Raw genomic sequence first — 144,179 nt, 5'->3', positions numbered from 1 at the left:
GTGTTCAACAGCCAAGTACTAACACCCCTGCCTGTCGAGTGAAGGGGAAGCATGAAGGTGTAGAGCATGTGTCAGAATGTGTATTGTGAGTTATGCTGTGTGGGTGTGAAGTGTCAAAATGAAAGCAGTCAAAATAAAGAAAGTGTTGTGCTTAGTTATAAACACATTTAGTCTGCTCGAGTCATTCCAAAAATACATTGACTTTTACTGAGTCAGCACTGGATTCATATCCTGTCTGATGCCGGTCGCATGAATATATGTGAAACTTGTCCAGCTATTAGCCTGAAGGGATGATCAGGATCACTCTTTTTATATTCCAACCATATTTCATTTATAATCATATTAAACATTCTCTGATGGATAAATACTCCCATGTGCGTTTCATTTCCTAGAACACAGGAAACAGGAAGTTCGAGACAGGAAGCACGTGTAATGGCTTTCATGTTTCTCATTTCCATTCCATAGTTAAGTCTATTTCGAGGATTGCTGTGACTTAAAAACCAAATTCCATAACCTTAAATCAAATCTAGGTCTGAGGGGGGAAAATGTATCTGTTCCATGTTTTTAATCGGGTTGTTCCATAAATACGCTGAATGTCCTCTGCCAGGATTTGAGGATTTGATTTCATATTTACTAGGTAAACAGGAAATGTGGATCCCATCCGCTCAGGATGCAATAATCACTCGTTTTGTGCAATTCATTATTCCACCTCCACCCACACCACCTCCTGATCCATAGCACGTAAATGTCTGCATGTTAATGAAACTCTTATAATCTGCTTAGATCCCACTCAGTTTCTCTTGCAGTTAAATTAAAATCCTCCTCTCCTCTCCTCTCCTCTCCTCTCCTCTCCTCTCCTCTCCTCTCCTCTCCTCTCCTCTCCTCTCCTGGAAAAAAGAGACCAGTATATTTAGTAAAAATGGGGATTATTAGCAAGTTTACATTTTATGAGTAATACATTTTAAATTAAAGAAAAATGTACTATCATGTACAGTGATAAATGTTCTGGTGGTCTGATGATGACAGAACGGAACAGTTGGTCAATTTGAATGTTTATAAGTTGGCTAATTTTGTTTCTAAAGCTTGGAGGAAAGCCTCAGGATGGGTTATTTGTTTAATATTAATTGCAATTTATGTTGCTACTCTGGTTTCTGGTCTGGTCTGCTAAATAATAGTGTCTTGTTAGCCTGTTAGAGCTGGCCACATTGCTTGTGCATGACACAATTATAAAAATTCACTCATTCATCATGTACGGTGTGCACACAATGCCACTCAGGTCTCTAGTGAATCCAGCTAATCTTATAGTTGTCAGCTCTTATTATGGTCTCACTAGGTGGAAATTTTATCATTATATTGTCTGCCAGGAAAGGGGAACAACATCACAGCACAGTGCAAGTTATTCCAGCTGTAAAAATGCTGTCATCATCCAAGGACTTGATTTAATTTAAAGAAAAATATAAAGAAACATTTACAGGTGAGACCAACTGTTCACAATAGTTACACAGAAATCCAGCTAGAAACCACTGTGGATGGTAATGTTGGTGACCATGATAGTGAGTGGGTAAAAAGTCAAGTCTCAGAATAAGTTTATGGAAGTTTACTTTTTAAAGTAGCATTGTATTTAAATATGTATAATTACTGCTCTTAATTAAGGTGACCATACTTTCAGACTCCCAAACTAGAACACTTAAATGTACTGCATGGTCATACACACGTTTGTGATAATGCATGCACCACATTCATTTCAATCATGATGGATATATCTAAACATGCATTTATGCACAACAAAGGAAGGAATAGCTGGACAACCAACTAAAACCTGACAATCAACATAAAACATATTAGGCTAAACAGTTTCACCATATTTGGTATTGAGGTAATCCAAAAGTAATTGAAAGTAATCAAGTTACATTATTTTAAAGTCCACATGAAACAGAAATTACAATTTGCTTCCACATATTCGCGTGTTTCACAGTACGCAGTAGCCCTGAATGAGCATTGATGCAACACTCCCACAGTCACACTGCCACAGCGCAGCGTTTCATTAAACTGGACTGGGAGCTGGAACACAGTGAAACAGAGACCAAACACTGCGTCTGAGGCCAACAGAGATTTGCCAACAGGTAATACAGTGCAGCAGTGGTTTTCTTGCCAAGTGTGGTTCCTGACTGGAAAAAAGGGTTAATTTTTCATTTAATCTCGACTTTAAGATTGTGATTGTGATATTTTTAAAGTAACCCTCCCAACCTGGACCAATTCCATCCACTCTTCTACTCTTTGTTCACCCAGTGTGAAACGTACCAGCAATAACCTGATGGGTTTGAAGTTTTGTTAGTTCAAGGGAGTCACCACACCCCACATCTCTCCCTTTCTCCCGCTGTCTCCATCTTTTCCTGTGGAAATGGGATCATTTAGTATGAGGGGAGATAAGCTGAGTGGACGGGGTGAGTGAAGGCTTTTTGTGTAAGGTCTGACGCACAGAGAGTTTTTTTCCTGACAGCGCCCCTGCTCTCACTGAGAGGCGGGGGCACAGGTCAGACTCAGCTATTCTTTTCATTTATCCTCCCGTCTGCCTGTGTTGTCTTTCTCTCTCACTCTGATAAGGTCTACCCACAATATCTCTAATGAAATTTCTCAATGATTGTGGGCTGCACTCTCACTATTACTCCCACTGATGCCCTTTTGATCTCTGACGGACGCCCTGTTCATGATATTACCACAACACCTTTATCTGCCCCCTGTGCTCTGTGAAATTATCTTTCCCTCCTTCATGTTCATCACTCATCTCACCTCTCTCGCCTCTCTACTCTGCCTCGTCTTTATCATTTCCAGGCAGTGCATATGAAATACTAGAGGCAATTTTCCTCTCTGACCAAAGAGTAATTTCTTCATAAATAATAATAAGTGGAATGGAATTTTCAATTTCGCTCAGTGGTCAAAGGCATACAACAAATATGAGGAAGAGGTTGAACTTTGACATCTTGCACACTGAACCTTTGCCAGCTAATTAAAAAAGATAACAAGAGAGAGTGCTGACAATATAATAGGATTTCATAAATTCATGAGATTTTGAGAGTTTGATGGCCTCACACCAGTGTAAAGTGTTCCCACCCCATACTGTTAGCTGACAGAACATCTATTTTCACGGATGTTCTGTTCTTGCTCAGCAAGGCCATAAAGGAATGATTGGACATTTTGGGATACACATATTCCCTTTCCTGCCAAGAGATAGACGAGAACATTGATACCACACTCCCGGCTAGACACTGAGTGTTCTCTTCACATTCTGAGAACATACCAGCTGGTGTAAAGAAAGGGGACGTTATTTGGAAAACTTGCAGGGAACTGTCAAGATGTTCTGGGAATATTATAAGGGGATGTCCTGGGTTTGAATCCCACCTGGATAAGGGCCTTTCTGTGTGGAGTTTGCATATTTAGAGCAACCAGTTTTCAGGTTCCATAGAAGCTCTGCAAAGGTCCCTGTAATGTCACTAAAGCTTCTTCAAATATAGGGGAACGTAGTGTAGAGACCTAGAGAGAACATCCTAAGGTAATGGTCCCATAAATGTTCCTAGAACACTACTGGATGTTCACTGAAACTTCCCACTGCCCTTTAAAGAACCATCCAGGAACACTGTGACCATCCAGGAACATTTTGTGAACATTAAAAGGTGACATTCACGAGTGGGGATGGAACATTCTGGGAATTTTCCATTTTCTATCCGGGGAACTTTTTCCTCTTAATAAGTCCCAAAGGCAACAGCCTCGGAGATTCTACAGAGAATCAAATGGGAACATATTCTTCACAACCCAAAAACCCTCTTTGTGATGCCATGTTAACATGAAAGAACAAACAGGAAACATTACATCCAAACTTGTAAGTAACAAAAGTCATGCAGGGAACGTACTGTTCCTTTGATGAAACCAAAACATCACCAATGTTCTGTATAATTTTGGGATATTCAACACCTTTGGAGGACTTTTAGACTTTTTAAGTTCAGTAATTTATACATTATAGCTTTTTATTTACTCTGTACAAAAACCCGTAGACAGAGCCAATCTAGCTTCCCCTTCCTTCCAGTCTTTGTGCTAAGCCAAGATAACAGCAGTTGGCAGTACTTTCATATTTAGGTTATCAATCTTCTCATGTAATTCTGCGCAAGAAAGCAAGTATTTCCAATCATGTCCAACTATTCATTTAAGTAGCAGAGAGTTATGGAAAATTCTGGCAAGAAAGAATATGATGAACCCTCAAAACACGCTTCCATCGGCTGGCCAGCGCAGTATGAGTACGCCCATGCTTACGTATGAGCGTGACATTTCAGCTCTCATATCAGTGAGCTCATTCACAAGAGGATATGTTCAGTTACCAGGCCTCATTTCCCCTGTGGTGGGCCTATGAGGAACAGTGCCAACTAAAATATACACACAGAGCTCACAACAGGGAAAACAGTACACACACACACACACAGTTCTGTTTCACACACAGCTCTAAATATGATTTCTAGATGGGTACACACAAACACAGTACTGTACATACAAACAGTTAAAACAATTAATCACAATCATTATTATTACAGTACAATACGTTCTGATACGGTACGTTATGAAAATATACCACACGATAGAATACTATATAATACATGACAACATGATGCGATATGATACAATATGAGATTTTATGGTATAATATGGTACAATACAGCATGGTACAATATGATGCGATACAACACAACAATATAATATGGTACAATGCGATATGATGCAACATGACACAACACGACACGATACGATCTGATATGATATAACACGATACGATATGATATGGTACGATATGAAATACTTTATCAGTCCCCTGGGGGCAAAATTGAGACTACACATTAAACACAGCAGGTAGGACAGCAGTAAAAGCCAAACACATTTCAAGGTAGTACAAGTGAAGAGCACTCCACCATAATAAATAGCATCACCTGTTTATCAGTGAGTACGTGTCAGTTTTGAGCTTGATTTGTAGTTCTTTTGGTTGAATTATGTGTTCCCGTGCTCAGCATGCCAACCTCATTCTTTCTCCACCGCTGATGCCCGCTCGTCTGTATCAAATCTCTCTCTCCTTCTCCTTGTCTTTGCTTCCCTTTTCCATCTCCCCCCTCTCTTTATTCACACAGGAATGTGTGATATGTGGATCAGCAGACAGGGTGTGTGTGATATTCCTGCTGAGCTCTGGAAAGAAGGCTGGACGAGGAAGAGGTGGTGAAAAACAACCCCACTGCCACCTCCACTCACGCATCCCTCATCACCTCTCTCTCCCCGACCCAACAGCCCATCACACACCAAAGCTACTTTTATGACCTTTCACCTCCACGCCATCAAATTCAAATTCATGCACTTATACTGAATATCTGTCAGGGAAAGTGAAACAAGATCACTGGTACTTGTTGCATCTGGATTTTAACCACTAATTACGCTTCCAGAGGCCATGTTAAAGGGTTAGTTTGGATTTTTTGTACTTATCAATCGAGTAGATGTGCACCAGCTGGAGAAACAGCAGGGACACTCATGTAGGAAGCTAAGCAATGTACAACTGTGGACAAGGTCAGTAGCAAAACATATTTTAGCTGCCTAAAAAGGCTCACCTAAATAGACCTATATCAGTTTACAGTAAGCGTACACTATATTTATAATATTTTCACTATCAGACCATCTTTTTCTGATGAGAAAACACTGTCATATAAGCCAACTATTATTCTCTCCAAGCCAACCAACCAACTCCTTTGGGAAAAACAGCAATTTTACCTTGCAGAATATGGGAGTTGCTCATCTACCACTGCCTCGATTGGTTAGTTTCTTTGTGTTGTGTGACTTTTTAATGAATCTAAGCTAACCCTTTAAAACACCAAAGTCATACTATAACACAAACAAACTAACCAATCAAGGCAGCGGTAGATCAGCAAATCCTGTGTTCTGTGAGGTAAAACTTCCATTTTTTTACCTTTACAGTGTGGTGGTTTTGGTGATATTTGGCTTATGTAACGGATATAGCAGTTTCCTGTTGGAGAAAGCTGTCTAATGGCAAGGTAAATAAGTGAAAATATTCTAAATATATTATATACTTAAACTGATATTGATCTACTACAGTCTTACCTCATAAAAGCCCACTTCAAAAGATCGGAGCTCTCCCTTCAGCCTCAGGGAATGCCAGGGAAATACATGTACAAACATGTATTTCATCCCTGAAGTCAATTTAAAATTGAGAAATGACGTGTTTTTGATTTATGAGAAGATAACTAAAGACAGGGATTGAGAAAAAGAGGGATTTAGAGTGAAATAGGGAGGATAATAAGGAGGAGCATGTGAGTATTGCATAATGCCCTGTCGTTTGGGGTTACTGATGGCAGAAACACAACAGAAACTGAGTCGTTGAGCTTTTTAGGATCTGCATGGACTGAAGGCAGGAGGAGAGCAGCACTGTGCAGCAAGTGGAAGTACACTTACCATGCAGGCCTTGCAGTCCCAGACTGAGAGAGAGAAAAAGTGAAGGAGCAGAATGATAGATGAAGAAAGAGAAGTAACTGCAGAGTTTGGCAGCACTGCAGATAAAGAAGTGAGAGGGCAAAGAGGTGGAAAGGAATAAATGAGACAAAGAGTGCAGAGCTGAGTGTGCAGCTGAATAACACAGCATGTGTTTTTGATAAATTATCACTCACCTCCAAAACACACCTCACATATTTTACCCGTACATGGACAGAGTGAGATGGTCTGCAATGGTGTTTGATATGTGTGTTTGTGCACATGAGGTCCCAGCAGGAGTTACAGACCGGTTTTAGATTTTCTTCTTTTGTGAGCAGTTTGTTTTTAGAGGTGCAGTCTTTCCACTTTCCTTTTTCATTTCAGGTCTTCAGCTGAAAACACACAAAGTGACCCCAATGCCAAAATCCTGTACTTATTTCCACAATCAATTCTAGAGAGGCACTTCTAAACATACACACAAGTTAAAGGGATAGTTTGGATTATTTAATGTGGGGTTATATGAGGCACTTATCCACAGTCAGTGTATTACCTCAAGTAGTTGGCAGTCAGCACACCCCCAGTCTGTAAAAGCAGAGGAGTGAACTGCTGTGGACAGGGTCAGCAACAGAAAGTGTTTTAGACACTTGAAAAAAAAAGAAAAGAAAAAGAAAATCACTTTATCAGCAGTTCCCAAATTTTTGCCCATACGTCCCTTCAGAAGCCGAAAAAAATCATGCCCCCTCGTGCCACAATTATTATTAATCATTAACAATAATGGGGGAAGAAACTGATACAATAGGATTCAAGATTTTAGTGAAATAATGGTCAGCATCTGCAAACTCTGTTTGTTTATTTTCCTTATACATAAATAATATTTTAACTAATCATTTGACTTTATTTCATTCTATATTTCTCCTATGGTCATTCATGCACCCTCCTGCAGCAGCTCTATGCCCCCCATGGGTAAAATCCCCATGGGATTCACAAAGTCACACAATAATGCAAACAAACTAATGGATTGAGACAGTGGCAGACCAGCAATCTCTGTGTTTTGGAAGGAAAAATTACTAATTTCAGCCATGATCTTTGGTTGGTTTGGAGAGAACAATATTTGGGTTATATAACAACGGTTTCCAGTCATAAAAGGTTGTCTGACAGCAAAGTAAAATAATGAAACTACTCTAAATATAGCATACACTTATATACTGATATTGAATTCCTTAGGTGGACCTTTTTTTTTCCTAAATCTGATTTTTTGGGCTTTTTTGCCTTTATTATGATATGACAGCTGGAGATTTGACAGGAAAGGGGGCAGAGAGAGGGAATGACATGCAGCAAACGGGCCGCAGGCAGGAGTCGAACCGGCAGCCGCTGCAGAGGACTGACAGCCTCAATACATGGTGCACACGCTCTACCAAATGAGCTACATGGACGCCCAGGTGGACCTTTTTTAAGAGAACAGAAGATGGTTATGTAATCTGTTTAACCCTTTAGCTCTAGCTGACCTTTGACCCTAATGAGGTGAAAGGTCACACAGATAAAGGGTTAATCGGAAAGCAGGGTAACTTAGTGTAACAAATGGCCGAGCAACCAAAACAAGCCTTGGCAGTGAGCTGCCCACAACTCATCCCAAACACTTATCTTATCGTCGCGTCACCCTCCCCCTCCCTGTTATCTCTGACCATAAACCACTGAAATGATTTAGACATGATAACTCATCCTCATGAATCATGTTCCTGAGGTTTCCTCCCAAATTAAATGAGATGAACCAAACTCACAGTGTGGTTTTAAGGTATGTCACCATCTCCACCGAGCCAGAACGCAGCCAACCACAACACCGAGGCACTGTTAACAGGACATTTGGCTCATAAGAGCCGGTGAGACACATCCAAAACCTCAGCCATCATCTGGACCAGACTCTCCTGACTCAGTAAAGGCAGCAAACATACAGGTGGAAGCTTAAACTGACTTAGCAGATGGCTTTTTTAAAATGTACCCATAAAATGATAGCCATGTGCTAGCCTTAGACATCTTAGATGGCTATAGCACACTGTGGTATAGCAGTTTTAGCAAAAGTGGGTTGTGAGCGATTCCACAGAGCTTTCCTGGTAGTGTGATACTGTTCACCAGTGAGAAGGTCAGGAGAGGGGCAGACCTTTTTCAACACGATACTTTTGGCGTCAAACACACAGGAGGTTTATTGGATGGAGTGTTACAGTAGCTATGGAGGGATTCATACCTGATTTTTTTTTCTGTTTCTGAATTTCTGACAGAATTGGGTTGAGGGGATCCTCATATGAAGCGTTATATTTGTACTGTGGTGGAAGAAGAAGAAAAAATACTGACACTACAGTTACAGAAAAACTCTACAGGTTAAAGTCCCACATTCAAAGTCCTCAAAGGTCCAGTGCGTAAGATTTACTGAGCTCTATTGGCAGAATATGGCAGACATGGAATATAATATTCATAAGCGTGGTTTCATTAGTGTATAATCACCTGAAAATAAGAATCCCTGTGTTTTCCTGGCCTTAGAATTAGCTGTTTCGATCTAGAGAGGGAGCAGGTCCTCTTCCATGGAGGATGATATGTTGCACTATCATGCTTCTACAGTAGCCCAAAAGAGACAAACCAAAACTGCCTCTTTGCACTACACACTGGTGTGGTGCAAATCTGATAAAGAAATGTTTGTGAATGTCCCTAAAAGTCTTATTTTGTGTCATTAAAGAAGGAAGAACAAGGTGGATTGCTTGATTTTTACCAAGTTATGAAAAGCATTTGATTAACACTGAAACCAGGTTGAAATATTCCCATGACACTGGCAGATCATTACTTTTTTGTGCCATTTTTGCCTTTATTTAATAGTCAGTGAAGAAAGAGACAGGAAAGGTGTGGGGAAAGAGGGATAGGACATGCAACACATTGACCACATGGACATGGCAGTTATGTGATGTGTGCCCAAGCCATTCAAGCAGGGTTTGGTGGCCTGGTACCTCAGTTGGTAGTACATGCGCTCCATGTACTGAGGCTGCGAGTCCTCTGCAGCAACTGCAGGTTTAATTCTCATCTCCGGCACTTTGCTGCACATCATTCCCCGACTCTCTCTTCCTCTTTCCTGTTCTCACTTCAACTATCGCATCAAAGAAAGGCACAAAAAGCCAAAAGCTAGCATTTCCCAAACTGACTGTCACAACCTAAAATTGGTCAAAGACTTCTTTTCATTGGAGCATTCCCTTTCTCTCTCTCTCTCCTTTCACAAACCTGGACCTGAAAACGTGTTTGTGCTCTCTGGCTGGTGTTTCATTGAGCATGACTTTTGTGATTTTCTCGCTCTTTATCATGAAATGATGAAAATACAAGGAAGAGTTCATAAATGCTGGCTTCACCAAAGCCATTTGAAATGCAGAGGAGAGGTGAGAGAGTCCTCACTGTGTTTTACACGGGGAGCTTCTCAGTAATTAAAATGAGTTTTAAAATGAACAAACTTGATAGATATCTCCAAATGAAGCATTCTTAGAATAAGGGCAAGTCAAAAGATTTTTTCTTGTGCAAAGAAGAGACTTACAAGAGAGTTTTTTGGCTGTGAAAAAGAAAGTCAGTCGTGTTTGTTTCATGTGTCCATTAGTCATCTCCAATTTTTTTCACTTTCTGTATCTTCTAGATATAGAAAGTGCAACATAACCAGAAAGTTTTGCTGTCAGATAAATAAAGTGGAGTAAAAAGTACAATAACTGAAATGTAGTGATGTAAAAGTATAATGTAGTATAAAGCAGACGTACCTAAAAACTGCACCTAAATACTAAACTTGAGTGAATGCACTTACTGGTAGTTACTATCCACCACTGCTGTTGTGTCTTCTCCACAGGACCACAGGACGGTGATGTGTGAATTTTCAGCCCACCGAGAGGTTTGCTTTCATTTAAATTATAGGTTTCTGTTGTGTGAACAAATACACAATGTCAGTGACATTCCAGAGTCAGTGTGTGTGTTTGTGGGAGAAAGAGAAGAAGAGTGGTTTGCTGAGTGTTTTGATACAGCGTAGTTTTCCTTCAGTTACAAAAACATCATGCAACTGGAATTCGGCTTTTGCAAAAAAAGAATTCCTCATCCGCTGCACTCCTCCTGTTATCTGCTTAATTTCTGAGTCATGATGAACTTCTCTTACACACTAAAGGGGCAGATATGTCAGCATGATGACGTGTGCTGGAAAGCAAAACACTGTGAGTACAACCAGTGGGTTGAATGTGTTGGTAAGTGATGAAAACTGTTTCGATTCCAGTCTCCCTGTTCTTTTGAATGACCTTCATCAAAGTGGAAAATTCTCAGGCCAGACAGTAACTAAAACTGAAACTGAATTTATGCTTCTGTGTGTTCACTGTGTTCAAAAATTTATAGTCATGACCTTAGCTGACATGCTTCCAGAAAACTGCACAAAACACGGAAACTCTCCTGAGTTTCTGAACCTCCCAGAGTAATCCTTGTGATCACAGGCTGACCAGGACAGTGCTGCTGTTGTTGCAGTCTCATTTGCCTGTCTGGTCCTGATTAGGATGCACTCACTTTGGCCTGAACCTTATATTGTTGTGCTCTAGACAAATCTAGAGTGGCTTTAAGTAAATTGGGAATAGCTGACATCTGTATGACTGTGTGTATATTGGACGGTGACCAGGAACCCTCCTCTGCCCCCCGACCTCCGTCAGCTCTCAGAGGAACCCATCTTCTCTTCATCATTAATGACAGCAGACACTTTACGAAACCGGAGAATCACAGTTCTCTCTTTCCCACTCCCTCTCCCATCTCACACTGAAAAAAGAGAATTGTTAGAACAACTTTGAAAGAAAACACGCAAATGATTGAAAGTTTCTCTTCAAATCAAGTTAATAAGTTATATGAACAGAATTATTAAGTCAGACAGACAGTTTGCTTTAGTGCAACCAAAATTAAAGACAGGTCAACTTTATTATAAAGTAAAATTATATACTCTTAATAACAATAATAGGCACGGTGGTGCAGTGGTTAGCACCACTGACTCACAGCAAGGAGGTTCTTAGTTCAAATCTGCCAGCTGGCTGGGGGACTGGGGCAGGAACCTTCTGTATGGAGTTTGCATGTTCTCCACATGGGTTCTCTCTGGGTACTACGGCTTCCTCCCACAGTCCAAATACATGCAGGTTAATAGGTTAATTGGTGACACTAAATTGTCCATAGGTGTGGGCTAGATAATAGTGACCTTAGTGTGTCATTAGAGTTTCAATGCTAATGTGTTCATAACTGTACATTACCCTGATGTAATGATAGTTGGTTTCGTTCAGTGAGTTTCTGAAAACTTAAAAAACACAATTTCTTTCCGAGTCACCAAGAGAAAGTGGCGACTCCAGAGCAGGTGGAAAAATCTGGAAAAGATGTGGATGTCATGACGACAGACGTACAACAGTAAAACAAACTAACTGATGCACGTTTACTGTAATAAGAATAGCCAGCCTGTCCTCATAAGAAGGATGTGTGTTGGCTGAATGTGCAAGTAGCCTAGCAGCTATGACAATTATTCATTAGAAAGTTGGATGACCATGTAAATTACAGGAGTTTCCAGACAGAAACAACAAAATAGAAGGGAACCAGGAGATGGCCATGAAAAATGGGAGAAACCCAGGTGTTGGCAGGTATAGTGTTAGTCAAATGTGCACACAGCCTATTCTGACTGATATAAGGGTGGGTAGGGTGGCTGGATACCTTAAACAATCAAATGACTTTTACCCAGGAGACTGTGGTTTGAGTCCTGAAACGAAAAGTAAATGTTGAGATTTAGGTAACCTAAAATTTTGTCTGTCTCGTCTGTCGCCTCATGAAACTGCAAGCTTTTTACAACATAAACTACATGTGTAATGTTATGTTATGTCATGTGATTTTCGTCATGTAGTTAATAAGATAGTAAACCTGATGCTGCCGGCACTCTCCACTGGTAATATGTCATTTTGTGAGTAACTGGCACTCAGCCTATTCTAGGCAGATACATGTGTTGGAATAGCACATTATGGGATGTAAATTCAAGTTTTTATAATACACAAAAATAGATTTCCATCACTACAGGAGAAAGCTGAATTGGAATCATTCAAAACATTTCGTTACTTCAACTACTACTGAAATACACTTTTTACAGTGCATCTATTCTTTCTCTACCTCCCTTTAAGTGTGTGAGAGGGCGCCTGAGTTAAGTTTCAGCGTTGGGAAAGCGTGTTTGTGCCAGTTCTAATTTAACACCGAGTAAGCCTAGCATGCTGAAAGAGACAGCAGTAAAGAGCGGAGTGTGTGAAAATTACAGCGAAAACTTCAAATAATGCATAAAGACGTACAGTAAGTGAAGCCAGAGGAGCACGGAGGGTTGAGCACATGAACATGGTTTTCCCAGGCTCTGAGTCCCACAAGAAACAACCTTCTGGTCTCTATCACGCACACACAGACATGCACACACTCTACATGAACACTGATAGCACAAAAGGAGCTGACAAGTGAAATATCAATTTATGTGCATTATGTTCTGCAGAGGGTCAGAGAGCAAATGCCTCCTTATATGGAGCAGCTTTGGTCGCTGGGGCGGTGAACTCATGAAGACTCGTTTTCTTTCGACTGAGTGATTTGGTGTCCCACTGAGCTTAAGATAAGAAATGCTTGTGTGTGTTTTCTGGAGTGTACATATCAACAGGAACCATCAAATAACCTGTTAATGGACTAATTTCAAGAATGCATCAACGCTGCAATTGGAAACTTTAAATGACTTACACAACACACTCACACAGTTTAGGAATGCGCCCTCACAGCCCCTCCAACTATAATAAGGCAATAAACAGAAGGATTACCAGGGCCAATTAAGAGTAAACCTCAGTCTCTGTCCGCACATTCTCCAGCTGCTCTGTGGCAACCCACGATGCAGACAGGAAACACTTAGTGTACGAATACTTACAGCAGAGTGGTTTCATGTGTCAGTCATTGATGGGCACACAAATGAAGAGTTCATTTTCAAAACACGATCTGCATGTGTGAAAAACATGTTTATCACACCATGTGAAATGCACAAGTGATTCTGTCAGGTTGAGTTTGGTTAGCGGTGATTTATAGGTTATTTCTGAGTGTAATTGTGCAGATCAGTGCAGTACGTGTGCCTCTGGGCTTCAGACACAGTCATATCTCAGCCAGTGTACCTGGACTAATGCCTGAACAGAAGTTTAAAAAAAAAGGGAAAGGGGCTAATGAGCTCGATCCGCCTCTGAATTCATCTCATCATAATGTTGTGTTTGCCAGGTGAGCTGCCAGATGTGGGCTGATAAGTCAGGTGGTGCACACAGAATGAGAGTTTTAATTGCAGTCTGGGTGCTTTGATTCATAATGAAAACAAATGAAGCTTTTTAGAGCAAGTTCTATTTGATCATCACTCTGGGGCTCCAGCTCTCAGTTATTATCACCTGACTGGGTTGTGGGCTTTCACATCATTCAGTGATCAATGAAGCTGAAGAATATTTAGTAACATTATTATTATTATTAGTAGTAGTATTACTGGAGCAATATAGCAAGCAATGCGGAACAAAGAAATATATAGTTGTGTCCAGCATAAAACATGCATGCATGTAAAAAGTTGAATTTATAAAGAAATGGACAGACACTCTTCAATAAAAGCAGTATGTTTAAGTCACCTCACCTGTTTTCTGTCTCGGCAGGGTTAACACCAAAGTCAGATAAAGCTCCTGCATATTAACTTGTTTGATTGAAATAGAAAAGAACAGAAATTACTGCACGGCTGGACTGCTGATAGCACCCTGGAGCACCATCTGTCCGTTTTCCACATGTGCCAGCAGTTGATTAACAAATACTGCAATAAATTATCTGTACAAATTATCTGCATTTCTGTACAAACATTTGTAAATGCTTACTGTAAATATGCAGTTCTTGGACATTACTATGGCTACATTTTAATATGTTAAGATAGTGATTTATTAAGCATTAATTATGGATATCTAAATCATGTGCATTTCGTTTTCGATGTTACTGATATGTACTAACATTACTCAAATTTGAAGTGTAAAAGATCTGCAAATAGATTCATTTTTAAATAGAGGGGCACGCAGACCTCTGCCAAGGCCAAATTCCCTATCCCTCAATTTTAACAAAACTTAAATAATTAGTGTATCCACTCTGCTCCAGAAAATTCTTCCTTGGCACCATGCGACACCCTTCCAACAAGTTTCATGAAAATTAAGACAGTAGTTTTTCTATAATCCCGCTGACAGACAGACAGACAAATGGCACAGAAAACATAACCTCAGAGGTAATTAGTGGTTCAATACAAAGATTTTTTTTCAGCCTCTAACTGTAGGTGCAAACTGTTCACCATTTACAGATGTGTGGCGTATCATTCAGTGGTCTTCACCTGTTCTATAGGAACTTTAAAGGTACAGCGATTTTGGAGGAGGATAGTTGGTTGTCAAATACCGATGCTTGTGTTGAGCCACCAATCCAAAGCCTCCTGATAATGATACTCAGCAATCCACTATCTATCTCCAGAACTGCTTACAGAGCCATTAAAGCAAATCTAGATCAGTCATTTACAAAAATCTAAATCTTCTAAATCTAAATCATTTTCAGAGCTCTTTTAGCCTCAATAAATAAATAGTTAATACTCAATAATAAATACTTATAATATAAAGAGCTTACAGATTTCTGTATTTAGAAAAAGAGTCAATACTTATCTTGAACAACACATGTGGACAGCAGCCTCCTTAATTTATTAATGAATTGCAACCATGTGAGTCTTAATAACATGCTGTGAGCCAGACCGTTCAGCCAACAGGAAGTAATGATGAAAGATTTTACTCTTACGTGGCCTTTTATACACAATAAATTTTGCACACACACACACACACACACACACACACACACTCTCACACACAAACATGCACACAGAGGACAGATTTATACTACAATTTCAGCATTTACATAAGCTCAGTGCAACTGTCTGGAGAGACATTTTGTTCAGCCTGTTGCTATCTTGTTTTATGGCAGCTGTAAGAAAAAGGCAGTGACACTGAGATGTGTATAAATCACTCTGAGCCATGAGACTCAACAGGCTTACTGCAGATCACATTCATATTTCACATCCCTGCTCATGCTGTATAAATGGTGCTTCTGTGAATGTTAAATATAAAGAAATTCAAACACGCGCTCTCCTGGGAACTTGGCCTACGTTCTACCTGAGTTTAGGGCCTCACAGAGTCAGCGGCACATTTCCCAGCTCCAAGGCCCCTGTCTCTGCCTCTCCATCTGTGTCTCTGTCTCTGACTCTCTCCTTTTAGCGAAGAGACACGGGCGCTCCGGCTCAGTTCTGCATATAGAGGCTGCGTTTTTGTGTGTGAATGAAGGATTGTGGGTTTGTGACCACAGCTGCTGCCAGCGGGGAGAGAAACAGGACGTTACCCAGCTGGACCTGAGCCCTAACCTGGACACACACTCTGAACCTTTCCCCTGTCAGCGTCAGCAGAAACCCTGGGACCCCTGGGACTGGACACATGCCCCCTGTTTCTGTCCTAAATGCAGACACTCCACCTCTGTGACTTCCTCATCAATTTATGTACCATTTTTCTGTAAACACATTTTAATGTATCCACTGTTATGACCAGGTACCTTCAAAGCAACAATCATGTAAATTTAAACTAATGTTTAGACTGGATGAAAAAATGTGGTCCTATTGCACATAAAGTCATTGGAAGGACATGAACTGACATGAACAGAAACCATCATTCAGAAGCTGAAAACGTCAAACAAGCTATCCCAGTATTCCTACAAATTATGTTCATATTTCACCTCAGGATTGAAGTCCAGCGCCAGGAAGTAGTGTATCCTTTACTCAGCAAAGTGAAACAGTGAAAGCATGTCTGATCTTCATGCAAGAAGCCAGAGTTTGGCTCCTGTCATGGACCGGCTTAAAGGGACAGTTCACCCAAAAATGAAAATTCAGTCATTATCTACTCACCCTCATGCAGACTGAGGGTTGGGTTTATTTTGTTGGTCCACAAAACACTCCTGTGTTGTTGTTATTTTTTTGTTCTTGTTTCTGTTTCTACATTGGAAAACTGGTTAGCAATGCTGTTTTCCTGTGATAATTTTTGGGTGAACTATGCCTTTAACCCTATTTGATTTGCTATGATTATGATCTGAATGATGAACTGTGATGTCCATATATTGCAGAAAGGAAGAGTTGTAAATGCTGACTGAAACAGGGCTCATGTCTGGTGATAGGGTTGCACAAACACATTCGCATACTCCATTTGCTCCATTTAAACTAGGAAGTTGGACTTCCATGTTTCTGGTTGAAAATTTTAACTGCAACTTCCTCTGATGGTGGATTTCCAAGTCGGAGGAAAATCACCCACCCTGACCTCAAAATCTAATATGCTCTGCCCAGCAAAACCTATAGTAATGTACTGCTTTTATATTAGCGCTCCTGTCTTTTGTGTTTCAGTACATCAGGTGTACACACAGTACTGTTTTATCTGTGGACATGGTGCTACGATGTTTGTATGCTCAAAATACCATGTAGGAGTGAAAGAGTAATCACAACAAAGGTTTTCCTGGGAGCATCTTGGTTTTAGGATCTGTTGTACTGGAATGCCACCAACTTGTCATTCCCTGCTCCGACTTCTGACTACCAATGTGACTAGAACGCAGGATAAATGCAGTCCTGCAGTCACACTGGCACAAATAAAGCAAGGTGAAACTTTGCCTTACATTCAACTGGTACGCACCTTTAAAGGGGTACTTTACAGGTTTTACAATGTAAATTAATTAATTAATTCACCTGTAAGTTCACCTGGAGGAGTACTACTCAAACTGTGATGATGATGTCATTGTTATTTCATCTGTAATATCTAATTTTTGGCTCAAGACTTACTTTTTAACAGAGAGCCTTTGTCACAAATGGTGGAAGTACTGGTTTTAAAAGAAGTGGGCATTCATAACGCAGTTGTCTAATGAAAGATGATATTTAGTTGGATGGATCAGTGATTTTGGAGACCCATACTTGGGTCTGATGCTTCGTTCCAGACAACTTGGAACTCAAAATTTTCCGATCAATAGAATGCAATAGAATGCCAGGTTGGAGTTTCTACTTGTAAACTCATGGCACTGCCTGAAAAAGCAGTTGCCACAACAATGGCAGCATCCATAGAAGCACATATTGTAAACTGTAAACCATAAGCTAAAAAGCAACATAAATAATTTCATTTAGAAAATACTGTCAAATAGTAAAACCTGTTCTGGATTTAAATTGATGTCAAAATATGTCACCAATGTTATTAGATTGCTAGTACGATTTCTTTCCTCCTTTCCTACATTTGCCAGAGAAATTTGCCATGGTCGGCCATGTTTTTTGTTTACAGTTAGAAATGTGCACCTGGAAGACGTAAGTTGGACATTTCAACTGGGAAATTCTGACCTCCAGTTTTGGAGCGCAGCTTAAAAGTCAAGATATCTTGGCTTCTTTGTTGTTAAATTTATGGAAGTGCAATTTTGCTGGAGTACCTCACTGAGTTCTTACAGTGAATGCATGCCTGGTGAGACAGCTTGTCACTGAAGGTCAGTATTGAAATTATTACTCCTCTGATGGATTTGATGACATTGTTTTGGTGTTTTTGCAACCAGACGTTGCTCTGAAATCGGTGTCTTTCCCTTTCTCTCTGCCAAGTGACTACATCCCACTCTCAAAGATCAAATTTAAACAATATTTGTTCATTCGTGGATCTTGAGGACAGAAACACAAAGAGATGCACAGACAGACAAGCGGGCAGACAGCAGACAATAGACAGAGCCCAGAGAGGAGGAGCTGGGTCACAGCAGGAAGCTGAGACAGACAGATCACCCCCGCCAGATAGAAGCAGTGCCCTCTCTGTGTCCTCCTCCTCCACAGCCATAAACAACCTTTTACCTTTCATCCTCCAGCGCTCTGCGCTACCTGTTAACCCCTGACCTCTAACACATGATCTCCTGCATCCTGACCTCTGGCCTTTCACCTCTGGAGGTCATGGTCAGTGTCCTGCTGTTTATCACCCAGTGTCTTTGCTCTACTTCTCTAACTTTCCTTCATGATCAGCTGAGATACCCATATGAGCATGACAAAAAAAAAAATCCCGTCCTGCTTCTTGCTAAACCCGATCAGTCATTCAGGATTGCCTGGAAATGAGCAACACAACGTAACAAGAAGACAGGGGGTTGAGCGAGGGGATTGTTCTTGATGCGACGCTTACGTCTGTAATCTCAGCAGAGATTTAAACCAGATGTTGGGATGATGAAAAGTGGGAGGCAGGCGGGGGAAGAGGAGTTAAAGGAGCTGTGTTGAAAGTAGATGAAGGGGAGGAAATAACAATGCGTAACCCCTGAGTGCCCTGCTTTAAGTCTTGAATGCTATCCACATCTTTACATCTTTTTCCTCGAGAGAAAAAGGGGAGACTAAGGGAGAGAGATCCTGCCACACCTCGTAAATCTGCACATTTTCCTGCCTTAATAATACTGAAGTTCCATAACATGAAACTTTAGATCCTTTGAAGAGGTGATGCCACACCTCCTAACAGTTTACCTCTTCTTTTCCTCATTTAGTTTTTCTTTCCTTCCTTTCCTTTACACCATCGCTTCTTTCCTTCTGAGTCCTGCACTTCTCTCCTTACAGAAAACAGCAGGTATGTGAGGGCACTGATATCCATTCATGTGTGAATCCTGCAACCAGTGGTGCACTCAGGCTGTCTGATGGGCAGAGGCAAAACACATAAGGGCATTAGCTGCATGCAGTTCGGCACCATAAAGTCATGATGCAATTTATCACATTTTGTACTCTGGAAGAGCACCCCAGAGGGCACTTTATTACATTTTGTCCACTGAAGGGCACTCTAGAGGGCACTTTATCATGTTTTATCTACCTTAGGATCAACTAAGGGGTCACTTTTGCAACGGTTTTTCAAACTTGAGGCTGATAGAAAAGATTCATCCAGAGTGGAATGCTTTCACCTCTGGAGCTGAAGTTGTGTGGTTTCTGTGGAACAAAACAATTGATGAGTAAGTCTTCCAGTGAGGATATAATCCAGAGGAGGTCAGTGATGCATGACAAAAAAAAGAGAGTAATATTAGTACACATTTTCATGGAAATCTATTGACCATTGTTGTTCCAGTAAAAGAGACTCTGGAGGATAAATTTCCAGGCCAAAGGCTTAAACTGAATATTTGTCAAAGTACTCCCTAAATCTTATCTGATATCTGCACTAATATGGTGATAATAAATTTGATAATAAATATAAAAACCTCCAAATAACACAGGAAAAAGTCTAACTCTTTCTGTCTGCCTCTCACAAATAAAAGCATGTTTTGACACACAGAAAAAAAGGACAGAAAAAAAAGGTGTTCATTGATCCCAACAAGAAAACAACATCCTGTATAGTGATGAAAATCATACTGATAAACTGGAAACCATTTGGACCTTAAGACATTTTGACTTGTCTCAGTAAAACAACAACAACAACAACAGAGGTATGACTAGTAAAATTATTGATGGCTGGATTTTATTTAGTTGCTTTAGTTTCAGGTCCTTGGTATTGTGCCTGCTGCTTCATGGTCCTGGTCCACTGGGACAGAACCATTGTTAATGTTATTAGTAACACCTCTGCTTTTCCTGCTGTGTATGTGTGTGTGTGTGTGTGTGTGTGTGTGTGTGTGTGTGTGTGTATGTGTGTGTGTGTGTGTGTGTGTGTGTGTGTGTGTGTGTGTGTGTGTGTGTGTGTGTGTTGCATGGAGGAAAATAACTAGAGGACATAACAAGATAAAAACAATGTAAAAGGTGTAACAAGATGAAAACAATGCAACGATTCATAATAAAATGATGATGATATACAAAACAGAATGAAACAAAAATGATGTAACAAAATGAAAACTTAAGAATACATAACAAGGCAAAAATATATAAAAGATGTATCAAGATAAATAAGATGTAACAACACAAAAACAACATAATACAAAAACACTACAGAACATTTAACAAGAGAAAAATTATGTAACAACATATAACAATACGAAAACAAAGTAAAAGACATAACAAGACCAAAAAGACAAAATAAAAAGATAAAAGACGCACTAGTATGTAACAATACAAAGACAACTTAAAAAGACAAATCAGACAAGGAACCTGAACCACAGGGAAAAAGTGATGTTCAGTTCAGAGCAGAAACAGAAACAGATGGTAAAAATGTCCCTCAGAGAGTAAATTTTTACTTTTACTTTTCCTGTAAAAGTAGACTGAAAGCAAACTTTTTCTTTATTTGAAGATTGTTGGTTTCTTTTGAAATGGAAACATTATTATTCTAACATGATTTGTAATCATTCAACCACTGTCCTAAAATGAAACCAGTCCCAGCAGATGGCTGCCTGCCATTGCGTTTTTTTTCTGCCTGTTAAAAGCAAGTTTTTCCTTGTTGCTGTCACCCTAGTGCTTGCACTGTAATCTAATCTCTCCCATCCACAGAACTCATATCATATGATCAGGTCTGGACAACTACTGAACAAGTTAAGTTTCAGGCAGATTTAAACAAACCAACAGAAGTTGATGCAGCTTCCTGTGTTTTGGCAAAACATTGACCGTCGCTGCCATCATGGCCACGCTGTTGGACGATACGTCAAGACACAACACTGTATATTGTCAACCTGGTTAGAGGAGCACATTAAAGTCTAAAACATGTCATTTCCTGTTGTTTAATTGACAATATGTCCAGATCTTCACAATATAGCATTACAATTATCTTAAGGCCTTTCTGACCAGATTTGAGCAGTTGAACCTGCTTGGAGGAGCATGTTAAAGTCTAAAACATGTAATTTCCTGTTGCCAGTAGGTGGCGCTCTGACTATTGTGGTATATTGTCATGTAGATGGGTTCAGAGAGGGAGTGTTATCAAACATGTGAAGTTTGGTGCAGATCAGATCATTTCTATTAAACAATTTTGTGTTTCACGGCAGGATATCAAAATTTCACGGTAGGCCATGCCCTACTGAAGGCATTGCAGCAAGATCTGGGGCCTGTCAGATGCCACAGGACACAGGAGGCGCCAGCCAAGCAATCTCATGTTTAATGGTGAGACATCAAAATTAGCTGTGACCGTCGTGGCGAGGTCGGGCGCCCGTCAGATGCCAGCTGGACACAGGAGGCGATGGCCGTCTGAACAGACAGAAGGATCTGTGGGAGGCTACATCCACAGAAGATCTGTTCTGTTCTCCAAAATGTCTGGAACAACCTACCTGCTGAGTTCCTTCAAAAACTGTGAAGTGTACCTAGAAGAATTGATGCTGTTTTGATGGAAAAGGGTGGTCAAACCAAGTATTGATTTGATTCAGATTTTTCTTCTGTTGGCTCACTTTGCATTTTGTAAATTGATTTTTTAAAAAAACATTACATTTTACATTTTTGAAAGCAGTCTTACCTAACAGCATTTCTTCACACCTGCCTAAAACGTTTGCACAGTACTGCACGTGTGTGTGTGTGTGTGTATGTTTCAAGAGACCCGAAAGATTCTTGAGTGAGCCGTTCGATTCCATGTTAGTGATGACAGTCTGCAGCACAGATCATCTGAAAGAATAGAAAATGTAGGTCAGTAGACTGGAATGATAAGACAGCATGTCTACAAAGATGGATGTGTGTAACTGCATTTAAAACTGTGGGAAAAACTCTGTTGAATGAGGCCTGATCTATGAAAAGAGATTTAGATCATGATAGTTTGAGTACTTGTCATTCATTACTTCCCCATGCTCAACATTTAGCAAAAATCAGTATGGATGCACTGATTGTCAGCAAAATATTTCATGATTGTTTTCATGGTGCAGCCAGAGTTCATCTGACAATTTCCTGTTTGAAGGATACACTGTTATAACCCCACTTTTCATAAAAACGAAGCACCAGAACATCAGCACATAAATAATCAGGGGGACAATGCAGCACAAGTCAGTTCAGTATAAATCAGTGTATTGATGAGACAATGAAAAAACACATTTATTAACCAGAGAGACAGAAGATAAAAGAGAGAAAGTAATTTTCAGTCAGTCCAAAATAAATATTCCCTGAAACTTTTCAGAGTTCAACATGAAAGCACCATTTTTCAGGTCTTCAGCAATAAACAGCAAAAAGAACTGTTCAGTTCAGTATCTCAAAATGTGGTCCGAGTAAACCCTCTTCACCGAAACAAATCAAATTAGGATCTGTGGGAAAGTTTTAGTGGTTCAGTTTAGTAAAGAGTAAAAAGAGTAAATCTACTCACCAACAAAGTTAACTAGAGACCTCTGGACTGGTGTCAGTTGTTTGATCCATGCTCAATCAGAAAATCAAACACCAAAGGTTTGTGAAAGGAGAAAATAAACGGAAAAAAGGGGGAAATGAAGACCTGGCATTCACCAACTCACTTGTTGTGAAGGGAGATTATTGATCAGCTGGTTCTGGAGATATTTGGTCTTTTTGGAGGACTCACGTGGCGTTTTTCCCACGCCGTCTTTCAGACACCATCACTTCCCTTTTTTTCTCTATCATTCTGTTGAATTATTATGTTCTTTATTATTCTTTTTCACTTGTAAATCTTTTATTTTCATATTTTAGGGACCAGTTAATAAACAAGCATTAATAATAACTTTATTTACTAGAAACATAAGTAAACATTAAAAGGCCCATAACTAGTTCTAAACTAAAACACTGTTTTAAACTGTTTAAATTTAAAATGACTTGCACAGTTTTATTTTACAGTATTCATATTTACCTTGATCTGGATCACAGGATGGAGGATTAGAGCTGCTCCAACAGGCAGGTTTAACTTGTGCTCACTGTTTGTGAGGGAACATGGACTGTTTGTAATATCTAAATCAGGGGTGGATTAACTTTTTTCCTTCAAAAGCCAAAACTGAAACGTACTGTTGTGTACAGCACACACCCGATGTGTTGTATAGATACAAAATTATGCTAAGGTCCCAAGTTCCATTAACTTCCTGAGTCGCTCTATCCGTCTGCTCAGATTATGAAAAATAATTAATAATAAAGGATCCTGGGGGCTTCTGGGGACAGACAAAAATTAAACAGCATAAATAACAATTTATATATTCATTCTTAATTAAAGCTAGAAACATCTGGTGGGCTGAATCAAACGGCAGCCCTGATCTAAATAAAGACTAACAGGCTCTACAGAGGCCAGATGAGTCTGTTTTTTTACTTTCAATAACTGGATGGTTTGAGACAATTTGTTTTAGAGGCATTTTTCATTCTCACTTATGTAAAGTGCCTCTAACTTGTTGGATACTTAAGTACAAGAGTAATGTACTCAGTTACATTTCACCACTGAAAAAGCATAACATCTAAGTTCTTGGTTTGTTCAACTGAACCCAACTCAAGTACACTGAGTTTGGCAGCTTTTTTGACCTCAGAGTACAAGTAACTTATTTAAAATGACTGTTAATAACAAGTTAGTAAAAAAACTGAGCCAGGTGAACTCAGTATTTGTAACTAAACTTGAAACTGACTTGATAAATGTAACCCTGTTTGGTACAATATCACACTACCAGACTGTTAAGTGTTGCTCAGACAAAAAGGCTTACAAGTGGCATCAACCAGTCTCCAAATAAAATATTTGACCCCGTGTGGACAACAGACAGTTCATTTTCAATGATTTGTAAATCACAACAGGACTCAGTTAGGTGGGCCAAAAAAAAGTTCCCCATGTCCAAAAGAGTTACCATCAGCAAGAAACAGGCTGGTAGACATGAACAGACAACACATGAAATAAAAACTGCCCTCTGTGTCGTGTGAGGCTAAAGAAAGAGAGAAAGAGGCATGGTATTGTTCCAACACAAACAAAATAATTTGCAACATCCTGTTTGTGACAGAGGACAAGAGCTGGTCATATTAAAAAAAAAAAAATAGCACTTGAATTAATTATGGTACTATTATTATTATAGCATGGTCTTGTTTGTCTGCAGTCACTGCCGGTATATAATTGTGTCAATCAATTTGACATTTATGATAAAATACATGCCTTGTCTTAAGTATTAATAGCTGAACACAGCAGATGTGTATTTGGAAAGGATGTCTCCTCAAATAGCTAATAGTATAGTTGTTTTTTCAAAATGTCAGTTATATTGTCAGAGCAGCAGATATTCTCTCTCATTTAGGAATGAAGTTCTTCAGTATGTGAGGACAATAAAGACATCACAGACATTGTCTCTTGGAGAGGCTGTAAAAAATCCATTGACAGTTATAGTTGTGACTCTCAGAGGAGTCATTATCTTGTTGCTCTCCAGGCCTCAGAAAGACAACAAATAAGCATCTGGTTGAGGTCACTTTACAGCACTGAGCTGCACCTCAGCATCTCTTCAGCTAAGTTCAGTGAAAGTCCTCTGTAGCAAAAGTGGTCTCTGTCTATTCTCTCATTGTTTGACTAACTTTCTCTTTCAGTGTGAAGCATCTGCACGCATTAGGGGGCAAATGGAGGTGTCCAGTGGGTTGTGGTGGGACTTGACAGGGGAGTCGATTCCTGTAACTCTAATGTGTGAGTTGTGGTTAGATAGTTTTGTCACTGAGTCATAGTTTGAAGAAACACACACGCACACACACGTACACACACATGCACTATGAGTGTGTGGGAATGGACAGGCCAGACAACAACCAACAGGCAGAACACAGCGTCAACCGTCGGTCAAACAGAGACAAGCGTGAAATCTACCGCTCACGCCTTCGCTCAGGCCATGTGACTCCACCCCCCCGTCTGCGGAGCTCATTTGCTTCTGTCTCTCACTCTTCTGTCTGTCTGCTCCGATCCTATCGTTTTCTTTGCTCAAGTTGTCACTGTTGTAGGCTTGTTTCTAGCTAGCCTGCTAGCATGGCTCCAGGGATGGCTGTGTCTGTCTGTTGGTCAGTCCTTGACTCACATCCAGTAAAATATTTTGTTGGATGGACTGGCACAAGATGTTGTGCAGACACTCAGTTTCCCAGAAGATGAGTTGTAATGATTTTGGTGATCCCCTGGTCTCTGTTTTAGCACCACTGTCAGGTCAAACTTTCAATTCAGGAAATATTTTGTTTTAATGACATATGGAGGCCCATTTCTGCAACTGTGATTAAATAAAAGAAGATCCAGTAAGGCATCGTAAGGAGAGACTTTCTCAAAAAAATGACTTACTTACATCAAAAATAATGACTTAGTATCTCAAAATATTGAGTAAGTATATGTAAGTAATGAGAAACTTTCTCAATCTAACAAGAAACTTTCTTAAAATAATGACACCTAAAATGGTAGCAAAGTAATTACAGCATTTTTGCTAACATTAGCTAACACCGTTAAGCTTGTCTGTAGGTATTTTCACATACTGATAGACCAATCAGCCTAAATTTTGTACACATTCATGACTGCATGCTAAAGGACTTCGGTGATTCACCATTTTGGAAGGACCTTTTTACTTATGGCATCACGCTGACAGCTGTTGTCAGAGTCATTATGTTTTAAGGGCATCCCATTCTTGTGAATGTGACATCTCATAAATGGTCAAAGGTGTCTATTCCTGTGAAGGCGCCATCTCAGGAGGGTATTTCTTCAAATTCGGTACAAATGTCAGCTTGTACTCGAGGATGAAATGATTCCATTTGGGTGGTCATAGGTCAAAGGTCACTGTGACCTCATAAAACATAGCTTAGGCCATAGCTCAAGAATTCAAATACTCTATTTCACACAGTTAACACTTAGATTTACAGGTCCTCAATTTCATAGTATGTAGGTGGTAATTAGAGACTAACATATTTGAAATTTATTTGAAATTATCCTGAAGTGACCTCAAAACGTATCCCAAATTTCACACTAAGCAGGCAGTGATTAGATAGTGAGCATCATTGCTAACAGTAGCTAACAGGAATAGCTATGTGTGAACATGTGAACTCTTCATCAGTTACCATGCTACCAGAGAGCAGAACTGGTGTAGCCAACCTGTCAATGAAAGTACCTAAGAGCAATAGCTGGAAAAGTCACTAAAAGTCGCCAAATAACGTCACAGTGTCATTTGCATATAATGACATCATCACACTTTCTTTGCATAAAGCTGAGTGCACTGAAGGACCTTAGTCTAATGCAAATTAATGTGCGAAGATGCCATCATATGCAAATGATACCATGACATCATTTTGCGAGTTTTGGAGCTAGAGCTAGCTACTTTTATGGGAAAAAACTTGGCGCAACTGATTCTGCACACACGAAGCGAGGTAAGTTAGATGCCTCTCCATACTACTAACTCTTTAACATGACAACACACAGGTTAAATGGTTTAAATTATTTGACAAATGATATGGAGTTTACTCATTACAGGAAATATTGTCTCTATGTAGCATTACCATTCCTATAGTGTCAGCTAATGTTTGCACTGATGCTGTTAACAGTGGTAGCTACTAATACTAATTTAATTAATTTAGTGGCCTGCTCAGCAGGAGTCATACAGACATTAGAAATTAAGGTTAGCATGACCGGTCATACAGAATCTAGCTGTAAATTAAGCTTAGTATGATCAGCAGAAATTAGTCAGAAACTAGTTGGAGGTTAAGATGTAACAATTCACTTCCACACCTATTATGCAGAAGTCACATATAAGGTGAGCAGTTACAATTCAGACCCTGCTTTCCTGACTGAATATTAAACAAAAATTAGATCTCTGTGTTAAGTAAATGCTATCACTACTGATCTGATCTCTGGAAAATATAAATTAATTTTCAGGTAAATTTTAGTGTAATTTGGGGATAATTTACTATAAATTCCAAATCCGTCGTAATCGTATGACATAATCTATCTTACATCAGAGACATGGGAAGCCCCTTTGAGAACGATGTGGTCCAAATAAGACTAAGTCTGAATCACATATTTCAATATTTCAACAGTCTCTGGAGAGATTTGAGGCTGAGTTCTTTGGTTAGGCCAGAATGGAGACACATTCAGTCATGCACATATGCGGTGTGTGTATATACATAAATTTGGACTAGATTTCAGCTGACGATGGATGGGCTTTGGGAGTTTTGTTACACACTAAATCACATTTCCTAAACTGTCTCGACCTAGTCCTGTGACTGAACTTATGAAACCCTGCAGGAGGCTAAGCTCTCCTCAATTGCCCTCCGTATCCCACAGAGAAAAACAAACTGATACCAGAACTGAACCATGTGCTACACAATCAATAATTCCTGCTTTACTGGATATGATCACATTACAACTTTTAACCTGAATACGCATATATTCCAGTAAATTCCTCAGAGCAAACATCACAACTTTACGAGCGTGATGGATGGGCCAAATGTCTGGAGCAGGTATTCAGCTTGTTGTCAGCGAGGCAGATGCATGGTCCCTCAGTGCTGAGCTCACAGTTGGCTCCCTGCAGGATGACACAACAGATACACAAATGCTCAGCTAACACACTCTCATATGGATAATCTGTATATCAGGCAGCAGCCTCTGGATCGCAGCCAGAGGGACTGAACTGAATTCTGACTACTAATAATGACCCAATGGCTCTGCGCTGCTGGAGAATTTGTGTGTGCATGTGTGTGTGCCTGTGTGAGCAATATGTGTTCGTTGGGTTGACTGCACTGTTGCATGAGCAAGTCAACTAAGCAACTGTGACTGTATGACAGAATTTACTTTGGCAACCTTGATGAGAAACGCCATTTCAAGGGATAGTTCGTATTATTTGAAGTGGTCTCTGAATGAGGTACGATGAACTGCTGTTGACAGCCTAAAAAAATCAATATCAGTTTAAGTGGCTGTATTTAGGATATTTTAAGCACTTTACCTTGCTGTCAGACAGCATTTTCTGTTGGGAAACTACTGTTGTGTAAGCCAAGTACTGCTCTCTCCAAACGAACCAAACACCATAGACAAATTCAGCAATTTTACTTCACAGAAGATGGAGGTCGCTGATCTACTGCTGCCACAATCTGTTAGTTCTTTGTGTTACTGTCTGACTTGGTGAATTCAAACTATACATTTAAAACACTGAAGTCACACAATAACACAAACAAACAAACAAACATGTGAAAGCAGCAGTAGACCAGCAACTCCTATGTCCTGCAAAGCAAAATTACTGATTTTACCTATGGAGTTTGGCAGAAACGGTTTGCCATCAGAAAATGCAGTTTGACAGTAAGGTCAAGTAAAAATTTATTCAACTGAAAATATTCTAAATACAGTGCACATTTAAGCGTATATTACTTTTTACTTTTTTTTAGGTGGACCTTCTTTAAGTGCTTGAAATACCTTTTGTTGCTGATCCTGTCCACAGCAGTTTATTGCTTAGCTTCCCTGCTGGTGCCTCCCTCTGAATCTCCTACCTGGTGATACACTCATAGTTGTTAAGTACCTCATACAACCTTACTTAACATATTTGAAACTATCCCTTTAAAGGCTGACAGAGGCCTGTGTCACAGTTGTCTAACCTCGTTTCCTCTTCATCTTTCACTGCTCCCTCTTCTTCCTCTGCTTCCTTTCTTCTCCGTCATCTGCTGTAAAGGAACCAGGCAGATGAAAGCTGAGTAATCTTCACTCTGCATTCATTTAATCTGTCTGACTGCATCAGTGGTGATGATTGCTGCGTGCGTGTGGGTGTGTAAGTGTGTGTTTGCTTGCGCGTGTGTGTGCATTTGAAAAGTTCTAGATGTCATTAGGATTTTTCTGTATTAGTCATGATGTTTGATACAATGATCTCTGTCTCAGTAGAAGAAAATGAAAATAACCACCAATAAAACTTTTTTGCATCTGTAAAAATCATGTCTAGTAAAAACTTCAGAGCAACCAAATCCCTGTGCTCCTTTTCTGACCTGTCTGCTCCTCCATATGGGCCAGGAGGGAACAAATGGGAGGGAGGAGATGTCTTTTCCATACAGGCAGTCACAGGAGGAGGTGGAATATACTGTACAAAGATTTTATGTTGTTCAAATTGAAAATGAGGGGATATAGTTGAGTGCATAAAGCCTTATGCATAAAACCTAGAGAAACTGTTTCGTAGAGAAGGTGGTAAGTGGGGCTTTACCACCAGACACGTTAGAGAAAAATGTGGATGTGACAGAAGCACAGAGCAAGAAAGTAGGTGGACACAGAGGCCATTTATATCAAGATGACATAATCACCTGTTGCCCCCACGTAGAGCTAACATCTGTGAAATTTATTAACTTTCTATCCTTCGCTCCCCTCTCAGTCTTTTTCCATCCAGCTCACCACCCACCAACGCACAGACACTATGTCACAAACGGATAATGTTGTTGCATGTGAAGGTGGCAATTAGTTTTTATATACATTAAGTCGTTACATTGCAGAAACAAGAACCCCCAAACTGCAAATCCTAAAGGTCTGTTAAAGATTGTTCAACTGAGTAATTGCTGAGCTATGAATGTAAAGATTTCAACAGAGGAGACATGAGAGGGAACAGCATTACAGTCTTGGTAATACTTGGTATCTACATTCAAGTAATATGGCAAAAAATTTAGTATAATATTCATAAATATGTTGCTAGAGTATAATAACCTGAAAATAAGAATCGTTGTGTTTTCAGTGAGGATGAGGTGAGCTGTTTGCAAAATGCAAGCTCACCACTAGATGCTGCTAAATCCTACATACTGCTCGTTTGCAAGTCTATAGCCATGCGGTGCTGTATGAGGCTGTATCAAGCTAAATGCAACCACCAACATGCTAACATGCTCACACTCGCAATGCTTTATGCTGATGTTTAAAGGTGTCCAAGACGGCATAGTGTTTATGACACTTATCATATTGGTTTAGCATGTTAGCGTGCTAACACAAAATAAAGCTGATGGGAATGCCATTAGGTTTGCAGATATTTTATAATAAAGAAGCCTGGGAACATGACAAATTTCAGAGCACATATTTTACTAGCTCTGCAGATCCATCTGACCCTCAATCAGACAGATTTCCCTCCAGCCTGGATTGGATCAGGCCAGTCACAACTGTTTATCTGGTGATTTTTTCTTTGGAAACTAATGTGGTGATGCAAAGCTTGTTAGGAACCAAAGTACTGGGCAAGTTGAAATGTTGACCTGATGGTGGTGCTGGAAAGAAAATCATGAAAATTTTAAGGGGGATATGAATGTTTGTAACAAGTCTATGGCAGAGTTGTTGAGATTTCACTGTAAAACCACAAATATGAACCTCATGGTGGCACTAAAGGGAAAAGTCAGTGGCTCACCAAAATTATTACTGAAGGATGTAAATTTTCGAATTACTTTACAAGTACCACTGGTGGTATTTGAGCTCCCTTTAGTGGTAAACTGAGGAATCTCTTAAAATGTAAAACATAAAATAAATTGATTTTAAAAACATATAATCAAAATAATGAAATGAAAATACTTAAACTGTGAAATTGCTGATTAAATTTATTTAAAATTACTTTTGTCTTTCCTGTAATATTTTTGTTGCAATATCAGCCTGCTATGTGTATTTGTTCTTGCACGTATAGCTCATCCGTGATTATATACAAGCTGAACTGTCATAGCAGTAAACTTCTGCTTTACTGTGAAGGCAGTGTGGCTGACAGTAGTCAACCATAAACTGTCCCTCCAAGAAGTTGCGATATTGCAGTCGCATCAAGTCACACAACTTCAAACAATTCTTGTGAATTCTGAACTACCTTGTAATTTTGTTCAATCACTGCAGCTTTTCTGTAGATTTGATCAACTGCTCTGTAGTAATAGGGTCGGCCTTCGCCAGCTGATGTACTTTAACATCAGTCACAATAGTGGTACTTGGAGAGCAAAATATTTTCTGAGATGGTACTTTACTCAAACATATATAACAACTTACAATACGTTTGAGAAGCAATGCTGTAGGACACATCATCTGGGAACCTATTAATTAATATCTGTACTAACTTTGTGCCAATTCAGTAGATGTTGAGATGTTAAAGTGAAAACTTTGGCCCGCTGGTGGTTCTAGATAAAAAGTCAAGGGATCACCAAAATAAGCAGGATTCATACAAAACTTCACAGTCCATCAATCAACAGTTGTTCAAATATTTAAATCTGGAACAAAGTTGTGGACCAGACAGACATCCATAGAGCCACGGCCAAAAACCTGCCAAATACTTAGAACAGATGATTCTCATTGCAGTTTCTTACTGTGTTTAAAACATGTTCTATAGTCTACAACCAAGTATGAACCCCTCTAATTGGAACACAAGAAATAGGTTAATCCAGTCTTCCTGTCTGTCACAATCAACATGAGACTGATGTTGAACTCCATCCTCACTGGATTGAGGTTTCATTCATATCATAAAGCTCCAAAATAGCTGAGACAAAGACATAGTGTTTTCATGCAGGATCATCATCATAAAAGCACAGAAATAATCCGAAATATTAATCCTCCTGCTGCCTACACATGTGTCTATTGACTAACACCCCACCGTGTCCTTATTTTTAACCACTGATACTAATACATTAGGTTTACCAAAAACTGGGTTAATACTTAACAAAATCTTCTTTTCATTCATTTAAAGGCTGATCCATTTTCCAAATGAATCTGTTTTTTTGTGTTAAGGGAAAATTTGGCACTAAATGTAATGTCAGTGTCAATTGAAGTGATAAATTTGTCGGTTTGTGCTATATTGACCAAGAAAGCTGAGTTCTCCTGCTGCAAAATCTGTTCTTCCTTCATCCAGTGATATCACTTCCATACACGTGTGTTGTCTTAGACTGACTCGCTTTAACTTGGCGCACCAACCCAGCACCATTACAACATGACTACCCACTTGAACATGTGTCTTAAACCATAAAATGGTGAGTAAACATTTATTTTCCTATAAATTCTTCACAATAAAATTCCCCTGTTATTTTTTATTTAAAAGCGTTTATTTTAAAGCAGCAAAATCAGGAAATGTTGGTCTCTCATTGGCAGTAACTTAACATGAAACATGAACCAGTAACCCAGTGAAGGGCAGGTCAGGCTTGCTTTGGCTCCACTCCAGAGATGGTCCATCTTGGGTGCGACTCAGCACAGCTCAACATGATAAAAACTGATAATGGAAATGCAAATTAGCACAGTCTGATTTGACTCTACATGGCCAGAAGTGCCAATGGAAAAGATGCAAGTGATGTTGTTGGATGCAAGAAGAATTACAGGCTATTTCAGTTTGGACTCTGTCTCTGGATGTCCAGAGGGCGTGTTAGATGAATGTTTTTGTCATCTAACCCTATGTTTTGGCCAATGACTTAATAGCTACAGGCTAGGATAGTGATGCATGGCAACATGAGCATGGACATCCTGGTACTGTCCCCACGGCTCTGCAAAGAAGAGAACAACTGTTGTTAAATATAAGCAATCACTTATATACAACCACCACTATCAACACTGGCTGGACATCCATGTTGAAGGGGCTTTAAGGAGTTATTCAGGGCTGCAAGTCATGATTATTTTCATTACTGATAAGTCTCTTGATTATTTTCTCAATTAATTGAAAAGTTGTTGGTCCATAAAAAGTCAGATCATGGCAAAAAAAATGTTGATCACTGTTATTTCAAATGTCTTGTTTTGTCCACAACCCAAAGTTTACTGTCAGAGAGAAGTTTTGGAAGCTTTTGGAACGTGAGGCACTAAAATCTGCAACCAAATTCCATAATAACCCACTTTTTCTTTCTTTCTTGCACACTAGTTTCCTTTTTTGTCCTCTCCGTGTCCTGTAGGCGGGTCATATTATGTCTACACACCTCATGTGTGCTAAAAACCTGCAAACAGACACTGACATACTGTAAACAGTCGCCTGCTGGGAGTTTCTCCTTCTATTTCCCTGCAGGAAGTGCGTAGCCCTGCCTACACTGCTCTCCTCTGGCTGTCGTGTGCTTCCCTGGGCCCGGCTGCCTCTCTGCTGCCTGGACCGTGCTGCAGAGAAAAGGCCCTCAGAGCTCCAGGCCTCCAGACGGCTCTCCTGGAGGTGCCACACTCGCCACAGCCCAGCTCCATCTCCCTCCCTCACACACACACACACACACGCACTCGCTCGCAACATTCAAGCCAAACCAGAGCTACCTACAGTAGCACTCTTGTTATGCCATGATGCTTTTTATATCATGTGTGCCAGTGGGCCATTTCACTCAGGGCCTCTTGACTACAACCGCTTACATGGCAAGAAAAGGAGTCTGTTCGTCAGCCTTGTTTTGATCGCCAGCTGAGAGCCACTCTGACCACTTTTACACATACTGATTCTGAGCTACTGCGCAGAGTTAAATATAAACTCAAATTACTCTTTCACACTTGCCAAATCTAAATGCTGCACTCTAGCTTGTGACATACCTTCTGCAGACCTGTTGCTCTCACAGTGAGATATTCACCCACGTCCTCGTGCAGCCACTCTGTATACAACATGTGGATACATGTGTTATCAATCTGCCAGGCTTCTTCTCAGAAAGGAAAGGTTTTCCACCGCAATTATACCAGAACAAAGTCCAGTTGAGCAGAACAGGGTTAACTCGCTGCTGACACTTACCAGCTGTCAAATGAAACTTAATTTTCTACATTCAAGCGCATCAAAATGTAGTAGAATTAGCTGTATTGCACAATTATGTTGCATATTCTAATGTTTGTGGCACTGGCCTGTGGCAGTGGTGGAATGTAACTAAGTACATGTACTCTATTACTGTAGTTAAGTTCAAGTTCAAGGTTCTTGTATTTTACTTTCATTTTAAGTTATTTCATACTCCACTACATCTCAGAAGAAAATATTGCATTTTTTACTCCACTACATGTCAGACATCTTTAGTTACTGGTCCAGTTAAAACCAAATGTGTTGATTTTGAATGTTTGTGATAAATTGAAGGATGAAGTGTTCCTTTATGGGTTAAGAAAATAAATTCTTCTCCTTCTTAGGCTAAATAAACTATTTTAAAGCCTCTTGGATTAGCTGGAAATTGCATCGTCATGTCACCATGAAAAGTTGAATTTTTAGAGATGCATGGTTCTCACACACCAATGATTCAACACAGGTTGAGCTTATAGAATATGATGCATTGATGTAAATTAAACTACTTAACAGCAGGGAAAAGTTTTTACTTGAGGTTATGACAGTAATGTCTTCAAATAAATACTTACAAAATAAAATACTATGGATCTAAAATAAACTGTTTTCAAAATATGACTTTTCAAAAAAAAAAGTTGTCTTGCCCCCAATGAGCTGTAAGTAGCTGTAAACCACATTGGTGCTTCTCTATATGCTAGCTGCAAGGTAATGGTGGACATCTCCCGGGAAAATAATCATTAATATTCATTATTTTTGTAAATGCACATTTAGACTGACCTGCTTGTTCCTCTCAGCCCGCAGGGACGTCAATGTCATTTTGTCGTGCCAACTCAAATGCCAGTTCACAACATTTCATGGTGGTTAGACTGTGAAAAAAATTGCAGCTAGATTTTTTTTATATATGGTCTATAAGCTGTGTCTCAATGTCTTCTTCATCTTCATCGGGATTTGATAGGCATGTCCTGGTTTCTGGCCTAAAATCAAACATTTCACATAATTTTGGAGTTAAAATGTAAGAATGCCATATAGAAGTAAAATAATACGTATACTCCTACATTATTATTACTTATAATAATAATAATAAAACAAGCAGGAATGAGTTGAGCCAATGGCCTTTTTGGTTCAAATTGCCCCACTCCCACCAGTCTAACAATCTTTTATCACCCAGCAGTTTAGAGCTAACACCATGACAACAATGTAGCTTCATATTGTGACTTTCCAAAGTGACATGTTGGAGATTTCTTTCAAAATAGTCTGTTATTGTTCAGACACAACAATCATCACATGGTAAGTGAAATGGATGACTACAAAAGTGTTTGGTCACATGACCAGTTTTTTCAATGGTTGTCCAGAAACAAGGGGTGGCTAAACTTCCCCACAGGCTCAACTGATAATGCTCTCCCCTAAATACAGACGTTTAAATTAGATCATGTTTAAACATCTACAGCAGTAAAATGTGATATACAAAGGAATGAAATTTACTTTTCATACTTAATGTGCAATTTCTCACACTTATGCTTGAACAGAAGGATTCTGAATGTAGTGGAGAATTTTCAGTGTGCTATTATTGCTTGTATTTAATGATTTGAACACTTCATCCACCACTGGTGTGTAGTGAAAACTGTGTATCCCCTAAACGTAAACAAAGGAAAATCAGCCTTGTCTTTAACATGACCACTGTGCATATCTGAGTTTATCCAAATGGGTTTTGAAAGGTTTTTATAAGATCGAGGGTGGAGGAATTTCTCAGCCCGCAGAGGAGGACGTAATCCATCCAACTTGTGTTAAAATGTCAACATCACCAACGAGGTTTTCACATGCCAACAGGAACTAGCATCTGGATTTTTTACACAAGTTTGGACACTAAGACGGAGGAAACATCAGCTTCATGAAAAGTAATAAATGAGCGTAAACAGACTGAGTGGATGTACTGTACAGTGTGTGATGATGAAGGACACACACCCAGCAGCACACTGAGAGAGGTACAGCACTATGTAATGCCTTGGCCTCCCGGTGACGGCCCCGTGCCAGCTCTGCTCTGCTCTGCTCTGCTGCTGCCAAACAAGACCACAACATGGGCCTCTCTCTGCCTCAGCAGCAAGCCCTCTACTATTACAGCCACGCATGGCTGACCCCAGGCCTACCAGCTGTTCACAGGCACCGTAAATCTCACTTTGGTGCTTTTTTTTTTACAGCAGACCTCAGACCAGCTGTACTGTCACTGTCAATAAAAGACTGCACTTTACAGGACACTGAGGGGAAACATGCATGCCACTATAATGATAACATCAGTCAAATGATTGCCCCAAATGATTGCCTTTTTACTGGCTCAAGTAACAGTCGTTCATTGCAGGAGGCTTTTGTTGGAGTTATTATCTCTGCCAGGTGTAACCCTGGAGGGGATCATGCGATCATGTGTGTGTGCGACCAACAGACCTACTGGATCCATCTGCCTATTTTCTTGTGTCGTATTTGGAAGCTACAAAAGTACTGAGAGCTGAACACACAGACAAGGCAAACGGGTATTCTTGCAATAGGAAAATGGTCAACCGCCCACATTTAGCAGGCTCATCTATGTTTAAAAATCCTGCATAAACAATCTAATTTTGCAAGAAGGGTATAACACTCAAGGATGAACTGACTGGATGTTGGTGGTCAAAGGTCACAGCAACCTACAAAACATGTTTTTGGCCATTACTCAAGAATTCATACACGAAATATGACATAATTTCAAACAAAGGTCTAATAGGATACTAGCAGGGCAGGACAGTAACCATGTAATAATTACATGTAATTAAATAAAAAAAATGTATAAATGTAATTGTAATAGGTTGGTGGTTAGAAAATCTTTTCAGGTTGCTTAGCAGAGATGCGCACTCTACTGGGTGATGTCTTCTAGTTCTCTCTTTCTTTTTCTTCTTTTTGATTCTTCCCTTTTTCTTTTTCATGGCAAGCTTGCCTGCAAACTACTCAAAAGACATTTGTTCCATGTTGGTCGTGTTACAGATCTGCTTAGAACTGTAGTATTTTAAAGCCTGGATATCATCCTGGGAACACGTAGTTGAAATGGTACACTGTGCATGATTCAAGTGTAGCTCTTGGATAAAATACTGTGTTTTTGTATGAGAGCCGATAAACACTCGAGATGACAGAAAGTGTCATTCAGGCTTTTCTCTCCTCGGCTGAAACATGCTGTGGTGGAGAAAATGACACTTCTCGTTTAGGTCAGGATCACAAACCATGAAATACACACACACACATACATACACACACGATGACGCCAGCTCCTCTAGTCTGGTGTCTGCCAGAGTGTGAAATCACACACACTTCTGAGCCCTGTTCAGTGTGTGACATTACACTCGTATTTCATGTGGTATTTTTGACAAAAGGAACTGAGGCCATGGTGAGGCCACTGCAAAAATCCGAAAAGGCAAAAGCAAGTTACAGTGGTGTGTTTCCTCTACAGCTTTAATCTAGAGCAGTAATTAACACTATTTTAGGCAGCGGTAGACAAACTTAGTGGTTAGATCGTTTTCTTACAGTACATAAAAGTAGTAGTTAAATTCCAGCAGTACGATCTTAATTAAAGGTAGAATCAGTACGATCTGGGTAACTTGGTTTGGTTGGTTAGTTTAGTTTTTGTTGTCTTACATTTACACACATTCACACACCTCAACACTACAAACACTACTGATGAACTGACTTACATACTTACTTAAAATAGTTTCCCTGATAAAGTTTGTGTTACTTTAAAGAGTTGTGAGTTGTCTCCATGTTTTGTCCTTAATTTGAGCCAGGTTGTGACAAAATGACAAAAAAAAATTACATTTCCTTGAAAAACACTGAAATGCTTAAGTACCTCAAATGTGTAATTAATTACAGTACTAGAATAAATGCACTTTTTTACATTCCAACACTTTTCACTGTTTGCAGTTTTTATGTTTTCTTGTGGAAAGCAAATGGATCATTTCCTGGAGCAAACAAAATCCATTACACCAAAAACTTGTAGTCAAAGTGAAGGATTAACAGTCAAGACAAACCAAGTTGTGTTCATAATGAGCTTTTTATTTAAAAGCACATGTATTAGAGCTAAGTACATTTAGCAGAAAAAACAGCATTGCAACTATGTCTTTTGTACAAAAAAACGAGACAATAGAAAAATACTAATATTGAATTTTAATACAATTGTGGGTGTATTTGTGTTTGAATGCATATTACAAACGTAACTATTACAATCTACAATAGTTTAGTTATCTAGATACAAAAATCTGTCAATCGATGCTTTTTAAGCAGCATTTTGTAAAGAACACAGGTCTGTAATCATAGTGGATATATCTAAACATGTTAAGAAACAATATCTTACAGAGTTAATTTTAGTGATCTATACATTATTTATATATTTATAAAAAGAGTGTGAAAACGGCTTGGTGAAATGATAGGACGGACTATACGATGAGAAAGATGTGCAACATGGCGGTGTGTGTTGTTGGAGGAGGATATCTGAGTAGGCTGTAAATAAAAAGGGTTTCTGTATCTGTACAACTGTTAGTGATTATACAGGACAGGCTATAAACATACAAGGTTAAAGATGCTTCTTAGCAGAGAATAAAAATATTAGATCCACAGTTTTTATAACGTTCACCTGCTCTCTCACTCTCTGACACACAGTGGGACACAAACGCACACATGCACACTTGGCACAGCTGACAGTGTGTGTGTTTCATAACACACACATAGTTTATCAAGAGGGGGTTCCTTTTCACAGGGCACAGCGCTCACACATATGTACACACACATTCAAACACACGCACACAAGATGTACATGTACAAGCACAAGCGTACCCACACAAGCACAAGAGTATAGGACACACACACAGACACACACACTGAGAGACAAACATCCATCGCCAATGAGTGATTGGGCGGGTGAGAGCCCCTCCCTGCCAGCGGAAAGAGCCCAAATCATCCCAAAAAAAAAATAATGTGCCAGCTTAGCTGTAAATCATCACCCTCTTTCCACGGTGACAGACCGCACCCCTTCACTCTGCCCCACCCGTCCCCTTCCTATTCAGGAAGGCAAACAGATGGCCCCAACACCAGGCAGCGGCATGGCACAGCCACGCCTCTTGTACAGGTGCTGGGAGGCTGGGAGATCTGCCTCCCTCCTTCCACAGAAAATATCCCCCCTTTACTACAACTAACCCTCAAGAAATGCAACATCCCGGGTTTGGGCCGCGCTGAGAGTCCACCGCAAAAAGCTTGACATGCTGATCAGGAGACAGAGGTGTATGAGGTCGGAGGGCTTCACTGAAGACACAGTTTATTGGGGTACTGATGTCTTGCCAATCAGTCATACAGGACTGCTCTGAAACCTGTTATAAAAGCCCAAGCCCAGGTTCAGGGTTACAGTGATCAAAGCCATGCTATGCTAACTGTATCCTGCCTGAGTATGAGGTCTTGCGGACCACCACACGGGGCTTGGTCAGCTTCAAGGAGTTCATATATCTGTCTCATGGATGTCAGCATTGTCAAGTTTTCTTTCAGTAAGACATCTCAGGCAGCGAGTGGTGATAATGGACAATGAACTTAAAAAACAGTGCTATAAGTTATATTTTTCTATACTGTTAATATTTCTATGCTGCTAGTTATTGCAGTAATATCCTTCCCGTAGCTAAGGAAGTTGTTGTCCTACGGCGTTCCAAGGCCACAGAGAGTTCAGAGAGGAAGCGTCGCTGGACATAACTCTCTCCCTAGGCAGGGGGTTTGTCTTTTTTTTTTTTTCTCCTTTTGTCTCTTTTCTTCATTTGTTTTTCTTCACAAGTGTTTCCCCCTTTGTGTGGTTACACTTCCATCAAACCTCCACACCCTCAGCTCTGCCTGTCAAGTCATCAATTTCTTAATTTGTCTTTTTAGCTTCCAATTCTGTACTGTTTGTGCTCAAAACGATGGGCTCAAATGTTAATTAGTAGTTAAAATAATAGTAAATAATAAGTCTGGATAGTGAGAGTGGACTCTGCTGTGCAAATCTCAAATCTGACACCCTAGACCACAAAGCACCTCGCTGGGCACTGCAAAGAGGGAGGAGGATGCCGTTTGAGAAGCAGCTACAGTCTCTCGTCGCTACATTCTACTGTCCGATGGGAGGTGAGCAGCGCTGTGATTGGCTCCTCGGTCACAGCAAGACGACGCGGCCTCTCTCACACCATGTTGTGGTGGTTGTTTCTCTCGATGATGTCCGATGAAGGGAGCAGCTCCTTCTTGATGGGGGAGGGCGGGGGCGTGGCCGGCTTCACCCTGGGCTTAAACAGGTCTGACACGTAGAACACCTGGTGGACACACAGAGGAAGAGGGAGGTGAGGAGACAGGAGGAGATATCCCTAACTACATAAAGATTGGATCTAACTTACGTGTGTTCAGCTCTTTAATTCAAATGCAAATACATCATAATGGAGGTCATGTTACTGTTGTCATTTGAATAGAACATGTAAAACCTATCTCTGTTGATTTGCCTATGCCAGGCAACTTAACCAAGGTTTCTGAAGTCTGTTCCTGAGGCAAACTTATTAAATAACCACCATAGGTCTCTTCTTCAGCTACAAGGCTGGGCTCAAACTTTTCTCTTCTAGCAGCAGTCAAACTTCCTTCACAAGAAATTTAATGCAATTGGCTCATCCCCTGTCCTGCCTTATTTGGCCCTGTGCTCTTGTTTTCTTTATCCCTAACCCTAAGCAGATCTTAACCATTGCACTGTCATGTTATAAAACATAATTAGTTTGAACAGCATGCATGAAAAAACAACACATAGATATATCGCAAGAGTAAGTGTGAGAGAAAGTGACATATTGTACACAGTCACTTCAGTTTTCTGATATATGATATAGTGCTATATCATATATCATAAATTATCAGAGCACTTTTCATATAGAACAGGTCTAAACGGTACCTTTTATAATGTTATTCACTGAGACCCAATTGGTCCCACCATGAGCAAGCAATAAGGCGATAAGATCTTATGTTAGCTAATGTTAACAAAACACTAGCTAACTGGATAGCTAACTGAAAGGACCAGTGTGTAGGATTTAGTGGCATCTGGAAGAGACTCTACTGTGGCCACAAAAGGACACACTCCCTCTGTAGACATAAACACACTAACTCTTAAATTCACGTAAATCTTGCATGCTGGCCCTTTAAGATATTACTATTTTACAGCGACAACATCTTTAAACCATCTTCAGAATTTGGTTTTCTTTTCAACATAGCCTGGAAAATAGCTCAGTACAGTTAACAGGACATGAGAAAGTTGACCGAGGTTCCAAGATAGGCAAGACTTAGGAAGGGTCAACTGTGCAACTGAAAAATGATCAAAAATGTTGACTCAAAAACTAATTTCAGATTAATTTAATACTAGATGCACCTCTTAACTGGATGTGGGAACACTCTGGATGAATCACGGCAGGTGTGTGAAGATGTGAATATGCTCCCACATGTTAATGTGTCTGCAAGGGAGCTGTGAGCTGGCAAGAGGTGTAATTATGAGTGCTGCATTGCCTCATAATGCCATGATAAGAACCTCCCCATTACCTCCCTTTGCCACACTTTATACAATCCCAAACTAGCAGCACTGAGTAATCTGTCTGAAGGAAGTGATGTTAGTATAGCTCACCATAAACTGACAATCAAAGTTAGTGAACCGTGACTAATCTATTAAATGATGCCAGCAGGGGTGAATTTGCTTTTTACATCAGCTGTGAGGTCAGTCTGGCAAAAGAAAAGAGAACAAAGGGGGAAAAAATGAAAGAAATCTCTTCCAGAGATCGCTATGACATCATATGTCAAACAGGAAAATGGGCAGGGGTGGACAGGAAGTGGGACCATGGAAACTACTGTCCACTGTAAGAGTGGATTACCGTTTCCACTTACAGGGTCTAGGGTCACTCATGAGCAACAGTGGCTTCAGCTGCACACTAACACACACAAATAACACACATCATTGGCAGGCGCAGCAGCTTTCCCTTCTGTGCTGCCAGTCGAGGGCGAGCAGAGGGCCTGTGCCAGCGAGACGAGGAGGGAGGGCTTAGGGGAAAAGCTGCCATTCAACGCTAAACTCTGAGATAGAGAGGCCTCTGTGCAGCCACGCTTCGGAGGAAAACAATATGGGCAACTCTCACTGGAGAAAATACATGGTGTTTGCATACGGGAATGTCCTTGGGTGAAAAACATCTAATAGTGGCCAGTTCAGCATTAATCTTTTGTTGTTTTCTGGACAAAGTGGTCTACATACACTCGGTGATCTAAGACTGTCTCATTCTGAGTAGTCGGCTCACAAAGGCCTTCTCTTTTATTACAGTTTGACATTTACTGACCAAAATGACCTTCACTAGTGACCTTTGACTGATGGGTGACATCACACATAGATACCTTCATCACACACAGCAGCTCTCACAGCTTTAAAAGAGCTCTTTGTCTCTACGGGCATTCAGAAACTAATGTGACCATTCATTCATTCATTCACTTGAGCACTGTCTTTATATTACATATGATATAATTAGGGGAGTGTAGAGAGATATGATGTGGACTGATATCTGAGAATCACCCGAGCCGTCATGGGAAACATCCCGGGCTCATTTCCCACCAGGAACTCTGTGTCCAATCACAGCAGGCCTTGTGTGCTGCATCACCTAACCACCAACGTATCGCTCCTAAACCTGCCATGTTGGAAGGTTTATCAGGACCTCACCACTTCCTGTGTATGATACACACACACACACACACACACACACACACACACACACACACACACACACACACACACAAAGCCTCCAAGCCTTTTGTATTGAGTGAGGCAGACTCAGCAGTTAGACTCACAAAAAACTCTTTAAAGGCATATACATATATACATAAACTGCTTTACCTGACATGTTATCAGGATTAACGCTAATAAATAACTTTCGTAACTAACCTGGGTCACTCTTCATGGACAGCAACTAATGGTTACAATTAATACCATATTACAAGTAACATGAGCAAAAACAATTGTTAGGCTAAAGGCTATTAGCCAAACTTTTACTTTCATCCACCATGTTTTTACATATGTGAAGTCAATAGACAACATGTGATAAAAATTTTCCTAGACTTTCCAAGTTGTTGTTTTGACTTGACGGGGCGTTCACATAAATTTTCCCTGTTACAAACTCATTTTTTCATTTATTCTGACACCACATGAATGCAGGATAAGGGTATAATTGACTTAGAAGAAGTGTTTTTATTAGTGTCTTAATAACCTTTATAATACTCTTTACTATTCCAAATCACAATTGATTCAAAGAAACTGACTCACGCAGGAGGTGAGTGCACCAGCTTGCAGGAACTGTGAATGTCTTGAAAAGACACCGCTAGACCCTCTTTGCGTGTCAAGAAATACAATGTTGAATTTGTTTGCACGCACAGGAAACCAACTATGAACATATTTCCAGCCTAACCACACACTTGTTAAAAGTGCACTCAAACCAATGTAGGTCAGAGGATGTCAGATTGAATATATGACACATAACTGAAAAAACTGTGGGCTTGTCAATGCTAACGTGTCACATGGCCAATTGTATCTATGTATAAGTTAAAAAAAATAGTAATAGTAATAATAACACTGTAAAAGAAAACTATTTATTTTAAGTTAAAAAAGTTGCGGCTGCCTTAAAATATTTAGTTGACTGAATTTAAAAAGTCATGTTGTAGTTGTAATTTAGTAAAGATTCAAAACAAATTATTTGATATTAATTCAGCTGTATTTGAGAAAACATGATTAGATATTAAGTTGAACCAACAACTCTTCAGTTAAACATAGAAAGTTTACATGTTATAGACTTGAATAAATATAACTAGGAGACTAAGAGATTAGTTAATTCCAATAACTTCCTCTGTCATTTTTTTTCAGTGAACTGTAAGTGTTAATCTGTGATGTGCTACATAGAACTCTGAATTTAGACACTTGAGTTGTGTGTGTGGAGTGATAAAAGGTGACTTCCTGTTTCACTGATGAGTTCACTGACCACACAGATGGTGTTTCATTATTTGGGTATGTGAAGTGTGATCTACTGCGGAGATAGGATCCTCTTGCCCCCTCTTCCTTCAATGCCTGACCCCACTCCTCTCCACTGTGACAATGAACTTCGAAAAACAAACGAGCGCTGCCCCGGCTTTCTCCCTGACAGCTGCTTCCTGCTAGACTCTGTCCTCTTGACCTTTATTACCACACATGATGAAAACTAGGTCAATGTGTCTGATAGAAAGTACCAGGTAGGACAGACAGGCCACTTCCTGTTGTGGCTCCTCGATTTTCTTAAGTCTGGAGTGTTGCATTGTATCCGACTGTTCACCATCAAATGTGAGGACAGACAAAGAGATTTAAAGCAGAAATGAACTTACAAAAGAGGCAAAAAGGCCACAGTCTAACACGTCACTACATATGAATGTGTTCATTCTTGCCCCAGGTTTGCGTTGTTCATTTACTGGCACTTGATGGGGGTGCACAGGGATTAAAGAGGTAACTGTAGCCTGGGGAAACCTGGAAAAGCACTGACAATAAAGTCATGGAACAACACACTTCTCTGCAGACAATTACTGAAATGTATTTGGAAAGGAAGATACTTTTCCACAAGGCCATAACACCCATCATGTGATACTCAGAACAATTGTTCACAATCGCACACTCGGGACTGACATGCAAATCCACTAACTCATCCAATGTGTTCTTTTGTTCTTCGAGTCGGACAAGTGCACCATCAGTGTTAAGAGGCTGCCCGTTTCATGCATGTGCACAAGCTCAGGCTGGATTAATGGACCACATTACCCAGGCTACTATGGGGCTCTTAAATATCAACATCATGAAAACTTCTTATGAAAATGATGGGTTACAGACAAAGTACTCCAATAACAAAGCTGCTACTACAACCAATGGGAAAAGCTAAAAAAAAAAAAAAAAACCTCAAAACCACTGTCATGCTGTTACAGTCTGTGTTTTCACCAACCTTCAAAGACAAACTGAAGTCATGCATTAGACAGCAATAATTGCACATGAAAGGAGTATGTAGTTGATCTAAGCAGAGACATTTAAAAAACTGTTTTGAGTGTGAAAAATTAACCCTTGGTTTCAAAGTGTGAACTACTGCCTTTATTCTTACATTTCAAACTGCATCATATCAAAGGAATAATGATGGAGCCTGCCCACTTGTTAACTTAAAGGGATAGCTCAGATTATTTGAAGTGGGGTTGTATGAGGTACTCATCCATAGTCAGTGCATTAACCACAATAGATGGCAGTAGGCATGCCTCCAATTTGTAGAAGCACAGAGGAGCACCAGCAACAAAACTAAGCAATGTACTGATAAAGACACACATAGTACACAACAAAAGGTATTCTAAACACTTAAAAAGATCTACTTAAAAAAATTAGATCTAACAAATCGAGTTCAAGTGTATTCACCGCTTTACTTTGCCATCAGAAAGCCTTTTCTGACTGGATACCGCCATTTCATAAGGCAAATATTTCTCTCTCCAAACCAACCAAACTTCATAGGCAAAAACAGTCATTTTACTTCGCACAAAACGGGATGTGCAGCCTTGATCTGTTATTTTGTTTGTGTTATTGTGTGACTTTGGTGAATCTGAACTAGTCTTTTAAAATATAGAAGTCACACAATAACACAAGCAAACTAACCAGTTGAGGCAGTGGTAAACTGGCAACTCCCGAATTTTACAAAATAAAATGAATGATTTGCCTATAGAGTTTGGTTGTTTTGGAGAGAGTGTTATTTGGCTTATATAATGGCTGTTTCCCATCAGAAGGCTGTCTGACAGCAAAGCAGTACAAATATTCTAAATATAGCTAACTGATGTTGATTTTTTTTAGGCTGACCTTTTTATAAGTTGCACAAATATGTTTTGTTGTGGACCCTGTCGACAACTGTACATAGTTTTGCTTCCTGCTAGTACTCTTCTCTGCTTCTTCTAACTGAGGGTGTGCCAACCGGATCTTACTTTTGGTAATACACTGACTATTGATAAGTACCTGATACAACCTCACAAATAATGTGAACTATATATTTAAAAGACACTCTGATATGATTCACATGACATGAAGAGTGAAATTTTTAGTTTTCCATTTCAAACTTCACGTCTAAAAGAATAATGTCAGAACCTGTGCACTAGTTAGCTTAAGATCTAGAGATGTTCACACTTTGATTTAGTACTTTCTGCAGGCCTTTCTGAGGCACACACATACATACAGGCTCCATACCTCATCTGTCCTGCCTCCACTCATCTCCTGTCAGGTCCTTTCTGCTCCGCTGCTTATTGAGTGGCTGAAACAGCCGAGCTAAAGTACTCACAGATGTGTGTTTCTACTGAGGCTGGGCAAATCAGAAAGGGCGTCAAGGATTGTTGTAAAACTAACCTCACAGCCTTGATCGGCAGGGGTTTGACTACGAAAGTGTGTGTAGTGTGTACGCCTGTGGATGTGAACAGAATGTCTGTCTGTGTGTGTGTTAATCTGTCTTTCTGAGGGTTGTGGAATAGCCGAGTTGGATTAAACCCATGCTCATCCTGAGCCAAGATGTAGACAAGGCTCCTCTCTCCTGTCATTTCCCTCCCTTCACTCCTCCTGCCAGATCTGCCCATTCAGAGGTCGGGCTCATAAACTGAACATATTTCTGCAAACATTCTTTTTTTTTCCCTTTGTCAAAGCTGATGTCGTCCAGGAGCTACACCCAGCTGGAGGAGCACTGTTTTTGCCAGAGCGTTCCAGTCTATTGTTACTCGCTGATGCTTCATTTTGGATCCTTCAACAATCCTGGCATTCAAGGACCCTGGTGTGCTTGTGTGTGTGTGTGTGTGTGTATGTGTGTGTGTGTGAGAAAGTGTGTGAGTGTGCATGTGCATTTTAGCTCTGCCAAGGTCTGCCTCGGCGCCACTACTAAGTTCTTGTTGAATTTTATGAATCTAATCCTTTCCACGTTCATGATTTGGATCATGCAGAAAGGTAAGGGTGGTTTCTTGTGTGTGTGTGTGTGTGTGTGTGTGTGTGTGTGTGTGTGTGTGTGTGTGTGTGTGTGTGTGTGTGTGTGTGCAAGTGTGCATGAGTGTGTCTTTCCATACTTTTCCCAGAGGCAGCAGAGTTTAGCAGTAGCCTGCTGTGCTGATAGAACCAGAGCCGCCAAATAAAAAACCCAAAATAATTAACAGCCTCATTCCTGTTTCAAAGGCTAATCCTCTCCCTCTCTCTTTTTACACTCCTTTCGTTTTCCTCTTTGACCCGAATTCAATTTTCCTTGGCTCCATGTAGCTTAGTGTAATGATGAGGGTTACGAAAATCATCTGGCAACTGCTGCCGTGATATGTCACAAAAGTAGTGTATGGATTAACAGTCCCATGCAGACACACACACTCACTCCTGAACAAGGGCCTGGCTCCAAGCAATGTGTTATTCATTAAAGGGAATCAGATTCTCTAGACTTCAGTGCCAGCTTCATTTCTCTTTTTTAGTAAAAGCAGATAGGAGAAAAAGTGTAAAGGGACCTATGTGGTGGCAAACTTTATTTGAAGTTTGTTCTGTCTGAAGGAACCCCAATAGTCAATTATCGAAAGTATTAAAGGTGAAATATGTAAGACTCTAGCATTCAAAAATGAGTAACACACCCAAATAGTGGGTTGGAGCTATAGACAGTATATCAAATAGGTTGAATCCCTATTAAACATCTACTCCTTCTAAAAGATTATTAATCATAATAATCATGAACATTCTCCATCAATTTTAATTAATTTAAAACTGTCTCAGAATTTCAGCATAGAACATTCTGAGCTGTAACACTGTCAGAGAAGCGAGCATTTCAACTTAAACAGTAAATATAGAGCATATTTCTCCTTTAAGTTGCATAGAGATGTGTGCATTCATCCTTGTCTCTCATATTTTAATACAGTTTGCATGTCTGGGTGTGCCTAGTTAAGTTGAATTTATGTGTTGTGGCGTGTGACACTCACTATGCAGTAGGCCACCAGGGCTCCCTGCACAAATCCTGCCAGGACGTCAGTCGGGTGATGCTTGTGGTCGGAGACACGTGATAGGCCGGTGTAAAAGGCCATCATCAACAGGGTGAACTGGAGCAGCGGGCGGAGGAGACGAGCGCCGCGCCATGTAAACCTGGACTGGAGATAGAACTGGAAAGAGAGAGAAAGCAGAAAGAAGAGATTAACATACAGATAGGGTTATTTCTTTTCTTCACGCAAAAGGATTTAATATACACACAAACCCTTTAAAGGGATAGTTCAGATCAGTTCAGTAGTTAGTGCATTGGCTACAATAAATTCCAGCGGGGTCAGCAGCAAAATGTACTTAAGCAACTTTAAAAAAGGTCCACCTAAAATAAAATAAGCAATAATAATAAGTGTATGCTATTGTGAGAATATTTTCCCCACTTTACTTTGCCATCAAACAGCCTTTTCTGATGAAAATCAGTAATTTTGCCTTGAAGAACACAGGGGTTGCTGGTGTACCACTGCACTGATCTGTTAGTTCTTTGTGTGATTTTGGTGAATCTGAGATATCCTTCTCAAACACTGAAGTCACACAATAACACAAAAAAATAAATCAACACAGCAGTAGACCAACTGGCATCTACTGTAGATAATAGAGTGACCATTAATAAGTACCTCATACAGCCACAAAGGATTTTCGAGGTTGCGTGATGTAAATTATATCTGTATCATGTGTTTGATGGCACATTTTCATAAGTCATTTAAACATAGAACATGTTTTGCACTGAATATTTAAACCCTCACCTGCAGTGTGTGTATGTCTGTATTATTACAGTCTGAGAGGTCTAGACTGAATCAAAGTGGGCAGGCTGGCCAAATCCGCAAAGAAACACATACCTTCTTCCACAACACACACACACACACACACACACACACACACACACACACTGGACTGCCTGAGACCCGGACATGACTGATTCATGGTTCAACATCCCAGCTGTAAAAACAGTACAACCACAGAGAGCCACTGGAATACACACACATACACACATATACTATATGGATACTCTGCCATGAATGTTTCAGCACTTTGTTGGGATGAACTCTCTACCCTTTATTAGAGTAAATAGGAGACAAAGCGGATGCACCCTCTGCTCCACGTGCAGCCAAAAACCACTTCTGGGTCAAGATAAAGACTGAGAAGAGCCAAAACAGGAACAGCTAAGTCCAAGGTCACGTTCTGTCGCTCTGACAAGTGTAAATACACACACAGCCTGTCTTTTTATCCATCTACATGCACAGTGGTGAGATCACCCCAGTTTCCTCAAACATCCTGTGTTTCTGCACCACTCATACCCTTAACTTCCTGTCTCTCACACCCAGAGACAGAGGGGCATGGAGTGGAGGGTGGGGGGGGCTCAGCCAAGGTCTAAACCTCCAGACTTGTGTCTTATAATAATCAGCCAGGCTAACAATACCTACACAGTCACGGTGCCTCCCAGCAACCCCCCACCCACTACGAGCTCCTGTAGGTGTGGATGTAAAGCTCCTTCGCACTTCCTCTACGACACTCCATCATTGTTCTTCTCCTCACGGAAGCGGAGGAAGCAATCCCTCCCATCCCTTCCAGTTTTGTTCTCTCTTCCCTGGCAGGGATGTTTAGAAATCAAGCTTCCTCGGCAGTGGTTCTCAGGTAGCGAGCAATGACTACTGATAAGTACTTTTGTCTGACGTCCTGTAGCCATGAGCTCCACATCCTAGAAACCCTTCGCCCAACTTTAAGCAAGCTTGGAGAAAGAATGAGCACTTAGCCAAAACAAAGAGTTACAGTGACCTGCCAGTCAGCTTGGCCCTATCACACTGAAGGCCACTGAGGAAACCCAAATAACCTGACAAATCCAGATTTAGTAAAGGCATATACACATGAAGTCATGATAAGCAACTGAGAGGTTAATGACCTCCTGAAATCTCAACATGCATCCCCTCCTTTTTAAATCCAGCTCAGACGTAAAGGTGAAATATATTACACCCTACTGGAACGAGTTGTTTCCCTTCTGCCCAGACTGGAAGCTCCGGCAGGTTGCCTGCAGGTTGCATGGACACTGAACAGAAGTAGTATAAACAGAACCAACAGGTGCCCGTGCACACATTTGTTTGAGTATAATCAAGCCATGAACCTACACAAGTGCAACATTATACTTTGACGACTTTTTGTGTTCTACGCTGTAGTTGATCAGCCTTTTATAACACTGTCAATGTTAAGTTAAGCCTGTTATCCTGAAAACAAAAGCCCACTGCTCAGAAAATACACACTCTGGAGTTCAGTGACTGCCTGTCTTACTGCATTAACATTTTGCTAAATTTAAGACTTACAAACACCCACTTCTTCTAAAAGATTATTAATGACTTCATATGACTCATAAACAGACACTTACTTATCTGACATTCTGCATTAATTTGAGTTCTATGTAAAGTGAATAAATATTAAACGGGCAGTGTGTGGAATCACAAACAAAAACAGACGTTCTGCACCAGAATAAACGTTTCAAAGGAGAACATGCTGGCTGTAACACTGTTGTCAAAGAAGTCAGTAATTCAACTTAGCATGTTTCCTTAATCTCTGATGACATATTGTGACCTTTTTATGATTTACTAAAGTAAATGATTTACAAATTTGTCCTTTAAATAGACTGCCTTTCTGACCCCAGCAGGCCCTTCCAGAAATTTGCTGTGTGTCTGATCTAAGGAAAACAACAGTAAAACACAACAACAAAAGGATTCCCAGCAGATTCCCATGACAGAGGGAGACAAGAGCGACACAAAGTCTGGTGGTTTTTTAAGGAATCCAGCTCATTGCAGTAACATCTTCTTCCTCAGTCTTTCTCGCTCTGACTCATAGTCAGTGTTAAATAAAAGAAAACACAACAAAGTGGGAAAGAATGAGAACGAGGGTGCATTTTATACATGAGCCCCCTGCCCTTACTCTCATCTGGTTCACACCATGTTCTGAGACAAAACATAGCTGTGGTTAAGATCAGTTAGATCATAAACAAACATATTGTGTTTTATTTAACCAACAACATGGTATATGCCTCAGTGATAGCAGGAACAAATAACCCACAGAAATGACGCAGTCCTCTGCTACTGGTGAGTTCGTGCACAGAGATGTGTGCACATCAGACTAAACAAAAGATAGCTCAGTAGGATGCATCAATGCACACACGCTTCATCTGCGCCGGAGCTGTAAAGTGTGCCATGTGGTCTGTGCCAGTTAACTGTGTGCCATCTCACGACACGGTCACAGGCGCAACGCTCGGCAGGAAACAAAGTGCTTCAAAATCACAGAGTGTCAATTGCGGTGTGTGTGGGGGGGTGACAGACACACTGTGGAAATGACACTTTCACCCTGGTGAGGAACCAAGGAGCAAAGACAACAAACCCAAGAAAGACAGGATCCGTATTTGTCTGAGTTTGTGGGAGATGCTTTGTTGAGGACAAAACAAACATGTTTTTGCCAGAACTGTACTGCAGAGAGCGGCTCTTCAGATATGATGCATCCATTGCAGAAGTGAACAGTTGATTCAGTAAAGGAGTGATATGTAGCAATTGTACATTGAATTGTACATTCAAATAGTGAGTTGGAGAAATATATTAAATAAGTTGAATCTCTATTTATCATAAAATCTATGGTTGAAGCGAGTTGTTTCCAGATCAGGCAGGCTGCAGCAACACTGCAGGAGCAGTGCAAAATTGAGCGTGAAATTATAATTTGTTTTTTTTGTTATTTATCATTTAAAGGCTATGGGGTGAGATGAGAAGGTCACTACTTCTCTCCCTTCTGATTCATCAAAAAATATTGATTAGCTGGAGGCCAGAAACTGCTTTCATGTACTGGCTACATGCAGTTCAACTTGCAGAGTAAGTCTGTCCTCATCTTCTATTCATTTTACAGCCCTCCCTTTTAATACTAAGATATTTTATTATCTGGAAACCCAGATTTTTACTGGCTATGCAATTACACTTACAGAGAATCTTTTACTTATTTTTCTTTAAATTTCTGTTGCTTATAACATCTTAGGGAGGACACATAAGAAAAAGAAGAGATCTAATTTAAGGAGACGTTACGAGAGTGGGAGGTTCTGTGAGTGAAAACATGATGTCACATGACTGGTTCTCAGCTGGCAAAAACAAAAAAATGCTGAAGATTCCTTTTTCCACTAGGAATGCCTCTGCTGTGGGCTTTGTTTCAGGCTGGTTTTGTATTCCAAAACATCGAGTACAAACTGTTCATCCAGTCCACCACTGACTCTCCTCTGTTTTGCACCAGCCTCCTCTGGCGACGGTCCTGAGCTCGCCGCAGTTGGAACACTGGTCTTGGACTAGTGTGTCACTCTGTGGTCTGGACGCATCTCCGTTCCCTCTCTGCTTTTTCCCTTGCTTTTTATTCACTCTCATCTCTTTTCCTCCGCCTGACCAGAGCGCAGCTGTAGGTTCACCGAGAGGCTGGGAAATACCCTCAGCCAGCTCTCGCTGCATGACAATACGGTACAAAACAGCAGAACTTCAACTGTCAGCCCACCGTGAGAACCAAGACCACCTTGTAACCAAGCTCAAGCCAGTGAGACCCAAAACACTGACTCTCTTCTCCCTTCTTCAAAGGAAGACGGGGAGGAGATGACTGGAGAACTATAAGCTGGTGTGTGTGTGTGTGTGTGTGTGTGTGTGTGTGTGTGTGTGTGTGTGTGTGTGTGTGTGTGTGTGTGTGTGTTTGAAGCATGAAATGTCTCTAGGGTGCTAAGCCCCACCCGACACCCACAACAGGTGGAGTAAGAGGGAGCGATTGAGGGGAATGCCAGAGAGCAGGAAGTGCACACACAGCTGCTCTAAAACAACAGGTGGAGTGCATCATCCATCTCTCGGAGGAGTAAAAAGGAGAATGAACCTCTTCATAAACTGAGTGTGGAGGACCGGGAGGAGGAGAAGTGGATAACAACAATGTTTTGCTTTTCCTCCAGACGGTGAATCCCTAAATCGCAGCCCAACCTTCTTTCCATGACTCCCTCTTCAATCTGTAAAGCATTGTTTGTGTGTGGCACTCAGCGTGTGTGTGCTTGCATGTCAGTGTGCTGTGATGTGTAAAAGATTTTAATAGTTACTTACAGCCAGGTAGAGCATGGTAAACATTGAAAAAGAGGCATGTCCTGAGAAGAAGGATTTCCTGTGAAGGAAAAGATTATCTTTGGTCAGTTTACTGTAGAATATGGTCAGAATAATAACCAAATTACAATAAGACGACCTTTATAAATGATTTATGAATGGTTTATAATTAGTCTGTAAACACTTATTAATAAATAATTTATTTAAATTATTCTTATTCTTTGGAGTATATACACTGTATATTGTGTGTATATGTATTGGTGTTTATACAAACCTGGCCTCCTGTACATCACTCTCATCACCTCTGCAGGTATAGTTGGTGATGTATCCCAGTGAACAGTTGATGGTGGAGAAATCTGGATTACACACATCTAAGAAGTGTGGCCTCATACGACCCACAGACACCTTGGCAATGTCTGTGAATGACTGGCTGACGGCACATCCAAAGAGAAACACACCCATCTGCAAGATGACACGTTCATGATGAGGCATATTATCAGTGGAGATGATGATGACTCATCATAAGCTAAGCCCTGTCCCCTTTACTTACTGTCACTGTCTGCCAGGTTTTTCTGTTCACAAACGGCACTTATGCAGTTTACAATGGTAATGGTGGACATATTTAACAAACCTGATTTTGGACGGACGAAGACAAAAGCAGGTTTCTCACATCTGGGCTGCAACTGCTGTTTTTGTGGCTGAAGTAACTAAACTGTGAATGTTTTCGGCTCATTTAAAATGTAGAACCCTGTAAATGCGTCTACACTTGATGGCTGTGAACATTTGCTAAAAAACTAAAGCTAAAGCTAACATGCCTCACACAAAAAGTCAGCATCATCACTAGATGAAGATCTGGAGGACGTGGAAATAGGTAAAATTAATGCTTCACTGCTCATATTTTGGAACAGTATGTTTTACTTTGAACATTGTAAGAGAAACGGCTTTTAGGATGAGGACTAACAATGGTGTTTGGCAAATGCTGACTAGCGCTTCCTTCCAAATCTAATAGAGCAGGATGGAGCTTCTAATGTTAGCCTAAACTCTGATAATGTTCAGGATGGGCCCTCAGACACTGATGAAATACTAAACAGTGACGCTGCTTCTGAACAGAGCTGCTCTAAACCTAACCTGTAATCCACCAAATAATGTTGGATGAAATGCTCCTTGGCTTTAGAATTCACATCAGGTTACAACTGTAGATTGTGAAATAGTAAGCATGCTAATAACTGCAGGTTATGTTAGCAGATTAACATACTGTTCAATCCATTCCTTACACTTTTGCATTTGTATTTTTGAGTTTTTGTGAGGGTAAAGAAAATTAAAACATCATCCAGTCTCCCTATATATGGAGTACACATACACGTACACAGCCCCATTCACATTGCTTCAATGTGTGGAACAAATGAAGGCCTGACAGGGGAGGGCTTTAACTAACAGTCAGCCATATATGTAATAATCTGGACATTTCTAAAAGTATGCTTACAGACTAACTGACCTGTTTGTAGAGGGCTGCGACATAAGGATTCCCGACAAAAGACTTGGTTCCCTCATGTAGTTGGTGAATCCTGAAGCATTCTCCAATCACAATCTAAAAGAACAGATCGTTTTATGAGATAAAAAGATGACACTGATCACAAATACAAGACAAATTCTAGCTATATGATGCTGCTGAGTCCTACAGTCATACAGTTTAGATTCAGATAAAAAAAACGTTGACGTTTGAGTGTGTTTCATGCAGGAAATCTAATTTCAGTCCAGACTGAAGTCACAGATTGAGAAGAAAGGATGTGTAAAAACAGAAATGAGTGACAGAGTGAGTCAGACTCACACACAGACAACATATATAGTAGAATGAGCATGGCCTGCCTTTCCCTCAGGCAGTTTTGATGTTATTAATGTTATTAATGAGTGGTGATGCTTTGCTCAATGATATGATGGCGCCTTTCATTTGAAATATGGAGGATAATGAGAGGTTGAAGGCAAAGGGAAAAGAAAAACATGAGAACTTAAAGACTGGGTCAAAATCTCAGTCACTGACCTGACTGAGGGGGATTTATATCAGGGCAGTGGTCTGCTATAAGGCTTAAGTCAAGTGGGCTAGTTCTGAATTCTGTTATTCCAGCCAGGCACTTTTAAGTAGACTTGGGGCCCATGGAAAGACCTCGTCTGCACTGAAGGGGCTTACACCGAGCCAACCCTCGAGGCACGGACATGTCAATCACATTTGAACCACCTGGGGTATCTGACTGACGGACCGGCTGCTCGCCACCGCTAACCACATCTCCCTTTCCTTCCTATTTCCACACAAGGCCTCACTCTTTGGCCAACCTTCTCACCGAGTCTTTCAGGAAAATATTTACCTGCCAGCAGACAGTACTGTGAATGTGAATAGCATTAGGACTCCGAATGTGTGCACATCTGCAGTCTCAGCTGGTGTTTCCCAGGCATCCAATCAAGTCAATACAGATATGTAATGTTTGTGTATTTGCACGTATTGTGTTTGAAGTGTTAGGCTTGATAAACACACATATCCTGACTGTTTGGTGGGCAGCTGTCAGGCTCACAGCCAGGAGAAACAAACACAGCGGTGTATTAGTGTGAGTGTGTGTGCTATCAACGTATTGTTCTGATCTGAGTTTAAGATTAGAACCACAGGAGGCCGATACAGGCCAGAGGAGTTTATTTGGGTAGTTAGCATTTGCATTCAAACCTCTCCTCCTCTTTTCTACCTCCCTGTCTTGGTTTATTCCTCTGTGTCTCATTTTAAGGCCCTCTGACCAGAGCTAGAGGGCTAAATAGGTGCCTGATGGGTTTATTTGGATCATCAATGCGTATGCCTCAAGGGACAGTTCATCTAAAATCAAAAATATGTATTTTTTGTCTTAACTGCAGTGAGACTTATCCATCTAGATTGTTTTGTCTTGAGTTGGCAGGTTTGGGAGATGCTGGCCTTAGAGATGCCTGCTTTTTCTCAAGTATAATGGGACTAAATAGAACTTGGGTTGTGGTAGTCAAAGCGCCAAAAAAAATACATTTGAAAACCTCAAGAGCAAGATCTCTTTCCACAAATATTGAGCCAGTAATTCAAGATAATCCACAGACCTTGTTGTGATCAGTTTCATGGATTAACTATTTTCTTTCAATGGTAGAATCTACCAGAACTACTTTCTTTATAGAGGAACCATTAAGCTGCATTAAACCTACATTAAAATTCTCACAACCACGTCTGTGATTTATCTTGAGTAACCGAGTCATGATTTCTGGAAACAGTACACGGTCGATAGCTCCAAAACTCGGCATCTCACACCGCACCACACACTCAATCTTGGATAAATAGCGCCACAGGTAAAAGGAAAAATATGTCATTTTAATTTTGGGTGGAACTGTCCCTTTAAAGAACTCTATCTCGCTATTGGTCATTCTTTTTCTCACAGTGGAGACGTGGCCTGTCAGACACTGATATGTTTGACCAGCAGTGCTGTTGGGATTTCCCAAGCAGTGAAGATAAACAAGAGGCCCAACTGGAATCTGCTACCAGTGCATGTATATGCGTGCATATATGTGTGTGTGTGTGCGCCCGCGTGAGTGAGCGTGCACGTGTGTGCGTTAAAGGAATGGTGTCGGCACGGCAGTAGACGCCACTAATGGAACACAGCTGTGTTAGACACGCCAGCTTTGCCCACACGTGAACATGTGAGGCAACTAACTAACACAAGCTCCTGGTTCCAATAAGCAGAGGAGCTGAGCTGGTACAGTGTGTGTGTGTGTGTGTGTGTGTGTGTGTGTGTGTGTGTGTGTGTGTGTGTGTGTGTGTGTGTGTGTGTGTGTGTATGTGTGTGTGTGTGTGCCCACCACACTGATGGTGAGGAGACGGGGTTGAAGCGACGTCCCAGTCTGGGAACTTATAAGACGGCTGTGCCGCTAAAGAGTCTGGGGGCTGTAAAGATCATCTAGCCTGACCACGTGGCACTAATTGACGTACCCATACCCCACCGCATGTCATTATTACATGTTTCCACTAACCCTGGCCCCCCCTCACCCAGTGTGCTGGTACTAAACTGCAGCTATTCCCCTCTGGAGCAGGAGTCAAGTCATGGGAATGAAGACTTCACGCTAACTGGTCAGACCCCTCAGGCTACGAGTGCGGGCATGGGAGAGAGCACTGAAACATTCACCCGGGGTAATGTGCAGGGCACAGAGGGCACGGAGTGGGGTTGCACGGATACGAGTGGGAGGTAACAGAGTGGACCAAGAACTTGTAAAATCTCTTTGGTCTTTGGCATGCATGCGTCAGCACCCGCACATAAACACACACTTCCTAATGTCGCTTGGGGGGCCTCTCTTGCTACCACTGACTCGCTTAGCGAAGTAATAAAAACAGGCCGTTACAAATGGCTTGGATGACTCATGGATGATGTACGGTAGAATAAAGTGTGACGAAGAAAACATGGTAAGATGAAAAGGGTAGGACATATAGAGCACATTTAGAGCAAAAGACTGGAGTATTTTAGAAAATACTGCATGATAAGAAATCACTCAAACGTTTTGATCAAAGGTAAAATCTGGAACTTTTCATGTGGATGTCCCGTCATTGTGGATGGTAAATTTAGACAAATGAAGCAATAAAATCCTCAGTGTGTGCTTTACTGACTGAGAAAACTTTCTTTTCCTGTTCACAGAGCTGTGCAGCAGTATCTACATGTACCAGGATGCATTGTGGGCAAGCTTGTCATCCCACCCCCATGTTGCTGTGCATCATCACCCCAGCCTAAAGCTATTACTTTGTTGGTCAAAACATAGCGTTAGATGAAAAAACTACTCATCTAGGATTTAATTTTTATGTTGTAAAACTGCTTTGAGAGGAAAAATACCAAGGCACTGAAACATAAAACTAACGAGCTGAAACAGACAACTTCAGCTTAACCAAATTGTGGTAAATGGGTTTATATTTTTATGTCATGAAACTACGTTGAGTGTGTAAAATGGAGCTGAAATATTAAACAAAAAGTCAGTACTGTAATGTGTAATGTAATTTTCATTTTGTTGAAATGGATTTTATAAAGTTGGTATCGCAAAAAGTATCGTTCAGGAACCAGTATCAAAGTCTAAGATACTGCAGCATCAGAACTCTTTCTCGGTCTATATAGTGCACACTGAGGATTTTGTAGCTTCAATGGACTATATTTACCATCAAAACTGGATTTCCACATGAAAGGTACCAAAGTTTCCTTTTAAGGGGCTATGTTAGTGAGACTGATCTATCGATATCTAAGAGTTAAAAAGAAGTGACTTTAAATTTAAGTAAAAGCAGCAAACAAAGGGAGGTGTAAAGTTCGACTTACAGAGAAGATGGCAATAAGAATGCCAACACCACAAAGCACGGCATCGCTAATGGTGTCTCCCTCTTTTCGGGGGTAGCGGATGGACTCGTCCGAACAGTAAAACCCGCGCTGGTACGGCTTTATGGTGCTAGTCTCAATGATCAGGAAAGGCAGGCTAGCTACAAGAGACACAAGAGGGGGAGCAGAGAGAGAGAAAGACAGGAAGAGGGAGAGAAGAAAGAAAGCATAAAAGCACCAGGTCAGTGACACAGACATAAACAGAAGAGAACAGGGGGGAGCACAAGGAGCACGCTGACACCAGGGGATTATGGGACGTGGCAGAAGTGGGTGGGGCTGAAAGCTGTCATGTATGGTCGGATTGGAGCGAAGGAGTGACAGGTTTCCAAAATCAGATGCAACTGACTCCGTAGATTACAAAGTACGATTTAAAGGAACAGTTCGGATTTTTTTTAAGTGGGGTTGTATGAGGTACAGTGTATTACCAACAATAGATGCTGGCTGACACTGCCCCTGTTTGGGGAAGCACCAGAAGTAATGGTGTAGCTAAGCTATAAACAGCTGTGGTCAGGGTCAGCAGCAAGACATATTTTAACTGTCTAAAAAATACCACCTAAAAAATCAAAATGACTTTACAGTAGATGCCAGGCCAGTTACCTGCAGCAACTTTATAAACTCTTATGTAGTACCGTCACTCCTTCACAGCCACCATCGTGAACCGCCAGCCCTCCCTGTTTCTGCCGTCAGTGTTTCCCCAAAACTGAGTGCTCTTTGTGCGGGCGGGGGGGACTTACGGACACCGCAGGCAGTGTCAACCCAACAGAAGTGAGCACTGAGGAGGGGACGGTGCTGCTCTTGTAGGGGTAGCTCAGGCTGGAGTCACCACAGTAGAGACCCCTCTGGTATGGACGAACAGAGGTACGGTGCAGAACCAGGCTGGGCAGCATAGCTACACACACACACACATACACACACACACATGAATGGATGTATGAACCCATGCACACACACATACTTAAGGCTGATCCACTAACACACCTAATACAGGGAATCACACTGCAACATATAGCTACTTACCTGTGAGCTGAAGAGGAAATATCACATTAAATTACACATTAACATCATCACTGATAGGATATTTACTCAGCAAACTCTCTCCTGCTGCTCCTGTTGACAGTATGACACCAGGCTATTGAGAGCTGAGGTTTATTCTCTAGCATAAGGAGATCCCCCCTCCTGACAGAGCAAATACACACTGACTCTCAGGACTAGGGGTCCATTACTGAAGACAAAAGAAACCCACGAACACAGGGACTTATGTCAATACATTGTGAGAACTTTACTGTTATGGACTGAAGGAGAAGAGAGTTCCATTCCAGGTAGAGTGTCAAAATGTCTTCTTTTTAAACAGAAATCATTTGTTAAACGGATACAACATAGTTCAACACTTTGGGAAATAAACTAATTTACTTTCTTGCCAAGACTAGATGAGATGTGTAGAAAAACCTGGATTATACTCCACTATAGTACTACTGAAACAGGCATGTACACGGACAGCTGCAGACATGTAATAGTTCTGTTTATTATACTACAGTCTACAGTCAACTTGCAGGAGATGTTTCACACATGCGGAATAGATCGGTGTCTATTGGATTGTTGCTGTGGCCACATGGAAAAGTCCACGGACAAGTCTGCACAGTCACAACAAACTGGGGGTACACAAATGTCCACATACAACCAACATGTACACCCTCTGATGGCATTCACAGAGGCGAAAAGTGTATTACAGGCTTAAATATGATGCTTAGCTTAGCATAGAGGCTGGCAACAGAGTAAAAAAGCTACCCTGGCAGCAAAATTCAGGTTTTGTATGTATTAAACGAATGAAATATGGCATGTTTATTACTGAGCTTCTGGGGTGTTTGTAGGCAGATTTAGTTACCTTTGGACAAAGCGAGGCTAGCTGTTTCTCCCTGTTCTCACTCTTTATGTCAAGCTACGCTAACTGGCTGTTGGCAGTAGCCACATATTTACAAACACAAGAGTGGCATTTCATCTCACTCTTGGCAGAAAAGCACATGGGGTCATTCTTATGTTCCCAAGGTCTTTCGGTCCTGAGTTCTTTAGGGGTCATGTCTAAAAGGGAACCCCAGACCATTAAAAGATCTTGCAAGATTGATCACTTTAACACAAATCCCTAACCAAATGTTTTTTGTCCCTAAACCTACCCAGACTTTTATTACAGTGTTGTCACATTACAAAATTTGTTTGTACAAAATGCACAATGAAGAAACCGCTCATACAAATCTTGCAAGAGTTTCACAAATCCAGGGTTCCTTTCTAGACATGACGCTTGGGACATAGGGCCCTGTGTAGATACACTGCCAACTGTAATTCCCAAAATGTCAAATTTTTGCTTTAATAACAGCCTTCATGACAATCTAAAAGAGATGTTTAGAAGTTCAGTTGGTCAAATGAATTCTGTTCTTGGCTTCTTCAACAACACGCTCGTGCACGCACTCATGCACACCCATGTTCTGTTCTGATGAAGGGAAAATAAATACATATCTCCAAATCAAAGGACTACAAATACAGGCGTGCAAACTTTGGCAGGGACTGCCCAAGTTTTCCTTCGGGGATTTTAAAAAGTGTGAATACCAAGAAAAACAAAACTAAGCCCACCCAACTCTGGAACATTTTTTGCATGAGAGAATGTTTGGCGTGTGTACGTATGACTGTAGTAGCTCATAAATAGAGGGATCTGAAGACACGAAGGCGTCCTGAAGACCCATACATAGACACACCAACATATACATTCAACATAAGACTGCACAGAAACTACTCCCACATGCGGTTCATGTGGTTAGCTCACATCATAGAGATTTTTGACATTTGGGTCAAAGTCAGACATCTACTCATGAATTCTCCTAGAACCGCAGCCGTTGTCTCACAAATGATGGGAGAGGGATCTCGTGTTACTGGTCTGTCGTGAAAAACACAGACTTCAACACACACTTTATTATGCATTCTTGTGGACACTCACTCAAGGCTCTCAGAGGCTCCTTAACATCCACACTGTGACATCTGCTCCCACTTGAAAGATGAAAGTGTTGTCTCAGGTGTGAATGAGTGCACGTTCACAGCACTATGGTTAAATAGGAAAGAAATCATCTGTGCTCCGTCATTTTGTCCTTCTTTTAACATTAATATATGTGGTGGTGGTGGTTTTGGCCACAGAAAATGATGATTTCAAAAGCTGACTGCAATAAATGAAGCTTCAAAATCATTTTTGGAAACTTTTGAGGTGAAAAATGAACTTTAAAACTCAACCTTCAACCTAACACAAACAAGAAGCCTTTCAGCCAAAGTCCTTGGAAAAAAAAGATGAAACGTGAACATCTACATTTTAAAAGACAAAGGAACAATGAAGATCATGCGAAATGATCTAAAGCTCTCAAACAGCTGCCCAACGGACTTTGAAGTGAGAATGTTTTGTCAATTGCTGACTTCACGTTCAAGAATGAGGTTTTGTAAAGCAAGCTCAAGAATCTCCTTCCTCTCATCCAAACATAACAAAAACTGCTGAAAGTCACTAAAATGTTGTAAAGAGTTTGAAGCATTTTTTTTTCAACTATCTTGTTGTAATCAAAGAGGACTGTCTCTCTCTCCAGTGGCTGGCAGAGGGCAGCAGATGGGATGGTCACGGAGGCAGACACCTGCATAAACAGGCTGCAACGCCAGGGCTCAACAGGCTGCTGGTGGGCCCACACAGGGCTGGAACAGACTTTGGTTGAGTCTGACAACCACACTGTCCATACAACAGGCAGGGTGAGTGCTGGGTGAGCCTGTTCACATACAGCTACAGGGGCAAGGCAGGGCAAGACCGTCACCACAGCTTCAGTAGTAACAGATTCTGGAGCAGAATTGTGTTTCTGTACATATGAGTCTTTTAACTTAATGCACCAGTGAACTTTAACCCATGATCAAGAACTATATTTAGTATGTTAAGGTTAAGCCACACAAAAGGTCGTGGAAACACAAAATATGCTGTGGTAACTCTAAAGACATGTAGCTACACAACAAAATCAACTTTTTTGATTTCACATACTTATCATGCCTATGCCTAATGTGTTGTATGAAAATATCATATCTTTATAGTAAGACAGTTTAGCCTAAAATTTGATTTAAAAAATAGCTATATATCATCTTGCTAACAGTGTCACAATATATTGAATTGCAACCCCTGTATCACAATACATATATCACCAGATTCCTGCCTATAAACAGCCCTGTTAGCTTTATAGGTAGAAAAAAGTTGATTTGCAAAAAAAGAAAAGCAAGCAGACAACATAACATTCATGTGATGTGCTAAATATCAGATTTTCACTGTTCAAAGAACATATTAATAAAACTGAAGTAGTTTTGAATCAAATGCTACCAAGTCTGATATAAGTCCTTGTAGTTTTTGAGACACAGACAGTTCTCATACTTATTTAATACTCATCTGATAATTTTTCACAAATACACTAGTGGATACAGAGGTTCCTATTGTCCCTTATGATTAATGACTAAAAAACAGAATGTTTGACTGATTTGAAAAATGTCAATGTATTTGTACTTAGCTCAGCTAGTACTTCAAGTGCAAGTGGACATTAATGGGTTAATACCTTCAGCACAGTGAGAACCCCTATGTGTTAAGTCCATATACAAAATCAGTTCTGTTGGGTAAACACTCAGCTGGGGCAAACAACTTTTTCAGAAATCGGATCATGCTTTCTCCCATGCCAATCTCCACTCTTTTTTCCCCCCCATTTTCTCCTCCTTCTCCTTTCCTCTCTTTCTCCGTCTCTCCACTCTGGCCTACTTGCGGAGAGGGGATTCAAATGCAAATGAGGAGAAGTGAAAGGAGAGGAGGTCATGGGCTTAACAGACATGGGAAACACGCGCGCACACACACACATGCAAACTGGTGCTTAAAGGCTAAACTGAGATCGGAAAACAGCATGGGAAAGCTGACCATCTCCAGAAAGTGACAGAAAAAGGAAAGTGAGAGCGAGCGATTGAGCTCCTCAACACTATCTATTGAGAATTTATGAAAGCCTCTCTGTCCACACGCTTCCCAGCCTTGAGATGCCAAGCTGTTTTGTGTTGCCCTCCATGCCCCCCCCCCCCGAAAACAGCCTGGTATGTGGGCATTCTCCTCATACCAAAGTCCACGAACCTCTCAGCACAAGCTAAAACACTGCCCAGCACTAACCCCACGGTCCCATCTGAGCCCCATCTGCAAACAGCAGTGAGAAGAAATATGACCTCCTTAATGGCAATGGGATAAAGAGCGAGCAACCTTCACGGGGCCCGCTGACCCGGAGAGAGGGGGAGTGTCAGTGGAGGGAGAGATAAAAACAGAGAGGGGAGAAAAAGAAAGAGGTGGGCTGGGCTGTTAGCAAAGGCCTGTGGTGCGTCAGTGAATTAAAAAACAACTATTTAACAAGCTCTGTCATGAGGTCAGTAACATCCAGTGATGCCCGAGTTTCTCAAATCCTCGCTACGAAAGGGGAAGCACCTGTACTGCTTGCAAACGGTCCAACTTTAAGGTGGGTTCAAACCTAAAGGTGTGGTTCCTGAATCAAACCAATGCAAGCATGGTGCATTGTTTCAATTTTCCAACTGTTACGTTTTGCGTTCACAAACTCAAATGGTCCAGAAATCGTAGATACAAGTCATGTGCTGGAAATGTCGTTAAAACAAGACAAGCCTGTCCCAATTTCTACCTGGACATATGGCACATCATGGAGTTCCATCAGGTTCTGTTCATGTCTGTGTTGATCTGGACCACACATATGAACATTCATGGGTTATATTTCTTCTCACTGCTGTTTATATGTAAGACAGTGTTAAATCATTTACTGAATCAGGCATGACTCAGCTCTTTGCTGTGAGTCCAGGCTTGTCCTGTCAATCCACATTTTGGTAGCAAACATGCTAAAAGCTCCATCACCAAAACAGGAAGATAAAACGTTTATTAACCAAATGATGCATAGACGTGGTTCAGATGGTGTTGAGGGCACATCATGACCAATCCGTCGAGAAGGACCAGAGAGCGGCTTATTGGTTCGAGTCCAGCTTTCACACCAAACCAAACAAAGAGCACCAAAGCTCCAGGGTTAGGTTCAACATGACTAAACCTCCACTACTGAGACAGAAAAAACTCAGTTTTGGAGGTTGTGTGTTCTCTGCTTTTAGAGCCAATGAGCCTTATGAGCTATCAAGCCACTGATCTGCATTGAAAAGGCACAAACAGGCGCCTGAGAATAACTGGGGCCTAAAAACCCCTCAATGGAGAGAAAGAAACAGCGAGGGAGGGACAGAGAGTATATGGAGGAAAAAAAAACACACATATCCTAAGTGGGTGGTTTGGCGAGTTTGGGGAACAGTTCTATTTGTCTTATCAGATCCTGTCATGCATCTCTCTCTTTCAGTCTACAAGCACAACTACTGCAGGCCACTAAAGACTACTTACCACAGGTCAGATAGAAAGAGAGAGAGAGGTATTTCTTTGGCTCGTTGAATCAGTGTTTATATGCAGAGGTCACGGCAGGGCCTTTGTGTGCATGTGTGCTGTACTTATTTTCCATCCATAAATCCACTCACATGTTCACGCTCCACTGCCTGCTAGAAATTACAGCAGAAAAGTATGTTCGTGTGTGTTTATATATGGTTCGTGTGCATATGTTTGTAAGTTTAAAGGGATAGTTCGGATTTAATTTGGGGTTGTGTGAAGCATTTATCCATAGTCACAGAATTAGTTGCAGTTGATGTTGGTCAGCACGGCTCCAGTTTGGAGAAGCAGAGAGGGCCAACAGCACGGAAGCAACGCACTGACGTGGACAGGGTCGGCTGCAAAATGTATTTTAGCCGCTTAAAACAGGACCACCTACAAAAGTTGAAATCAGTTTAAGTGTGCGCTATATTTGTCAGATTTTTACTGCTTTAGTTTGCTGACAAAGAGATGTTTTCTAATGGGAAACCACTGCTCTATAGGCGAATTCAGTAATTTTACCACACAGGACACAAGTGTTGCTGGCACACCACTGCCTCGATCTGATAATTTGTTTGTGTTGTTGTGTAACTTGTTTGAAACTGAGCTAACCTTTTAAAACAGCTAAGTCACACAATAACACAAGCAAACTAACAGATTGAAGCAGTGGTATACCAGCAACTCCTGTGTTCTGCAAGGTAAAACCAATTATTTCACCCATGGAGGTTGGATTGAAGAGAGGGATATCTGGCACATATAACAATGGTTTCCTGTCAGAAAAGGCTGTTTGCAAAGTAAAGCAGTGAAAATATTCACTTAAACTGAGATTGATGTTTTTCAAGTGGAGCTTTTTAAAGTTTTTCTGCCTCTCCAAACTGGGTGTGTGCTGACTGCCATCTACTGTAACTCATACACTGACTGTCAATAAGTACCTCATACAACCCCACAGTAAATAATCCAAACTACCCCTTTAAGTTTATATATGTAGCTTGCAATGTGTGGGTGTGTGTGTGTGAGAGAGAGTCAGTGCGTGTGCACACATTTGTTTGTGTGAAAGAGATTATCCAGCCGGAGCCCATTTGATTGGCTTAGGAGTTAAATTTGGTATCGCGAGTTAGTACTTAGATTAGCAGCACTAACACGACTAAGTATAATTTTTACGTTTCCATCAAATATAAAAGAAAGAAAGAAATGTTTCTTTAATCAGCTGTCTAAACAGTTAGAACTTGATAAGATCTGTATTTTAATGTATTTAAAAAATGCTCATTTATATCAAGCCTGAAGTTCATCTGTCCTGGATGTTTAGGATCAGTGAAGTCCTATTATTTTCTCTCATCTTAAGACCGACTGTACTTGCCAGAACAGGACACAATAACTATTCTTAAGGCAGCTAAAGCTCTGCGTCGCTCAAAAGGTTAATTCCCCCTGACAGCACTAATTTCCCTGTAGAGCAACACCTGTGTTTCTACTGAGACTATAGTGGAAGCTTCTCCCACTCTCACGGCTTTCTCCCCCATCTACGTCTCTATTGACATTTTAATGGGCTTTCATGGCGCTCAAGAGCAGAATTAAGAATGATATTGTGATTATAGAGAGCGAGCTGAGTGTCAGCAGTGTGTGTGAGAGGTGAATGGGAGGCGGAGCGGGGCAAAGGAAGAGGTATTGTGGTCTGCTCTAATGGAGGATTTCCTCCTCCTGTCTCTCAAACACACGATGTGACCCATCCTGAGAACTGAGAGGAAGGTTAGACAGGGCGGAGGCTGACAGGGGGGCGCCGCTCCCGAGCCTGACCAGTCAATCAATCACAATTTGTCCTTTGTTCGTCTCTGATTTTTCTCACTGCTCTGCAACAGATCAGATAGCCATTAAAGATTCAACTGGTCAGTTCAGCCAAGTGTGTGGATGTTTCCCAAACCTGTTTCTTATTTGTTTTATAATGTACGTAGTTGCTGGTTTAAGTTTAAATTTGACCAGTTTATGGTATTTGGAAAGCTGCTTGTGTTTAGAAAACCTTTAATATTTGCAAACCTTGACTTGTTTTGTGAAATGAAAAAGATTTTTCAGGAAAAAAAAACAAACTTGAATACACATTTTGTTTGTTATTAACACTGAAGCTATTAGTTGATTTATGGATTAGTTGATCAAAAGAATATATCATGAACTACTTGGATAGTTGAATAATTTTATCTATTTAGCAGAAACACCAAACATTTTCTGTTTACAGATGTTCAGGTGTGAAAATTTGCTTCTTTTCTCGTGTTGTTGGAAATTTAATATTTTTGGGCTGTTTGTTGAACAAAACACATAGTTGCTTAACTTATACATCCATCGTGGCCTATGGGTGAAAATCATTTTATGCGGGTGGGAAAAGTGGGGAAAAGGGGGAGAGACAAAACATCTGTAATTATATCTGCTCATCATTATGGTGATCACTAATAAAAATGATTATGAGTGTATAAAAAATCATCTCAAGGAAAAAAAAAATCACGAAACAACCTGATCTGTGTCTGTGTGTGTCTGTGTGTGTGTTGTTATGACAGAGAAACCTGGCCGGTGTAGATCCATTACCTTCACTTGTCACTTTCAGGCCAGTCCCAGTCTCTTGAGGAACGTTTTGACACACTTCTATCAGTTCAAGCTCCACACACGCCCTGCAACGTAACCCAAGCTGCTGCGCTCTAAAATGGCCTACATCGCTTAAAAAGAAGTATGTAAAGATATTATGCTGTGTTATTTGATATGTGTGTGACAGTGTGTGTAGAGAGGGAGCAGCAGACAGAACGAGTGTCTTTGTTCAGTTACTTGCATTGGCAGATCTCTCTTAGTCCACTAATTCTGATAGATGCTTTCTCTTAGCAACAAGCTGCGGTGCAATCACAGCGTGTGTGTGTTCAATCTCAAGGGACCAGAGAGAATGGGTGGCTCAGTGCCAGACCCACTTGTTGGTGGACAATGTTCTGCCAAAATGACAAGCCAGGTGAGCAAGAAGCTGGATCAGTGACAACAGCACATGGGTAGAATCGTTTGGGATTAGGTTTTTATGGAGATATTATAAATATAGTATATTTTAAAGTCATGTTTTGTATTAATTAATTGTTTGCTTTATTGTTTGACTTCTCTGAACCTGAACTATGCTTTTAAAACACCAAAGTCGCAAAATTACAAACAAACTAACAGATTGAGGCCGAGGTAGACCGAGAACTCCCGTGTTCTGCAAGGTAAAATTACTAATTTTGCCTATGTCGTTTGGTTATTTTGAAGAAAGCAATATTTGGCTTACATAGTGGCAGTTTCCTCTCAAAAAAGACTGTCAAACAACAAAGTACAGTGGTGAAAATACTGTATATCTAGCATACACTTAAAAAGGTGCACCTGAAAGAAATCAATATCAGTTTAACTGACAAAAAAATACATTTTGTGGCTGACCTTGTCCTCAGCAGTACATTGATTATTTTCCGAGCTGGTGCCCCTCTCTGCATCTCTAAACTGGCATCTATTGTAGCTAATACACTGACAACAGTCACCCCTCAAAATTAGCTCTAAATGTCCTTCTCAGCCTCAGTCTTAATATATATACTGACATTTAGAGAGGGCACACACTCATCAGCATTCAACTAAAACACTGCTGTGACCTAAGGTGGCCGGGCAGATGCCTCGGATGTTCTGAAATTTGTCACACCTCCTACACTACAGAGAGCTGCGAGCCCACACATTTAACTTTATCTTCAGGTCACAAAAGCCACGAGTGTGAGTATGTGTGGCCCTCCAGACATTTGGGAAGAGAGTGCAGAGGTTAGCTGAGCATCATGACAGACCCTGGAAGTAGCGGCAGGGCCAAGGGTCAGAGGTGAGGGATGTGACATGGATCTAGGATTATACTGTAGCATACAAGAGCAGGGCACACATGTCACTGCTGCACTGCCTGTTATATCTGTACGAGTGTGTGCTTGTGTGTGTGTGTGTGTGTGTGCGTGTGTGTGTGTGCGTGTGTGTGGCTATGTGGGTGTAAAAGTGGATTACTGTGGTTCCACTGGCAACTTCACCAAAGCCGTTCTCAAACATTTCTAAGTTGTCGACCACAAAGGGCTTTAAAAATGCTCCGGCAATCCAAATAAACAAGCTCGGCTGCACAAAAACCACCCAGGATTTTTAATCCATACACATAATCACTGTTTGGGAAACGTACATTCATAAACACACACATGAACATGCACACATGTATGCAGATGTTTGGCCCTAGATATCAGTTCTTTGTTTGCACAAGCTGCTGATGAGTCTCACACATACACAAACACAGAGCCACACACACACACACACACACACACACAGGAGTGGCTGAGGTCAGCAGAGTGGTGTGCAGAGTGAATCCCTGTCCTTTTTCCCCCTCTGTATGAATGCTGCAGCGACCGGGGGGCCGCTGGCTGAAGCATGTGCTTACTCAGAGAGATTTTATTCACAGGAATAAATGCCTTTTTACACACAGGCATCCGCCGGGACACTCTCTAGGGGACTTTTACCAGCAGGCACCTGCGAGGGCAGCCTCTGATGAATGCTGCTGCTGCTGGCTCCGTGTTGCTGTTGGCTTGTAGGCACATTTGAGGAGATGTTGGACTCAACACTGTTTTGTGGGAAATCAACTCTAGCGACAGCATTAGTAGGTGAAGAAGGCAAGAGGATATTTATCATGTGTTTTAAAAAAAGATCAGTTACAACTCATCAAGGCATTCCTAATGCTCGGCTGCACTGTCAGTTGAAAGAGGAGGACGAACGCACAGCTGCTCCAATGAAGGGAAACCTGAGCAGTGCCCAGAGGCCAGATCAGGCTACTGGGCTGGTTGGTTGAGTGGCTGGCTGGGCGTTTCTCCCTTGTTGCCATAATGGCATTATTACCCCCTGGGACAAAGGCCTGGCTGCGGAGAGGAGGGCTGTGGAGTCTTTGAAACCTGACACCTCTGTCTGGATAATTCTCCCCTAAATTTCACTCCTGAAATTCCTCCCTTTCTTGCACTCCTTCCTCTTGTCTGCTTCTTAAAGGAGGAATCTGTAATATATGTACTGTAAATTTGCATAAAATGACCATGATACGCCATCAGAGATGGAGGAAACATGCTAAGTTGAAATACTTAGCATGACCATTTCAAGTTAATTAAACGTTCATATTAATGCAGAATGCGTTAGTGTCTATTTATGAGTCCTAAGAAATCATTAATGATCTTTTAGAAGGCGTAGATTGTAATGTTGCACTCGATTTGAACCCCTGCAGTGTTCCTGTAACCTGCCTGAGCTTTCCTTGAGTCTAGACATCCTATATACAACATCTATGGCTCCAACTTGCTATTTGGACTGCAGTACTCATTTCTGCACACGCAATTGCTACATACTGCTCCTTTAAATATTCTGCTCACCTCTGCATACATCTTGGATCATGTTTTTCTAAAGACAATGTTCTACATGTTTTTTTCTAGTATTGCAGTGAGTCTCTTCTTCTCTGTTTGTAAACAGGATAGGGCTCAGTGGCTGCAGCACAGATAAGGCCTGCGCCAATAAAGATGCTGAGCTGATTACTGAAACGGCGCTGGCCACAGCTGAGCAGATAAGCGCCACAGCCCACAATCCAGTCAACAATACTGCTCGAAGCAGCAGCAGCCATAAACCACTGACTGATAATCAAGTGGCCTTGAGTGCTCACAGAGGAGGGTCTCTCACCCTCTCATCTCCACCTCATTCACTTCTTCCCTCCCTCCATTTCATCCTCCTTCTGTCTGCCACCAGCCCATTGGTCCTCGTTAACGAAACAAAGAGCTCTGAGATGCATCAAAAGGGGCATTGTTCTCAGTGAAACAGTGAAATCTCCCTGACCCCCCCACCCCCCCACAACCCCCCATCTCTGGATGCACACAGCATGCACACACACACAAACACAGAGGATTGTAGTGGGCAATGTAGTAAGAGAAAGTGACAGACAGAAGGGCCTGTGTAACAGCAGGGAGGAGGCCCAGGCGAGGACAGTGTTGTGAGGCCTCCTGCTCTCAGCCTGCTGGCTATGATGAAGCAGTGCTCTCAATTACATCAAGTGCTAGTAGCACTGTTTGTTTTTAAAGCTGCAGATTTCACGTTGATACACAGAACTTGCAGTGTGTGTAATATAACTATGGTCACATTGTCACTCAGTCACTTTACGAGTTCTTCTTGCCTACATGTAGATTTCTTTTTTGTATTGATGTTGTGCGTTGTCCCATATGACTTTGCCAAAGATTAAGTTCCGTTTCATGTAAATCTAATGGACAATAAAATAGGGGGAACAGGGTGCAATCTAACATTTTTTGCATTTTCCTTCATAACTCATCCTGCCTGCCGTCCATCCTGCCTTCATTATATATCTTTGTCACAAGTTCTAACCACTTTTGAGGGACCATTGCAAAAAAAATGTGTGTTTTTGTATATATTCTATATTCTGTATATCATTTTTTACTCCCTAATATCAGTATCAGCATCTGCCACAAAATCCCAGTATTGGCTGGTCCCTAAAAAACATGTATGTGCACTAATTAATAATACGATTGATTTATCTTCACTAATAAGGACGTCTACAATATTAACTTTAATGCAAGTAGTGTTACAATTACTCCCATGGTGGCTCCATGTAACTGTGGTTAGGAGCAATTGTAACTATGACAAATAAGCCATAAGCACACCTCACAATCACATTACTGTTAAAATATAGGATTTTCAAATTTGTTCAGATGTCAGGCAACATGTGCATTCAAAGTATATTTCTATAAAACTATGAGCAACTATTCTGGTTGTATCAATATTTTTATTATTCGAATGAAGTTAAAGGTCATTTTACATTTAAATTTAGTGAAATATGTTTATTTATAACAGAAAAATAAGTCAATTTAGACAAACTTTTGTAGAGTGAGCAAGTGCTGATTCATATGATCCTAGAAAAACAACAGTGTAAGAGATCTTATTTTCATGGGTTAAATGGACAATTGGGCATTTATGAATGAGCTCATTGCCCAAAAACATGACTACACAAAACAGTCATTTAAAAAGACCACTTGAGAACTCAAACACAAGCCTAAACACACACAGGAATGACTGCTAACAAAAGTTTATGGTAGGGTCCAGCCCAGTAATCTTGATTTATCTAAATAAGCAGTTTGACGGTGTAATTATAGATAGGGGAGTGGAGAGCAACAGGAGAGGCAGAAGCTTTACTACACTATTGTTGTCAGAGTGTAAGCGACAAGCTGTTTTTCATCTATTGTCAAAGTTTAGTCTTTTATTGTGCAATTGAATTGTTTGCTAGGATGGAGGCTTTGGGAAACGAGTTAAAAGAGATGAATGTGTCTGGTTTGTATAACAGCATAAAGAGACACAGTCACATCAGTCAAACTGATGCCTTCGGCCTGCCCACGGGAACCACATGGGACACACACAAACACACACGTACACACACATCAGGCCACACATGCCTCGCACATGCTACCCAGTGGCATATCGCAGATGTAAGCCCACACATACACAGAGTCCTTCACCCCTCAGGGCATGGAGTCTATGTCAAGACAGCTCTGGGCGCTCCCTCTCCCGTATAAACCCCCACGGGACACACACGCACACGCTGACACCCACACACCTCTAATCGCAGCCCTGTGCAGACACAAACCCCAGGGGTTCGCCATTTAACTCGTGCACCAGCAGAAGCAAGCCGCATGTCACAATGACGGGCTGAAAATGTTACACGCACAAGTCTGGCCACAATACCACCGCTACCCTCCATCATGAGCGTACAGAAATACACGCAAAAAAATGCACACTTCAAATTACATGCATTCTTCAAGGACTAGCAGCCCTACAGCCACAACATCTGCTGATCTTTATCTTATTACATCATACAGTGATGTTCACCTGCCTGAGGACACTCCTCACCTTCTAAAGAGCCCTAACCTCGCCTTGTCCCGCAGCCACAACACAAACACACACCAGGCAGCCCCTCACTAAAGCCACAGATAACAAGCGAGCATACATACAGTGATGTAATCACACCGTAAATACCATATCCGCCTATTGTCAGAGTTCAATCTCGAGACTGATGTTACATATTCCTCTGTGTATGTGCATTGAGTATCTGCACGGAGCCCGGGGCTGTGTTTGAGTGCAGGAAATGTCATACGGAGAGAACTGCAGGCACTTGTCCTATATGAGTCTATTTTCTGCCTGACCTTTGACCCAATCTGACAAACAGAAGAATAGACTGACACGGAGCATCAACAGTGGGACTGAAATACTGAAAAGTTCAATACTTCACTTCAATAGATACACATGGTCCTTTTGGGAGCTTGTGACAAGGAAACTAATGGCTACAAGTAGAAATCTATTTTGTTGACCCTTACAACAATCGAATCAGAGATGCTTTACATGGCAGACTTCATGGAGAAATCAGCATATTGGCATGTTTTTCCACATTTAAAGATTATTTGAAGTGGGCTTGTATGAGATACGTATTGATAGTCAGTGTATTACCTACAGTAGAGGCTGGTCGACATGCTCCCAGTTTGGAGAAGCATAGAGCAGCACAGAAGCTAAGTAATGTACTGCTGTGGTTGGTTAGGAGAGAGCAATATTTGGTTCAAATAACATCAGTTTCCAGTCGGAAAGGGCTGTGTGACAGCAAAGTAAAGCAGTGGAAATATAGCATACACTCAAACTGATACAGACTTTTTTGAGGGTTGAAATACGTTTAGTCTCTGACCCTGTCCACAGCTGTCTCTCGCTGAGCATCCATGCTGGTACTCCTCTCTGTTTCTCCTAAACAGAGGCATGCTGACCAGCATCTACTGTAGTTAATACACTGACAATTGATAACTACATCACGCAGCCCCGCATGAAATAAAATAAACTACACCTTTAAAATAGAGCTATTTTGTTGACTGTTATAAAGAAAATCAAAATTAGTGATCCTTGACATGGCAGACGTCATAGAGAAATGAGCATATCAGGTTGTCTTTCTCCACTTAATCCCACCATCTTCTTTTCTCTGTGGGCATCAGGTAGTCCAGAGCACTCCTCAGTCAGCTCCCGCCCTGAACACACACACTCATGCAGAACTCCAGATAGTATTTGCCCTTAGATTAAGGTCAGCAGTCTTGGACCGGAGCCTTGTGTTTGGGTCAGTGTGTGAGGGCCTCCCACTTGTTATTTGATTACAGTTTTCTACTCAGCACTTGAGGAAAACTTTTTATCTATCCACTACACGTACACTAAAGTAACACGATTTTATTGTGTTAAATTTAGTTACAAATGCTCTCACATTTCATTTTTCTCTATTAAAGGAAAAAAAGGGGGGATACAAGCTGGAGTGGTGAGGGAGCAGGGAGGGAAGGAAGAGGGGGAAGACTGGAAATGGGCTGTGAGGCAAAAAAAAAAAGAAAAAAATCTACAGGATTTCATTTCACAACCACACCTACCTCCGACCGACACTACCTTTCCGTTTCCCACCCTTTCCTGAGCACCACTATAGACATACACACACTCTCTCTCACACACACACACACATCATGCCCCCTGGTTCACTCACTCCCAAAATTGCACCAGATGTCACATCAAGAGTCTTTGGCCACGGCACTGCAGCAGCCAGATGAAGAATTTGAGAAATTCTGGAAAATATTTGTAGAGCGGCTCAGGATTGAAGTGGCTGAGGCCTGGAGAGGTAGAGGTTAAACCTCTCCAGCTTTAATGAGGGGCCGTGTGACTGACTGCTGTAATGTTATAGCAGCTAATGGGGAGGCAGGAGTTGGGTATGGCCATATAGGGTTAATGCCCCAGGGCCGGTTATGAAGCAGATTCCCTAGGGCAAAAAGGTGACACTCCTCCTCTACACTGCTAATAACAATCTCCACGTCTGACAGTCCTGGAAAATGACGTCACCAAGCACCTGACTGTATCACAGATCAGAACAGATAGCAAGAAATCTGAGATGCTGATGGAAAAAATGTCTTTCATTCAACATAGATCACCTTTTGAGTTGGGCTGCAACTAATGATTATTTTCATTATCAAGAAATATGTCAATTATTTTCTTAATCAATCAATCAGTTGTTTGGTCCATAAAATGTAAGAGGCAAGGTCACAGCCTCAAATGTATTGTTTTGTTCATAACCAACACTCTAAAAACAAATGTTCTGGCTCTACAAAAAATAAAGTTGAATAAAGACAACGTCTAATTAAGGATCTTTTAAAGGACTGAAGGTCAGTGGAACCAATCCTGGACAATTCTGCGAAAAGGCCCTTGCACCTCAAACTCTGAATGGTTTCCAAGCACAGACAGACACTAATGTATGCACCCGAACAAACACACAATGCATAATCTCCTTTGCATTGTGTAAAAGTTAATCTGGGTTTAGGTGAGGCTACTTTTAGAGGTATGGCCAGAGTGTTTTCACAATAAACATCCACTTTAAAGTGGATGATAGCAGGCTATCGGACAGCGTGTAGCCGTACCCATGAGAGAAAATGAAAAGAATGAAATTCTGCAGTCTGTGATGGAGCTGGTGTATTTATAGTGAGTGTATGGCGTTTGTGTGTGTGCTTCTTATAGCGTTGCTAAGTCAACTCGTTGAGAGTGGAACCCGAGCCAAAGTGAAATCAGCAGATGATTCTTGTGCTCAGCTGCCAAAATCGTATGCTGTAACTCAGGAGCTGAGCGTGTGTGTGTCTGTATATAGAGGTTTTTTCATCACCATTGTGATCCTGCTGTGTTTATGCATCATTAGCTTTGATTAGCAGAAGAAACATAAGGAGGGAACCCCCTTTTTCTTTTAGTTTGTACACATGTGCTGGTGCGTGTGTGTGATTATAGACGGCCTCAGATGTCCTTTTATGCAAACAGAACAATTAGCCGTGCCTGAGGGTGGGTGACAGCCGGGCAGATTGACAACCTATAGAAAGGTGCCACTGCACGGACTGTTTGCGTGTCTGTATGTGTGTGTGTGTGTGTGTAGCACCAGCTGGCAGATGAGAAATAATTAAAGGTAATGAGATTTTCATGCATTAACTAGCTGTATAGTGAGGAGCTGTAAGGATTAATCAATTATTTGTCAACTATTGAAGTACTCACCAACTATTTTGATAAACACTTTATCTTTTAAAATAATTGTTCAAGAAAAATAATTTCAAAATTCTCCTATTCCAACTTCTTAAAATGTTCTGTTTCTTTACTTCTATATGACAGTGAACTGGATATCTTTGAGATCCCTTGGGGTCTGTTGCCATTTTTACCATTTGCTGACATTTTATAGACAATAATTTAATTGACTGATCAAGACAATAACCACCAGATTAATCAAAAATTAAAATACTCATTAGTTGCAGCCCTAGTATAGAGCACACCAACTTTTTCTGATACGCACACAGAGCAAAGTCCATTCAAGATGAGGCATTCTTCTGAGCCAACTACACACCCGCATTCCTCGTTCCTCATTCAGGACCCCCTGATAACCCCCCCTCGCCTTTCTCCTGGTCTTTCTTCTTCTCTTTTTTAACCCCCCTGTACCTCCACCCACTGAATCTCCCCATGTGTAAACCCCCCCCCCCTCCCCTCTTAGCCACTAAAGTGGGCCAACCAATCATCAATGAGCAGCCAGATTGTGTTTAGCATGACAATGGCGAATCTGTGTGACCATTTGTGTCTGTGTGTATCTGACTGTGTCTTTACATGCATGTGTGTGTGTGTGTGTGTGTGTGTGTGTGTGTGTGTGTGTTAAGAGGAGCCGACTGTAGGCCTTTTACCAGCGAAGGAAGTTGGTTTAAGCAGGAAATTCACTCCACATGCGTTCAAAGCTCATCTACAGTTATATGGGTGCAGATGAAACAGTGTATCTCTGTCTGAGGTTCTTTAATAAGCAAAACCAATACAACCCCACTGGAAAACTTTGCGTCTGTCATGCAGATCTGCTCCTACTACACAGCACTTAAGAGAACGTGGAGTTAATCTGCACCATTTGTAACATCCTGGCTCATAAAAACCCTGTTCCTGTGTGGCTGTGTCCCGTATTTCGTTACTACTGTTGATGCTTGAGCTTCTCCACAGAAAGCTGCTGCTGGTGTGGCTCCCACCTGCTCCTCTAATGCCTGGTCAGCCACGCGTCCCGCCTCTCCATCTCTCCCTCCGTCAGATCGGAGAGGCATTCCCCTGCCACAACACATGCTTAAGCAATTATTCCACGCAGTCCAATGGACGGAGAGGCAAGAAAGAGGGCTCAATAGAAAGCCAGAGGGAGAAAGTAATTTGAACTGGAGTGATCAGGGGCAGCTGGCCAGGGATTTGCAGGGTTCTCTGGGAGAGAATGTGTAGAAGTTAAAGCGCAACTCCCATAATCCTTTTCTAAAAGAGAGAAAGGAGAGACAGACTGGAGGGATTGAAAACAGAGGAGAGAAAGGGGGGCCGCTGGAGCTTGAAAATTAAAAGGACCGGGCTACAGTGACAACAGCCAAAAACAAACCGGCTATCTCACACACACACACACTGCACGCTGAATCTGGATGGGACGCTTGTGGAATAACAAGTTCGGACTAACACACAAACTCACAAACAAGCCTGTTAAAGCAGATCAGATCAGATTTCTGCTTCGGTGACAGCTTCATCAGCTATGAATCAATACCTTAATTACACTTCGATTTCTCATCTCTGTATGCGGACAGCTCGAGCTGGAATGGCACCTCTGGAGGTTTTTAGGGTCAGATGAACAAGGTTATGAGGGCACAGGAGGGGTGTCACAGGCTATTTAAAGGGCAGGTTACAACACTTCAAAACATTTATGTCCTGGGGCATGTTGGCAGGGTCTCAGTGATGCTCTGTGGACTTTGAAACGATCAATATATTGTGTGATGATGAAGTCAGCTGAAAGCAACCGTGTCAATCAATAAGCAAAAAGTCAAAGTTTCTCTTGTGTTTATGCACATTTATGAACGTGGTAATACATGTGTTATATCTGTGTTCTCTCAATTTGAGACTGTATTCTATAAACCAGTAGTTTTCAAACTTAGGTGAGGGGACCAACAAGGGTCCTGGAGTGGGTTGTAGAGGATCCCCAGCAAAAGGAAATCAATATTTCAACTTTTATCATAACATTTTGGAAGTTGGAAAAACACTGGAAGAAACAAGCTTGATACAGGGACCCTGGTTTGATCTTCTAATGACTATGAGGACGTTGTTTTCTTCAAAATAAGAAATTAAATTACTATATTACTGGGCGTCCTTGGCATGAAAAGGTTTGGAACCCCTCCCATAAACACTGTAGTTTTCTAATAATTGTGAAAGTGAATGAGAAGTTGAGTGAGTGCCCAGTGTTTGGTTCCGCGCTCTCCCGGCATGGGGTGGTGTGTTGGAGCTGGGTGATAAGGGGATGTTGCAGATTAAGTTGTCTTGTGGTCACAGACAAGAGGCAATACTTTTAAACCGATAAGGATTTTATTGCCAACCATTAGAAAGCGCGGGTTCTATTTAATGCGTTTATTGTTGGTGCTTTATGAGTGAGTTTAAAGTGGTAGTTCAAATCAGCTGGTGTGAGCTCAAAAAAGTGAACAATTCAAATGATAGCAGATGAGTGATCAGTCTAAACTTATTCATAAACTTACCAAGTAGAAGACAGAAGATGTCGAGCGCAATGAGCAGCTTCTTCTTACTGTTGTCAACACCATTGTTGTTGTTTAACGTTGAGGTTCCTCCGTTCCTTGTCTCTTGTGCCATTGCTTTCTCATACATGTACTTTTGCATTGGAGAAGTCCCCGTTTCAGCTTGAAAATCCCACACCACGCGTTAGGTGAAGAAAGTCTGTCAGCCTCTCAAGTCCTTCACAGAAATGTCATGCAGTTCAACGGGGGACAAACTTCCCAACTCGGAGGTCTCGCTGTAAAGTTTTCAGATCTGCTGCTGATGTCTCGTATTTCAGTTTTACAAAACAAAAAATATATATATAAAAAAATAAATGAGTAAAATCTGGTGAACGAGCGGACCCGCGCCACGGACTCAAGAAAGAAAAAGTTGGCTGCGCTGAAAATGAATGGAAAGCCCGCTCCCCTTTTATCGCTCCTGCTTCAAACACTTGGAGTGAAAATTGCGCTCAGTGCGCTCCGCATCTACAGCCGCCCTTGTTATATCAATCCTTCTTCTTCTCCTCCTCCCCCTCTTCGAGTTCCCCCAGCAGCTTCAAGGCTCAGCCCTCTTCCCTCTACTAGCGGTGGGTAATCGCCTCCATCCCATGGAAAAGTTTCTCAGACTGGAGACCAGGAGGAGGGCAGAGAGCAGCGCGGAGAAACAGCGCCCCCAGCGGCCGCCCGAGCTTTGACAGGCGCACTAGTGACAGCTGTTCGGCGCGTTTCAGAGCGGTCATGTTATGTTATGGAGCTGGGGATGTTCGCTCTTTTCCTGATAAACATTAAAGCAATTAGTCCGTATTTTCCAGTATGTTTCAGCAGCAGGCAACGTTAAAAAATATGTTGATATCTGATAGAAAAGAAGATATTCTACATATTACAGTTTTTTGTTTTAAAATCTCAGTAATACCATTTTATCTTTTATGTTATTTTATGTTTTGTCATGTATAATGTATTTTGCTTTTATTTTAAAGCACACTGAATCAACGTCCGATGTATGAAACGTGATATATAATGTGTTATGACTTGACTTGAACTGACAGGTAAAGAAATTATTAATTCGTCATTACATCCTACACAAGAGACGAAGACATTATGTAGTTTCACAGTTAGATAGTGTAACAGTTAGATAGTGTAATTTAACATACAGTGTGTCAGTGCCCACGAAAGAATAGGCAGAAGTTTATAATTCATCGTTTTTATCGGTATTATTCGTTTTTCTTGAGAAATGTGTAGCCTGCTGGGTATTGGTTGAACAGAAAAAGAACACAGATGAATGTGAACATTCATTCAATGTAAATGTTGCATTTCAGACATACAAATTTACCAGTACACATTCTAATTTTATTTCTCTGCTCAATGAGACGAATCATAGACAATCAGAGGAAATGTGTATTGAAATGTACAGGAATTAATGGGTCGTTAGCTAACTTTGATAAGAAGTAGTTTACGCGCCAGCTCCAAAAATGTTTTGAGGCATCACAAGCCTTATGAACAAGACATGAGCAGCTCCAAGAGTCATACAGGATAGTCATAAATTAAACGCACACTGTCACCTAGTGGTTAAATGTGAATAACTCAACCCAGTGAGTCCATCCATTCAATTTCACTTTTTCTATTCCACCTTTTTTTAAACAGCCCATTGTGTTTCAGAAAATTAATGAAAGATTATCAACAATACAATGCTTCTAAATAAAATCTGAGTCGTTTGACATCTGAAACTGATATGAGACATGGATAAACAAACTAAGATAAATACGACACTATGTTGATATGATCTCAGGGAGGACATAAACGGTATGGGATGAGAGCATGACAATCAAAATACAATTGACCTGATAAACCAGCCTGACAGATATAACGATATATCTTGTCACTGCTCTTATTGCCTCGCTATACTATGCAAAACCAAAACTAAAGAAAGTACTGTCGGCCTATGATATTGTACTTTTTACTCCACTGCACTCCACTTTACTTGATATTTATTTGATAATAGTTAGCCTGCTAATACTATGCAGATTTATATAACTAATGCAAAATGTACAACGTATATTGACTAATAAATGATCATATATAATTATAGGTTAAGTTACTCGGCAGTTATAAGGTAATTGAAACTAGTTCGGTAAAAGAAAGCACGAAGTGCTGCTGGCCTTTTTAACACTTAACCTTCACCACCTGCAAAATTAAAGAGATGAACATATACAATATAGCATATATTATTCTAAAATAGGCCATTCTGTGAGTGGTTTTTACTTTTGGTAGTTATGCTAAAGCTTTTGTAGGCTACTTTTACTTGTAAGAGCATTTTTGTGGTATTAAACGATGTAGAATACTACCACTGCACCCACTTTATTTGTATTATTTAAAACCCAAAATCAGTAAATGCATTTAATGTGTTCCTCACAGTATAATAAGCTTTTATTTTATTTTATTTTATTTTAATTTTATTTATTTGGTCACTGGCGTTAAAAGTCAGGTCGAACTGTTTAACATTGAATTAAAGCGGCCTACACACAACAGTGAATCTGAATTATCACCAAGGCAGACGACTATTTAAAAGCCAGTGAAAATATGGGTTGTTTTACAATGTGCCACCTTAAAGACAATGTCGGCTATATGCTTAGTGATGTTTTTCACAGCAGTCATTTTGATATGAAGTAGAAGGGTAAACAAATTTCGCCAATGATACTAATTACGGCTCTGTTCCATTCAGGTCAAACAGAGTCAGGGTGCTGTTATTGTGCATGTTGGCTCACTGGAAAAGGTCTGCTAAACTAAATGGAACGAAACCTTAATTAGTATCAGTGGTAACACTTGTGTTTACCCTGCTACAATATAATATCAATAGGCTATGGCACTGAGCGCTGACCTTAGCTATTTGACCTGAGTCGGTCGGTGGGCGGGAGGTGCACTGTGCAGGGTAGATAAAAGAGCCTGCTGGGCTCTTGGGGGCAGGCAAAATGCCGCTAATGCCACATGCTACGCCTAACGTCAGATGCCTCCGGCTCTGGATGACTCCGGAGAAGTGATTATGCTGCATATTCACCGTGACTCGGACAGTGCGCGTTTAACAGGGTCGGTTCATCGGTGTTTCTTCCCCTCTTTCCTCGCGCTGAGAGAAGTGACGTGCCCCGCCCCTCCGTGCGGTGCGCCCCACAGGCAGCACACATACACACACACACACACACACCGCACCGATCGAGCCCAGCCGTCGGTAACGGAGAAGATGGCAGAGCGGCAACAACAGAAACACGAAGGCAGGGTAAAGATCGGCCATTACATCCTCGGCGATACACTCGGAGTGGGAACCTTCGGGAAAGTGAAGAGTTAAGTCATGCTTTTGTGTCATCCCGAGTTTAATGTGTACGTTTACGTCCTTCAGTTGGAGTAATATATGAAGTAGTCTCCGTGCCTCCCCCCTCAACTGACAGCGTTGAACTTGCCGGCGGTCAGTGAGCAGTTTGCGTAGCAGGCATGTTTAACGGCGGCGACAGGAGGGATTCAGAGCGTAAATGTGTTCTGAGAATTCGCTCGCTTCAAAGTCAAATTCTTCCACCGAAGCCCCTGTTTGTAGCTACTGTTATCAGCTATGGCAGGTGTAATTACCTGGAAGACAACAGCTACAAGGAGATGCACAGTCATACTCACGTTATTATCGTTAAACTGTGAGGAGTTTATGTTGCGGTAGGTTTCTTTGCCCCGTCTTGCGGTAAAGGACGTCTGAGAAAGCAGCTTGCCCGAAACAGACGGTGTGAGCTTAATGTTAACTGAGAAAATCTTTATTTACGGTGTAGCCAGTCCGACGTTTTATCGTAGTACCTGCCAGTGCTAGCCTGTTCACTGCTGACTAAGTCGGGGAAATTCTTACATGCGTAAAGTTTTCCAGAACAGGCCTATCACAGGTTATTATTTCAGTTTTCTTAGCTAGTTTTCAGGCACTCCGCATGACCTTGTGAGCTTTAACTCCGCGCTCACACCCTCGTGTTGTGTGCACAGGTTTAGGGAAGTGTTAGCTTTGCGGGGGGTAAACCCACCTGAACATGGCTACATGTTAAATATAACTTCAGTGAAGGGAAAATCAGTTAATACATACTAGCAAGTAGTAGAATCCGTGCAGAAAATAAATGTAGAGTCATGGCGTTTTAATCCAGAATCGAATCAAACATTGCTCCTGATAATGATGCTAATAGGACATAGTTCATAATGCTTCATGGCTAATGTATGTAATAAAGCTTTGAGTAGGGGGTTGGCAGCCACAGTAAAAACGTGGCTTCAGAGCTTCAACACCCTTGACAAAAAACAAAGCAAAACAGCAAATAAGGGCAACAGTAGCCTGCTATGAAACGGATATGCAGGTCAAAACATACAGGAATAGTTCACTCCAAAATCAAAAATACATATTTTTCCTCTTACTTGTTCTGTTTATTAGGGATGTAACAGTATATTGAATGTTGAAATATCACAACAAAAATGTCCCATTACCATATTGAACTGTGACAATATCAACAGTGATTTTACATAGTCAATTATTTTATTATTTTTATTCTGCTGTATTGTTTTACTTTTGCAGTTGTACATTACAATTATTACATTATTCAAGTAGTCATACAATTCATGCCAATTTTTTGTACACAGCTGGCTACTTTTATTTGATTTTATTAAAGAAGGAAAACAAGCACTTTCGGGTTTTTCGTTGTTTTTTTTTGTTTGTTTGTTTTGTTTTGGGTTTTTTTTTTTTTTACAAAAATAATGAGGTACACAGATTCATTATCATCTAGTCATAATTTTTCCTTGTGTTTTAATATCACAATAAATATTGTATTGTGGACTTTTCATTGTGATATAAGTGTAGATTATGGTATCACTACATCCGTACTATTCATCCATCTAGATTGTTTTTGTGTGAGTTGACGAATCTTGGAGATGTAAAGATGTCTGCCGTCTCCTGACTGAAATGGAACTTGATGGCACTTGACTTGTGGGGCTCAGAGCTCAGTCAAGGAGGACGCCATCAATATTTATATCCTGCACTGTGACAAGCACAAACTTCTTGTAGTTATTACACGGATCTTCTCACAACAAGGTTTGTGGACTATCTTAAGTAACTGGGTCACAATTTCTGAAAAGAGACACTGCTGTTGAGTTTGAATGTATTTTTTGGCACTTTGAGGACCACTAGCTAACTGTCATCAAGTTCCATTATAGTCAAGAGAAACATTCCAAAACTAAACAACTCACAACAAAACAATCTAAAGGGATAAATAGCATTACAAGTGATGAGATGTGCTTTTGATTTTTGGGTGAACTGTTCCTTTTACTAGTTACTACCACCTCCTGCCTCCCTCTGGGTATCCATATATCTTGTGCCGAACTGTCTGTGTGTGAGCCCCTTTGTAGTTTTACTATCTGGGTGCTGTATCTGCTTCATATCGGTGTTCCTTTGTTTTCAGTTGGCGAGCATCAGTTGACAGGCCATAAAGTGGCTGTAAAGATCCTAAACAGGCAGAAGATCCGCAGTCTTGATGTCGTTGGAAAGATCAAACGAGAGATCCAGAATCTCAAACTGTTCAGACACCCACACATCATCAAGTTGTAAGTGGAGAAAGATGGCAGACACGTCCTTCTGTCAGATTTTAAGACTCTCTGTCTGAGATAAGTGAGCTCTGTCAAATTAGTGATTGTAATGTGGGCCCTTTTGCTATGTTGTGTTCCCTCTGTGTTGTGGCATGCTTTGTTTGTTTGTTTACTACAGCTGCGTTGTACTGAGCATGCCCACAGGGCTCCCATGAGGCAAAGCACACAAACGTAACAACACACACACACACACACACACACACACACACACACACACACAGGCTTGGAGCTAGATAAAGAAATCTGTTCTGGTCAGGACAAATCTCCAGTTAAGATGACAGAAGTTGCTGTACATGACTAAATCCTTGTCCTCCTCTAGGTGTCTTGGCTTCTCTTGGGTTTTTTTCTTTGACCTTGTGTCACTTCTTTCTCTTTCCTTCTGTCTCCCTGGCCTCTTTCTCCTTGTCAGTCCATGTCTCTCTCTGTGTCTCTCAACAATCTGTGTTATTTTTAGTCCAGGGTTAGGGTTAGTCCACTGTCACACTGTAAGCTATGGCAGATATGTGAGCCGTCAGTTCGTGAGCTGTAGGGCTGTGCAACACTCTCTCACTCTCTATATGTCCACAAACAGGCATGGACATATATTTTGATTGTGAGAGGTAGCTAGCTACAAGCATGGACGCTGGATGCAGAGAAGCAGACTCAGTCTGATATATGGGCCCTGTTTGTAAAACCAGCACAAAATCAAATGTATTAGAACAAATGTGTTAAAATATCCCTCAAGCGCTCTCACTGTTTATATCTCCTAGAATCTGTGTGTGTGTGTGGAACAGAAAAAGTAAGAGATTGTGTTTTGGCTTGTGTTTATTTCTCCCACGGTGCCGGCCTTGTTGTGCTACACTTGGTTTGACAGGAATGAAGTAGATTGTGATGAAGTGCAGAATCTCCCAGGAGCAACCATTCATGACATTGGGCCTGCATTATAATATATCTGACCTTTATGAAAATAATGCCTACACTCAGCAACCATACATCACAGCCTAGCCTCACCTCTTTGTGCAGTTGTTTCTTTGTATTTATTCTGTGCATATTTTGAGGAAAATAAATTTGGTTTAGAGATGTAGAGATTAGATAAACATATTGATATGTTTATAGTTAGATTTAAATCAATGGCTATGACATAACAGAGGCTAAAAGTTAACTAATGTACAGTGTGTTCATATCAGTGCAAATGTATGTTTGTGTTTTAGGTACCAGGTGATAAGTACACCCACAGATTTCTTCATGGTAATGGAGTATGTTTCTGGAGGTGAGCTGTTTGACTACATCTGCAAACATGGACGGGTAAGACGTTTCATTTATAAATTGACTGGTAGATCAGAGTATTTACCCGTTGGGTTCCAGTGGTCACTGCATCATCAGAAATGTTTTGTTCAATAGTAACCACAGCTCAACCTCAGTAAACAGTAATGCATTGTGAGGCAGTGGCTGAAGTAGTGTGTGGTGTGCATTACCACCTTTAAATAAACTGTAATTAAGGGATTATTTTCTTATTGAATACATGGCAGTTATCATGGTGACCAAGTAAGATGACTTTACAGGTTTAACCTTCAATGTTTTTTTTTTTTTTTTTCTTCATTTGCCTGGTCAAGCAAGTGGGTCAGAAATCTACTCGCCCAAAGTCATTTTTGCTTGCCCCTGTACAAATTGTTTTATTTATTAGTGATTATCAAGGTCAGATTAAAGTATTTAACTGTCTTGTTTTGACAGGTTTGATAAATGAATAAAAGCGAGGAATCTCTTTATTTGAGAGGCTCTAAATAACATTTTTTCATTCGGTGAAAAAAAGTGCTCTTATTTTCATTGATACATGAAAATCCTCTCTTGTTGCACATTGCTTAAACTGCAACTATCCCCTTTACATACAGATACAGCATTTAACACTAAAATGTTTATTTTGTCCTGCTTTAACTTTGTTTGTAAGGTGATATGATGTATAGTTTATGAGTCATGAAAATATTTTTGACAACAGTGTTCCCACACACCATCACTGCCCCTCTGGGAACTCTCTTTATCTTTAATAGAATAATCCCACTTGAACTTTATCTGGGTCCAGAGCCACAACAACCTCATTACCAACCCTGAAAGATGATAAATTTGTTCGAAACAAGACACCACATAACCTTCACCCCTCTTCCCACACATGCAATATATGCCAGTTTCTGGGCTTCTTACACACTTCTAAATCAGAGACATACTCAGCACAGCCACAGTCCAATCTTGTCCATCCTTATTGTGTCTTTCAGGTGGAAGACACGGAAGCTCGCCGTCTTTTCCAGCAGATAATCTCAGCTGTTGACTACTGCCACAGGCACATGGTGGTTCACAGAGACCTCAAGCCTGAGAATGTCCTGTTGGATGCCAGCAAGAATGCCAAGATAGCTGACTTCGGTAGGATCCCCAAAGAACCGAGTTACAGTTAGGAGTAGAGACAGAAGGATTGACTTGGCAGGAAAATTGTTAGGGAATATGAGAATAGAAAGAGAGCAGAGCATAACAATATATTCATCAGGGAATGAGAAAGACAAAGAAACAGAATGTTCATTGGCAGAAATGAGGTGAATTACCAAGTAATTGTTGCAGAGTTATATGACAAAGCATAATTATCACCACCAAATCACCATCATACACCTGTTAGCCACATGAGAAAAATGAGATTGAATTTCACACTGAACACACTTTCTTATCATTTGTGGCATAATTGTTCTAGCTGATTGGTCAGGAGACTGTGCCTGATGCAATGTGACTATGAAAGAGAGAAATATTTTCAAAAACACACCAAGGCCCAGTGCACAGCAGGGTGTGCGTGGGGCGGAGAGGGGTCCCCTAGCAACGGCCAGGTCTCATATCATGTCTGGCAGGAAGCCTTGAGGCCCTGGTGTCATCTGATAGGGAAGGAACCGTTGGGGTGCGGCAGGGGTGTACAGCGGGAGAAGTGTTTTGGCTGAGAGCAACAGACACTGGTGAGCAGCGAGAGGGGGTGTTAAGGGAACAGGGATAAAAGATAAAGAGAAGGTCAGCACATCACAGAGCGTCTGGTGTTCAGCATTTGGCGGAGGACCTGGCAGGCAGAGAGAAGCTCATCCAATTAGATGAGCTTTGTGTTCAGAGCTTAGAGTCATGGAGGGTAAAGGAGGATAAAGATATCAGCAGTGTCCACAGTGTATACCTCTCACCCTCCCTGCACCAGGCCATGTTCAGCTGAACCTGTGTTTATCAAAGGATCAACAGCATTAATAATAAAAGAGGATCGTTTTATTTGGTATTAAGACTAAAGGCTGGAGGGCGTCAAGATGTCTTGTGTTTGGCCAACAGGTCTGTCAAACATGATGTCAGATGGGGAGTTCCTCCGGACGAGCTGTGGCTCACCCAACTATGCTGCTCCAGAGGTCATCTCAGGAAGGTGTGTGAGGACATTTTTATCACCTGTAAACACAGATGCCTTTAAGAACAAAATAGTGTTGGACCTTTAAAACCTTTAAAGGTACAGTAAGCAATTCTGGAAAAAGGAAAAAAAGGCAATCTTATAGACTTTTTTTTGTCTTTGACTACATGAGACTGAAACTGAACCCCAGTCTGGAAAGCTTGTATAGTTTGTGTAAAGTAACTTGGCTTGGCTCTGACTCAATGTCTCATTATTTGGTTACCTGGGAATGAGACTCAATAATCAACAAGCTTTCCGACCTGTGATTGGCCAAAGTCTCCTTTCACAGGCTATAGATAGTCTAGAAAACAGAGCTAAGAGGAGGAGCAAAAGTCTAGTTTTCTCCCTGACCAATTACATTATGCTTGGATTGTATCATGGAATTCTTTTCCCCAGTAACGCCAAAAATGAACTGCCTACCCTAGCTTTAAAGGTGCCAAGTGGATTTTTCTTGTAAACTGCAGGACCTTCCTCATGAAACATTTGCAAAGTGAATTGAAATATTTCCAATCATGCATATTAGTTTGAACAGTTATTCTTCACTGCCTTTGGTTTTGGTTTTGGTTGCTTTTCTGCGTTTCTTGGTGCATATCCATACCTGTAGTTCTGTGTGTATCACACATTTGTGCCCCCATTCAGGTGTATGATTCAATCAAAACAGCTATATGTCCAAGTAAAGGTCAGAAAGTCCCCTGGATACCTTGAATTTCACGTTATCGATAACAAACCCACAAATAAAACTTGTTGTATGAGGTACTTACTGATAGTGTATTACCGACAGCAGCATTTTCTGACAGGAAACTACTGTTATATTTGCCAAATATCACTCTCTCCAAACCAGCCAGACTATGTGGATGAAATCAGTTGGTCTACAGTTGTCTCAATCTGTTAGTTTGTTTGTGTTATTGTGGGACTATTGACGAGTATCATCCTATATCAGATAATCCAAACTATCCCTGTAAAAGTTAGAAAAGTGGTATTTGCGTTTCCAGTGGACCTGCAAAAGAGACACATTGTGTATGGATCTTTTTGTCACATGTCACATCTTCTCATCCCCGTGTCAGGCTCTATGCAGGTCCAGAGGTGGACATCTGGAGCTGTGGGGTGATCCTGTATGCCCTGCTGTGTGGCACTCTGCCTTTCGATGACGAGCACGTCCCCACGCTGTTTAAGAAGATCAGAGGAGGCGTCTTCTACATCCCAGAGTACCTGACTCGCTCTGTGGCCTCACTGCTCATGCTCATGCTGCAGGTGGACCCTCTGAAGAGAGCCACCATCAAAGACATCAGGTGCTCACTCTGCTCTGTCGGGTCAAGTGGCCCCTACAGAGGCCTCTTTTATCTTTGCCATAGTGGCACATGTTAAATCGTTCTGAAGTGCATGACTAAAAATGCTGTATTGTGCTGAAGACTGGTGTCAGAAGCAGTCAGATTTTAATGCTCCATCACCTATGACTCACCAACACTGTTCAATTCTTGGTTAAAAAACTCTAATTGAAGGTGCCATGTTAAGTAGTGTGACAATATCTGAATTTAACATATACAGTAGTGTGTCTCCTGTTGTCTTAATGCTGGCCCTGTAATTTTAAAGAGCCCTCATCTGAAATGCCATTATACAAACAGCTGATTGATTTTGGCAACAGCTTGACTTCAGCCAAATGCAAATGTCACACACTTTGACATTTCGTGGTGAATCACTGACATAAATCACCATCAGGTTTTGTTTTATAGTGAAGAATAATAACCCAGATAGTATTTTTGGGTTGGGTTGACTTATTATTCCCTCCTCTGTCAGGGAACACGAGTGGTTTAAGCAGGACCTGCCAGGCTACCTGTTCCCAGAGGACCCCTCCTATGATGCTACAGTCCTGGATGAGGAGGCTGTCAGGGAAGTGTGTGAGAAGTTTGAATGCACCGAGTCTGAGGTTGTGTCCAGTCTTTACAGTGGGGATCCACAGGTACACAATACACAATCACTCTTTTAAGGAATAAATCAGTGTTTTCTGTCTTTATTTAACTGTGACTCTTGCAATATTAAGGTTATATGCCTCAAGATTATGTATCTATCTATATACAGTGTGTATGTTTTTATATATTTCCAGGGAAATCTTTGGTATTTTGTTTTTCCCAGAAGATCACTTCCATTTAATTGCCAAGCGAATTTGAATCAAGCTTCTGAAATATTGCAAAAAAGAAAATGCCAATTAGGCACATTTGCATCAACTACTTTGGAGTGAATAAATGAGGCTACACAAAGTGTAGTTTCATCAGAATTTGGTTGTATAGGCTGTAATAAACAGAGTAGAAGAAGTAGAGGTCACAAACTGGAAACATCAGTTGTTTTTCCAATGTTTGTAAACTTCAAAGAAGTAGATGATGAAACATAACCAGTGACCTTCACCGTCTATGAGACAAAAATGGAGAGAGGTCCTCAGAATTTTTTTTTTATTGTTGCAATTATTCTTTATTTGTATATTCTTTATTCTACATATTCATGACAGCAAAGCAGGTTCTTCTTCTCTTAGATTGGAAATAGTGCATCAGTCATGTGAGTTATATGTTCACTATGTCTTAATTTCATTGATTCCCCTCAAGCAATCTTAAAAACTTTTTCTCTGAGAAATTACTATTTTCAAATTCTTTCATTCTCATCAACCTTTTCTGAAATTGTACTTAAAATGTACATAAAAGTATGTTGATTGACACATAGCTTCTGTGACACTGTTTTAGATTTTATTGATTAAAATTAGAGGTTCTTAAAGGTAGAATCAGTAGCATTTGTGCGAGCTGTTCATAAATGCACCAGAAAGATAGCTGATTGTTGAATCTCATTCATAGGAGATCACATACCAATTAATTAATTAATTAATTGACTTTCCGTCCTCCTTCTGTCGATGCAGGATCAGCTAGCAGTAGCCTATCACCTTATAATAGACAACCGGCGCATCATGACCCAGGCTAGTGAGTTCTACTTGGCCTCCAGTCCTCCCCAGGGTTCCTTCATAGAAGAGGGCATGCCGCTGCCCCCCGGTGTCAAACCCCACCCTGAGAGGATGCCTCCACTCCTGGCCGACAGCCCCAAGTCTCGCTGCCCTCTGGACGCCCTCAACACCACCCGGCCCAAACCCTTGGCAGTGAAGAAGGCAAAATGGCACCTCGGCATCAGGAGTCAGAGCAGACCCTATGATATTATGGCTGAAGTGTACAGGGCTATGAGACAACTCAACTTTGACTGGAAGGTAACAGGATCTGTCTCATACATATGAACATACACACATTAGGTACATAAATCAGCTTAAAAACTAGACTGTCTGTTACTTTGTGTTGTAGGTGGTGAACCCGTACCATCTGCGAGTGCGGAGGAAGAATCCGGTGACGGGTAACCTGGTGAAAATGAGCCTGCAGCTTTACCAGGTGGACAACAGATCCTACCTCCTCGACTTCAAGAGCATTGATGGTTAGTAATTAGGCCTGCATGACATGGTAAAAAAGTCATATTGTTATTATTATTATTTTGACTGAAATTGTGATATGCCATACAGTTAATGAGAATGATGATTTTTGCACTACAATTGTAATTTTTACTGAAGAAATGCCATCTAAACTCATGATGATGTGAGGGCATGAAAACAAACGTTTTCTTATATCTAGAGAACAAGACTTTCAGGCCATGTTGGCTATGCAGCACTACAGTACCTCATTATAGTGCTGATTTCTCACACATTTTTGCTCTTTCAAAAAATTTAGATTTGGTTCTGGTTCTGTAATGTGGATATTGCACTTGGCCATATTGCAGTTTTGACAATATTACGATTAATTGTGCAGTCCTATTAGTAATCAACAAAACTGACTTAAGAGCATTTCTAGTTTCTAATCAGTGCTCCACTGCAAAACAAATTCATATCATTTTCCACTATGATTTATTGCACAATGTGTATGGCTTCACTGTAGTGCAGGTTCAAAGATGTGTGACTGTGGGTACTCTGCAATTCAGTTTGTCCTCCAGTCCAGTTTTTCGGCTTTAACGTCTGCTTTCGCTGAGCTGGTGGAGTTGGAACAGCTGAGGTGGTGTTTATGCAGATCAGGTGGCAGAGTGCACTTTTGGTGCTTGTTTTAGCATAAAAATTATGCTTGCATTTCAACACGAGCAGACCACCTCTTTGAAATGCATCTCTTTCACCTTCCTCTTTAAATTTGGCTCTGATTTAAAAACACATCAAGATGCACCTGTACATAACTTCTGTCCGCAAAATTGTTGGTTACTCCACACAGATTCAAGTTAATTGATGCCATTTATCAGGAGTACATGTGGCACCCATCGCCCTCTTCCCTGTTTGTTTTTCATCTTCTGCTTTGGAGACTGAATTTTCAAGATTGGCTAAAAGTGAAGTGACACTTAATGCAGTAATTGCGTGTATTAATTTACACACAAAATAAAAATTCGAGACAAAATAAAAACTAAAGCACAGTTTTCATAGAAGTATAGAAGGAAGTGAAAAAAAATACCCATTCTTTAAGTCTGATCTAAATTGTTTTCTCTTTTGTGTTTATGACTTACACTCCTCTGTACCTGTGTGTGATGTTACCTCGCTGAACTGCTGCAGCTCACATGCCTGCGGTGTCCACAGAGGCAGCATTTCTGTTGCATGGTTGTCGTATCTTTACACTCTGAGTTTACAGAAGAGGTTTGAAGAGAAGAGCTGGACCCAGAAACAGTGTGGGGTTTTTTCCCTCGTTCAGACAGAGAGGCAAAGAGGGAGGAAGAGAGAGAGAAAAAGAAAATAGAGAAAGAAGAAGAGAGAATGCACAGGAGAAATACTGCCCTGCACCCATCGACATGAAACTGTAATGAGAAATGTCATGTTGCTGGTATGATGTTGATATGACTGTGATCATTTTCATTGTGGGGTTTTTTTGTTTTTTTTTCACAAGACCCACATATGTGTTCCATGCTCGGCAGCCACATGGGCTCACACAGGCGTGTGGCCACTGAAACCTGTTAATAAGGGCACTAAAATAAAAACCAACCATTAACACAATGCAGAAGCCCTGCTCAAGCAGCCAGTGTGGCCTGGTCGTTAAGAGCAGAGTGGAAAAAACTTTTTTTTGCCAACTGTGAAAACAAGTGAAAAAAAATGTTTTGGCAGATGAATGTGGTTTATGTTTGGTATTTTAAACCAGATCAAAAATTGGAAAAAAAAAAGACAGATATGACGCTAATGTTCAAAACTAGCTAACACACAATATATTAATGTTGTGTTTGGAGTGTATAAATAAATTAAAACTTTCCTGGAAGGAAACATAAATGCTTTTAGTTCTTTTTAAAACATGGCGCACTTCAGCTCCTTGTGGCCAAAATGAGTCTTACATCCCCAAACAGTTAGAAAAATGAACCTGCCAGAACTCTTTTTTTCACCTGCCACAACTTGTAACTTCATCATCTTAAAAATGATTTAGCCATGAAGAATATCTATATAGAAATAGCTGATCTTCTCGTAGATAGTCTTGTTTACTTATGTAGGTCATATAGGGGCATCAATAATAATTGATAATTAATAATTCTAATAATAATTGATAATTTGTTTCATAACTAGTGAAAAACTCCTTGTAGTAGCTTTAAGTCATAGAATTAGATCAGACTGAAAATGGATCATTTTGATAAGTCAATCTTTTTTTTTCTCACTGACTTCTGTAAATAATAGCACAACTATGTAAATCATAACATCATTTACCTCTGCTCTGTTGAATGCTGACACTTCTCTCCTTTTCTCATGTGACCCCCTCAGATGACATAATCGAGGCGGTTGGCTTTAAGTCGGGTTCGTCCACTCCTCAGAGGTCAGGCTCCACCGCTGGCCTTCACAGACCCAGACTGAGCATCGACTCAGCGAGCCCGGCAATCGATCTACCGCAGCTCAGCTCCTCCCTCCCGGGGTCCCTGTCCGGTAGCTCCCCTCAGCTCACTCCACGGCAGGGATCACACACCATGGACTTCTTCGAAATGTGTGCCAGTCTGATCACCACACTGGCACGCTGAGGCCCGCTGACTCCTGACGCTCGCTGTAACCTGGATGTCAGTGGGGTTTTTAAGCCAACTGCTGATGCGGGATGTTGGGAGTGTAGATGTCTGAGTGACTTCCTCTTTCTGTCTCCTCTCTTTACATGTGTTCCAGTTGTATTTCACTGGAAGGGTGAATGGAAATGTGAAAAGCGATGCCTGTCACCTCAGATTAAGGAGACACAGAGAGGAAGCCTTTTTCAGAAAGGCAGATTAATAGCTTCTTTTCTCTTATTTTGACACAGTCCTTGGGTCAGAGTCTTGGAGTCTAAACTTCAAGCTTGTGAAAAGTGATCCTGGGACTGGAATCTGTGAACTAATGGAGGCCGGCAAAGGTCAAGTTCACCGTCACGCCTCCCAAAAATACCTTCAGTCTATTATCAACTGCTGAAATGTCATCGCCCACCATAACACTTAATGGCGGCACATCCTGCTGAAATTTCCCCTGACATTGATCGTGAGGTCACTTTGCCTCTTGTCTTATATTTTCATTAAGGCGTGGTTATTAAATCGACGTGAAATCTGTGTCTGAGGGAACGTTAAAACATGTAAAATTTGATTTCAGGTTTTATATTCTATGGTTTGTAAAGAAACAACTTTTATTATTCATGTATATTATATTTATATTATGATCATATTACGTAGCTGAAGAGGTTGACAAAGGTATACCAAATAACAGACTTTATACACCACAAAGAAGATTCTTATTATTTAGATATCAGATCCATATTTATTTTTGAGAGATTGTTTTTTTAGGCACAGTAGTTTTATTATTTAAGCACTGCATCAGCATAGAGTTTTATTCTGATTTTGAATAGAGTGTAGAAGATTAATGAATCTAAAGAAGACAGCAGGATAGTAGGACGATAATACTCTGCATGGATGTGACTGTGTCCTGCATTTAGTGTTGATGCACAGATACACACCGTCTCACGTGGCAACAAAGGACTGTTGCAGTGTATATCAAAGATTCGGTACATATCTCTGCTATTTGTTTTCCCATATTCACGTCAAACATTCAGTAACTGTAACAGATTTGCAACACAGAGACTCCTTTACACTTCAGTTGAGAAAGTGTTCATATGCTGCTCAGCCATGCATGTGCAGAATGTAATTAAAAAAAAAGAAAGCGGGCGCTGACATCTGAAAAAAACAGATGGCTATTTGTAGTGGGCAGTGTGGGAATGTTTAGGACTACAATTATGAACTATTTCCATTATTCTCTTTTTTTTTCTTCTTTTTTTTTTTTTTGCTTTTATAATGTGAAAAAATTACATTTCAATATTCACACTTAAAGGGACAGTTCACCCCAAAGCAAAAAATTCACATTTTTCCTCTTACTTATTTATGCATCGAGATTGGTTTGGTATGAGTTGCCGAGTTTTGGAGATATCACTGGTAGAGTTGTCTGCCTTTGCCATATAGTTCTTTTATATCGGAGAGAAGTAGACATCTCTATCTCCAAAACTCTTATCTCTTTTATCACTTTAAAGAGCAAAAATCAAGCAAATCTTAAGCAAATTTTTACTAATTAATTCAGTCTATATTGCTGCTAACCTCATTAGCAGTTATAAATGTAATTAGCCCTGTTTCCATCCTGTACGTGAATAAAATATGAAATGATGATGGAATCGAGGAGAAGTGAGACACGAAGATGACAGATCCATGTGAGACGGTGTATATCTGCTGCAGGACATTATAAGCCACAGAAACCTTTCTCCAGTTGCCTTAAAGAATGCGGCACAGTAATTCTGTGCATTTTGGAGAGTATGTGCATGAGCGAGTGTGTGTAATGGAGATCAGATGGGTAGAGTGTGTCACATGACTGTCATGTTTTCTTACTGACTTGAGGCTGGTTTGTAGTTAGGAGGGCCTTTGTGGTGGTTTGTGAGATCGGTAGAGACAAAGCGTGATGCTGTTGGAGCTGCTGCCTGTGTGTGTATCTTCTGTTGAGCCGTCGTCATCTGTTCAGTCTGCACTTTAAAACAGTTTCACGGTTTTATTGCATCACACTCTTGTGTGGATACACAAACTTCACTGTACCTGTTGTTTCTGTTGTTACTTTTATAAATGTTCTGCATTGTCCTGTCGGATTGTAGCACAGGTGAGCTGTGAGTCGCTCTTGTCACACCATGTTGTCTAAATCTTCTCTGACTGAATGTAAAGTGAAAGCTGGTGCTGCTCAGTTGAATCTTTCTGTCTGTCTTTCTCTACTGTTTTTTTTCTTAGTTTTAACGCAGCGTTGTTTTGATGAAGAAGACTGGACACTTGCCTTCTGCTGTTCAGTAAAACACAGTGGTGGGATGGGTAGTACTGTACTGTAGACTGGTGTCTCTTATAGGAAACCCCAAAGTGGCCAATATTCAATATTCATTATTGTTGTTAGGGCTGCACAATTAATGAAAATATGCTTGAAATCACAATTATGGCCAGGTGCGATATTCAGATTGCTGGTAAAGGTAAATGTGTGACAAATTAGCATCATAATGAACTGAAAATGAAAAAATGTGATGCAAAAAAATTGATATCATATTGCAAATCACAATGTCTTTCAAAATAATTACAATTTTTACCATATTGTGCAGCTCTAACTGTTATTTTCAAAATGTAAAAATAGCAGTGTTTTAGTATAAAGTGTGAGTATAAAATGTTGGCCATATTGGAGGTTCACACACATCAATCTAGATTACGACTCAACCAATTCCATTGTTGTTAACTGAGCACTTTGTTGGACCTACAATAATTTGATGTGGACTGGTTTTCCAGTTTCTTACTCTACACAGTTGTAACAGTTGCATTGTGTTTGAAACAGATTCATTTTTGCCTTATGAGAGCATTGTGAAGGTTTTAGGTTGAAACAGTAAAAGCCACATTCTTTCTGCTGAAGCCCTTTATTACATGTATTGTGTTTTTATGTCTCTGCAGTGTAGAGTGGCCTTTCCTGTCTGCGAGGGCACATACACACTGAATACACTCTGATGTGTGCGAGGGAGAAACTCTGCTCCCTGCTGCAACACACAAGTAACTGCACACACACAGCTTTGTAAACACTAATCCATATTCTTCAGTCAGCCCTCTATTGCTGTGTCTTAAACAACTTGTCCTCTGTATAGTGAGCTACTTTGGTCACATCAGGATCATATCTGGTGCATTTATTCCTGGTTCTGCTGCTCGCGACAACAATAGAAAACACTGAGGTGCACTATCTTGCAGAGGTCATGGTTCATGTTTAAAAGCTCCTGATATAACCAGTATTTACTGTCAGATGTAGTACTGTACAATTACAACTGTATGCAACTACCAGTGGCATGTTCGTCATGTAAACTCTAATCCGTGTTCAGAGCCAGGAAACAACATGCCAGAGGGCCGAATCAAATACGACTTTCTGTGTTGTACCAAAGTGAGTATTTTCAGCAGCAAAGCTGTGCTTTTGGTGTACCTGTGGTGGGGTTCTTATCATTAGTGTAAACTTAAATACCCCAGTGTATGTTGTGTGTGTGATGTGTGTGGGCACACTGGTCATTGTGAAAGAATGTGTGTAAGGGTGTGTTTCTGCGTGCGTATGAATGTGACAGTGTGTTTCAATTGTCTCTCCCTGTCTCTCTGTCCGATTGGCGTTTGGATTTCTCTTGTTATGCACTGCATGATATTGCTGTTATGATTTGCACTTTAATGAGTATTTATTGAAAAACAATAAACAAACATATAAAAAGAAAATGTATTTGTCCTAAAGGCTTTGTCTATTTGAACATTTTACACACACATGCACACACCCATCACAGAGGATCATTTTTGCTTTTTTTTCAGACAAAAACGCACCCTTAGATGTCAACAACAATATTGAACATGACTTCAGGTGATCATCAAACTGTTTTCTCTTTCTCTAATACTTATTATTCATCAGCTTGAGGGAAAGTCTTAGAACAGAGATGGCACATAAAAGTGACACCTGCCAGACATCCACTCCATAAAAATGAAAGAAAATAAAGTTTGTGGATGCTGCTTCGCTCCAGAGGGTTGGACTATGACCGATACACAGCAACTGAAACTAGCAGAAATCTTAAGTTCCATATTTTAGATTACAATCTGTGCTTTTGTTTATTGGTATGCTATTAAAGATAATTATATTAAACTAATATGTTAAAAACTCAACATTTAAATACATTCTACAATCTATAATGATCATAATGAAGGTAAGTAATAGTAGAAAAAGATGCTCATGTACAAAAAAAGCACAATAATACAAACATTTGAAGAAAACAAAAGACCAATATTGGATAAATGTTGAAAGTGGTCTTGAAAGAGTTGTGTAAATGCACATGTAGAACAGGAAATAAAAGAGAATGGAGCACATCTCTTGTTGGGTACAGCTGGCTGCACAAAGGCTTTTTAATTATTGCTGATGACTAAACCTGAAACTCAGTGAATATTTATTTGTTAAAGGTACACTGGGACTTTCCTTAAAATACAATGTATAGAGTCATATAAATAAAATCATGCGCATATTTTCTGTATTATATTTTCATGTTTTGATCTGCTCCGGACATTTCTAAGCCTCAGCCTCTGGGCGGTGGCGTGTAGCTCCCCAAGTCAGTGCAGCTCACAGGGTGTAAGGTGGGGACCAACGTTTACATCGTTGTCTTCCCTCTGCTCTCTGACTGTGAGAGCTGCAGGGAGAGATACACACACATGGGTACACACACAGACAGCACGGTCGCTTCAGCTGTATTCACACAAAAACCAGCATTGTGCGACGGAGAGGCAGTATTTATTTGTGTGTTAGAAGATAACTGCTGTGAAACGATAAGAAAATAACGTTAATTCTCTGATTCAGCGCTTTGTTCTTGCTAACGCTGCTCAATCTCTTAATTCATTCTCTATAGCCCCTTTTACAATGGACAAAAAACCCACTCACATCCACTAACATCTGGCTTTTGTCTAAGAAGGTAAAGGGTACAGTTGGCATTCAGTCCCGGGATAAATGACTGCAGTCGTGGGTATTTATCAGCTCCAGCTCCGATCAGCAGTGATCAAAACATGAGACTTGGGTCAATGCGCCAATTTTTGCCCTTTTCGCCAGAGGAAATGAAGGCTTGTCGCCTCCGTCAGTAAATACTGTGACTGTTTTGTTCACTTTTTCATACACATGTGCTGCTTGGCTCAATTCAGTTTACGTCAGCACAGACTTTGCACATGCTTGAAGGTGTGTATTAAATGATGACAGAAACTAAACTTCAGACCAAGAGATTCAGTTAAAAGCTTCAAAAGTACTGAGAGCTGAACACACACAGACTTTTAAAAATGCTGCTGTCCTGAATAGACATGAGTTTTGGCCTTCAGGAAAAAAAACTTGTCTACTGGCAATTAGAAAAGGGTTAATTGCCTATTTTAGCAGTTTTAGTCGCATATAAAAAAAAACATATATACACGCTAATTTTGGTATTTTAATTTGTCTCTCTCCCTCTCTCTCATTTGTTGAGCCGGGCAGGAGGGGCCATCTTTGAATGGTGCAATTACAAACAATCCTGCATATTGTACCTTTAAGTTTTTCAGCTATTATTCTTTTAATTCCTTTGGCACCAACACTGTAAACTGGTAACAAGTGTGTAGGACACTAATTTCATCCAATCCTTACTCTGTGTAGAATAAGATAAATATTCAGGCACTAATGATTTGTTAGATATTCCATCGTCCTCCTCATATTTCCACCGCTTTGACAGATTTGGCTTTCTGGAATTTGCACATGATGCGTATAATTTTCCCTACATGATCCTCCCGGGTGACAGAACCCAAAAAAGCTCATGTGTAAGTCCTTTCCTGGGATCAGCAGTTCATCTTGGTTCAAGGTTCAAAGTCACTCAGAGCCACCAGACAATGTATCCTTGGCTGGTTTCACACCAAGCGCTTCGGAAAAAGCACACAAAAAGTTCTGATCGCTGAGATGTCGCAGAAATCCTCTTATATTCTTGCTCCACATACTGATCCATAAATGCAGTCACCAGGTAAAAAAGGTCACAGTCAAGAAGATGAAGTCACAGTATTAGGTGACTGACAGGTCACAGTGTGAAGATAACACCACAGATAAATCCTCTTTCCTCTGCCTGGCTGCCTCTTGTTCTGCTGTTAGAAACAGAGGCACATCGTGTCAGTATGATCATGTCGCGGTGATGAGCAGTGAAGAGCGAGGCGATTCATCCTCACCTTGTTTTATGATCATTACTCCGCAGCCATGTCAGCGTACAGGTCAGGAGGCGGTAAAATGATCATATCAGATAAATCCAAATCTGTCTCTGTTGTTGAACTATCTGTAGGCCTGTGGGAAAAAAAAGATCTCAGAATAATTCAATCCTTCCTGCAGGTGCTGCCATGTTGCCTATTATACCTGCAGGGACAAAGAGGGTGACTTCATTTTGACCATGAACATGACACCACTGATAAACATGAAAAGCACATTACAGGGAATCACCAACTCATTCTCCTACCAGGGTTCGAGCCAACTTCATTTCCAGGAAGGAGAACGAGTGGATTCCTTGTCCGCCTTTCTCTCCCACACAAAAAAGACTAAAACAGTCACCCTTTTCATGCTCAGCCAGCCATTCCAGGCAAAAAGGAAGTGAAGGTGTCTGTCTACAGGTTGCACAACATGTTCGGCATTTTTCCTTGTGTGTGTGGGTTCGTATGTGCTTGTGTGTCTGCTTTCTACTTACGGCTGCACTGTTTCTTCCTTCACAAGCACAGGACCTGAGATGGGAACAAAATCCATTTATCAAACACATCAAATGCCTTAGAAAGAGGTAGGATGATGAATAGATTTTTCACTGATAAAAAATGCTATAAGTATTCACAATGAACTTTAAAATGGATTGATCATAATGCACACCATTATATACATACATCACTTATGTCACTGCAAATAGGTTTTATATGTTGTACATATACAGTGTATTAGGATCCAGGATCACTTACTTGTTTCTGGTTCAGTGCTGCTGTAAAAAAAAGAAGTTAAAGGAAATATTAAAACACAATTTTTTTAACAGTGTATGCATGTGTGTATGTGTGTATACAGCAGGTGTTTGATGCCTACCTGGCAGCTGGCTCCACAGGTTTGGGTTGATGGAAAAATGTGGACAACTTCTGAAGTGCTTCATGTCTCGCTCTGATAAAAAAGACAAATACACATATTGTATATCCACACTGTGCTTCAGTGTATATGTGTGTGAGTGAATGAAACCGGTAAACTCACTGGTAATGGGGGCCATCTGCGCTGATGTCGCTCTGACTGTGCTGGTGGTTTATGCTGAGGTCTTTGTTTCCTACGAAAAGTCATAAGACAGGTAAAGATAACGCACTCTCGTATAACACACGCCTACTGTACATTGTTAATCACACTGACCAAAAAAGTGCCAAAGTATTCTTGTGCCCACCACCATTTCTGTTTAAACAGCCGTTTTGTTATGTTTTGTTTGGGTTGAACAGGGACCACACTGCACTTGTTTATACAGAGTTTGGCTGGTTACATGCTAGCTAATCGTGATTGGTTATTTGAATCGGACATGGTCCAGTTTTTTAATATAACTAAATACAAAGGGGCAAACGCTGACAAACACATTCTTTTAAAGAAACTCTTCAATTAAATATTTTTAGGGACATGCAATGGTCAAAATGAGTATTTTAAACAAAAATAATAATGAAATAATACTGAATACTGCAGCTTTAATTGGTTTAATGAGCTCACAACCACAGCTCATGGAGTTGCACCTCAGAGATTTTATCCTCTTGGTGCTTTTGATCACCAAAGCTAACCAACAAACAAGTGAAAAAATGATCACATCATTTTTCCTGTTCTGATAGCGGGGAAAAGATAATAACTTTATAAGTAAAATTAGGATAATACTCTTAATGTGACTTTACAAATGTGTCATCAAAAGCTTTGTGAGGATGCCACAACGCTATACTTTTCTACTGCCTGCGAATGTGCCTTTAAAATGCTGATAAATGATAAATGCTTGTAAACCATCACCACTTACGACTTATCTGACACAAAAGTCAAGATGTTTGTCATATCTCATGTTTATTGTATCGACACACTTCCACCAAGATAACACATGGAGGAGATACAACATGACAAATACACCACACTTTTTGCGTGGTATCTGTCAGATGATAATAATGTGACAATGTGTTCAGTCTAAAGCACTTTGTTTAATTTACTTTTTGTTACCTAATTGTTTAGCATCAGTACAATTTGCTGATTTTAATACAGTGGACTAGTTTGGATTTTCTTACCCATGTCTGGCATTGACAGTGTCCTGATGTGGCCCCTGCAGAGAAAAAGACATTGACAAGACAAGGAATTGGTCTTCAGAAAACATACAGTATAACACTTTGCGCTCCAATGATTAAACAGAGGTCAAGCTCACTGCTGCTGATAGGTGTCTATTTCAAAAAGTACAAATCTAAACTGAGTAATTCAATGTAGACTGAGGCTAACATGGACTTACAATGGAGCAGGTGGTTCTGCACTTCCAGGGGCAGGAGAGAGAGGTTCATCATCATCACCAGTCCACTCCTCACTGTCATCTGTGACTGAACACATCAGCAACATCAAACTGCTGCAGAGTTTGTTAAATATATAATGTTACTATTAATACAAACAGGAAGATACTTACAGCTTCCTGCTGATATTGGGTAGTGGTTTGAGTCCCTGAGAAAAAGAGACAAAAACAGCTGTAAGTCATCCTTTTAACATTAACATTGTGACGAATACTGAGTGAGAAGTTGCATGTGCACACGTACGTGTTCACCATGTTGGGAACCTCCTCCTCGACTACATTGTTGCTGGTCTTGCGGCTGCTTTTAGCCTTCTTTCCCAGCTCCAGCATCTCCCTGATGTCCAGCTCCACGTGATCCACTGCAACATATCCATCTGGAACAAACTCACAGAGTCAGTGATCCACAGTCAGTGCTACAGCACCGCCAGTTAATTTCTTTAACAAGATTTCTGCAGCGAACCTTTGTCTGTCCCATATGGCCTGGAACGTATACAGTACAGATGGCTGGAAATAATTCAGGTACAACAACATAGCAGCCTCCATGTGTGATTTATGATGTTTTCATCACACTCAAGTTGTAACGCAGCGTGTTCAAGTGTTGTCTTATTAGAGAAAAGATATCTAGACCTAACAGACCTTCTTTAGGCATCATTTTAGCCTTGAGCTCAGCACACTGCTGATGATAACCTATGAGTTTTGTTTGAACTCACAGTTGTTGCTGCTGTCCCTGGCCAACCATTTCCCTTTGGGACAGTTGGTCGTTCGGATGATGCTGATGATGTCACCACTCTTGACGGGCAGATCGTTCTTACGTCCCTTAGTCGTTACAGTCACTTTTGCCTGATACATGGCGTCCTCCTGTCCTGTGATCTGACAAATACAGCGGCAGGTTATCACCACGTATTCACATATGTACACATATATACACACAAACACACAAAAACAGCACTCACATACACACTTCTTGCTATAAAGAATGTGACAAATATGACATAAACCTGTCGTAGCAGGAAAAGCAAAGGTTAATTAATAACACCAATTATGGCTGATTTCTAGTAGGGGGGGTCCTGTTATTGTGTGTGCAGGCCCACTGGGACACTTAATGGAACTGAACCATCGTTAATGTTACTAATTACACTTGAAATTTTCAAGTCAAAAGTCAAAATGTCTGCTGTGAAAAAAGCTCTGTCATGAGGGGCTTCACATTTAAAGAAACATTATGTAACAATGTACCCTAAAGTAACAGATTATTAAATATTAAAATAAATGAATAAAATATTTTTGACACTACCATGAACTTATCATAGAAAAGGGCATTGCAAGTCAGCCTTGCCACTAATTTAACGCAGAGGCCACTCTCGCTATTACAAAAAAAAATGTATGGTTGAGTACTCTATATGAAAAGTGCCCTGAGATAACTTGACTTGACCTTGTTTACTTAGTAGTCAGTTTTGTCTGAGACATTTGTCCTGATCTACGTTTTAGGACCTAAGCAGGACCCAGTGGATCCATGTGTTTTGTTATAACATGTTAATAAAATACCACGGAAGAAAAGAATCTCACCAACAAAGAAACAATGTTTACACAGATTCTTTTGAGCCTGCACATGTTGCTCAGCTCAGCTCTCCTCACTGGGAGGAATGAATCCAGACTGGTTTGTATGCCAAAGCATATACCCCACCCTCCCCTGCCGCTCAGTCACCTTCCATACCTCCCCGCTCTGTCAAAATAACATTACTCACTTTGAATTTCTTCTTCATCTCATTCTCCTTCTTTTCCCTCTCTTTCTGCTCCTTCTTTTCCCTCTCTTGCTTCTCCTTTAGCTCCTTCTTCTCCTTTTCCAAACGCTGCTTCTCTTTCTTTTTCAGCTCTTTCTCATCTGGCCCTTCTGCGGCGGCTTTCTTCTCGCTCCTGCAAAAGAGGGAATGAGAATGAGGGATATCGTCTTGTTTGAAAGAGACTCCTCACCGCATGTTTAAATGGCAGAGGAGATTATGAGGGAAACAAAGGCAGACCAAACTCTCTCATCGCTAACAGTGTCTGGGGGATAACTGAGATGAAAAGAGAAGTGGGTCAAAAAATAAGGCCTTACTTGCCGAACCTGCTCGTCTTGCTTTTCTCTTCATTCTGTAAACACCAACAAAGAGATAAGACTTGATTCATTTTGCACTAAATCACGAGAATCTCTGACAGATAAGGAACACTTGTCATGAAGAAAAATACATTTTTAATGTAAAAAATGACTCAGTTCTCATAAAGCTACTTACAGTTTCTTGTGCAGCCTCAGCATACGGATCTGTGGAGAACACAGTTGTGTAAAAAGGGTAAAATTAAGTCAACTTAGAATAAAGGGATGGTCATAGCATTATAGCATTACATTTTGTTATGATCCTAAAGATAGAATCACACAAGATAACATTATTTCTGTATGCCTATGAGAGTCAGTGATGAGATCTATGCTGTATATATTATATTGTCATTTATCATTATTTGATATGAATAAGATTGTAGTATTGTGTTCTGCACTTCTGTCATTTCAATTCATGGTTCATTCATTGAAATGATATGTCAATTATTTTAGGATGTCTAACTTTACTTCCTCCCTTCCTTCCTTTGCTTCCTTCATACCTAGGTATGGGAAGTTATTGCCTTCACTCCCAGGACTTATTTCTGCTAACTGTCCCCACAGTCCATGCTGACCTGCAAAAACACCTAAATCTTTGGGAGCTGGTCTCATTGGACACTTTTAAAGGAGCAGTATGTAAGACCCTAGTGTTCAAAAATGAGTACTAGAATCCAAATAATGAACTGGAGCCACTGTTGGTTTATAAAAAGGTAGAAGCGAGTTGTTTTCCTCCCCAGACTTGAAGGTCAAACAGGTTACCTTCCAGCTGCAGGGACACTGAATGAAGACGAGCGAAAGATGAGAAAAAAAGTTCAATGACTGTCTGTCTACCTGCCAGACTCCATTAACATATTGCTCAATATAATCATCATAAACATCTTCTTCTTCTAAAAGATTATTCATGAATTCTTACAGCTCATAAACAGATATTAACTTATTCTGTGAACATTTGGCATTAATTTTACCACTAATAAATGTGAAACGGTATAAAACAAAAACAGGTCCAACCCAGAATGGATATTTCAAAGGAGTTAGCATTGTTGTTAAAGAAGCCAGTGTTACAGTTTAGCATTTTGCTTAATCTCTCGCTCTTAATCTCTGTGATCATTTTGTAATTTAGTATTTAGTAAATATATTAGAGATTTCTCCTTTAAAGTGGTTCAGTATGACTTGAAAGCAAGTGTATCTGGCTGTAAATGTTTTGAATGTATTAAATGAATTAATATCTTACAATTCTGTACTTTATGCTTTTTTTTTTAAAATTTATATTGTTTTATGTCTGTCTTATGTCTGCAGCCATGTTATCTGTTCTGCTGCCTGTCTTGGGATAGTCTTCAGACAGGAGTAAAAGACTTATTGAGATTTTTTTTTCTTAAAAACTCTTTTTTATTACATGTGGAGCTAAATATAGTAAACATAATGTGTTTACTTGATAAGTGATATCTCATCAATATGAATGTTCTGATGTGATATGACTGATGTGATTATATCTGCTGTTCAAGAAGTCTAATATCTCATTGTTTATGTGTTAGGTGCAGGGAGTCCTTACTCTTTGGTGGTCCTTTGCGTTTCTTGCCACCGTCAGTCTTTCCTTTCTTTTTAGTGGCAGACGTGGCGATGTCTTCATATACATTCTCTGTGCTCTCATAGACACCGTTGTCGACTGGAGCTGGGAGCCTGGGTGCGACAAACAGGAATCAAAACAAAGTTCCTAGAGATGAACAAGTATTTTGAAGCAAAGGTAGCAGAGTCAAAAGTGTGTCTTACTCTGGCTGTGGTGGAGAGTCCTTAGAGATGGGGGACGAGGAGGATTGTGGTAGTGGAATATCTGGATCTCCAAACACTGGTGCTGTATGGACCTCACCTCCTGGAGCGGTTATGCCGTTACTGTAAAACTCTGGCGGGTTCTGTCCATCTGGAGTGTCTGGACCTGTGTATTCTTCATTCCCCAAGTCTGACACAGGCAGCTCTGGAGAGTGAGCGTCTGAGGGGACATCGTCAAACTCTGGGATGTCCGTGGAATCGGTCCATGAGAACTCGGGAGGAGGAGCAGGGATCTCTGGAGATGAAATATGAAAACAATATTAGGAGGGCTGCTTAGGTTTGGTTTGACAAAGCTGTGAGTGTAACAACGGAGGCCGCACCACTATCTTCCAGAGGAGGAGGAGGGAGGAAGCCACTCAGGTTGACAGAAAGAGGTCTGTCTGGCTTCTCTGGAGCAGGACCCAGAGACTCAGGGTCTGGGAGGACCTTCCTGGGTGGAGGAGGTGGAACCACCAGCAGCTCTGGGACAGGGTTGGACCCCTCCTCAGTGATACCTTCCAGTACTGGAGAAGCTTGCCCTGCAAATAATTACATCATGTTAATAAATGAGTGCATCATAATTACAGCAGAAATGTAAGGCAGTGGTTCCCAAACTAGGGGTCAAGCCCCTTCAAAGGGTCGCTAAATCAATCTGAGGGGTCATGAGATGATACCTCAAACACTGAAATGAAACCACATGAGAAGATTAGAGGGAAAATGTTTCTTTGGGAAACGTGATAACAACTTGTCACAACCCAAAGAGGTCGGGAACCACCAGTGTCCCCACCACTTTTTGAAAGGGCGGATTTTGTTCCCATCAATGATTAAAAACATAATTTTCTTCTTCAATTGGTTCTTCATACAAATTAAAGCCAGCTATGGAATTACGTTCCTAGCTTATAGTATACTTTGCCTCCTGTTTTTCCAGTTTTCCAACAATTCATTCTCCTTTGTTCACTTCTTCATACAAATTAAAGCCAGCTATTCAGTTTAGAGTCAGCTCTTCAACAATCCTAAAAAATATTCCAGTCTTTCATAGATTATTTATACCACTGAACTCTTACAGCCAGCAGGGAAGTTTAGCGTTCATCCAGCATTTACACCACAATTGCTTGATAAATGTTCTTCCCAAATGTTCTTGGTAAAAATGTTCTGAAAAATACAAAATGTTAACTAATAAATTAGAACGCTTTGAAACAACAAGGCAGTTTAAATTATCATTGAAAGGTAAGGTTCTTTAGCTAACATTGCTAATGTTAATCCTTCGATTGTTTCTATTTTGTAATATTTTAGGGCAGTGATAATGGACATTTTTATCACTGAGTTGACATGCAGTGGTGTTTTCTACAGTAGATATGATATTGACATTGTTCCATTGATTGACATGGTGTCGCAGCTGTGGATGTGATGAATGACTGTTATACGACTCGTGTTGTCGATGTTTTGCTTTTTATACTCAGTATTTTTCGCATCAGGGACTCTATGGCGGGCTCCCCAAGACTATCACATTTTGATGCACTGTTATCCAACCGGCTGTCATTATCTGCTCCGGCACTAAAAACTTGAGCTGAAACCCCTGAAGGAAGTTTCCTAACACAGAAAGGGAGAGGAGGTGAGAGCAGCCTGAGTGGAATTTGATTTGTGAGGAGCCCAAACCAGTCGAACACACTGTCGAAGTTGTTGTGATAACACTCTGCAGAGTGGAGATAATGCACAGCTGCACAAAGAAAGGTACAGCAGACCTCACTCCAAGCAAATGTTAGAGTCTTTGTGTTGTTTCTCTAACTTTGCTTTTCATGACACTGTATTTAGTTTAATCTCAAATACTTGTGAAGTACTCAGTTCTGGTGTACTTTGCTTCTGGTGCAATATAATTAAATTCTTCCTTACAATGAAAAATATTTCTGTTCCAAAATGTATTCAAATTGAACTGTTATAATAATGTTATATTTTGCATCGAACAATAGGCAATTTTAAAAATAAGAGGACAATAATTTAAAGAATCATCTTGAAATATTAGGCTTACAGTGTTAGAAATGCTCCTCTACTGAGTTGTCATAAACAAATGAGTGTCTTACTTTACTATAATGTGTGAGAACAGACTTACTGAAATGATAAACAGCATGAGATTGTTTAAAATTGATACATGCATAAAGACCACATGCACAATTAATAAGCTCACTGTCAACACAGCAGCAGACTCACTTTTCGCTCTGTACGCTCTGTCAGCTCAACAGACACTAAAGCGTTTGTCATTTCAGCTCTGTGTCATAATGATGGACACGCTCCTGTCATTGCTCCTCCTCCCTGTCATTGCTGACATACCTCTGCAGCTCTGCCCTGCCTGCTGCGCAGTTGTTTCTGGCACAAAAGAGGAATGCCAGCGCCGTTCTTTAAGGCTGCTTCTCTCAACCAACACCTGAGGCAGCCCTGTGACATAAACCATACTATACATACCACATTCTCTATACGGCTCTGAGCCCACTGACAAATGGTGCTCTGCAGCTGCACAGCACGTACCTCACGCACTGATGATGACATTTGCTGCTGTGTGTTGCATGTTCAGGTAAACAGTAAAAGAAAATCCAAATATACTAAAAAGTCAACAAATACAGAAACCCATTCCCACCAGTCCCAAAAAAGAAAAAAAAACAATATCCCAAAAGAAAGTCGTGATTATAAGATAAAAAGTGTGACTTTTTTCATATAAATTTCAACATCTTAACTCAAAATTTTGACTTTTTTCCTCATAATTTCAACTTATGGCTTTTTATCTTACAGTTATGACTTTTTATCTACTTATTTCAAGATCTAAATTTGACTTCATATCTCATAATTTCAAGTTTTCAAGATTTTTTTATCGCATAGTTTTGACCTGTTATCTCAGAATTATGACTTCTTATCTCATAATTTCAACCTTTTATTTTATAAATATGACTTTATCTCACAATTTTGACTTTTTATTTTATCATTTCAACTTTTTATCTCAGAATTACATCTAACAATGGGGATATATATCTATTTTTTTTTCTTTTACTGGTGGAAATGGGCCTTCATACATAAGAAAGCAAGAAGCAGAGAGAAGAGAACTAACTAGTCCAGACTTACGGTGGTCTAATCCGTTAATTTGTTCTGGTTTCGGGACGGTGTTCCCTGCCCGATCCTCATAGTCAATGGGTGGAAGCTCTGGGAGAGAGCTGGTGGGACTCACAGGAGGAGGAAGCTCTTCTGGAGGCGGGGTGATGGAGTAGGACGTGGTGGAGGTTGACAGTCGACTGAAGACAGATGAAGAAATGATATGATGTTATGTTATTCAGTCACAGTTGACTAAATAGTATAAAACAACTGAAAATTCTGCCATACCCTTCATCACTTAGACTGGATTGCACCAAATTTATTCTAAGATTAGTTCTAATCAGAGTTTAGTAAAACCAGGTTTAAAAGGAGTAAATCCAGATTTAAAACTAAGCAGAGCTCTGATGCAAAATGGAAAATTAGTCTCTGTATAGAAAAATTAAACTGAAATTAAATAGTTTGATCAATAAATTTAAACATTAAATTGTTTGCTAACTAAAAAGCTATCAAAATGTTACATACTTTGCTAGCTTGCTAAAATGTTTTTTTTCAAGTACTACATTGTTTGCCAGCTAGCAAAAAAAAGTTGGTTAGTTTACTCTGGCTCAGCAGAGGACTGGTATTTTCTCCTGCTTTGAGGAAAAACATATTCTAACTTAAGTATCATAAAACTTACTTGGGTTGACTGTGTCACTGTTTCAATGAACTTGATTATTTTTCTTAATTTTAAGCTACTTTAAAAGTTTGGCACAACATGATTTAAAGTTAAACAATAATTTAACAGGTTTTAACAATTACTCCTTGTTGGTGCAGCCCAGTCTGAAACAATGTTTTTGGAATAGCACTGTGTCAATATTTAATTTGAAGAAAAAAAGATAATGGAGTAGATAAATGAAATAGAATATACATTGTATTCATGATATAAGTAATCAAGTTATTCATATCCATGAGTGTCCATCAGCTGTATGTTGTTTACCTGGTGGGCTTCCTACGTGCCTTCTCCAGAGCATTGAAGATCCGCTGGTCACATGGAGGAGTCCTTTTTCCTGGACTCATGTCCTCTGCCCTCTCCAGGGCTGACAGGGCTGAAATGGGACGCTCAGCTTTGGGAGATGGAGGGTCTATGACTGGAGGAGCGGGTGTCTCCACTGGCGCTGTGTCAACAGCCTCCATGCTGGGCTCAGCTGCCATGTCAGCCTCAGGAGGTGATGGAGAGGGAGTGGAAACAACAGGAGGGGTACCAGAGATGGCACGACTGGGTGGAGGGGTTGGGGCAGCACTGGGTGGTTGTGGAATGATGTCGTTCTGGCTGGCAGGCCTGGAACTGGGCAGGGCGGGAGTTTCTATCTCAAGTGGGGTTTCACTCACTGGGGTGGGGGCTTTAGGAGCTGGGGTATCAGGAATAAAGGCTGGGGGTGGGTTGAAGTCGGGAGAGGCAGGGATAGTGGATGGTGGGGTAATTTCCACTGCAGCACTGGAGTCAGGTGGGGTGGGGATGTTTGGTAGAAGGGCCTTTGGTGCAGAGATTTCAGGCTCTGCTGGAGCATCACCAAAGTCAGATGGTACGGGGATAAGCGGAGCGAGTGCAGGAGTGTCTGAGCTGGGGGTGTCCAGGATGGGCTCAGCTGGGACGTCGACAGAATCTTTTTTTGACTTTCTGAAAGCCAAAAAGCCGTTTTTCTTTGTTGTAGATTTAGGTGGAGGCATGGCGGGCACCAGCTCTGCAGTGCTGTCCTTAGAGGACACCAATGAAAACTTCTTGTCCTTCTTCTGCTTCTGATCCGATGAATCCTCTTCAAGCTTCTCTTTGCTTCCTTTGGTCTTGTCTTTCCCTTTTTTCAGCTTCCCATCATTCTTTTCTTTCCCCTTGGGCTTTTTGCTATCCTTCTTCTCGTCTTTGAACACCACTCTGGGGGCAATGGGTGTCTTCCCTTCCAGTGTCTGGTTTATGGTGGTGAGTAGAGAGGGGCGTGCCCCTGCCGGGAGGTGGTGAGTAGGACTCTGAGGAGGAGGGACAACCCTTGGTTTCTCCGGGAGAGCAGGTTTGATCCTGGGCTGCTTCAGGAGGAGTTCTTGATCCTGGAACTTGGCTCTCAGGGACTGAAAGTCCATTGTGTCCTCCTGGAGAAACGATGACACAATGCAATAGCCTGAGCTACAATGCTGCTGCTAGGCAAATACATAAATGATATGTTCACCTGATGTTTTAACTTTAAAAAGTTCATGTCCAGGTTGCCTTGTAATTTTGTAGATTCAACACAAACAAACCTTTCTCTTCAAACAAGCTTGATATTAGTTCAGTTGTAATTCATGTTATGAAATCTTCAGTCACACAAATTTGACATTGTTATATATTTTTTCAGTTTGAAAAGTCAGTTCTTTATGTCAGTTGTTACAGCTGCAGCTGCTCCTGATGAAGCTACTTTGTTCCATCACTGGCACAAAGAAAATACGTGAAACTGGTCCTGCTGAATTTATTACATTGTAAGTGTGTGTGGTGTTGGGACTGAATTCAATACTAACCATCATCATGGTTTGTAGTGTTTTCATTATTGTGAAAACAAGCAACTTTGTTTAGCTTAGAGTGTATTAGAGACATGCAACAAGTTTCCATCATATATGTTTTGTCAGATATGATCGTTTCTTTAGAAACTTAATTTAATGAGTTGATTGAACTCTGTGCAGTACATTCATTTAATTCAAGTCAAAAGACCTCAAAAGTCAAAAGTTAAAGGAACTTGTGTTTGTAACTGTTCTGAAAATAAATACAGATATAACTTGAATATCTGTATAAACGTATATTTATGTGAAGCTGAGAAAAGATTAGTTGATACCACTAAATTCTTGTATGATTTCTTACAATGTAAGACTCATGACAGTTGTCACCCTTGACTACACAATGGTGGGTTTTAACACTATTTGCATTTCTATCAGTCTTCTTGTGTAGCTGATTAGTGAAAGTAGGAAAACCTGATTTATGGTGATCCACCTAAATCCAGAGGGTTTGACCCACATGACACAGGAGGCTCAAACCTGTATAGTAAATGTAGTTTCTGAACAATTACACCACAAACTGCACAGACACCAACTGAGTCACAGCTCACTAAAGATTCATATGAACTCATTGTGATGAGTCGTTATGAATGGAGACAGAGTTACACCTGTTAACGCGATATAAAGTGTCATGATAACGGCAAACACCATGGAAATGTGTAAATGCTGGTTAGACAAACTTTGCGGAAGGATTTGATGACATTATAGGACAACGTACCTGATCCATTGTGTTTCTAATGATCCACCAAAACGACAAAAACCTTCTCGATCAAGTGAGTCAAATCCAGTGAGATTCTTCTTCAGCCTCTCATCATTTCTCCGATGAAAATACACGATTAACAAAAACTTCCAACACTTTTATCGACCTGTCCGAACTCCCGATCGAGGCAGAGCGCGCGTCCCATGCGCACAGGAGATGGTTTCGGAGGAGGAATGAGGTTGAGTAAGAGCGCTCACACTCATCTTTAAAAAACAGTCTGTCTCGTCAAACGGGTCTGTTTAACGCAACACTCTGACTCTCAACAGCTCTTGGATTTTTTTTTTTTTTTTTTTTTTTTTTTATCCTTCAGGAATGTGGCCCAGCTGGCACCGCGCGCACCTGTACGCGCAAATGTGAGTCACCGCCATGAAACCTGGAACTGTTTTTCTTAAAACTGTTAAAACTCCTTCGTGACTTTTCTTTAATACACCACGTCGTGTAAGTTTTGGACAGCACAAGATTGTTGACGTGAGAAGATGGTCTCTAGGTGATATCATTAGATGCATTGTCTAATTGTCTCCAGCTTAAATTGAAACTCAGGGGTAAACACAGAGGGAAGGAAACACAAGAGGTCCGTCGACATTCCTGGTTTGTTACACAAAATACAAAAGTATTTAAACAGGTATTTGTAATATGTCATATATACACACATGCTACAGGCTCACAGTCTTTATAAAACAGATTTGAAGGATAATCTGTCGCATTGCCAACCTGAGCTCATCCTGACAGGTGTGTCAGGGATTCACATACAGAAAAGGTGGCTCTTTATTCTATGACTTACAGGCCACATGTCAGTTTAGATACACTGGTAGCACTTTAAAATGATACTACTCTTATAAAGGATATATAAATGGCTTGTAATTTGGCTGCAACCCTTTCTAAATCATTAATAAACAATTATAAGCAACAGTCACTGTTGCCTTTTTCATCTAATGTATGTAACAGCTTATTAAAGATTTATTTAAGTGTCCACAACCAAATTAATAACTTAATTATAAACCATTAGAGATTATGAGAGGACTGCAGTACTGTTTGTTTGCTGATTATTACTCAGAAACTCGCTGGTGTGGTCTATGAAGAGGAATATTGGCACACAACTGCTTAAATGGTCAGTTCAAGAGACACAGTTTTGCAGTTGACCCTGGTTGTAACCAGAAATGCAGTCATTGTTTCTATTTCATCTGCTGAAGTTTTAACATGTCAATCTGAAATTTGTGGCACAATACGATGGAGCTGAACTAAAGTTCATTAGTGGTTTTTGGCATTTAAATAATGAGCACTTTTTAAAAAAAATTAAAATGCGACTTGTCTCTCCAAAAATAATGCAGCTGTTATCCTGGACAATCCACAGACTTCACTGTTGACAGCTCTCACAGAAGAAATTGTCCCAAAGAAAACTGCTGACAGTGAGGACTGTGGATTATCCGGTAACTGGGACAGTGTTTTTGGAAAGACACACTGCTGTCAAATGTTTTTTTTAATGCTATGAGCACCAAGAAAAAAACAGTCTCACTTCCACAATATACAGTATGCATGGTGACGAAAACCTCACAGATAAGTATCTGAAAATCTAATCATGTAAAATTAAAACTAACTGCACAGGAAGAAACAACCGTGGGTAATTTGGGTGAACTGACCCTTTACAAAACAGTGTGAGTTTCAGTTTATCCTGTAAAATACAGAATGAATGTGTGTTCAAGTTGTTGTAATGTGTCTGTGTTTTCCATGACGAGGAGGGCAGAAGCAAAGTAAGAGAAAGGAGGCTGAAGTCTTGTTTTGTATCGCTGTAGTTGCTAATAAAGCTTATGACAGTTTGCATTAGAGGCTGCCAGTGTAACAGAATGTGACAGGCCATTAAAGCTGTGTTAAATTACAACAAAATACTGTGGCACTTGCTCTACACTAACTAAAGACTCACTGGGGGTCACCTCTGCCAGGCACACACCATTAGGCTCACTCTCTCATTCACACACACACACACACACACACACACAAAGCCAGATTACAACCGAGACACATAAATAGACACATCAGTCATTTGGGATGTGTTTATTTGTAACAGTAATACATGGTGGAATACGTAAATCAAGAGAGAACCAAAAAATCATCTAAAAACCCACTGTAGAATGTCATATTCATAAAGATAAAAATAATGTGTCAATTTACATTAAGAAACTGTTAGCTGAGGTAAAGTTAAAATAGGTCTAGAAATGTTATGTACTCAAACAGCAATGTTTCCCTTTTTATTCAACTTCTTTGCTCATCTTCTAGTTGTCAAATTTTTAAGTTAATCAACGTCATAGTCCAAAAGAGTTCTCGAGTGACATGGGGACTCTGGCCATAAAATAGGGAGTCATTGGCATCACAGTTGATGTAGTTGTAGCAGAGGACGCTGCAGTCCACACACACACAGACGCTCGGACAGCAGCAGTTTGGCACCTGACCAACAGACAGACAGATGGGCAGAGCGTCACTGTGTCTTGAAGACTGTTCGGGGGGGAACGGGGTGGAGGAGGGGAGACTGTGTCTGCTGCCTGCAACATGGAGGTGGAGTAGAGGTTTGTGGTGCATAAACACAAGGCTGTGGGTAACACAAACTGCAGAGGCTAATTTGTTTGGGACACAATAATGTGAGGTGTAGGGTTGAGCATCGAGAACCGCTTCCAAATAAGAATCGATTCCAAAATTACGATTCCAAAGGAATCATTCTGAAATTTTAATTTCAATTCTGCTCGTCGATTCTTATACAAATTTCACTTGCGCTAGTTTCAAATTAAACAGTGTACTGCAAATATCTACCACATATCAACCTTCCGTATATCGACCTGGGTATTCCTCTATGCCTAAAGACATGCAAGTTGAATACGTGGATGTCCTCCTGTCTCCTAATACATTTGACATTAAATCATGTGTCCAGCATTATTCTCACTTAACCTGCTCAGCTGTTGCTAACAGAGATGCACAGATCCACTTTCTTTCAGCTCTGATCCTATTCCAATATCTAAATGTCGATATCTGCCAAGACCGATACCAGTGCTTATTTTCTTTATCGTTGTTATTATTATTACTGGTATTAGTAAGATTACATGAGGCAGTGAATAGTGGTGAGAAGTTTTGTCAGTTGATGTTGATGCATATTCAGTCAGTGTTCCTCATCTGGAAAGCTTGTTTAGTTTGTATAATGTAACTTGTGTAATGGCATTCATAAACCCTTGTACGATTGTGGCTTGTGCAATTCACATGTGCAGCTGACAGGCTGAGAGACAACTCTCATTTGCATAATTTCTCATGATGCATTTCTGAGAGTTTAAGTTCCAAAATACAAATTATACTTTTTGTTGATATTTGTAATGTGTTTGTTCAGAACACAGTGGTTTATGGTGTCTGATGTTGGTAATTATCATTTTTGTGCTGGTTTATTGTTACATAATTTCTTCAGTCCAGCTGTATATCCAAGGTCCGTGTAAAAATGCGTCTTTGTTATATTACATTCAAATGCAGAGTAGGTGCGTACTTATTGGTGTAGTATTTACAATTGGAAAAAAAGTGGTGTGGTGGAATTTAGATTGGAGAGCAGATCAGTAATGGGAGTCCCATACATGATAAATGACTTACGTCAATTTTGGGCCCGGATATCGATATTGGATTGGACTGGTCCCATCTCTTGTTTGGCTAGCAGATACATAGCACAAACTGATAATTTGTAAATTGAGCAAACGTTGTGCTCGAAAATGCTTTACAAGGACAGGATATTTTCTATTGTTACAATATAGCAGGTGAGGTAAACCCCAAAATATTGAAGAAACCATAAAAAAGACCAGGGCTGTTATTGTTACCTAGCTAACGTTAGCTTAACTCAGTGTTTCCACAGGTCACATTTATCTGTGGTAATTAGCGTTTAACACAACTCTGCTGTGAAGAAGGGGGGGGGGGGGGGGGGGCACTCAAAGAATCAGAACTGCAAAGCGCTAAGAACTAAAACCAATAAGCAGAACCGGAATCAGAATCGTTAAAATCCAAACGATTCCCAACCCTAGCGAGGTGGTGGGATTTGAAAAGACAAAAAGAGAGGCAAGTTGTGCGGCTAGACTCAGGATTAGTAAGTGAAGTTAAGACAAAGACCTACAACATCCATGCACGAGAACAAAACAATATCAGAGAGAGGGCAACAAAACATGGCGGGAAAACAGGAAAAAGAAAACATATGTTGGTATTGCTTGGGTTCAAGAGTCAAGAGTTTGCATAACTGAAGCCTTCCTATTTTATGGCACAGATGTCCGGTGGACAAAATGGTTGTTGTTGTTATCATTATTTACAAAATGAGTTTGGCAAACCAACGATCAGATGCCTTAAAGCCATGTTGACTCTATAACTCCTATAGAGCTGACCCCAGCGGCTTGATTGAATTATAAAATAAAAATTCCATTTTTCAATTTGTTCTTTTTTTTGAATCGGTATTGTACAAAAGCTATAGAGAATGAACAGTTCAATCACAGAATCTGTTTGACTTGCAACTCTTCTCCCTCTCAGGGTCCATTCCTCAGTATGTCTGGTCCTCTGGCCTCTGTGTGAGTCTGTCTGCGAGGAGAGACATTTGGCAAATTACTGTGTGTGTGTGTGTGTGTGTGTGCGTGCTAGAGAGGTGAGTGATGGCGCTGTGTGTGTGTGTGCGTGTGTGTGTTTGTGTGGTGAGTATATGTAGGCTGATTGCTGTGTGTAGTTGGTGTGTGAGTAGCTCCCAGAGAGTCTGTTTCTGCATAGTGATCCAGCAGACACTCACAAAGAATGGAGGGATAACGCCCAAAGGAATCAGCCAATCAGAAGCAGCGATCCCAGTTATGGGCCATCCCTGATAGGCCCGTTTAGAGTCTAGCTCCTCCTGTGGGATCTCCTCGCTGCAAATGTAGATTCAGTCAGTTAAAACGAAAGATGATCATTCTAATCCCGATGACGAGCGTGCGTGTGAATGTGCGTGTGCGTGTGTGTGTGTGTGTGTGTGTGGAGGCACTGCTTGATTCAGTCCCTCCTTGGCAGCACAGTCTCTGGGCCAGACACAGGAGGCAGAGGGAGGAGTGTGAGAGCGAAGACAGAGAGGAGAGAGGAGGAGGGAGGCAAGGAGGGAGGAAGGAAGGAGTAGCAGGTTATGTCTGTAAGGCTGGGTGTGTGTCGCCACAGGAGAGAAGAGAAGAGAGGAGAGGAGAAGACAGCGCAGTGGAGGGAGAACTGGATCCGTCTCGGTGATTGATATCCTTTCCTGCTTGGAGTGGAGGACCGAGAGGGCTCGCTCCTCTCAGGAGGAGAGCAGACTGCAGAGAGGAGGAGGAGGAGGAGGAGCACAGGAGGAGGAGGAGGACTGAGGGAGCGTGGAGGCTCCTCCTGGGAGGTTGTTAGCCGGAGGAGAAGAAGAAGGGCTTGGCCGGGCAGGGAGATGTGCCAAACATACACTCACACACACACACGCACACGCACACACACACACACACACACACACACACACACACACACACACACACACACACACAGGGTGAGGGTTCTCCTCCTGTTCTCTCAGTGCTGGTCAGGTCTGTCTTCCTGTGTCTCTTTATTTCTTCCCTTTGTTGATCTGGGCGTAGAGAGGGTCCTTCCCCTTCTGTGCACAAGAGAGAGAAAAACATCAGAAATTTCAAACAGCCTTAACATTTCTCTGTTAAAACCTGGTTTGACGTGCATGACCATCATTTGTTTAACCTAGAGCTTTTCAATGTGGAAGGCGGTCCTCCCAAGGGAGCCTCCTCACAGTTTCAGGGGAGGCTCAGTGAATGGTAATGAAGAAATATTACATCAGTTATCAAAAGGAAAACACATAGAAAAACCTGAATGTATGTGATTTAGTTAAAGAAGTAGTTCAGAGATACTAATAATATTACCATTTTCCCAATCTGAAACTAATAACCCTTTTCCATACACACGTGTTGGCTTGGCTTGACTCAGCACATAAGCAAGGATTTGCTGCTCAATTACAACAGGGCTACTCGCTTTTGCCCCACTTTGGAGATAGTCTATCTCAGGCATGACTTGGCACAGCTAGGTGGGTTTAAAAGTGGTAATGGAAAAGCAGATCAGCGAGGCATGGTTTGACTCAGCATGGCCAAAAGTGCCAATGGAAAAGCCCCATAATGAACGCCAGAATCTCAGACTTTGAAAACCCCTGGCTTAATGCAAATTTCTGTCATTTGTTTTATTTACACTTATCACCTTTCTTTTAGTAAAGTGAGTTGACGATCACGAGGGCCTCCCCAACAACCTGGTACTATTTAGTAAGTTTGGTTTTCAGTTTAACTTTCTATTTTGTGTTTTATTTTCTAGTTTTATATCTGTACTTTACTTTTACTTGTACTGTACTTTTTTTTACTCTTAAATAATGTTGGATTTGTACGGTCTGACCTCAACAGTTCACCTCAGTGTTGCATAATTAAAAGGGAGGACCCGAGTTTCTGATTCATTCTGTCAACCGACAGAATTACAAGTATCACCAACCTGCAAGCCCTGACAAGTTATGATCAGATACGCAGAAAGATTACTTAGTTCCTGTGCCTCAAGTGGCCACCAGGTGGCAGTAGTACACTGCGCCTAATCACATCTCTCAGCTTATTCAGAGCCCTCACTGAAAAATCCACCCCTCGCTCTGGAAACCTTTTTATACGTGTGTGTGTGTGTGTGTGTGTGTGTGAGTTATTGTTTCAGAGTGTGTCATTGCGCACGCCCATGCATATTCTCTAACTCTCCAGGCTCCCTCCAGGACCAGTATGAATCAGAGGTATAAACTAGCGCCTTGAAAGACCAGTTATGAGTCATCATGTCTGTATTTCTCTCCAACTGAGCTGGAAGACAACAGCGGATGATGGAACACCCTGCAGTCAGAGCTCCAAGCCTGGTGCAGTCACTCACAATGGGCCCGTTATTATCGTACACATAATTACAGCCAGCCACTCAATCTGCCATGCAGACAACTTGATTGGAGACCACTGACTGGCCTATTATATTCTGGAAGACTTCTCTCACTCTCACTGCACAGAGGAATAGAGTTGGGGGTCTACCAGCAACTCCCACGCGTGGATTCCTAAGGTATCCAGTGTTCAGAGAATCTGATGAAACCTGAGGACGTGAGCAGACTGGAGTGACAGAAATTTCTGCTGATGTGAGAAAAAGTATGAGATTCTCTCAAAATGAATGATGCCACGGCTTAGCATTCCTCATCAGATACAAGAGATTCTGCTGCCACTGAGAGCTACCTTTCAGTTAAATTATACGACGTGAAGTGAAATTTACAGGCGACGCGCCGGCAGAAACGATGGCAGAGACACATCTACGTGAGAAATGTCTAACGTGAGCCTAAAGTCCTCTTCCTCAGTATAGAGTCAAGAGGAAGAGGTGAGGGTCTGGAGGAAAACTGAAGAACTGTCAGTCTTCCTGAGCTGACACATTTAAACACACACACACTTCACGTTTGTGGCTTTTACTCTTTTTATATATTTTATGGACAAAGTAATTAATTGATTAAAGGTGCAGTAAGTGATTTTGGAGAAACAGTTGATTGTTGAGTCTCATTTCCAGGATGTGGAATACTGAAGCTGTGACTGTTATTTGATGACCTGGGAATGAGACTCAATCCTTGACATATATAAAGATGGACAACATAAGAGCCTGACCTGAAACATTCTGATTGCCCCTTGGTGGGCGGGGGCTACAGAGATAATAAACCCTGCCCCTCTATGTTAGGACATCCTCAAAGCCAAATAAATTTTCCTAAAAGATGGTTTCTGCTATTTCACGTAGTTCTTATCACACTGATGTATGTTCATGTGTTCATTTTTCTGATCAGTTTGGATTATATCATGATTGACAGCTGAGCCCTGCTCGTGATTGAGTCACCAGCTGTATTTACAGGAACTCAATACCGTGGCTCAAACCCTGATCACTACTGTGCAGACTCTGCCTCTAAATTACGTCACCAGTGCAAGAAGGCAGCGCTCATATCCGGGATTTTTTGACAATTAACTCTTTGCGGACAGTGATTGGCCAAAGTCTCCTGTCACAGGCTAGAATTTCTAAAGCCCGAAAGCTAAGAGGAGGAGCAGAGGTCTAGTTTTCTTAGACAGCTTGAATTACAATATGGCAAATGGTTAGTATTGAGGGCTGCCTTCCACAGCTTTAATTTAGAAAATAAGATTAGTAGATTTATTAATAATGAAAATAATGACCATTTGCAACCCACTTAAAGTTGTGTGTTGTGATACTGGTGACAATTTTGTGTTCAAATTTACACAAACAAAGCAAGATCTGATTCATGTTGGATCTGGGATACAGTTGTATCTGGATGAAAAAAGTTTCAAAAAAGCTGCTCCACGCTCAAAATCAAACACTGAGTGTTGCATCATCTGTATAGGCTTTCATCTGAACAGAAAACTGGAGTTAGGTTTGGAGGGATGCCTCAGCAGTGGCTTTGGGCTCAGGGATACAGAGCTATAACTGTAGGGCTGGCCAAGGCCAGACAGTCAGCAGAAAGTAGCTGCCAGCAGCCCTGAGAGGTGACAAAGAGGCTGAGACAAGCAGTGACAGCGAGCACACACTGCTCAGCCCTGCACCAGAGCCACAGCCCGGCAGTGTCACCCTGCATCATCTAACCAGCGCTGCCAACCGAGGCCGCCTCAGCTCCGTAAACCGCAGGCTGAGAGCGAGAACGATGGAGGGGAGGGCCTGGGTGGGGATATGAGTGATGTGCTGGCGTAGTACCAGCCTGAAGGCCAAAATATCTGGCCTGGCTGGTACACGTGTGGACATTTATGTGCATGTGTGTGTGTGTGTGTGTGTGTGTGTGTGTGTGAGTGAGTGGTACGCCCTGGGCAGGGGGCAGCAGTGTGAGATTGCTCGGTGAACCATGGAAGCAGGCCATTTCACGGCTGAGACTCGGGAGTGCTCGCTGGACATGATGAGATCACCCCAGAAAAAAACACTTACGCTCCCCCAGCCTGAACACATGTCTGTCGGAGCCACACAGTGGGAGGGGGCGACGGGACAGGCGGTTCTGGCCAGCAGCAAACACGAGCTCACATATTTTTTGGCTCCAATATGAGCACAGGTGGTGACAGTATCGATCACAGGTGCGCCCGTCTGGGGAATAACTGGGCCTATTGCACAGGTGTGTGTGTTTGGGGACATGTCTAAAGTCGAGGTGATTGAGCAAGTAAACACCATATGGGAGCAGCCTCATTGGACCAGGACCAAAGCAGTCCACCTACTACAGAGGAAAAACTCGCCGCTTCTGGCCACAACACAGCCAGTTTGCAGCCAGATTCACCACTCGGCACTCTACAATCCGTTCTTCCACTTAAGGCTTCATCCACCTGCTGCCCTGCAGCTTCCAGACCGTCTGAATACGAGGACGGCGGCCAACAGGGGGGAAGAGGATGCTCCTCCGCCCCTCCTCCTCTCCTGGAGTGGGGAAGGACTTGAAGGCTTCTTGGGTTTTAATTAATGCCAATTATGTCGGGGCAGTCATTAATCTTGGCACCCCAGTATTAGCTGATGAAAACAAAACCATTACATTTTTCCCTGTGCGAGTGCCAGCAGCTATCATTAAGGAGCCACAGCCGGGAATTGTGTGGGTGAGGACGCTGGGCGGGGAGGCAGGGATCAAAATGGCTCTCTTCTTTGGTGTGTGTGTGTGTGTGTGTGTGTGTGTGTGTGTGTGTGTGTGTGTGTGTTTGTGTCCCTCTGTCTCCTTGTGTAGGCAAACCACATTTTGACATGTCTCCAAAAGAAATTAGTTTGAAAGTTTTCCAGCAGGATCAAACACATCAGCACTTCCCTGAGTTCTGAGTCGCTGCTTGTCTTTATTACTTAGATCCTCTTACAATAATGCACATATTATATGAGTTACATTACATCATGTAACATACATAATGCATTGAAATGACAGCACGCATCATTTTTAAATTAAGCTAAACATCCAAGATCAGCATATTGCGCGCAACACTGACAAATCCCACACGACGTTCTGTTCACTGAAGTGCACACTTTCTGATTGGCTGTCACACACTGTTGGCTTTCACAGTGAGATGGGTGCTATTTAGGGAACCGGGCGTGATTTTGGTACACGTCACAAGGACAGGACACAATGAGGGCACGGAGCACTATGGCCAAAGTGATCATGCGTGATGAACTTGTTACACATTTCAAAAACTCAAACACATGACGCCACTTCATAATATAAAATGTGGATATTATACTCACAAAACTCCAGGTGAGACTACGACAAAAATTATCGACACACAAAACAGTACAGGCATTAAACGACATGACCCCATACGAACTGCAACAGAAACTCTTTCAAGCGTTCTAGTCTCAGAAACTTGTCATTTACATCAAAAGTCTGAAGAAATTCAAGTGGGGGAAAGTATTGAAAAATACTCGTATTGGTGATGTCATTTGTTAAAAACCTTGTAGGTCTGTTTACTTGCAATATGTTTGTAATGAAGCTTTTATTATTTCATATTCCAGGTGTTTAAAAAAACTTTGATGTGTCAATTTGGCAGGCACAAATATTTTGAAAATAATATAAAAATGCTATTTTTTCTATTTAGATAAATTTGTTTTAAATTTACATTATATATATGGATTATATGGATTAGTGCCAATTTGTTTGCCAATTTTAGTTGCTTTGTACACAAGTAGCCTATATTAATAATATACTGTAAGTACCAGCACAAGTACCAGGTCATACTGTGCCTACAGATCGTGGTGAATCAGAAAAGAGTCTTGGTGATCATGTAAATTAAGTTTTTAAACTGAAAAAATATGGCGCTACCATAAAACACCTGCTTTTCCAATGGAGTTTGGTACAGCAGTAGCAAACCTGTAAAATAAAATGTCTTAACGATGCAAAAAATGGCAGGCCCTGTAGTTTTACATCATCCACTGTGATGGAGGACGACTGAAAGGACGCCGGTTTGTTTTTTTGTCATTTTTTCTCTCATTTTTTAATAGGATCATATTCAGGTGATTTTCAAAAATTCCCCTCATATGATTCCTCAAGACTTTTTTTCTGTCATTCAGAACATGAAGACAAAATCTGTTGATTTTGTTTATGTTGCTATTTCTGCAATGCAAAATGCCTAGACTAAAATGAAACAAGCAAATACTCACACATGCACAGTCACACACATGACAAACACTCAGTCAGTCAAACACATGCCTTCATATGAGCATGCGTGGCAGCAGGCGAAGGAGAAACAAGGAAAAACAGTGAAAATGAGGCCAAAGATTCAACCGCAGAGGGAAAGGATGGAAAAAAGATGCAGCATACGGAGGGATCAGATGGATTGACTGATGTAAGTGGGAGGTAGAAGGGCAGGGAGGTGAAGGAGGAGGAGGAGAGGCATCGATACCTACCCTGCCCTGCTGCTATCTAGCTCCCAGCCTCTGGACTGGCCTGGTCTGGGCTGGGCTCTGCTGTCTCACTGGGGCAGGGCGACCCAGAACCACACGCCTAAAGAGGGGAAGAAGGGAAGGGAAGGAAGAGAAAAGTGTGGAGAGAAAAGTTGATGGAGGAGGAAAAGAGAAGGAAGCCAGTGAAGAATAAAAGATCGCTCTTTATTTTTTTTATAGCACACTGATAAGACAGAATACGCTGTACTTTACATTAAATTAGAGAAAAATAGAAATATCTTCTTTATTTGACAGTAGACCCTTATCAGACTTTCTTAGAGGGTAATTAGGGACACATTTCACTAGTTTACAGTACAGGTCTGTTGTAATGTGCCCCTAATTACCATCTATTAAAATTTAATGAGAGTCTAACAGTGGGAAATAATACACTTTAGTTTACAGTACAGTTCTGCTGTAATGTGTCCCTAATTACCCTCTAATAAAGTCTCATAAGAGTCTGATATTGTCTAATAAAATATGTTACATCTAGTTTTTGTCTGATTTCATAGTAAAAAGCACAGCTTGTTTTGTCTCATTAGTGTGCTGTAAAATAAAGTGCCACAGAATAAATCTGAAAGACGGACTGCAGGATCTGTAAAGACTACAAGAGTAAAGAAGAGGTAAAAGGTGTCAGTACTCTGAAGGAGAAATAAGGACACTCAGAGTGAGAAACCACAGCCCACACAGGCGCCCCCTCTCAAAAACACATCTGCAAATACACACAAACATACTCACACATACACAAGCACTCATTTACAGTTGTCTATTATGAAAGCCTCCATGGAGTTCGTTCTATTGATCCGCTGCTTTTTCCTTAAAACACTTCCGCTTTTTACACCTTGCCCCGCGGGGAGCGGGGAGGCTGTTTTTCTGCCTTCGCTCCATCTTTCCCGTCCTTTCTTTTCTTTTGTAACCTTTTTGCCGCACTCACTCACTCGGCGCCGCCACCAATGCACATTTCTCTGGGTTGTGTAAAGCTTCTGTGTGTTATTCAGGCCTGGTGACATTTTCAGCAGTGTGAAAGTCCTCTATTTTTTTTCAATAATAGCCGGATTGGAGGCATAAAACTAATGTTTCACGCCTGGAGAGTGGAGAGCAAAAAAAGAGAAGAAAGAGGCAAGCATGAAAGAATCACAAAAAAGAGAGGGAGACGGAAAGAAAAATGGCAGGGAAAGTACCAGAAAAGTCTTGTTACTTGGAAGGTCACTCATTCTACAAGGACTTTGGTCAAAGGCAAAGGGAATTTCTCTCTTTATCTTCCCATCTTTCCTTAATTTCTCTCACTTTCTGTCTTATATCAAGGTGCTGCTGGTAAAATAAATATTAATTGCCCCTGGAAGAAGAATTGGGGCATTATTCCTCCTCTATCTCAGCAGAGATGAGACTGTCCATATAGAAGTAGTGATGTATGGACGCTACCTGGCTGGTATTAATAACAGCTTAATGATGTCCCTGACAATTCCTCCAGCTAATTTAACGCTGTGTTGACCAAGCACACACACACTGAACCACATACTTATGCAGGCACGCAACTGCTCATGTTCACGCAGCAACACACACACTTCATGTGCACATTCACACACACGGTGATACAAACACAAACAGACACTCACACTAAGGGACACAACAGCATCGGCCCCCTAATCAGCCAGAGTGATTACCTGGCCCGCCAACATCGCTACAAAGGCTATTTATCAGCAGATCTCAACACGCTGCGCAGGTTATAGCAGCATAAGGAGTGAGTTATTAAAGGCACACATACTTGACTTCTTCCACAAACCACTTCCACCGTCCTCACACACACACACTTACAGCATCCTCCTCTCCACTGCGACTAGGGCTGCCCTCTGCTTCACCAAACGAGTCGTCTGTGGGGGGGTCTGTGGCGTCGGTGGGGGGGTCACTGACATGGGAGGCTGAGGACTTGGAGGGAGAGCTCTGCCTGGGAGCTGGGGTGGGTGCTGCGGGGCAGGACAAGATGAGTCAGACACAGCTGCAGACAGAAAGGGCTACAGAAAAAGCATGTTATTTTGAATAAAGACGAACATTAATAGACGGAGCTCTTACGTGAGTTGGTGGACGGTGTTGTGGAGGTGACTGGTGTCAGGTTCATTTGAGAAATGTCAAAGTCGTCACAGTCGTCCGTGTCCTGGGCAGTGCCCACACGGCTGAAGTAAGTGCTGAATGCCTCTGAGGTTCCTGCTAAGCTGGGCTGTTCACCCTTTTTTGACGGCATGGCCGGAGGCTTTGCCAGCTGAAAATCCTGAAGGAAGAGATAAACATTAATCAGATAGGCCGACATTAAGACTGGGCACAGTTACTTGAATACTTTGACTTTAATGGGAGAAGCCGTTGGTACAAATTCAACAAAGATCACAATGTGGCTTCTTGACTTGTTCTCAAGATGTTTCTTCTACCTTCTTGAACTTGTTTCATTCTTTTATTCTTACAGCTTTTTGGACTCAGACCAATACAGTCGATGGAACAAACTCCACAGAGGCTAGTTTGGTCTCAACCAAATTCCAGCTGTACCAAGTCTTTCTTCTTTGAGATTTGGAAGCAAACAAAACAGCCACATTAAGGTGCAAACTAAGGCTGTACAATAAATCACAATATTACTGCAAAGTTGCAATTTTTTGATTAAAAAGAAAAAAGGTGCGTTAAAAACAGCTTCATTTCGAGGTACTGTAGCGCTGCAGAGACGCACTGACCTACATATCTTGTACCTCAGTTTATTGTTTGGTACGAACCCCAACAAATGTCACATCATCATGATTTTAACAATTTTTTCAGTGACAATTAAAATTGTGTTGCAAAATGATCATTTTCCCCTAGTCGGGAATCATATCACAATCACAATATCTAGTGTGCAATGATCTATTTTTTTTTTTTTTACCATATCTTGCCGCCCTAGTGCCAGCCACGTTCGTAATGTCCCCAGTTCATGACCGTTAAGAACTTCCGTTGCATGTTGTTCTTCATCTCTCTCCTTTATTCCTTCTCACGTTTCTACTGTCAGCTCTCTAATAAAGGTTAATAACGCTGTCACAGTAAAGAGTTGGAAAATAGGTCCTAAGAATACTGGAGTACAAGAACTAAGGCGACAAAGTTTTATTTAGCGACTAATATTTTGATGCCAGATGTGTCTTCATCAAACAGAACAGACTCACATTGTCTCCAATAATCTCCCCTAATGTCCCCTAAATTACAATAAATTACTCATATCAAAAAAAATATATAGATATCTAGAATACCACTACTGTAGTTTTGAATTCCTCATGCAAAAACTAGAAGAGTGGGCATCATGTAGTAAAGCACTATATTAACTGTTGGTAAAAAGGGAAATTTTTAAGAGATGTTTGACATCCAACAGTCTTCATTAAGATGGAGCGACCCTTGTCAGTTGGCTGAAGAGTATTTAGTCACTTTTTTCATCCAAGGGCATATAATACCCCTCCAAAAAAAAAAAAAAAACCCAGAAAAATAATGATGACAGGCTGAACACAGTTCTTGGATTGTCTGGTTAATGGTAACTAATTTGCAGTTTTGCTACAAATTTAATCTTTTGCATCACAACCACAAAAAGACAAGGTGAAAAGTTTGCAGTAATTATCATAATTCTGGTCTCATTAGAATTCTTTATTCATGAGCTCCCACCTTGAACATCTCCTTGCCCATCTTCCTCGCCCTCTCCCCGTGCTGCGGACTCGACGACGCTGAAGGGGAGGGAGCTGAGGCGCTGGCTCCAGCACCTGAATGGCTTTCGCCGGCTGGAGTCACAGTCGTGACGGGGGTGAGAGTCTGGAACATGGCGGCGGGCAGCGTGCCCACAGGTTGGGCAGGGAGGTAGGCTGTGGGGGGGAAGGCTCCGGCTGCCATGGCTGCCCACTGCTGCTGCGTGGCAGGGAAGATGTTGGCCTGGCCCCAGATGAGAGGCTGGCCGCCCGGTAGCACCTGGGCTACCGGACCAAGAGGAGACTGGACCCCGAAGGCCAGCGGCGTCTGGGCGGCAAACGCCTGCTGGGACCAGTGGCCGGGGGGTACCGCTCCCATCGTCACATAACCTGGTGATGAGGTTAAGAAAAGACATACAGAACATGTAGATATTCTCAAAATCTTAAAGGAACAGTTCACCCCAAAATCTAAAATAGATATTTTTCCTCTTATCTATTGTGCCGTTTATCTGTCTAGATTGTTGCTGTTGATGTGAGTTGCAGAGTTTTGGAGATATCACTCAGGGTGATGTGTACTTTTTCTGCATTCTGCTTTTGTTTACATTTTGCACAATGACACAACTTTTTTGAAATTAGGTGGCAGAAAGAAAATAGTTCTGTTAATGTTAGTGCAGAAATAAAGTAGTTCCAGTAGATTCTAAGGCAATTATTTTTTCATGGGGAAGCACATGAGAAATTGATCAGGCTTCTGTGGGCCAGACATAAATGATATAAGGTCCTATAACGGCCAAATCTCTAATAATGAAACGGTCAGAAGTTTTCTACTGTTGGCCACCGTTTCTGAAGTGCCATGTTGAATTATGGGCTAATATTTTGTTGACAACATCCAAAACCTGATGTTTTACAGTATACCATGCATGCCGCTTACAGGCTGCAACAATAGTAGCAGCAAGTGTAGGGGAAGAACAGCATAAGCAACATGGATGTACAGCATTAAGTGAATAAAGTTACATTTTAATATATCAGATGCAATTCATTATCACCAATGAAAACAGCACTGGCCCCTTTCAAAATAAAGGTCTGAAAATGTTTAATGGTAAGCGAAATGCTAATTTTTGGTATTTCCACGATGGCCTTGTTGGCCACATGAAACCCTCAGTGAGCCACATTTGCCCCCCAGCTGCATTTTGCCCAGGTCTGATCTAGATGGATTAATAGCAATACAGGTAAGAAGAAAAATATGTGTTGGAGCGAGCTGTCCCTTTAACTGTAAGGCAAAAATAAATAAATAAATAAGATAGAAGAGGAACTGATTAAAATACCCAGAGTGCATATGCTCATCACTGCTTCTTTTCTACTACACACAAACACACACAGATAATAACCCATGCATCACCAGAGAGTGCTGCCCTACTTCTGCCTGCAGATAATGTGGTGTCTCTTAATGGTCATGGTGAACTCTCATAATTACCTCCAGAATGAGGCAGAGTCATTATGAAAAGGCAGAGCTCAACACACACTCATTAAAATCACTCAAACTCATCAGTAGAAGCTTATTCTATTACACACTGGCTGGTCTCCCGTCTCTGGTCTCCAGTCGTTACCTACAGCAGAGAGAGCTGACATTTAACCCCGGCCGCCCTGCCACGCTGACATATGCACGAAGACGGCGAGAAGGAGAGGAGGCGCACAGAGTTGAGAAGAAGGAGAAAACTATAAAGTATACACCGACGTCTAATTCACAGCAGCCCCGTGCATACAGAGGAGTCTGGGCTACAATCATCTCAGCATGTTTTATTACTTTCCTCTGACCGCCACAGCAGCCTGAGCCACAGGTAAATCAGCAGCATCTGAGGCGGCAAGCTAATGATGCATTTCATATTCAACACACAACCAATACCACCTTTTCTCCTCTTTCCCCTCCCCTCATCTACATTTCAATTCTATTCTGTCCCTCTCTATTTATCTCAGCCCCCACCTTCTTCTTCTCTCCTCTGCCCTCTGCCTCCGAATCTTCTGACTCTCCCCTTCATCTCCCATCTTGACTCTCTTCGTCTCTCCCCGCTGTGTTTGTTTCCCCTCCGCTTGTAGCCGTGGTGTATTTAAGCAGAAAATGAACAAGGTCCTACCTGAGGGCACAGACGCGGGATTGAATGGAGCAAACAGTTCCGTGGGAGGCTGCAGGCCCTGCGAGGGGTCGAGGGTGTTGGCTGGAGAGGCGGGGGTCTGGTGCAGGTTGCGGATGGAGGAAAAAACAAGACAAAAATACATCAGTAGGAATATAGTTGGGATTTTATCAGGGTGACATGGTCGTACAACCAGCACTGCTCCCAGTGGACCACACAAACCAAACTAAGTGACTCATGTATTAATGTAAATCAAAGTGCAATAACAACATTTCACTTAGGGAAATCTGAATTTGTACCATACTGTGCAATATTTCTACTCAGATGCATTATTATCTCAAACCAAACTGTGCAATATCTACATTTCAACTTTGTCCTCGTGTTAACTCAACCTTCTTGTTTATATCATGTTCATGTCTTGTTTATACCTTGTTTATATCTTGATGACTCATTTCTCCTTGTCTATTTTGTTCATATTTTCCTCTGTTCATATTCCTTATATACTTATTTATTATTTACTGTGATGCTTCCTTCTATTCGCTCTCCCCTTGCTGCTGTAACACTGGTGACTTCCCTGTTTTTGGACTAAAAAGGGTTAGCTTATCTTATCAATAATCTAAATATTTTTAGGCTAGACTATATATTTCGATATACACATTTTCTCTAAAATAACATACCATAAATTCTCAAATAGTGAAAACATATGGTGATCTGCAGTATGCAGTATAAATCTGTTAAAATGAGCTCAACCTTTAACATTTACAGCAGTAAAATGCAGCATAAGCATTAATGCTGATTGATATTAATCTAGAAACATACGTAGCTGTAAAACACTGAGAGGGACCATTTTACAGCACACTGACTACATGAAGTAAAATTTGTTCAAAGACGCACATACTTTTACCTCAGTAAGGTTTGGTAGGGCTGGACAAAACCAAATATCACAATATTTTTGACCAAATATCTTGATAGATATTTAGCTATCTTACATTACAGATATAATGACTAAGTGGGTAATGGCAAATATTGCTGTAGGACAGCTAGAACAGTCTGTACTGTACTGCAGCCTTTAAAGCCAAGAAAAGACAACACTTAAGCCATATCATGATGTAACAATATGCAAAATCTAAGATGACATCAGTCTCATATCATGATATCAATATAATATTGACATATTTCCCAGTCCTAGACATAAATCACAAACTGAGTATGTATGACAGCTACTCACCGATGGAGAAGTGATGTCAGGAGGCGTGGACATGTCTCCAAAAATCTCTAATTGGTTGATATTCTGGGGAGAACAGAGAATAGACACTTGCAGTCAGGTACGATAACAATACCATTGCACAATATACATTATCTGGGTCAGTTTACATTCCAGTGCAACATGCATCACACACTGCATGCAACACGACACAAGCTCGGCACATCTGTGGTACCTACCTGAACACTGTGGCAGCGACACGGACGAGGTAACAGAGGGGTGAGGAGAGATGGGATAATGAGATGAAATGATTATGATGACATACCTACCAAGAGTTATCACATTCTTTGTCATCAGCTCCAAATGTACAACACTGTTCGAGAGCACTGGATGTATACTGCAAGCCTTCAAAGTTTGGGTTTAAAGGGATAGTTCGTATTACTTAAAGTGGGGTTGCATGAGTTACTTATTTGTAGTCAGTGTATTTGCTAGAGTAGATGGCCCCCCAGTTTGGAGAAGCAGAGAGGGGCACCAAGCACAGGAGCTATGCCTTGTACTGCTGTGGACAGGGTCAGCAACAAAAGGCATTTTAGCTATTTAAAAAAGGCCCACCTAAAAAAATCTATATCAGTTTAAGTGTATGTGATGTTTAGAATATAGTCAGTGGTCTCCCACTGCTTTAATCTTATTGTCTTATTGTGTGACTTCAGTGACTCTGAAACACAAAGCCACACAATAAGACAAACAAACTAACAGATGGAGGCAGTGGTAGACCAGCAACTTCTGTGTTTTGAAAGGTAAAATGATGGATTTCACCTATGGATTTTGACTGGGTGGTTTCCCATCAGAAATGGCAGCAAAATTAAGAAGTGAAAATATTCTAAATACAGTGTAGACTTAAACTGATATTGTTTTCTTTGGCTAAAATACCCTTCTTTGCTGACCCTGTCCACAGTAGTATATTGCTTAGCTTCCATGCTGTTGCTCCTCTCTGCTTTACCTGACTGGGAGTGTGCAGACCACCATCTACAGTTGGTGAAACATTGATTATTGATATTGAATACTTCATACAACCCAACTTCAAATAATCCAAACTATCCCTTTAATTATCTTTGTATGGTTTCTTTTTTAATTTCATATATTTATAATGAAACCTGAAGGTCTCCTCTGTAGATCAAAAAAGCCTTATCTGATCTTATAAAGATGTTTTCCAGCAGCTGGTCTGAAAGCAGACTACCACACGCCCTGCATCATTACCGTGCCAGTGTCTTCCTCTGGACCAATCATTAATGCTCCCCTGTTGTAGAGGATGTGTGGTGTGCCTCAGAGGGAATAGCTATCAAACACAGCAGCCTTTCTATTTGATCTGAATTTGTTCTGTATCACTCTGTTTCCTTTCACAGTCTCCCCATGATCCTTCTCTTTAGTACTGTATCTCCCCTTTTTTTGCACATTAATAATATCTTTAGGCCAGTGGCAAGTAAAGGAAACTATTTTTAGTCATAAAGGAATTTAAGCTTTGAATACATGGTCAGAGATTAGCATAAATCATGGATGCGGATAATTTCTTTTGAGATAATGAATGTTCTTAGAATATCTTCCGTCTTGTAGGTCACAGAGAACACAAAGTTCTTTTTACATCTATCAGAAAATGGATCTGTGGGCATGGTGTGTTTTTTACAGTTATGAGTGTGTATGGAAAGGGTATGTTTTTTAAAGAGAGGAGGGGGATAGGAGGCTGTAATATGGACTATTGTTGCTGCAGAGTCTATCACAGCAGATAAAAATCAATTCAACAAGATGATAAGCTCGATATCCAAGATACGCAAAATGGTGCCTCCACAAGGACTGATAACAGGGTGTCCGTGGGATTAAATTCACAGAACACAGTTTAAGAAACACTTGTCTTAAACCAAAACACAATAAATTCCTATAGCTGTTAGTGAGTGTTGTAGCACTGAGTTTTCTGAGTCAATACCACAGAGCTAATGTTCTTCAAACAGAAACCACCGGCACAGGAGAAATGTCACCAGAGCGAGTGTTCAAACAGCACAAGACGTTGGACGTTTATAGACTTTCTGTCCACTTTTAGTTCGGTCACTGGACTCAATATTCTTTACGTGCGTGGTAGCAGGGCGGCGGGGTCAGGTTGCTGTGATTTTCGGAGTGTTATGAATGCTTTATTAATGTGCTCTGAGCAGGTTGACTCCATGAGTGCGTGGCTGCGGGCGAGATGACGGCCACTGTCTGCTGACCCCTTCTGATCCCCATCGGTTCTCTGACAGACACTCTGACCTTTACGTCCACTCCGCCCTGAAAGGACCTCCACTCTGAGCTACCGGGGTGCTTTTCTCTCGAATATACCGCTCGTTCTCCCTTTTTCACACACAAACACATGCAGGTGTGAACGCACGGGTGCACCCATACATACGCTACTCGAGTCTACTTCTGCCTCAGACTGGTTACTATGCAACAGCAAGGTTGCATGTTTTATTCATAAATGACAGGGGTCAAGAGTTGGGGTGACTTACGACTAGAGGAGAACAAAAGTGTTGCGGTACTGAGGAGGACGGCAGATCATATGAGGGTATGCCTGAAGAAGCAGTTCACAAGGGCTGAAAATAACCTTTAGGACAGTATGTCTGCTGCTCACAAATACTACGAACCGTCCCTGCTTTTGTCTGAAATACAGACAGTAGAATAAGCATATCATATCATACTGTCCATGATAACACTAGTATTAATTTTTACATGAAAAAAAGTGTTGTCATAAATATCATTATCACAAATTTCCTTGAAATATCATGATATATCATGTTTTTTTGCAAACAGAGCATGTGCAGTACTGACAAGAGCATGGAGCTGGTGAGTGTCATACCACCACGACTTGTGTAGTGTTTTGTATGGTCCTTTCAGCAGGAAATAATGGCGGTCTGCCAGGTCGTAATTTCCTTATATTATGACAAAACAGTGTGCCAATATACATATATTTCTGAATTTTGAGTCTTGATCCACATTTAATCAGTGCTGCCCTGTTGTACAGTTTAATCTGAGTTTCTGGAGGCTCCAGTGAAAACCGGAAACACATAGTTTGCCTGGTCATGATCTTTCTCATATTACAGCTAAATAGTACACTGAAATATATTTGTGATATAGGAAATTAGTAATATTGATCCATATTTGATCAGTACTGTCTAGTTTTATGGTTTGATCTGAGTTTTGTGACCCCTGTGTTTTGCACTGGACAGACTCACTGAGAATGACAGTCACACAGACTTGAAACTAGAACTTGTTTACTGAGGTCATACATCAAGTAAGAAGTAGGCTGACTTTCTCATAGGGCTCCATACAATTGGACTTCTTTTTTGCTGGTTGCAAAGACATCCCCTGCAAGTTTAAGGCACTCCTGCACTTTTCAGACCCTGAAGCTCTGACCACTTATTCTACTGCCCGTGCTTTGTGGTATGTATGTATAGCAGCTTACCTGAGTCACCATGCTGAGGTCTAAGTCTATCAGATCAGCCACTGCCAGCTGCTGCTGCTGCTGCTGCTGCTGCTGCTGCTGCTGTTCAGCTTTTTCTTGTTGGATGGGCTGAGTATGATAATGATGAGGTTCATGATGATGATGGTGGTGGTGGGGGGTTTTTTGAGGTCCATTCTGCAATCACAACCCGAGTGTTAGATGGCGGGTGGGATGAAAATGTGCTTCCACACAAACATATAAGCTTCATACACTCAGAGAGAAGGTAAGACAGAAGGGAGTGAGGTGAAATGAGGTTTACTGAAGAGGGAAATATGATGGTCTGCAGGTGTTAACATGTCACAAAACTCACTTTCATACGCACACACACACACACACTCACAGACACAAGGTTCATCTTGCCAGATTTAAAAAGGTTTAAAGATCATCCCTACCTTTAGTCTAAACTACAGCACTGAGCTGGGGTTGAAACCCTCTTTGTGTTTTTGTAAAGCCTGCTCCCTTGTGTCAGGAACCACAGTGTGAGACAGGCCGACAAGCAGGCAGACACAGCAAGAGAGGCTGGATTATCTAACACAATGTATGTGAGAGCAACAGCGGGGAGTATGTTACAAGAGAAAACCTTCCTGCTAGTTTGAGCATCACCAATAGCTGGGTCTTCATCAAAGTGAATTACAATTGGATCATCCCATTCTTGTAAATGCAATATTTTTTCCAAAGAATTTCTTCAAACTTGAGGCAAATGACCACTCGAACTCAAGTTTTTGGTGGTCAGAGTTCAAGGTCCCTGTAACCTCATGTTGACCGCATTCTCATGAATGCAATATCTCAGGAACTCTAGGAGGGAATTTCTTCAAATTTGGTACAAACTCAAGACTTGAGGTCCCCAGGAAAGGTTCCCAAGAAAGAAATAAAGCCAAAAATGAATCTGTCCTACTAACAATGTGTCGTCTGTAGCCAACAGCTCATAAACTATGCAAAAAACACATTTAAGAGCCATTCTGATGTGTCTACATGTATTTTGCAACCACCGCTGAAAAATCCGACTGTTCAAACAACGTCCAATACTTGTTTCCAGCTTCAGCAGAATGATGCTGGGTTCAGCCAGACCTTTCGCCAGCCCCTGGCACTGAATCATGACGTGCAGATTGGCCTGGCGAAGCAAGAGTAGCTGGTCCACTACAGTACTGCTGAGTGTATGCTTTTCTTTCGATGAAAGCATGAAGGATGGCCATCATTAGCTGATACCGATGAACAATAACAGTTTGCCCAATACTAATCAGTTCTGGAAATACTGTTCATTTTTCTACTGGGTGCTTTCTCCCCCTGAAATTCTGAACTCCAATGGTTAACTGAAACCCAACTGGTGAAATGTGCCTAAACTTTTTAATTTACCTGATTGAAATGTACGATTACCCTGACTATCAAGTACGGTCTGCTGCTGCCCATTCCCCTGCCTGTCTTCCCTCACTCTCTCTCTGTCCATCTCCCCCTCTCTTGCCCTGCCAATTATCCCTCTGTGCCCATTATACACTCTCGCCATCTCTTTGCCCAGCCCTTTATCTTTATCAGTACAGCCGCCACCTATCAATTAACCATCTCCAGGGAAACAGTAATTACCTGTGCACATGTGTTCTGCATACAATTATCGCAGCCCCTTTAATTAACGCCACCTTGCTGATCCCCTACTGCCTGACTGATCACACCGGCACACGCCAAAAACACAGCTGAGCTGTCACATGAAAACACAAACATGCACAGACTCACAGCTCTGAACAAAACACAACCAGAGTATTGACTTTTTTCTCCCTTTAAGTCACTCACACACACACAGACACCAAAACCCACACAAATACTTAGGTGGTTATTTTAAACTGAAAGTTTGGGTTATTTATTGTGGGGTTGTATGAGGTACTTACAGCTTTAAATAATCTGAACTATCCCTTTTTATGCAATCTTTATTTAAACCTGGAAGCTCGGCCGATTAAGGTTTTAATTGACAGAAACGATCCACTGGTGTTTTTCATACACACACAGTAGCCAGGTAAACCTTTACAATCAAATGCAATTCTGTGCAACAGCTCTGCCATGAATTCCTCTTTTATGATGTATAAAATATTCAGTTCAGTCCAAAATGTGTAAAGTCAGTTGTATGTTTATTACTGCTCTCCTTATTTTGATACATGAGTGGGGCATAATATTAGAAAAGCCTGTGACCTGTGATGTTTAAACATACAATCAAATTAACACCTCTATGATATAATAAAAATAAAAAAAAACCCTGAACACTACAGGGAACATAAAAGCAGAATTTATGACTATGCTGGTGCATTAGATTACATTAATTTGCACAGGTATACCTAATAAAGTGGCCAATGAGTGTATATAATATGACACTCAAATATCATATATTACATAAGATATATTATACTAATCCAGTGTTTGAGCGGAGTGGATGTGCTTGGCTGGCTGGTGGTACTATGCTGTGGACTGACGTAGTGAGGGCTTCTGTTGATTGAACACACTTTCCCAGTTTTTACCGGGTCAAGGGCTCAGTGGACTCAAATGGCCTTATGAGTGTGTGTCTGTGTGTGTTTTATTGATTCGTCTCGTTTAAGAAGGTGACAAAGTAAACAACAAAAGAGATTGCTTTAGACACGAGGTCACATTTCTGCCGATGGTATCATTTCATCTGAGGCGTAGTGTGTATACACACGGCAATGATCACATCTAACACTACTGTCTGATGTCAGTCCTGCTGAGAGGATGAGGAGCCTCTTCTGCCAATGAAATAAAAACTAAATAGCAATGGTCAGATAAAAGCTGCTGCCTCTGGTCCCTCCTCAATCAGTTAGGGTTGTCATGATACCACTTCAAACTTCAATACAATACTAGTATAAAATAAGGTACTTGTAACTGAGGTGTTCAATGAGCACTTGGACAATATTTATACCTCTGCACCAGCAATACCTGTGGCTGGAGACTTTATATTTTCAGGCTCCGTACATCTGCGCCATTCTCGTTAACATGATATCTATATCATAGCTGTCTGCTTAAACTCAATTAGATTTTCGTGTTCAAAGGTCAAAGTCGTCTCCTGGAAATGATATCCCAAAATGCCTTGAGGGAATTTCTTCGAATAAGGCACAAATGTCCTCTTTCGCTCAAAGATGAACTGATTAGTCTCTGGAGGTCAAAAGTCAAGGTAATTGTGACTTAGATATTACTCTCTGGAATCATGCATGTCAATATAGCAGTAACTTCCATTTTGAAAAAAAAAATACACTTAATACCTTTGATTAAAATCCTCCAAAGTCTTTTCAAAGTCTTCACTACATTAAATGAGTTTGGACAGACAAGGATGTGAACTGCAACTTGCAAATACAACGATTAGTTGATTGAAAATTAGTTTTGAAAATTATTTGCAAACTGATTACATGTTTCAGTCAATTTTTCTTGTTCCAGCTCATTAAATGTAAGGAATTTCTGCCTTTATTTGTCATTTATGATGGTGACGTAAACTAAGAGTCTTCAGGCTTTGTTTGTTTGTTGTTGGTTGGACAAAAGACGACAATCTGAAGACATCACTTTGCTCTTAGACATTGTAATGAGCACTTTTCTTTTTTGACATTTTCTAGATTCAAAATAATTGTTAGTTGCAGCCCAATGTCATAGTATGATTAATGGATATTGTATCATTTATAATGTGGTATCAATAAAGTATCAATACTTTTGACAATCAAACAATCAGTAATGTCACAACAGGTAGGTAGTAGTGCTGCATTTACACCATGCTGGTTGAAAAGGAAGAACGAGAAAACATTCAATTGAGACTCACAGATTATTTTGACAATGCAAGCCCTGCAGTCACACCAAAAAAAAAAAAAAAAAACTTAAACCAACTGATTGATACTGTATAACTCTTTTGTAATTAGATGAATTGATTGACTTGGGGTTAAAAATTGATTTTATTTACATCATACTGCCAGCAACAGCAGCTTTGCAGCCATTTTATCCTGAGTCTTTTTTACACTCCTGCACTTCTTTCCACTAAGTGTGAAATATTTTAGCTATCACAAATTCCCCGTTTCTCCTCGAGGCTGCTCACATTAACAATATGATGTGAAGGCAGCATTCTGACTCCTGATGGAAAAGACCTGCTGTGACATCTCTGGCTGTGGTGCAACATGCTGGAAATATTCACCCCACAGAGAGAGCTGCACACAGCAGCTTTCTACCCTCTGTGAGTCTGGATTTATCTTCAAACAAACGGAATGATCTTCAAATTACAATACAATCTGTTCGCCACAAAACCAATTCTTAAATTTCTATGATCCATTTATATTTCTCTGATCCTGGGTTATATTTACTCCCTCTTACTGACTGGGAAGCAGAAAAGACTTGAATTTGCTTTATTTAAACCAGAATGGACGACGTGTCCAATTGGTTGCACAACAAGAGAGAAATATTGGATTTGTTCACGTTCAGACACCTGCCAACACAAAGGCAATCCAAATAGCAGCATGTGTTGTGGGCTGGGTGGAGAGAACAGGAATACTATGGTGCCTGTAAGCTTCTTACCAAAGCTGAGGATAATATGCAGCCAGAAAACTGCGAGACCGATTCCAAGCCTACCAAAATTCATAGAGTGGGACTGTGACTGCCAGTAGTGACGTGGAGGAGTCCAGTTTGAGCAGTTTAAGGATAAAAGACCCACTGCAGGGGAATACACACAGAGCTGGAGGGCTCCATGTGGGCTGAGGGAATACTGATCTACAGAGCAGCAACATGAGATGAAGTGTTCAAATAGAAACGTACACACATGCACATTCACAACCTCACAACCACACGTACAGAAACACACACACACACACACACAGGATAACAGCCTGGTTATTGTGAGAGTGAAGATTTTAGCAGATTAAATCAGGCAGGAATATAACCAGCATCTTTATAGGCAGATAAAAGAGCAGCTGAGTTATAGTGCAGCCTGACAGTGGTCAAGGTCATCTTTCATTATAACCACCGGCAGTGTGAGCCAATAACAGGAGCATAAAGATATACCACACATACACCAGTACTGTAAACATACACACAAAAACAGACATACATTTACACTGCAAACCCTCTTATTTATATGCATGAACAGGGTAAAAAACTTTTCAACACCCTGAGATACAGATTCAAAAATATGAGGCCATGCACATTTAAAGTGAGATGTATAATTTACATTCTTTAAAGGGAAAGTTTGGATTATTTGATGTGGGGCTGTGTGAGGTACTTTTCCATGGTCAGTGTATCAGCTACAGTAGATGGTGGTTGGTACACCCTCAGTTAGGAGACACAGAGAAGGGCAGCAGCTCAAAAGTAGTCAGGGTCAGATCATATTTTTGTCATTTAAATGGCCATCTTAAATGAATTAATATCAGTTTAAGTGTGTACTATACTTAAAATTTTTTCACTGCTTTACTTTGCTGTCAGACAGCCTTCGCTTAGCTTTTGTGCTGCTAGGGTTCTCTGCCTCTCCAAACTGGGGGCATGTTGACCTGCATCTACTAAAACTAATAAACTGACTTGGATACAGACCTCATACAACCCCACATCCAAAAATCTGGACTATCCCTAGGTATGACAAAACGTGCGTTTGGTGCACTCTGGGATAAGGTCATGCAGGTTTGTATTGGATTCACCACTGACAAACCACAGCCAGACATGCTTCATCGAGCAAACTGACACACATTCACACACGATATTCCAGTTAACCGTAAGGAGCAGGCACCATGGAGCACGAGGAGCCACCACAGCTGTAGCACAAGCAGAAGAGTAGCACAGCACACTGCACAAGAGCACTGGGTCCCAGCAAACCTCTCAGGGAACAATCATAGACCCACAGAATCACTGTTTGGGAGATATGTTTAAAAAAAAAGAGCTTCACAACGCTCTGAAAGGAGAGGGCAGCGAAGGAAAAGGCTTGTAGTGGGACAGCTGAGAGGTTTGTCTGAGAGGGGGAGGCAGGCTGAGACGAGGGGGGGTTGGCGGGACACGGGGCAAACACACGGTCACTCACTGGGTGTCGCTTTGGGACGTCATAGACCCCTTCCTTCTGCTGACTGGTGGGAACCTACACAATGGGCCAGTAAAGTCAGAGAACAGCCGAGACGAGAGAGAGCCCGTTACCTCTGGTTTAATCAAACAATGAAACACATCACTGTTACAGCACTGCGACACACTGGATGCCAACACAAAAACCCTGAAACCTGGCTCCTCAGGAATCAAATCAATCACTAGCAGAGTGTGTGTGAGAGAGAGTGTGTGTGTGGGGATAATCAGAATTAAAATCTGTGGAGTGAGAACTCATCTAGGAGGCTAATCAGTAGACTATGGGCCTGCGGTGATGGTCTTTCTCTCTTTCTCTCCCTAATAAAGAATGGATAAGGCTGCTTATCACACCCACAGACATGTAATAACTCAGATTGTCACACACATGGAGACATGTAATATCTCTATGTCACACAGGCAGATAGATTTGACAGTGTGCGCGATGAGAAGACACAATGAGCGCTGATAACACAATGCTGATATGCATGAATTCTGAGGTTCCTATGGGTTTTGTTTCTCCTACAGTGGCACGATGTTTAAAATAAAGTTTTATTCTTCCCACACTGTGCGGTAAATGAAAAATAGCACTAATGAAGAATGTGGATATCTGTCTAGCACAGCCTGTCCCATTCTTTCTCCTCCTCTCAATGCCTTGTTACTTCTTTCACATGTTTATTTCCAGAAGCTGCCATCTTTATTCATACATTAGTTCCTCTGTGGCTGGAGGCTGGCTGAGGCTCACGTTTCTAACGCCTGATGTGTGTGTGTGTGTGTGTGTGTGTGGGGGGGGGGTTGTTTGTATGTGTTTGTGTATGTGTGTGTAGTTTTCTGTTTGTGTATGTTTGCGCACGCGCCGGCGCTCCGTCTATTTTCAATCCATTTTATTTAAAGATCAAACGAGAGGCTGGTGATTAATCTTTCTTTCCCCCGCTTTCTTTCATCTCCTCGGGAAAAGAGGGAGGGGAGGAGAGAAAAAGAGGAGGGGTCCGCCTTCCACACAGCCCAGGAATAACCTCCACATCCCCTCCATGCGCAACATATATACCCTCCCCCTCCTCATCCCTTGGAGGTCTACCCACTCCTCTAAGGAGCGCACCCGGAGAAAGGCTCGTCTCCCTGGGCTAGCTTTAGCTGTCGGGGCCCTCTAGAGGGTTTTGGCTGGTTGTTCACTTCCGATTCTCACTGTCTATTACTTTTATGGGTGAGAAAAGAAGCCATTACTTTTATGAGCAGGCCACAATATACTTATCACATTAAAGAGTGATGTAACTGGTACTTGTTGGCTTGCAACTGGAAGATTAAATCTTGTTTAAACACTTTAAAGGGATAGTTCAGATTATTTAATGTAGAGTTGTGTGAGGTACTTATCAAGAGTCGGTGTATTACTTACAGTAGATGCCAGTCAGCACATCCCAAGTTTGGCAAAACAGAGTAGGCTTTGCTGACAGACAGCCTTTTCAGATGGGAAACATCTGTAATATAAGCCAAATACTGCCCTCTCTAACCACACCAAACTCCACAGGCGAAATGAGTAATTTTACCTCGTAGAGAACAGGGCTGCTGGTCTATCGCTTCCTCGATTGATTAGTTTGTTTTTGTGTAACTTTGGTGTTTTAAAAGGATGGTTTGGATTCACCAAAGTCACACAACAACACCAACAAACTAATCAATCGAGGCATCAGTGGACAAGCAAAATTGTTGATTTTGCCAGTGGAGTTTGGTTGGTTTGGCAATAGCAATATAAAGGCTGTCCCCCATTGGAAAAAGGCCGTCTGACAGCAAAGTAAAGCAGAGAAAAAATTCTAAATATCTTATCCTGACAATGTTCCTTTAGGTGGACCTTTTAAAGTGGTTAAAATATCTTTGGTTGCTGACCCTGTCCACAGCAGGACATTGCTTAGCTTCCGTGCTGGTACGCCTGTCTGCTTCTTCAAACTGGGGCCATCTGGCATCTACTGTTGTGAAGACACTAACTTTTTATAAGCACCTCATACAAGCAACAATAATCTGAACTGTTCCTTTAAAAAGCATTTTGTTGTTGGTAGCTTAACCACAGCTGAGTACAAGATGACGAGAATATAACTGAGACACAAGCAGACAAGACGAGCTTGTGAGTACCTGATAAATGCTCTCTTCTGATTGGTCACGGATGGGCTCGTGTCCCGCCTCAAACACAATGTACTACAATGTCAGCAGCAGAGGGAGGAGAGGAAAACAAGAAGTAGGAGAGAAATTGGAAGATAAAGAAATTGAGAAAAAAGTGGTGAAGCTGCAGAGGAGATTAGTCAAACATTATTTTCATTAAAAACAAGTAGAAGAATAGATCCCAGTGACACAGAGAGAATTTAAGCAGCAATACTTCCCGAAGCAAAATATATACACCTTCCAGATAATCATGCACCCCAACTGGCAGACATGCAGACAGACACACAAGACCCACGATCGCACAGATTTGAGCATCCTCCACCATTCTTGACTCCACATAAACATCTGTGGACGTCTAACCTCCCCAAAACTGGACATATTACCAAACTGTAACCAAACAGGAACTGTCTCCCCACAGTGCACACAGAGAGGAGCAAGCTGACTGGCTAGAATGCAGCAGGAAACAGCAGCGATATGATTGGTCAGGAAGTTACCTGGTAGACCGGGTCCTCCAGATCCTCCTCCAGTATTGTCTGCAGATGAGCGGCGGCAGGAAGGAGAAGCAGAGATCAAACAGGGGAGGAGAGAGGAGCAGAGGGGAGAAGACAGAAGAGAGGGAAGAGGCGGAGAGTTAAGCCGGTGGAGTAGAAGGAGTAGGCGGAAAGCACAGCAAGACACAGCAGCTTCCCAGCATTCAGATAATCATTTGGCAATCATCAGAGAAAGAGGGAGACAAGTCGAGATAAAGAGAACAGAGGAAGGTGAAATAAGCACAATGGGCAGATGGTGCCACTGATGAAACCTGAAAGTGGGTGCCCCGGATGTCATTCACCCGCTTTGATGTCTTTTCAAGTCTTGCTTGACTTGTCTGTCGAGAGTCTCTCGGATGAAGCTCATCATACTTATGGCAGATGATTAAGGAAAGGTTAAAAGGGGAAAAACCGGTAACATTTAGCTGATAAGTGTACCTGGTAGACCGCCTGCTCACACTGCTTGTCTTTCTGGGCCTTCTTCTCCATCTCCTCCCTCTGCTTTATCTCATAGATGAGCTGGAACAAGTCCCGCAGGTCCAGGATCACAGGCTCAGCCTAGGACGACAAGGACACATTATCCATCCACAAACTAGCACGCAGACCCACACCATACACATTTAGAGATACACACTATACATCTGAACACATACAAACTA

General features: G+C 41.1%; 4 protein-coding genes across 13 annotated transcripts in view; 1 reads left to right on the top strand and 3 right to left on the bottom strand.

Annotated features, from left to right (window-relative positions):
- Positions 1-38,136: 38,136 nt before the first annotated feature.
- Positions 38,137-79,396, bottom strand: plpp3 (phospholipid phosphatase 3). 2 transcript variants are annotated; one of them, XM_084722710.1, is made up of 7 exons: positions 78,792-79,396; positions 59,408-59,562; positions 54,770-54,862; positions 53,549-53,736; positions 53,278-53,335; positions 48,124-48,300; positions 38,137-40,418 (listed from the first exon to the last, which is right to left on the bottom strand). In XM_084722710.1, the coding sequence occupies exons 1-7, from the start codon at positions 78,928-78,930 to the stop codon at positions 40,290-40,292; spliced, it is 939 nt and encodes a 312-aa protein (XP_084578836.1). In that variant the 5' UTR covers positions 78,931-79,396; the 3' UTR covers positions 38,137-40,289. The 2 variants fall into 2 exon arrangements, with proteins under 2 accessions (XP_084578836.1, XP_084578835.1); XM_084722709.1 differs by lacking the exon at positions 59,408-59,562 and adding an exon at positions 58,617-58,774 and having other exon boundaries at positions 78,792-79,390.
- Positions 79,397-81,867: 2,471 nt separating this feature from the next.
- Positions 81,868-98,066, top strand: prkaa2 (protein kinase, AMP-activated, alpha 2 catalytic subunit). Its single transcript, XM_084722708.1, has 10 exons — positions 81,868-82,138; positions 84,263-84,404; positions 85,637-85,730; positions 86,693-86,837; positions 87,762-87,849; positions 88,935-89,159; positions 89,665-89,827; positions 90,770-91,108; positions 91,200-91,326; positions 93,656-98,066. Exons 1-10 carry the CDS (start codon positions 82,039-82,041, stop codon positions 93,904-93,906), a joined length of 1,674 nt encoding a protein of 557 aa, XP_084578834.1. The 5' UTR covers positions 81,868-82,038; the 3' UTR covers positions 93,907-98,066.
- Positions 98,067-99,353: 1,287 nt separating this feature from the next.
- On the bottom strand, positions 99,354-113,020 carry LOC146323643 (uncharacterized). Its single transcript, XM_084722707.1, has 20 exons — positions 112,754-113,020; positions 110,459-111,603; positions 109,516-109,682; positions 106,749-106,946; positions 106,372-106,663; positions 106,154-106,281; positions 104,747-104,775; positions 104,572-104,606; positions 104,222-104,390; positions 103,190-103,349; positions 102,724-102,853; positions 102,597-102,631; positions 102,429-102,513; positions 102,214-102,248; positions 101,171-101,240; positions 101,012-101,083; positions 100,894-100,913; positions 100,635-100,668; positions 100,129-100,240; positions 99,354-100,047 (listed from the first exon to the last, which is right to left on the bottom strand). The coding sequence occupies exons 1-19, from the start codon at positions 112,760-112,762 to the stop codon at positions 100,144-100,146; spliced, it is 2,910 nt and encodes a 969-aa protein (XP_084578833.1). The 5' UTR covers positions 112,763-113,020; the 3' UTR covers positions 99,354-100,047; positions 100,129-100,143.
- Positions 113,021-116,112: 3,092 nt separating this feature from the next.
- Positions 116,113-144,179, bottom strand: part of dab1a (DAB adaptor protein 1a) — a 123,834-nt gene continuing 95,767 nt past the window's right edge. For 3 of the 9 annotated variants that reach the window (XM_084722700.1, XM_084722697.1, XM_084722699.1), the window contains exons 6-17: positions 143,959-144,078; positions 143,485-143,523; positions 142,964-143,026; positions 140,814-140,867; positions 134,750-134,923; positions 131,290-131,352; positions 130,065-130,161; positions 127,919-128,325; positions 126,329-126,524; positions 126,074-126,222; positions 124,226-124,322; positions 116,113-118,424 (exon numbers count right to left, since the gene is read on the bottom strand). In XM_084722700.1, coding sequence (XP_084578826.1) covers positions 124,242-124,322; positions 126,074-126,222; positions 126,329-126,524; positions 127,919-128,325; positions 130,065-130,161; positions 131,290-131,352; positions 134,750-134,923; positions 140,814-140,867; positions 142,964-143,026; positions 143,485-143,523; positions 143,959-144,078 — 1,443 coding nt within the window. In that variant the 3' untranslated portion in view covers positions 116,113-118,424; positions 124,226-124,241. The remainder of the gene's footprint in view (positions 118,425-124,225; positions 124,323-126,073; positions 126,223-126,328; positions 126,525-127,918; positions 128,326-130,064; positions 130,162-131,289; positions 131,353-134,749; positions 134,924-140,813; positions 140,868-142,963; positions 143,027-143,484; positions 143,524-143,958; positions 144,079-144,179) is intronic. The other 6 variants (XM_084722701.1, XM_084722705.1, XM_084722703.1 and 3 more) reach the window with 6 other exon arrangements.

This window comes from Lutjanus erythropterus, chromosome 7, assembly GCF_056507025.1.
Source record: "Lutjanus erythropterus isolate fLutEry1 chromosome 7, fLutEry1.hap2, whole genome shotgun sequence".
Classification (NCBI taxonomy): Eukaryota; Metazoa; Chordata; class Actinopteri; order Lutjaniformes; family Lutjanidae; genus Lutjanus; species Lutjanus erythropterus.
The sequence above is the reverse complement of the archived record's forward strand: the minus strand, read 5'-3'. Positions and strand labels throughout refer to the sequence as shown.

Bases quoted from the DNA above. Each gene is read 5' to 3' on its own strand.
- prkaa2 (XM_084722708.1), top strand. From the start codon at position 82,039: ATGGCAGAGCGGCAACAACAGAAACACGAAGGCAGGGTAAAGATCGGC. The intron at 86,838-87,761 runs GTAGGATCCCCA...TTTGGCCAACAG, and splicing joins TGCCAAGATAGCTGACTTCG to GTCTGTCAAACATGATGTCA. The intron at 91,327-93,655 runs GTTAGTAATTAG...TGACCCCCTCAG, and splicing joins CGACTTCAAGAGCATTGATG to ATGACATAATCGAGGCGGTT.
- plpp3 (XM_084722709.1), bottom strand. From the start codon at position 78,930: ATGCAAAAGTACATGTATGAGAAAGCAATGGCACAAGAGACAAGGAAC. The intron at 53,336-53,548 runs GTTTGTATAAAC...TTTCCTTCACAG, and splicing joins AGTGATGTACAGGAGGCCAG to GAAATCCTTCTTCTCAGGAC. The intron at 48,301-53,277 runs GTAAGTAACTAT...CTCTCTTTCCAG, and splicing joins TTACCATGCTCTACCTGGCT to TTCTATCTCCAGTCCAGGTT.
- LOC146323643 (XM_084722707.1), bottom strand. The intron at 104,391-104,571 runs GTAAGGCCTTAT...CCTCTTTTGCAG, and splicing joins AAGACGAGCAGGTTCGGCAA to GAGCGAGAAGAAAGCCGCCG. The intron at 100,669-100,893 runs GTAAGTGATCCT...TTCCCATCTCAG, and splicing joins CAGCACTGAACCAGAAACAA to GTCCTGTGCTTGTGAAGGAA.